The sequence below is a fragment of the Pseudochaenichthys georgianus genome, chromosome 24 (genome assembly GCF_902827115.2).
Source record: "Pseudochaenichthys georgianus chromosome 24, fPseGeo1.2, whole genome shotgun sequence".
Taxonomy (NCBI): Eukaryota; Metazoa; Chordata; class Actinopteri; order Perciformes; family Channichthyidae; genus Pseudochaenichthys; species Pseudochaenichthys georgianus.
In genome coordinates, this window is record NC_047526.1 from 18,622,430 (window position 1) to 18,765,716 (window position 143,287).

A 143,287-nucleotide genomic window follows, 5' to 3' on the forward strand; every position below is an offset into this window, starting at 1 on the left:
AATTTGCCATGGGAGACCCTACCAGGAACACAAGGTTCCAGACAACACAGCCCCCAGGTTCATCAGGGCACACAAACCTCTCTACCACGGTAAGGTGCTGGTTCTTCAGAGAGGAAGATTTTTATTTTTTTAATTAGCAGATGTTATGATACGCATCATAACCATAATTATCCCACAATGTATTCCTTTGCATGTGTCTTCAAACCACACAAAGTACATTGACAGAAACATAGAAAACGAAAAGTATTTGTATAGTCATTTTTTATTTTGAAGAAATGTACCACTTCTTAAGCATTTAAGCATTAAAATACACTCATTCTTTTAAGATATTATTCCTTTGTTTGCTCAGCATCTAGATGACCCCTTTCTGATGACTAAAAGTGTTTGATATTATAAAATTGCAAGAGAGCCTCTTGGCAACAGGACATGAACTGAATTTAGAGGAGAAGTCATCCTTGCATGGGAAAGGGGTGCTTTCCTTGTTGAAAACAGGCCAGAGAAAACCCTGCCTGGGCCTAAAGGAGCAGCTGGGGGAAATACTGAGTCACAAAAACTCTCCCCAGCAGCAGTTCTGACCCTTTGGTTAGACTGTAATTTTATTAATCAACAGTGGTGCCTGGACAGAGATCATCAAAAAAAAAAGATGGTTGTGAGGTGACCCAGCCTGCTGCTCACACAGCCTGAGGAGAAAGCTTAACTTGTGGAGTTTTTGCAGCCTATGAGGGCAAGACTGTCTGAGAAACTTCAGGAAAAAAGTCCCTCTTCTCAGCCAAACACAGGAGAAGACCCCCTGGACTTCATGGTTCACAAAACATATCAAAGTCTCAGTTCAAGTTGTGCCGGAAATTAATGAAATGAAGGCACAAAAGGTGAAGGCTGAAGAGGGTGCAAAGGGAAGGAGAACAAAAACATGCAGTGATGGATGTAGCCAACTATCATGGGACACATCAGCAGAAGAACAAAGAGCTTTATTGAGAATGATTTGTACAACGACTAAGCATAGTCTCATAGGCCGTAATAAAAAACAGGAAAACAACACATTTCAAACATCATAGGAGCACAGTCCGACAAAGACGTTGTGGTGTGTAGGACAAGAACTGTACATTACATAGTTACAATTATAATTGTTTTACTCTGCTTCAATCAAGAAGAAAATGTTTTAATTAACTTTTTTACATTATGATTGTCCCTGGGCAAGACACTTCACCCCAAATTGCTCCTGTGGGGATTGCCCACAATATTGAGTATGTAAGTCGCTTTGGATACAACTTGTAACATGTAATGTAATCACTGAACTAGTTAAACATTAGATCCACATCAACCAACTACAACAATAAAACACTGCTAACTTATTTATGCAAGAGTTACTTAAAGGTATAACTAATAATCATAAACTGAGAAGTATACAAGATTTAACTTTTGATTCTTCAAGTGCATTCTGAAAACACTTCTGTGCTATTAACAACATCCAAATAGAGAAAACAAATGTAAAGGCTGAAAATGTGTCTGGATGGTCTGGATTCAAGCTGTCCGTACACATGCCCGATAGAGATGATAAAAAAGCATTTAAGGAAGTTAGAAAGATTATCCAATAAAGTTATTACCAGTTGTTCTTAATTCCTAAACACATAGATCAGTCGTCTTTCAGGACTTCCATAGGTCATAGACAAAGGAAGGAGAGTAAATGAATGAACGAATGGGTAAGTACAAGTACATTCTTTCTCTCTCTGAATACTTCCTTTTAGCTTTCTCGATGTCTGTCTGTTATTTGCAGATACATGGTCTTTCCTCTTCTCTTGGTTGCACACCAACACATACATTTCAGTCAGACAACTCATGTGTTCTTAATATGTTTATTATAAGCAGCATATAGTTTGAGTTTGGCGTCTAGGCTCGGGCCTCATCACTGCACAGATTTACAAAGAACATTGAGTGATGATTAGATAACTATCCCCCGAGCCTACAGGTGGAGCTGGGGTGGTGGTGGGGCAGGCAAGTAGCAGCAGCATGAAACACAGCAGCAGGAACATGAATGCAGCAATAGCAAGTGAACCCAGCAGTGGCAGCAGCAGCATAGCGAGGCAGGAAGACATTAAATAGAGCGGCATGTTTAGGAGAATGTGTTTGGTTGGCTGTAAGAGGGACGAGGTGCGTCCCGTGTTAATGTATCATTGGTGCTCGAGTTGACTGCCTGAACTAGCTCGCAGGCGTCGTCCCATTCATTGAATCCATTAGTTAGTGTGAATGCTGTTTACAGCATTCCACTATAGTACTTCAAATCTTTATTCTTCCCCTTAATATTATTATTATTTCAGCCAATACTTTGGCTCTCCATAACTTCAGCTTATTTTCAGCTCCAGAAACCATTGAAATATGAAACTATTCAGCCTTTTCAGCAATTGATGGGAAACTTTCAAATTTTTCTAAATATGTTATACTTTTTAAAATATTCAGCTTTTTAAAGTCTTTTTTTTAACATGGAAGTCATTGCAATGCATTTGAGCTGTAACAATTAACACACACACACACACACACACACACACACACACACACACACACACACACACACACACACACACACACACTCTCTCTCTCTCTCTCAGACAGACAGACAGACAGACACACACACACACACGCACACGCACGCGCACACACACACACACTAGGGATGTGCATCTCCATCACTGAGGCCGATGCGATGCGCATCTCGATACGTTGCCACGATACGATACATTAACGATACATTTGAAACACCAGGCGATGCGATACGATACGATTCACCCCTGTTGCGATACAGTTCGATACGATTTGATTCAACATTATGCGATTCGGTGCGATACGATGCGATTCAACACTATGCAAAAATAATGATACTTCAATATGGTACGACAGAGGATTTTTGTTTTATTCCTTATATGCAGCAAATCATACATTAACAACAAAGTGCTTTACATATTTGGTACTGCACATCCCATCATGCCGTTTATTTTTTTACCTTTAAAAGCTCTCCAGAGTAGCTATAGTACAATTGTATAACACCTCACAGTTAAACAATGTAAGGATGCATTGCTCATGATTAACAATGTGCAAATAACAGCTACCACAGTTGCCCATACAGCTGCCAGCCTGATGTGCTTAACACTCATAGGCTAACTCACCAGTGGGTTCTATAACAATAAAGAATACAAATAACCTTTCACAAACAGGTATTTCATAACTGCTTACAGTGAGGAAGACATTTAAATTATTATTGGCCGTCACAGGCTGCTGTAAACTAAACACCACTCTCTCTGACAGAACACCTCACTGAGTGATTTAACTCATAGTCTAACTTTCAGGTTTCTCTTTTCAGCCGCAGACCCCATGTCGCCTCTTTATGTGCGTCGCTAAGTTCCTCCTACTACTTGTGTACTTTAAAGTGGCTCGGCATCGTTAACAATTTGCGAGCGATTTTTCAAATTGACCGTCTGTAGTATATAGTGCCGCGCACATATACCATCAGGACGTTACTGATGGGGTGCGGCTGCGGAGTGATACTGTGTGTATGCAAGCCCGCATCTAGGACGGATCTATGTATCATGGCTGTAGACCTGTAATAAAGATACCTCATACAAAGGTCTACGGATACCTTATTACTCTCCATGACCTGCGGTCAACTATATAGCATAAAGGACTATTACACCGTCTTTCTTGAACAATCCGAAGTGTTGCCAAACGTTTGATTTGTAGGTATTTTTCGGTGCGCTGTGTTTCTCTTTCTCCTCAACTTCCATGTGTGTTGATAACTGAGACTCTCGGCCTCCGTAGTGGCGAAGCAAATATCAAAGATCGTCTCTGCTGAGCGTTGACAAGATGAGGGGATTTTATATGAATGAATTGGTTTTTTACCGATGCAAAGACGCTACGCAATCGATGCATCGCGAGTTCAACCCAAACTGTAGCCGATGTGCACTCTTTCAACCGGTGCACTCGCATCTTGAACGTTTATGCCGGTGCACCGATGCGAATCGGTGAATCTTAACATCTCTAACACACACACACACACACACACACACACACACACACACACACACACACACACACACACACACACACACACACACACACACACACACACACACACACACACACACACACACACACGATAAAGAGAAGAGAGAGAGGGCGATCAAGAGAAGAGAGAGAGGGCGAGCAAGAGAAGAGAGAGAGAATAGAGAGAGAAGAGAGAGAGAAGAGAGAGGGCGATCAAGAGAAGAGAGAGAGTAATGTAACCTCCTAATGTAATGAATAACTCCTACGAAAATGTTCAAAAAGTGCTCAAACTTCACATGTGTTCTAACAGTTCAGCCGTGAAGACATCTACGGGACAGTTTTGAGATTTCTTCAAATGCCGTTGCCATGGCAACACAATGCTCACCATGAAACACGGTTTTCTCATAACTTCAGTGAAAATGCTCGAAATGGCCCAAAACGTCACAGGTTTGGTAACGATGCAGCCATCAACACATCTAAGCGTATTATGGGGTGTCATCAAATGCTGTTATCATGGCGACAGATAATTCACCATCAAGTTAGTTCAAAAGTTTGCAGTTCAAATATTCTGCTGCTTTCCCAAGCCTTTTTACTTTCTTTTCTCTTCTTAATACAAATTCATTCACTACTACTTACAGTACATCCGATATTTAACTCCTTCAGCCTATTTTCAGCTGCAGAAACCATTCAACTATTACATTATTCAGCTATTTCAGGACATCAAGGCTATACATGTTGTTGTTTATACCTTTTTTTAAACCTTTTCTTTAAAATATTAAGCTTTTTCTGCTAAATTCAGCCACAAATCTTCACAATTTACAGCATTTGCACGCATTTTCTGCAGGAAATGCATTTTCTAGTTAACTGTTGTTTCCTCTGAACGGATCCCTCCAATAAAGATAAGATGCTTATGGATATAATGTACATAGTGACAATTGCATTATTTCACAGTGCCGGAAAAGGCTTTTGGACAGTTTGACCATACACATATTCACATCAAATCACCCCAAAAATAATATATATATGAGGAAGTATACAAAATATATCTGGGGATTATCCACACATTTGAAAGAAACTTTCATTTTCTATGGAATTTCTTTTTTGAATTTTCAATTGAAAAGATTATATTATTCCTGTGTTCGTCTTTTCACTGTGTCTGATTCATTTTATTTGTACAGCTCTGACTTAAGGCCACAGTTGGTTTGAGGCAAGACTTTTCCTATTAACCTTAAATGTTTTCATTAAACTACAAAACATCCACAGCGAGATTAGAGAGACACACAATCAAAACAGATCAGTAGGGAAGTACACTTTTTTTAGTTCAACAAACTGTAATGGCAAGCCTGTGCATTAACATCACTATTCATTTTCCCTTTTACGGCACACAGCAAATGCATAAAGGAGTGGATTAAGGCAGCTATTCACCACTACCAGTGCTGTAACAAGGTTCCAGATTTTCCAGCAAAACTTCAACAGGGCTTCATTTTTGAGTGAAAGAGCTGCCAGACCAAGAACATTTGTGATGTAAAATGGCATCCTTAGAACAAAAAGGGTCACAATGATACTTGTGACCAGCCGGGTCGTCTGTGGGTTGTTGAAGAAAGCTGCCTGGTTCACTTTCCTGTGGAGGTATGAAAATGTGACAACAGAAATTAAAAAAAATCCTATCAGGCACTCTTTCAGCAGCACAGCCACCAGCTGGGAAGGGAGAGCGTGGGTACCTGTGCAGAATGTCCAATGATGGCCTTTGATCACCTGTCGAACCACTAAAGCAGGGATAGACAGGATCATGGTAACCAACCAGAGCAGAACCAGAAGCCTCCTCTTTCCAACCCGGTCGAAGATTTTCTGCAGGTGCACCACCTGTAGGTAGCGCTGGACACTCAGCACTGTCACTGTCAGGAGGCTAGAATAGAGGCTAGAGTACATGAAATATGCCAGAAGCTTACAAGCCACCAGGCCGAGAGTCCAGCCTTTCACAAAAGTGTAAATCCACAGAGGCAGGGGGAGCAGGCAGATCAGATCTGATATGGCCAAATTCAGCATCAGACTCTGGCTCAGACTGGACAGGTGCTGCCAGTTTGGCTTGAGGATGATCACAGCAATATTTCCAGGAACTCCCAGCAGGAAGAAAATAAAAAAAAACGAACATAACTGCACTGTGTTAACTATTTGTGGAACAATTAAAGTTTGGTTAACTACTCCCCCTGGATTGCTGCAGTCTTTCTGATAGAAGATTTAGGCCAGACTTGTATTCATCTTTTTTCACAACAACCAAACATGACTATATCTTTAGCATAACAAGGTTGATTTTGAAGTCATCAACAGTAGAGGTTGGCAGCATGCACTCTTGTACAATATCAATAACAGACCAGTAGATTAAAAAAGCATTTATTAAAAAAGATAATAATGGTAAACACACAAATGTTCTTTCAGCAAAATATCTACTCCTAAAAAAGAAAGCGTGTGTGTGTACACGTGCGCGCAAGAGCATTCATCAGGTCGGAAAAAAACATGTGGGTAATGTTGAGCTATTTTTAACTTTTTATTTCCTCTCTGTGTGTCTTTGAAGACCAACTCAAGGTACATACACAACTATTCAATAACGTGACTTGAAAGAGACCAACACAATAAAGCTCACTTTCTAAAATTAAACCACATCAACATTAAGACTTTCGAACAACATTAAGCAGTCCTATTCTTAGCCAAATATGCTATAAAAACTATATAATATCTCGATTTCATAAAAAATGCTAAACGCTGTTATGTTATACTATCGAAAGTTCTCAGGACGCTGTTCTCAAGACAAAGATGAACATTGAATCTCAACATTAGCATTTAGTTTGCAAAGGAAACTTCCAGATGAATTACTCTAATTCATCTTGATGACCACAAACATCATCCTTCAGTGTGATGACAGTAATTACTGAGCCTTTGATGGGTGGGTGTGTTTATCATTACAATGTTCATCTTTCAACTCTTCGCCTGATTAAATATAAAAATATATACTTTTTGGGAAGTCCAGGGAAGTCAATGGTTAACATAACAATTGATCAAAGACTAACATCAAACTGCATATCAGCTGATATTTTTAGACTAACATATATTTTTTTAAGTTCCATGAGTTATTGTAAAATGATTTCTGTGCTTTCTTTTAACATCATAAAAGTTCAGCATTTTGTACAGTTTTTTTGTGCAAAATCAAATGATTAGGCGTCCTATAATGTTGAGCTACTGCATTAACAACAGTATTACATTTCGCTTTCTCTGCACCCAGTGCACATGTTTCTGCACATGTTTCTAAAAGCAAAAGCATAAAGGAATGGATTCAGAGAGGAATTCAAAAATACCAGTGATTTGACAAGGTTGTAGCTGTTCAAGCAAAACATCCATAGGCCTTGATTTTTGAGCGAAATAGCTGCAACACCAAGTACATTTGTGATAAAAAATGGCATCCATAGGACAAAAAAGGCCACAGTGATACTTATGATGAGCCGGGTCGTCTGTGGGTTGTTGAAGAAAGCTGCATGGTTCAGTTTGCTGTGGAGGCCGATGTATGAAAATGCCACGACAGAAATTGCAACCAATCCTACAAGACACTCTGTCAGCAGCATGGCAACCAGCTGGGAAGGGAGAGAGTCGGTACGTGTGCAGTATGTACCATACTGGTCTTTATTGACATGTGGAACCACTAAAGCAGGGATAGACAGAATCATGGTAACCAGCCAGAGCAGAACCAGAAGCCTCCTCTTTCCTACACATTTGAAGATCGTCTGCAGGTTCACCACCTGTAGGTAGCGCTGCACACTCAGCACTAGTGCTGCGTACCGGTACGCCGAACCGGTACTGGACTTGTAAAAAGTTTCGGTTCAAGTCCGGTTAAAACCGGAACGTCGGGAACCGGTACTTGGACTCGCAAAAAAACTAGCACTTACGTATATTCTGGTGTCTGTGGTTATTTAAACATTCCCTGATGAACGTTATTCAGCGTCAATAAACGAGTGCTAATCCCAGTGTGCTCAGTGTACAACATCACATGTCAGTTCACCTTCGATTCACGGTTTGAAAACGTAGCATTTTGCCACATGCTAATGCTAACCGGAAGTGAAGAATTTTCAGAATAAAAGTATTAAATTAATAGTGTGAACTTCCGGTTTTTTCAGAATAAAACTGATTTAAATTAAATAGTGTATTTAATTCAAAATTACGCCATATCAACATTGATTTTAATTTCTAACAGTATGTATGTACATCACTATGTATGTAGTATGTACTGTATAAAGTAGCCTACATACTACTACTAAGTGGCAAAAAGTGTTTTTTTTACATTTGTACTTTGTAGAGAAATGTAGACGTTGGAAGGGAGCACAATAAACCTGATGAGTTTGAATTTGAGTTGATTATGAGTTAATTTTCAATTGATAATTAGCTCACAATAAGTTCACTTTAGTTACTCACACAACTTGACACAAGCCATGGGTTCAGGTCCGGACTTATAAGTCCGGACCTGAACCTGAACCTCTGGACTTGAGTCCGGACCTGAACCTGAATGTGAGTCCAGGTACGCAGCACTACTCATCACCATCACTGTAAGCATGCTAGAATAGACAACACAGTACATGAGATACGTGAGGATCTTACAGGCCACCAGGCCAAAAGTCCAGCTGTACTGTAAGGTGTAAATCCACAGAGGCAGGGGGAGCAGGCAGATCAGATCTGATATGGCCAAATTCAGCATCAGACTCTGACTCAGACTGGACAGGTGCTGCCAGTTTGGTTTGAGGATGATCACAGCAATATTCCCAGGAACTCCCAGCAGGAAGCAGATGGACAGCACCACTACAGGGACCAGATGGTAAAAAACCCAGAGGGCATTAGATGGATCTCCAGGAGTGGAGGAGATGTTAAAGGTGATCGCAGAGGTGTTTAGTTGTTCCATGCTGCAAACTTGGTGCTAGACAAGCTGAAAGTTGGGGACCGAGCGAGTAATGGCGACTCAGTCACTCTTTCAAAGTAACAATAAATCAGGAAATCAATGTCACCACTACACCCCCAGAGAAGTTAAAAATAACCTGACCACTACTTTTGACTTACTTTCTATTTGGTTGTGTGTGTGTGTGTGTGTGTGTGTGTGTGTGTGTGTGTGTGTGTGTGTGTGTGTGTGTGTGTGTGTGTGTGTGTGTGTGTGTGTGTGTGTGTGTGTGTGTGTGTGTGTGTGTGTGTGTGTGTGTGTGTGTGTGTGTGTGTGTGTTGAGACCAACTCAACACAGTAAAAACATTGAACACCAGTTTCTGGGTTTATATAGGTCCAAGAGTTTGGTGTTCTCTGAACACTGTCAAAAGAGTAGTGTAAACCTAGAACCCTCAGAGAATTAAAAATGTACTCTAAGTCAGAGTGTCACTGTGCAGAGCTGATTATTCAACACTTTGAGAGAGAAAATGTACTCCATGGTAATTTGTAACACTGTTTCTGTCACAATTCACATGTTATGTCACGCTTGTAGTTTTGTCTGTGTTGGTGTTTTTCTTGTCTTTGGGTTTCCTGTCTTATTGTGTTAAGTGTTCACCCCCGTTTCCTGCCTGTCTGCTTTCTGTCTGTTTCCCTCCCTGATTACCCGATTGTGTTCACCTGTTGTCCTTGTGTTTCTCCTCCCCTGCCCGGCTGTTTCTCGTTGTCATGATTACCCCTTCTTGTATTTAGTCTTGTCTCTGTCTGTGTTCAGTGTTGGGTCATTGTTTGTTGGTGACGGAGATCACCGGAGAGTGTTCTGTTCTGTATTTGTCATTTATCCTTTATCCTTGGAATAAAGGGTTTCTCAAAAGTTATCTGCATTTGGGTCCTGCTTCCTTCACTCATCCGTGACAGAATGACCCAACCAGAAATGGACCCAGCAGATGACCCTTTTGAGGTGGAGCTGCAACAGTTTTCTTTTCCTTTGGAATGTTGCCACGATTGGTGGAAGGAAGCGTCCAGTGTTCGGCTGAAGGAGGCCGCCCTGGTAGAGGCGCACCGGTTGGCGATGGAGAAGCCCGACTTGGTGGAATTCTTACCTGACTGGATGTTGGACTTCCTCTGGAGGTGTGAGTTCCAGCCTGCGGACTACAGACGTCTCGGAGTGTTCCGTCTGGAGTCAACCTCTGCTTCTTCCCCAGTTCCTGCTCCTATTCATGAGTCTTATGCTGGAACTCGTCAGGCTTATGGAGGCCCACGGAACATTCAGGCGGCTGCTAAGAGGAGTCGTCGCAAGGCCAGACAAGGAGCCCGGGCCCCAGCAGCCATGGTCCCAGTACAGGCGCCAGCAGCCATGGTTCCAGCCTCAGTCCTGGCCCCAGCAGCCACGGTTCCGGCCCCAGCAGCCACGGTTCCGGCCCCAGCAGCCACGGTTTCGGCCCCAGCAGCCATGGTTCCTGCCCCAGTGCAGGCTCCCGCAGCCATGTTTCCGGCTCCGAGTCCGCCCCACACAGTCATGATCCGGGCTCCAGAGCTGGATCATACAGCCATGTTTCCGGCTCCAGGGCCGGCCCCAGCGGCTATGGTCCCGGCTCCGGGAGCGCCCTATACGGCCGTGTTTCCGGCGTCGAAGCTGGAGCTTATAGACAGGATTCTGGCTTCAGCAGCCATGTTTCTGGCTGCTATTCCGGTCCCTGCAGCCAGGGTTTCGGCCCCAGTTCTGGTCCCAGCAGCCATGGTCCCGACCCCAGCTGCCTTGGTTCCAGACCCGGATCTGGTCCCGGCTGCCACGGTCCCATCTCGGGTTCCCTCCTCTGGTTCCTCCTCGAGTCCCCTCTCTAGTTTCCCTCTCGAGTTCCCTTCTCTAGTTACTCTTCTAGTCCCTCCTCTAGTCTCTCCTCTAGTCCCCTCTTTAGTCTCTGTTCGAGTCCCCTCTCTGTTTCCATCTCAAGTTCCCGCTCCAGTTCCCCCTCGAGTCCCCTCTCGAGTTCCCTCCTTTAGTCCCTCCTTTAGGCCCTCCTCTAGTCCCTCCTCGAGTCCCCTCTCTAGTTCCCCTCTCGAGTTCCCTTCTCTAGTTACTCCTCTAGTCCCTCCTCTAGTTCCCTCTTTAGTCTCTGTTCGAGTCCCCTCTCTGTTTCCATCTCAAGTCCCCTCTCGAGTTCCCTCCTCTAGTCCCTCCTCGAGTCCCCTCTCTAGTTCCCCTCTCGAGTTCCCTTCTTTAGTTACTCCTCTAGTCCCTCCTCTAGTTTCTCCTCTAGTCCCCTCTGTAGTCCCTTCTCGAGTCCCCTCTCTGTTTCCATCTCCAGTTCCCTCTCGAGTTCCCTCCTTTAGTCCCTCCTCTAGTCCCTCCTCGAGTCCCCTCTCTAGTTTCCCTCTCGAGTTCCCTTCTCTAGTTACTCATCTAGTCCCTCCTCTCTCCTCTAGTCCCTTCTTTAGTCTCTGTTCGAGTCCCCTCTCTGTTTCCATCCCAAGTTCCCTCTCCAGTTCTCCCTCGAGTCCCCTCTCGAGTTCCCTCCTTTAGTCCCTCCTTTAGGCCCTCTAGTCCCTCCTCGGGTTCCCTCTCTAGTTCCCCTCTCGAGTTCCCTTCCCTAGTTACTCCTCTAGTCCCCTCTGTAGTCCCCTCTCGAGTTCCCTCTCTGTTTCCATCTCGAGTCCCCTCTCCAGTTCCCCCTCGAGTTCCCTCTTGAGTTCCCTCTCGAGTTCCCTCCTCTGGTCCCTCTCCATTCCCTATTCAAGCCCCTACGCAAGTGTCGTTGGAGGTCCCGCCGTCTACTTCCCCTGCCGGGGGTCCTGCAACCCAGCGTGTCATTGTGTCCGTTTGGAGGTCCCCGCAGTATACTTCCCTGCCGGGGGTCCTGCCAACCCTTATCCTGTCCGTTGGGTCCCGCAACTGGGGTCCTGCCAAACCTGTGTTCCTGTGGTAGGGTCCCGCCGTCTACTCCCCTGCCGTGGGTCCTGCAACCCTTTCTCCTGTCCCGTTGGAGGTCCCGCAGAATACTCTTCTGCCGGAGGGTCCTGCCAACCCTTCTCCTGTCCCGTTGGAGGTCCCACCTGTCTACTCCCCTTGCCGGGGGGTCCTGCCAGCTCTGTGTCCTGTGCCGTTGGAGGTTCCCCGCCGTCTACTCCCCTGCCGGGGGGTCCTGCCAACCTCTGTGTCCTGTGTCGTTGGAGGTCCCGCCTGTCTACTCCCCTGCCGGGGTGACTGCCAAACCCTGTGTCCTGTCCCGTTGGAGGTCCCGCCGTCTACTCCCCTGCCGGGGGTCCTGCCAGCTCTGTGTCCTGTGCCGTTGGAGGTCCCGCCATCTACTCCCCTGCCGGGGGTCCTGCCAACCCTGTGTCCTGTGCCGTTGGAGGTCCCGCAGAATACTCCCCTGCCGGGGGTCCTGCCAACCCTGTGTCCTGTGTCGTTGGAGGTCCCGCCGTCTACTCCCCTGCCGGGGGTCCTGCCAACCCTATATCCCGTGCCGTTGGAGGTTCTACCGGGGGCCCTGCCAACCCCATGTCCATCACCGGTCTCGCCGGGGTTCCTGCCAACTCCTGGTTCTTTTCCGTGGGGGATCCTGCCGTCTACTCCCCTGCCGGGGGTCTTGCCAGCTCTGTGTCCTGTGTCGTTGGAGGTCCCGCCGTCTACTCCCCTGCCGGGGGCCCTGCCAACCCTGTGTCCTGTGCCGTTGGAGGTCCCGCCGTCTACTCCCCAGCCGGGGGTCCTGCCAACCCTGTGTCCTGTGTCGTTGGAGGTCCCGCCGTCTACTCCCCTGCCGGGGGTCCTGCCAGCTCTGTGTCCTGTGCCGTTGGAGGTCCCGCCGTCTACTCCCCTGCTGGGGGTCCTGCCAACCCTGTGTCCTGTCCCGTTGGAGGTCCCGCCGTCTACTCCCCTGCCGGGGGTCCTGCCAGCTCTGTGTCCTGTGCCGTTGGAGGTCCCGCCGTCTACTCCCCTGCCGGGGGTCCTGCCAACCCTGTGTCCTGTGCCGTTGGAGGTCCCGCAGAATACTCCCCTGCCGGGGGTCCTGCCAACCCTGTGTCCTGTGTCGTTGGAGGTCCCGCCGTCTACTCCCCTGCCGGGGGTCCTGCCAACCCTATATCCCGTGCCGTTGGAGGTTCTACCGGGGGCCCTGCCAGCCCCATGTCCATCACCGGTCTCGCCGGGGTTCCTCCCAACTCCTGGTCCTTTTCCGTGGCGGATCCTGCCGAAGCCTGTCCGACCGGCTCCGGTTTCTGTCCGGCCGACACCGGGTCCTGCCCGATCTCCGGAACTGGCCCATCAGCGCTTTCCTGCCCGGCCCCCTGAGAGCCGCGGTCTTCGCCCTCGAGCCCGGCCCCCTGAGAGCCGCGGTCTTCGCCCTCGTGCCCGACCCCCTGAGAGCCGCGGTCTTCGCCCTCGTGCCCGGCCCCCTGAGAGCTGCGGTCTTCGCCCTCGGGCCCGACCCCCTGACTCTTCCTGCCGTTGCCTTCGCCCTCGGACCCGGGTCCCTGACTCTTCCTACCGCTGCCTTCGGTCCTCCATGGTCCCCACCTTGGACTCTGTTTTGACCCTGGGCCGTCCGCCCGAGACCCCTTCCTGGTTCTCTGCCTTGTCCCCGGGCAGTCCGCCCGAATCCCCCTTTTTGGACTGTACCTTGCCCCTCGGGCCGTCCGCCCGTGACCCCTTCCTGGTCCTCCGCTGTGTTCCTGGGCTGTCAGCCCAAGACCCGTCCTCCGGACCCCCTCCGCCCACCCTGCTTGGGGTTTTGGACTTTTTTGTTTTGTTTTTTTTAGGGACGTCTGGAATCCGTCCCTTGAGGGGGGGGTTCTGTCACAATTCACATGTTATGTCACGCTTGTAGTTTTGTCTGTGTTGGTGTTTTTCTTGTCTTTGGGTTTCCTGTCTTATTGTGTTAAGTGTTCACCCCCGTTTCCTGCCTGTCTGCTTTCTGTCTGTTTCCCTCCCTGATTACCCGATTGTGTTCACCTGTTGTCCTTGTGTTTCTCCTCCCCTGCCCGGCTGTTTCTCGTTGTCATGATTACCCCTTCTTGTATTTAGTCTTGTCTCTGTCTGTGTTCAGTGTTGGGTCATTGTTTGTTGGTGACGGAGATCACCGGAGAGTGTTCTGTTCTGTATTTGTCATTTATCCTTTATCCTTGGAATAAAGGGTTTCTCAAAAGTTATCTGCATTTGGGTCCTGCTTCCTTCACTCATCCGTGACAGTTTCAGTGCTGTTTAGCTGGTGTACACCAAACAAACAATTTCGGGGTGAATCATTAACACTTCAGGAAATAAAGTACACATCAGATTCTTGAAAACATGCGTTCATTTTCAAAAATGTGATTTTGATGTGTTTTAAATATAACATCTAATCAGTAGCAACATTAAACAACCCACACAATACATTGGTCATACTGTAGGTGGAAATGTGTATACATTTGCTCATTACGCCTCTTTAGCTCGGGGAAACACTTTAGAGGTCATCATTCCAAAATCCTGCTACAACAAATGGACCATGTGGATTACCATACACTAGTGCTAATGTGCAAAGTAAACTGACAAAAATAGTGTTTTGAAAAACTAACAATCACCGAGCAGGATGATCAACATCTAAAAGTTTTTTTTTTTCTCTCCAATTTTTTTCAATTTACACACTGCATCTATTGCACGTCTGTCCGTCCTGGGAGAGGGATCCCTCCTCTGCTGCTCTCCCTGAGGTTTCTCCCATTTTTCCCTTTAAACTGGGTTTTCTTCGGAAGTTTTCCTTGTACGATGTGAGGGTCTAAGGACAGAGTGTAGTATTGTCATACTGATATTCTGTACACACTGTGAAGACCACTGAGACAAATGTAACATTTGTGATATTGGGCTATATAAATAAACATTGATTGATTGAAGTGTACATGGCAACCAGTTTACATCAATGTTGTAGATGGTGGTCTGCAAAAATGTGTACATGCCGTTTAAGGCCTGGTCATAGGAGAACCCAAACAGATAATGTGCTTTAAAAAGTTCATCAAAGCTGACAAGGAAGACTTGGCCTTGCAGGGAAGGAGCTCATCATCCAACGCAATGTAGTACTCATGGAGCTGTTTCTTGTGGTCCCAACACTGGACCAGAGTACTCCTGATGACTGTAAGATAACAATAAACACAAATATAACTACACTGTGCATCATATTTTGATGGATGGGTCAGACACTGACAAAAACCTTTGATAGCAAATCAGATCAGCCTCGGTCATTACCATGCACAGGAGTCAAATGCAACATACACATTAATGCAGCAGTAATATAAAACCTAAAAGCATCCCAAAAATAGTAAAACACTGACAATTTCACTGCACAATGAGTGCTTTTACTTGATACTTAAAGTACATTTAGCTGATTATACTCGCATTCTTTTACTTAAGTCAGGTTTCTAGTGCGGGCCTTTTACGGCACACTTTATATTAAGGTACACAAATTAACCATCAACTAGTTGTTAATTAACATGCATATTAGCAGTATATTGGCAACAAAACGTGCATTTATCTAACAGTTACGTTTCCCATAGATCTTATTTGGAGCTATTTTCTAAAATCCTATGGAGAAATATCATTGATTTTTTGTCGAGGGAAGCCATGCGCAGCTTACTTCCGGGTTTTAGGACGCGTCACTGCAGCTCCCTCGTCTCCTCTTCACACACCACACTTTTCGCGGCACACGTACTTACAGCCAATCAGCTCTGAATGATGTGAGATGACGTATGGTGGAGATGGCAACTCACTGCCCCATGGTCATTATTTTTTTGCCACACACATTAAAAAGGAAAATATTCTGAGCATGCGCAGTGTAGTTTTTACAGTCACCATTGACTTAGACAGTGAGAGGGAGGGGCAGGATCGGGTTTTGTCCCACATGGCTCTAAACAGCTCAATAGGCACACACTGTAGACACTAATTAGAAGAACACAGACTAAAACAGCAATGTACAGACGAATCAGATGATTAAACATGATCTTAAAATATATTTAATATATTTTTTAATTTATTTTTTGCATTTTTTTGTAATCATTATTTGTAATACTTTCTGCTGACACTAGGTGGGGCTGCCCCTAATGACCAGTCACCACTGGTCGTAGTACAGTTTAGCGATAGCGCGTATGTTTTGGATTAGACCAACCGGCTAACTCAAACATATCCAGGTTAGGTTGAACCAGCTTCGTAGTATAGGCCTCAGGTGTCAGGTCAGAAAAAAACATCTGGGTAGTGATAAGCCATTTTGAACATTGCATTTCCTCTCTGTGTGTCTTCAAAGACCAACACAAGTTACATGTATTCACATAAATAACAACATTACACATTAAACCCAATCAATACATGAACATTTACAAAAGTAAAGGAGTCGTGTTCTTTGCCAATACCTTTTGCAACAACAATAAATTATCTTGATTTTGTATTTTCTTTTGTATCTTTTAACATCATAGAAGTTCTGCATTATGTAATGTTATTTGAGATCATAATTAATCATGAGATTACATTACCCAAAATGCTGCCTTACTAACAGCACTAATGTTCCCTTTCTTTGCACACAGTGCACATATTTTTAAAAGCAAAAGCATAAAGGAATGGATTAAGGCAGCTAATCACAAATACGAGTCCTGAAACAGCGTTCCAGCTTTTCAAGCAAAACTTCCATAGGCCATCATTTTTTTGCAGAATAGCTGCCACACCAAGTACATTTGTGATGTAATATGGCATCCATAGAACAAAAAAGGTCACAATGATACTTGTGATGAGCCAGGCCGTCTGTGGGTTGTTGAAGAAAGCTGCCTGGTTCACTTTTCTCTGGACACCGATGTATGAAAAGGCCACGACAGAAATTGAAACAAATCCTACGAGGCACTCTGACAGCAGCACAGCCACCAGCTGGGATGGGGGAGCATGGGAATCTGTGCAGGATGTCCCATGCTGTTCTTCGATCACCTGTCGGAACACTAAAGCAGGGATAGACAGGATCATGGTAACCAGCCAGAGGAGCACAAGCAGCCTCCTCCTGCCTGCCTGATCCAAGCAATTCTGCAGGTTCACCACCTGTAGGTAGCGTTGGACACTCAGCAATGTCACTGTTAGCAGGCTAGAATAGATGCTGCAGAACATGAAATACGTGAGGAGCTTACAGGCCACCAGTCCAAGAGTCCAGCTGTACAGTAAGGTGTAAATCCACAGAGGCAGGGGGAGCAGGCAGATCAGGTCTGATATGGCCAAATTCAGCATCAGACTCTGGCTCAGACTGGACAGGTGCTGCCAGTTTGGTTTGAGGATGATCACAGCAATATTCCCAGGAACTGCCAGCAGGAAGCAGATGGACAGCACTACTACAGGGACCAGACGGATGGAGACCAAGGAGGTAGGAGATGGTTCTCCAGGAGTGGAGGAGATGTTAAAGGGGACCAGAGAAGAGTTGAATTGTTCCATTTTGCAAACTTGCTGCTAGACCAGCTGAAAGTTGGCCACCGAGTGAGATAATTGAGTGTTACACAGGAGAAAGAGGACACATCTAAAGAGGAAATGCCAACGTACTTTATATTTAAATGCAAATAATTTGTTATTATCTGACACATTTCCCCATATTCGGTTCCCTTAAAACAGCTTTCAGCCACGCACTTCTAATAGTTCATCAGTAATGACTGAGAGCGATAACTTTTGTATCAGCCTGTATTTTTCTTTAGGACATTCCTGCAAATCATACATTTAGTTCATATTAAAGTTCCTTCGAGGAACTACCCTTTGAATAGGGAAAAAAATATAACCAATTGATTTAGTTTCATAAAATGTACTCATCTATAAATTAAGAAATGTATTTAACAATACAATTAATAACTCCAACCAACTATGACCATATTGATATCTTACCTAGGTTAAAGGATTTTACAGTGAAGCATTACAGCATTCACTCTTGTACAACAAAAATAACAGAGCAGCATATGGAATATAGAGCATTTATTATTAGATACACAATTATAAGCACACAAATATTTATGTAACAAAAGATAAAGTGAAGGAAAAAAAAAAAGGAAGTGTGCGTGATAGTGTGTGTGTGTGTGTGTGTGTGTGTGTGTGTGTGTGTGTGTGTGTGTGTGTGTGTGTGTGTGTGTGTGTGTGTGTGTGTGTGTGTGTGTGTGTGTGTGTGTGTGTGTGTGTGTGTGTGTGTGTGTGTGTGTGTGTGTGTGTGTGTGTGTGTGTGTGTGTGTGTGTGTGTGTGTGTGTGTGTGTGTGTGTGTGTGCCTGAGCATAAACAAACGTGTCAGGTCAGAACAAAAATGTGGAGAGTTAGTAAAGAGAATGTTAAAATGCATGCAATATCCTGTGTCTGTGTGCAATATAGCTACCAACAACTTAACAGTGTGGTGAGAGGCTACTCTAATATATGACCTAAAAAAGTACAACAATGAAACTCAGTGAACATCATTAAACATTAAACCCAACCAATACATTTACCAAAAAAAAGCTGTCCTAATCTTTCCATTGAATGTTGCAGATTACTTTGTCCAGTAACAATGACACTACTGTGTTACACATTCATACTTTGTATGCAAATTAAACTTCCAGATGATTCACTCGAATTAATCTTACAGACCACAAACATCATCTTTCAGTATGATGACAGTAATAATTGATATGTGGGTGCCTGTATCATTACCGTCTTCATCTTTCAACTCTTTGCCTGACCAATTAAAACATGTTTTTTTGGAGAATCAGAGGAAAGACTATGGTTAGCCTCACAATTGATCATAAAATAAATATCTCCAACTGTGTATATTGTTAGAACTTTGGACTAAATCACCTTTTTTGAGTTTCACAGGTTAATGGGTATATTTTTCTTTTCAAGTCAAAAAGTTCTGCATTATGTAATGTTATTTCAGATCATGCAAAATCAAGTAATTACACTACCTGACACATTGAGCTACTCCATTATCAACAGCACTAATGTTCCCTTTCTCCGCACACAGTGCACATGTTTTTAGAAGCAAATGCATAAAGAAGTGGATTAAAGCAGCTGATCATAGGCACCAATGCTGAAACAGTGTACCAGCTGTCCATGCAAAACTTCAAAACTCTTTCATTTTTGAGTGAAATTGCTGCCACACCAAGTACATTTGTGATATGATATGGCATCTATAGAACAAAAAAGGTCACAATGATACTTGTGACCAGCCGGGTCGTCTGTGGGTTGTTGAAGAAAGCTGCCTGGTTCACTTTTCTGTGGAGGCCCATGTATGAAAATGCCACGACAGAAATTGCAACAAACCCGGTCAGGGTCTCTGTCAGCATCACAGCCACCTGCTGGGACTGGGAAGAGTACTGGAAGTGGCAGTCTGTCCCATACTGTTGTTTGATCAGCTGTCAAACCACTAAAGCAGGGATAGACAGGATCATGGTAACCAGCCAGGGCAGAACCAGAAGCCTTCTCTTTCCAACCCCGTCAAAGATTTTCTGCAGGTGCACCACCTGTAGGTAGCGCTGGACACTCAGCACTGTCACTGTCAGGAGGCTAAGGCTGCAGTACATTAGATACGCCAGAAGCTTACAAGCCACCAGGCCGAGAGTCCAGCCGTACAGTAAGGCGTAAATCCACAGAGGCAGGGGTAGCAGGCAGATCAGATCTGATATGGCCAAATTCAGCATCAGACTCTGACGCTGCCAGTTTGGTTTGAGGATGATCACAGCAATATTCCCAGGAACTCCCAGCAAGAAGCAGATGGACACCACAAACGCTGGGACCAAACGGATGGAGACCCAGAAGGAGGCAGGAGATGGATGATCAGGAGTGGAGGAGATGTTGAAGGTGACCAGAGAGGAGTTGAATTCTTCCATGCTGCAAACTTGCTGCTAGACCAGCTGAGTGTTGGGCATCGAGTGAGTGATCGCAACTTTGTCAGACTTACAACAAGAACACAGGAAACAGTTTTCACCACAACACCTCAAGAGAAGTAAAACAAAAAATTAATATCTAGATATTATTCAACAGTAAAGACTCCACATATTAAAACAGTGTGTTAAAGTTAAAGCATTTAACACAAAATAATTAAAACTAAACCGCAGGATCTCTGCAGATACAGACACCAGGGTCTGCATTGTTCTTTAAGATGTTCCTGCATATAATAACTTTAATTAATATTAAAGTTACTTGGGGAACTACCCTTCGGAAAAGAACATTGATAGCCAATTAATGTAGTTGAATAAAATATATCCAAATATCAATTTTTTTTATGTGAATACTGATTAAAATGATGATTACAACAACAAATGACCATATCACTAGCTTAACAAGGTTGAAGGATTCTGGAGTCATCAATAGTAGAGGTTGGCAGCATTCACTCTTGTACAACATTAATAACAGACCAACATTTATATTAAAAAGCATTTATTAAAAACGATTCTAATGGTAAACACACAAATATTCTTTCAACAAATGATCTAGACTGAAAAAAGGAAGTGTGTGTGTTTTTAAATTCTGAATGGTAATGGTAAGAATGGTAAATTGCATCCAAAATCCTGCATCTGTGTGAATTTTTGTTGACAACAACTTAACGGTGTGGTGAGGGGCTACTCAAATATCTGACTTGAAAGAGATCACAACAATAAAGCTAAGTGAACAACATTAAACATTGAACACAACCAATACATAGAGATGAACAAAAATATATTTTTAGACATTGACTCTAATGGTGTGCTTGAGATGCAGATGATTTACTCTGATTGCTAACCACAAACATCCTCTTTCAGTATCATAACAGTAATAATTTTGTGGAAGAATTGACTAGAATTGTGGGTAAAACAAGCTGTGTATCAGCTGATATCTTTAGACTAAGTTACACTAGTAATGGTGGGGTTATTTCTGTAAATTATTTTAACATCACAAAGGTTCTGCAATAGATAAGTGACTTCCTCAGTCCCTCGTTTTTAAGCCAATATGTTCGCACACCAGCGACATTAGTCATATCTGGCATTTCCAATCATACTATGTCAAATAATTACACTTTATTTAACAGCAAGCTTCTGCATTTACAACAGTATCAATATGTACTTTCTTGGCACACAGTGCACATGTTTTTAGAAGCAAACGCATAAAGAAGTGGATTAAGGCTGCTGATAACAAACACCAATGCTGAAACAGTGTACCAGCTGTCCATGCAAAACTTCAAAAATCTTTCCTTTTTGAGTGAAATTGCTGCCACACCAAGTACATTTGTGATATGATATGGCATCCATAGAACAAAAAAGGTCACAATGATACTTGTGACCAGCCGGGTCGTCTGTGGGTTGTTGAAGAAAGCTGCCTGGTTCACTTTTCTGTGGAGGCCCATGTATGAAAATGCCACAACAGAAATTGCAACAAATCCGGTCAGGGTCTCTGTCAGCATCACAGCCACCTGCTGGGACTGGGAAGAGTACTGGAAGTGGCAGTCTGTCCCATGCTGGTCTTTGATCACATGTCGAACCACTAAAGCAGGGATAGACAGGATCATGGTAACCAACCAGAGCAGAACCAGAAGCCTCCTCTTTCCAACCCGGTCAAAGATTTTCTGCAGGTGCACCACCTGTAGGTAGCGCTGGACACTCAGCACTGTCACTGTCAGGAGGCTAGAATAGAGGCTGCAGTACATGAAATATGCCAGAAGCTTACAAGCCACCAGGCCGAGAGTCCAGCCTTTCACAAAAGTGTAAATCCACAGAGGCAGGGGGAGCAGGCAGATCAGATCTGATATGGCCAAATTCAGCATCAGACTCTGGCTCAGACTGGACAGGTGCTGCCAGTTTGGCTTGAGGATGATCACAGCAATATTTCCAGGAACTCCGAGCAGGAAGCATATTGACACCACCACTACAGAGACCAGTTTGATGGAGGCCCAGGATGCATGAGATGGATCTCCAGGAGTGGAGGAGATGTTAAAGGTGGCCGCAGAGGAGTTGAGTTGTTCCATGCTGCAAACTTGCTGCCAGACAAGCTGAAAGTTGGGCAGCGAGTGAGATATAGGAACTGTGTCAGGCTTTCACAGAAACAGGAAACAGTCTTCACCACCACTCTTCCAGAGAAGTCAAATTAAAACCTGAGTCCTATTTGTATTTTATTTTCTATATATAGCAAAAGTGTTTGTATGTTTCTTTCAGGTGCCACCAGTGAATGTGGTGAATTTTTTTCGTATCATCATCAATGTCTTGCACTGAAAAGTGATGATTAGAATTATACTACAGTATGTCCAATGATTATAATTTGTGAGGCGAACAGCTTACTCTACATACAAAATATGATGTTTCTATCTAAATCACAAGAGTTTTGTTTATCTATCCAACCGTTATTTGGATCAGTGATTTGGTTGTATACTAAGAAAACCAGGCTAGCTTTGGTCAGTGCATGGATTATAGACGTGTATCAAATGTATACAAAAGGGCAGTCACGTCCGAAAACTTCCACTTTTGGAACTCAGTATGTCTATTCTCATGAAATGGTATGCCTGTTCATGCCTTTTTGTTTCCGATGAGTCACACTTCACATGAACTACACTGATCAAATTAGACACGATGCATTAAATGGAGCTTTGACTTTATTGACCACATGAAATGGCATGGAACCTTTTGCACTCTTGAAGCACACTTGCTACAGTAAATGGAAAACAATATTTGGTAACACTTTATAGTAAGGTACACAAATTAACCATCAACTAGTTGTTAATTAACATGCATATTAGCAGTATATTGGCTCTTTAGTAGTCATTATAAAACACTTATTAATGCCTTGTTCTACAAGTAATAAGCCATTAGTTGAGAGTTTTTCCTCAATAACCCTCTAATTAGTGCTTATTTGTTGCAAGTAAGGAACTTATTGTACATGAGTTTTGGTCTTAATATGCGCTGCCCAATATGGGCCTAATAAGGCAGTAGTAGCACAAGAATAGTAATTCTCCCATAATAACACCTAACAAATATGATCTATTCTTATGTAACAAGACATTGTAGTGCCGAGAGATAGGGAGTCGCAGGCGGTGTAACAAGACATGAAACTACAAGTGTTCATTAAGTCTAAACAACTCAAAATTAGGTATTTATATATAAGAACATGTTCCCTATTTTAAAGTGAAGTCTTGTTCATAACCAATAAGCTAGTAGTTTGACTCCAATTAGGTATTTCCATCTAAGAACATGTTCCCTATTGTAAAGTGAAGTCTTGTTCATAACCAATAAGCTAGTAGTTTGACTCTAATTAGGTATTACTATCTAATAATATGTTCCCTATTGTAAAGTGAAGTCTTGTTCATAACCAATAAGCTAGTAGTTTGACTCTAATTAGGTATTACTATCTAATAATATGTTCCCTATTTTAAAGTGAAGTCTTGTTCATAACCAATAAGCTAGTAGTTTGACTCTAATTGACCTGAACAGGTTCCCTATTCTAAAGTTGCCTCCTCTTCACACTTTGTAAATACATTATAGTACACAACTACTGAAATGAACCTCAACAGTACATGAACAAAGTAGGCACGTTGAAATATCTGTTTAATTAATTAACCACGAAAGAGAGGTTCAGACACATACCAAAACATGGCAAGTTTCTCCAAGGCTGAGTACACATATGCAGCCTGTACTTTTTAATAAAAACAGATTTTTAATAGAGTTTATGTATTTGTGATCATACTGTGTGACCTGGCGAACGCAAATGCTAGTGCGAATGCTAACGCATTTTCTCATTGTGTTTAAAAATCTCCAAATGTCATCACATAAACACAATACATGTTACTAATCCTTACAGTGTAAGTGTAAGGCTCACATTTACAGTCATTGCTTTCTGACGGACTTGACCCTTTTACTCTTCAGGTTGCATAGGGAAAATTAGTGGCAGTGTACTCATGGATGTCTACTGCCATGCCAGTTCACTTTCTCCTACTTCCTGTACCCGGTTTCCTGTCTAACCTTCAGTACAAATTTTACAAAAATATAAATGTGCAAATATGAAACATACAGGTCAAGATCACCTTGCTATTGGTAGCTGAACTGTCAATACCCCAAAACATATTATAAGATATAAATACCTAATTTTGAGTTATTTAGACAAAATTAACACTTACTGTATAGTGTAATATCTTGTTACATAAGAATAGATCATATTTATTAAGTGTTATTATGGGAGAATTACTATTCTTGTGCTACTACTGCCTTATTAGGCCCATATTGAGCAGCGCATATTAAGACCAAAACTCATGTACAACAACTTCCTTACTTGCAATAAATAAGCACTAATTAAAGGGTTATTGAGGAAAAACTCTCAACTAATGGCTTATTACTTGTAGAATATGGTCATGTAGAACAAGGCATTAATAAGTGTTTTATAATGACTAATAAAGACTCAATATACTGCTAATATGCATGTTAATTAACAACTAGTTGATGGTTAATTTGTGTACCTTAATATAAAGTGTTACCCAGTATTTAGATCATGTAGAAGTAAAAGCATTTTCACACATCCCAATTCTGATATATAAGCGATTATAAATCATATATATTTTCCTCAAACTGTGTATTTCAAAAATAATTTTCACCATTTTATAAATTATATAAATATAACTATCTTAATCAAACCTTTAATATTTTGAGAAAATTAATCTTGCCACAAGTCCTATTCAGAGGCGGTTCTGGTGTCCAACACTGAAAAAACTGAAACTTTTATTAAAATAAATAATATTAAGTTTAAACATGTTCAACCTAATATTATTGCTTTCAACTAACCTAATGCAGTTATGTGGTTTTGTTGAACGTTTCAGTTTTTTCAGTGAAGGATAAACTTTGCATGTCATTTGCATTCCGTGTTTGCAATAGACACTAAACACAGCTGTCTTTTGAAGTACAAAAAACTGTCTGTATAACTAGTAATGTACCTTTTATTTGTGTGTGTGTGTGTGTGTGTGTGTGTGTGTGTGTGTGTGTGTGTGTGTGTGTGTGTGTGTGTGTGTGTGTGTGTGTGTGTGTGTGTGTGTGTGTGTGTGTGTGTGTGTGTGTGTGTGTGTGTGTGTGTGTGTGTGTGTGTGTGTGTACGTAGGCGTGTGTTGCCCTCCCGACGTGTGTTCTATGTGCCTGAGCACAAACATATCAGGTCAGAAAAACAAATACGGGGAGTTATTAGAGAATGGTTAATTTTCAATCAAGATCCTGTGTCTGTGTGAAATATAGCTACAACAACTTCAAAGTCAACTTTAATGTCAATCTTCCAGTTTGTGTGTACAGACAGAGAGATCGAAATACTGTTTCCCACTATCCCGAATATAAAAACAATGAATATAGAGTATAAAATATAAAAATATGTGTGCAAATATATACACAGTCAAAGACACATTTTTACATGTGATTGTGGACACATTAAGACCTAAATAAAAACACAACAAAATATACAAAATAACTTCAGTTTGGTGAGAGGCTACTCTAATATCGGCATCTTTGTATAACCAACAGCACTAATGTTCCCTTTCTCCGCACAAAGTGCACGTGTTTTTTAAAGCAAAAGCATAAAGGAGGGGATTAAGGCAGCTATTCACAAATACCAATGCTCCAAAAATGTTCCAGCTGTTCAAGCAAAACTTCCATAGGCCGTCATTTTTTAGGAGAATAGCTGCCACACCAAGTACGTTTGTGATGTAATATGGCATCCATAGGATAAAAAAGGTCACAATGATACTTGTAATGAGCCGGGTCGTCTGTGGGTTGTTGAAGAAAGCTGTCTGGTTCACTTTTCTCTGGACACCAATGTATGAAAAGGCCACAAACGAAATTGAAACAAATCCTATGAGGCACTCTGGCAGCAGCACAGCCACCTGCTGGGAAGGGGGAGCATGGGAATCTGTGCAGAATGTCCCATGCTGGTCTTTGATCACCTGTCGGATCACTAAAGCAGGAATAGACAGGATCACGGTAACCAGCCAGAGCAGAACCAGAAGCCTCATCTTTCCTACACGATCAAAAATGTTCTGCCGGTGCACCACCTGTAGGTAGCGCTGGATACTCAGCAGTGTCACCGAAAGCATGCTAGAATAGAGGCTGCACAACATGAGATACGTGAGGAGTTTACAGGCCACCAGGCCGAGAGTCCAGCCTTTCAGCAAAGTGTAAATCCACAGAGGCAGGGGGAGCAGGCAGATCAGATCTGATATGGCCAAATTCAGCATCAGACTCTGGCTCAGACTGGACAGGTGCTGCCAGTTTGGTTTGAGGATGATCACAGCAATATTCCCAGGAACTCCCAACAAGAAGCAGATGGACAGCACCACCGCTGGGACCAAACGGATGGAGACCCATGAGGCAGTAGATGGATGATCAGGAGTGGAGGAGATGGTAAAGGTGACCAGAGAGGAGTTGAATTCTTCCATGCTGCAAACTTGGTGCTAGACAAGCTGAGTGTTGGGTACCGAGTGAGTGATGATGGAGTGTTACACAGGATAAAGAGGACAGAATTAAAGAGGAAATGCCAAGGCTACATATCTAAATGCAAATTATGTTTTTCATGGCTGCATAGTTTTGCTTGGCCTCATTATATGATACATTTCCTCATAATCTGTTTCCTTGAACAGCTTTCACCACACAAAAAATAAAAGAACCTATGTATAATGCAATTTTCTGTTAGGATTTTGTTTTAAACAGGACCCAGGCGCAGGCAATGACTTAAGATGTTTAAATGGTTTATTGTTCGGAGACTCAGGCAGGTTTGGAGACTATGGAGGTCCGCAGTGGGGGTAGGCAGTTCAGACTGGACTGAGAACAAGGCAGGCAGGTATGGTGAAGGAAGAAGCAGGCAGGTTGGCTGGAAGCTCTGGTGGTCAATGGCACTGGAAGCACAAGGAGAAACTAATTACAAAAAGTACAGAATAACACACAGAAAAGATAACTGAATTGAGCAGCCAGGAGGATGCAATACCACTGGTGTAGAAAACAATCTGGCGGTGAGTTGCTGGGAGACTGGAGTAGATATGCAGGGACACAGTTTGGACCGTGACAGTATCCCCCCCCCCCCCTCAACGGGAGCCTCCAGGTGAACGACCAGGCTTGTCTGGGTGGTCTCTGTGAAAGTCCCGAATGAGAGAGGGACCTAGAATGAGCTTCAGGACCATAACCCTCCCAATCGACCAGATACTGGTACCCACGGCCCCGGCGGCGAATGTCCAACAGCCGTCGGACCATGTAGGCCGGGTGATCATCAATAACAAGGGTGGGTGGAGGGGAGATGGCTGGAGGGCACAAAGGGCTGGAGGGCACAAAGGGCTGGAAAACACTGGTTTCAACTGGGACACATGAAAGGTGGGGTGAATTATCATGGAGGGAGGCAGCTTGAGTCTAACAGCAGATTGATTGATTATGCGCTCGATCACATAGGGTGGTTTCAACTTCTTAGACTCAGCTTGTAAAGAAATATTTTTAGAAGAAAGCCAAACTTTCTGACCTGGTTGGTGTAAGGGAAACTTCTGTTGCAATGGAAGTCAGGACTCAGAGAGACACGGGAGGAGCAGGAGTTCTGAATGTCAAACACTGGGATTTATTGAGAGTTTAATACGGCCGGAGGATTAACAAAGCAACTTGCACTGTCAATGCAGGCTGCCAAATCAATTCTGCCCACACAAAGAAAGAACCGCTCGGACCTGGTCTCTGAGAAGGGGCGGAGCTTAGAAGCGCGGGCTTTTACTCTAAATCGATAACAGATGGACAAACAAAGATTGTTTGTCTCGTAACTGCATCGGGCAGTTAACCCTTCCTCCCACAGGAAAGGCAGAAGACCTTTTGACATGTGTCTTCCTGAGAATTTACTTGCAGGAGAAATGTGAGAAAGACTGAGAATCTTAAAACACAAAGAGATGTCATTAAAATATTCTCTGACAGTTCCTTCCTTTTTATCAATTTATGATAACCAATTAGATTAGAATATTTCAGTCCCTTAATCAATAAACGTCTTCAGAGTTGTGTGGGCTCACATACATCAATTACATCAACAAGTAAAACAAGATTGAAAACATTTCAATCACCATGAATGAACACAGTCAATCATAATAGAAAAATCATCTCTCTTCAGTGTTTGACTTCTTTTGTCAAAAGCACAATAATAAACACACATGAAATACAAAAATATAATAGTAAAATATATGTTTCAAAATAAGATCTTTTATCATTTATCACTCAGTTAATCTCATTCATCAAACACAAATTCAAAATCAGCTTACATCTCAAAGATTCACTTCAAGGCAATTACTTATTAAAACACAATTAGAATTTAGGATTACAAGAAATCCAATTGAGGTATGAAATCAGAATTTTGAGAGATCCAGCTACAATTCCCAGTTAAGGTATACATTCACAGTGATGAATTGATCAATCTGTGATCTGTAAAGTTACAGTGTCCTCAATCTTTAACATTACTTTACGGTTACAAGAGTAAGGCACTTAGTAGTAGCACATACATTTTATTCAAATACATTTGTTCAAAATCTGAAAAGGAAAAATCAGGCATTTTATTGTATAAACCTGAGGAAGGAAAAAATCAAAACATCTGTTCTTTATTCAAGGAAAAATCAAAACATCTATTCGTTTGAAACCGTCAGGCCGGTAATTTTTATTTACTGTATCAACAATGAGAGAGACTAAGCCCTCGTACTGTAAAGGTTGCTCGTTTAAAATGAGTGATTAAGGCCTTTTTTGAAAAATCTACATCACCTTCTGATTGTTTAAGTGGGAGTGGATAGAACATTTGTTTTTTCTATCTGGTCCAGAAAATGTGCATGCAGTAACACCTGGATTGGGAACCTGGTAATCTGGTTTCCTTGTTGTACATTTTACCTGGTAATGATTAAGGATAGTAACATTGTCTGTTATAATATTAGAAATATCTTATTGTTCAATACCTTATAAATCTGAAAATATCAATTAATTTATTTTGTTTAGTGTGAAAGTGTAATCTGATCTGACAAAATATATTTGTCACCATTATTTAACACATATCTGTTCATCGGAAATATAAAAACAATCATTAATTGTACATCTGTAATCATCTGGTCATTCAATTCAAACGTTATCTTTGTACGAGAGCTAGAAGAACATGTTGTCCTGACTCGTTCTTCTCCTTTCTTTATGACACAGAATGTCTGGTGTGTGAAGGCATCCTGATACTGTAGATTAGCACTGAGGTGCTGATTGGCTCAAAACTCTTCTCATCAGAGCACCATATTTCAAACCCCCCCCAATTGCTCTGCTTTTTGTGGCTCATTCAGTGAGCACTTTATGATTTCCCAGTGAAACAGAGGCTCATCTGCCTGCATTCCTTCTGCTATCTGCTTGAGAGCAGAGCCTATTCCAAGTGGCACATCCAGATGCCCCGACCCGTGATGGAAAATGTTTAGGAAGAAATCTGCTCCTCCAAGAAACATGAAGCCTCTGAAGCCATCGCTCGTCCTGCAGAGTTGTCTGAGCAGAAAGATGAAGAAGCATCCCATCCCATCAGAAAGTTGAAGATTAGAATCCTCTCATCTCGAAAGACCTCGTGCCTCCTTGCCCGTGGTTGGGGGTGCCCTCTGCAGCCGGAGAGTATGATCCTCTCTCTCTGACCCTTGGCCTTCAGAGCTGTCCTAGTTATTGGGTTAACACTTGATAGAGATGTTTTCCTGAGTGCAGACAACTCAAGGTAATGGATTAGCACATTATCATTCAATTACAAAAATAGGATAGGCCCCTCCCTCAGAATTATTTGGGAGCCTTCCTGACACATGCACATGCATAAATGTAAGGTTTGTGTTAGTCATTTAACATGCAAGAATCATATACTCATCAGTCCAAAGCAGAGAAATTTTATTTTAAGTTAAATGTGAGCTAGTCCCTGTGGATATAACCCTTTCTCAATGATTCTAAATGTTATATTAATTCACCATTTACCGTTTGATAAAAGATTAGTTTATCAGGAGTACATTTCCTCTTCCATAAAACATAGGTCTGAGAAATGAATGTTTCAATATGAGATCAATTACTCACATATAATTGACTCTCCCCTCCCTTTTCTTACATATCTCACATAATGTAATAACAACGTAGGAGTCTATTTAAACATGGTATTGTCTATAAGCTATTAATCGAGAAAACTCAGTATCAGCATGCAACTTGCAAATAACTCTTCTCTCTTTCCTTATCCCTCTCTTATCCTCATCTCTCTATTCTCTCTTCCACATCCCTCTCTCATCCTCATCTCCCATCTCTTTCATATCTCTCTCTATTCTCTCTTACTTCAGTTAGATATGAAATAAAACATACGAGTCCATGTAAGCATGGTAGAGGTCATAATCCATCACTCGAGAAAACTCAGTATCAGCTGTGCGCAACTAACAAAAACAATTGTGAGAAACATATATTATGCAGGAAATGCATACCTTTGTTGAAAAAACAAAGCATAGCCGATTTGGGAGGAAAAGCTTCAACCCCCTTAACATCTGAGTTACCACTGAAGGCATAGCATGAAAGATAGTGGGCGCCTGAGGGTGTCATTACTGAGAAATGTCAAACAAATTCAAAACCTTACATTTGAAAACAGGTTTGCATTCCTCCACTTAAGGTGACGTTATCCTTGGAAACAACAAAAACAAACTATTTTGATATAGAATCTATAAATTGAATCGTTAGAGCAGAACAGAATGGTTGTATTTTTTTTTTTAGCTTAAGTTCCGTGCAGCCTCTAGTTTCACCAGGTGGAAACATGGTCTATATAATGTAAATACATGTAGAAGTAGACAGTAAGAGGCCCCTGACATCAGGCCTATACCAAAAATAGTAGGGGCTTTTCACAGCTTGCCAATCTTACAGGCATCCTCTGCATAGCAGTGTGGATAGCCTTAAAAAAACAAACAAACCACTCCGTGGTAACGAGAGTCATATTTCTGACCCTTATGCCCTAAGTGAAGTCGTTAGTCTCATCTGACTGACCCAAGGGTTTGGTGCTGGTGTGACAGTTCCAAGTGTTCAGAGCAGACGTCAAGCTTTCAGTTCATGGCTCGGTGGGGGGGAGCAGACCCATGTGAGACAGTATCAACGGCTTGTAAAGTTAAGTTTGAGGAATGTCATTCTCTCTGGGAGCAGGAAATGGTGTCCATTCTCGGACCAGACCATTAATGTCATGTAGAGCAGTGGTTCCCAAACGTGTTGTGCCCAAGGCACACCAAAGGACAAGTACAAATCTCAAGGCAAAATTGTGCAAAATAGCCCTTATAACACGTGTTATCACTCATATCATGTAAAATATCTGTAAATGTGCCTAATTATTTACTAATGCCAAATAAAATGTGACAAAGACAACTATATTACTCATGAAATATTTATTAACGAAATATTTCAGAAATTAATTTGAAACTTTATCAAATTAGGCTTCATCAAAGCAGCAACACACTCATTTAAACCAGACAGGTCACACAATAAAAAATGAGGCAAAGGAAACTCAGCACAGAGAACTGTCAATGCAAGGAAGCTGCATTGTCCATGGTCCTGAACTACAAATGATAAATGTAACATTTCAACAATCAGCATTGAAACATGTGCTATTGTAAATATTTTGACGATTTACAAATTAGTGAGATACATGTGCCTGTCGGGCGCGCAGATCTTTTTAATCCTTGGTGGCACTGAGGAGAGGGCCACTCGCAAGTCCTGTTCAACAGAGAGCCGCGACCTCCTGTTGTTCTTCATGTAAACCAGAGTAGAGAACGCCAACTCCAGAGATGGGGTCGTAACTAAAAAAATGTAATATATTACATATTACTTTAAAGAAAAAGAAGTCATATATTACACTACTTCGTTACTATCTACATAAAGTAACTCGTTACTTTACTCGAGCACGTACGAACTGCGCATGCGTGAGTGGCAATAACTTTCCTTGCCAGCAGGCGGCGGTAGTGTGTATTTGTCATTCAAAACAGGCAACAACCGGAAGACAGAGAAGAAGAACAGACTACGTGATATAAACAAACAACAAATAGCGTGTGCGTTAGCTTCACCTTAGCATGTGTTCTTTGCAGGTGTGTGTTGAGGTTTGACGTGGTGTTTCCAGCAGTGGATAACAGCTTCTGGCCTGGACACAGTTTGCACCTCACCGTCATATTCCTGTCTATTATTCGGACGAACTCAAAATAATGGGCATACCTCCAACCCTCGAAAGTTATTGCTGACTCATCCATGGTTATGCAGCACTGCACGTGGAGATGTGGACGTGCAAGTCGCGCAGATTACGTACATATAAACCTACAAAGTACTGATATAGTAAATTAAATAATTATTTTTGTGTAGTTGTATATTGTAATAATAACGTGTTGTCACAAAATCCCACGGCACACCCGGACTTGCCTCACGGCACACCAGTGTGCCGCGGCACACTATTTGGGAACCACTGATGTAGAGCAGGCATAGCATCTCTGTGACTGCACTCAGCCGGACTGCAGCAGATCAGAACTGAGTGACTTTTTAGTGAAGCCGTCCGAGGCCAGAGACAACAAAAGGAACACAGGGTCATCAATGTCTCTCTTTACCATTGGCTCAATCATAAAACAAATTAGTGGGAAAAATGTGGAACACTAATCCATCATGTGAAACGTTGAGTTAATTTAAATAATTACTTATGGGTTAAGATCAAATTATCATTAATATTATAACTAAAGTCAGTTAAAATAGGACTTGCACGGATCAGAATCTAATCAATACACCATTTTCCCAGCTCTGTAATGAAAGGATAACAAGCAGGGATGCAAACTTGTCACCTTTTGAATCCAAAATAGGTCGTTTGTGTGATTCATGTAGATCTGCAATACAAATATGATTGGGGTATGGGCAAGGTTGCCAACTTTGGGTACCTGGCTGGAGTGAGATTTTGATATCATGGGTTTAATTACACACATGTGCACGAAATGACTGCTATCGTGTCAGTAGCGGGACCTTAGCATATATTTAGGATATATATATAATATATATACAAATACACAATATTGGACACAGACTATAAAAGGGCACACAGTTTCATTCACTAATGAAAGTCAAACACATGTTTGTTTCCACTGTTTTATTGTGTGCCTGTCATGATAAGCAATTAATTGACTTATCGGCTCCCGAGTATTTGTGTTGGGTAATCTATGGTAGGGCTAACCCATACAGTGGTGGGGCTCAAATCAGTATTTGAAATGTAATTACATACACACTATATCGCCCCATTGACGGTGAAACGCCACGCGTGAGGTTTGGATTATTTTCCTGTCTCAATCCAAATTGAACTGTATGAAATAAAAAGGCACATTTGTGTTGAGTAAACAAAAAAACGACCTGGAGCCAATCCTGCAATTTCCCCACAGGAAAAGGTTGACATGCTGAAAACCCAACCCCCGCAGCGGGTCTGGGGGGATTTTTTGAAATACTAACATAAAATACACATTCTCTCTTGAGATGAAAAAAATAAATCCATCTATTTACTACACGACACATTTAAATGAAGCTGAACCTGCTGCTCCTCACAGAGGGAAGAGACTGTATGAATTACTTTACATTGTGGATAAGGGTGATAGCCCCCATTGTTCTGTGTGTGAAAATGGAAGACAGCCCACACACCTATCAATCATCAAACCGTGGGGTCTTATTTCATTATGTGATGATTTATATCAACACGTAATGTTGTATCGATGTATATAGGGATGTATTACCGCAAAATTATTCTCCGTCTCTTTTTTTTTTTTTTTTTTTTTTCAATATTATAATGAATGTTCGAGTCTTCCTGCCGTCGGCTCTGCTTTTGGATATAATAATGCTCTGCTTTTCCGCTAAAATTGTCTAGCTTAAGCAGCTATACAGCTATGCATATTATGTGGTCCGGAGTGACTCTTACAGACTGGACCGCTGGTGAACAGCTGTTATTATTATTAATTATTAATTATTTAGAACGGGCCGTTCAGGTGTTCAGAGCAGAGCTCCCTGTCGGAGCGGCAGAGCGTGAAGTGAACTGAAAAATGTTCTGGCTAACGTTAGCTTTAGTACTCAGATCTTGTTCTTGAGTAGAAGTACCAGAGTGTAGGAATACTACAGTAAGAGTACTGCATTCAAAAATGTTACTCAAGTAAAAGTATAAAAGTATTCTCATCAAAATATAGTGGAAATAGCGACAGTAAAGGTAGTCGTTGTGCAGATTGGTCCATTTCAGAATAATATATATGATGTGTTTTATAATGATTGATCATGAGAGTGTTCTCAAAGCTGGTAAAGTTGCAGCTAGTTCGAATGACTTTGTATACTGCAGGGTAGCTTGTGGATTTACTCCAGGTGGAACTAAAGTCTGATTTAACACTTGATTAAATTTCACATAATTCATCCAGATCCGTAAAGTAACTAAAAGGTATGAAATACATGTAGCGGAGTAGAAATACACCATGTACCTCTGAACTGTAGAAGTAGAAGAATAAAGTAGCAAAACATTTAAATACTCAAATAAAGTACAAGTATCTCAAAATAGTGCCCAAGTATAGTATTTGTTGAGTTTATGAACTTAGTTACACCAGTGGCTATACAGATAGAAAGACTAAACCTTGCACAGAGGCATGAAAATACATTTATGAAAATGCTCAACAGTGCTGGCAAAATTATAAACTGACTGCTACACAATTAAAATAAATGCTTTTATATATATTTCTATTAGCGTGACTCTGTAGCGTTTCTGTTATTATTACCTGCTGATCTAGTTGTTCTGCCTGCTAAAATCATCTGTTATTCCTCACACAAAGTCGGCCAGGACAACGTCCCCTAGACACCGATTTTCAAGGTTATTTATTAATCCTTCAAATGCAAACGAGTAGAGAAACCAAAAAATATTGCAGCAGCTCAGTTTTTTCAGGTAATTTATGATACCGTCAACCACATATACTGGCAAGCTAATCTCAAAATAGAAATGTACTTACCAGCCTCTGAAGATCTTTTGGTATCCTGCCGACAATGCCAATTTGTAAGGGAAACTTCCATTGCAACAGAAGTTTCCCTTACAGTTGGAACTGGGGAGCTGCGGTCCGGTAGCGGTTTGCAATATGCAGATTGCGTTCAGCGGAGCAGAGAAGGGCAGAGCGGGCATCCTTCCAGATCCTCCGACAATGACGGAGATGGGCTTGGACAGAGGGAACTGCGATCTCGTCCTCTTGGGCTGCATGGGAACAAAGGGGATTGATATCCAAGAGAACATTCAAATGGGGACATACCGGTGACAACACTAGACAGTGAGTTATGAGCGTATTCAATTCAGGGCAGACGTAAGGTCCCGGAGGTGGGATTCCAGGAGGTGACACAGCGAAGTGCAACTCCAAGGACCTGATTGGCCCTTTCGGCCTGCCCGTTAGTCTGAGGATGATAGCCTGAGGAGAAACTGACAGATGCTCCAAGTGCTCGACAGAATTCTTTACATACCTGAGATATGAACTGTGGCCCCTCGGTCGGAAACAATGTTTGTTGGAATGCCATGAAGCCGGACCACATGATTGACTAGGACGTCAGCAGTTCCAGAGGCTGTGGGGAGTTTAGGAAGAGGCACAAAATGAACAGCTTTTGAAAAGCGATCGACAATAGTGAGAATGGTTGAGTTACCCTGTGGAACCGGGAGGCCGGTAATAAATTCTAGGCCGATGTGACTCCAGGGACGACTAGGGACTGGGAGAGGCTGGAGTAGACCGATAGGAGCCTGGTGTGAAGACTTGCTACGGGCGCAGACAGTGCAGACCAGCACAAAGGCTCGAGAGTCCGCTTCCATGGAAGGCCACCAGAAGTGTCGTCTCAGGAGGGATAGGGTCCGATTCACACCCGGGTGGCAGGCAAAGCGGGAAGCATGGGCCGATAGGAGAACCTGTGAGTGGACAGAGTCAGGTACAAACAAACGGTTATCGGGACCATTTTCTGGATCTGCCTGGTCTCTCTGTGCATTCCTCACTGAGTTCTCAATCTCCCATGTCACAGCGCTCACCACTCTGGTAGCGGGGATTATGGTGTCAGGAACTATGGGGTCCTGATCCACTGCAAACTGCCGGGACAATGCGTCAGGTTTAAGGTTTCTAGAACCAGGTCGGTAGGTAAGGGTGAAGTTGAACCTGCCAAAAAACAATGCCCAGCGTGCCTGACGGGAGTTTAGTCGTTTGGCAGTTTGTATGTAGACCAGGTTCCTGTGGTCTGTCCACACAATGAATGGATGTTCAGAGCCTTACAGCCAGTGCCTCCATTCTTCCAGCACAAGCTTTACAGCAAGCAACTCCCTGTTGCCAACATCATAGTTGCGCTCAGGGGTTGTCAGTCGTCGGGAAAAAAAAGCACAAGGGTGAAGCTTTTGATCAGAGACTGAGCGTTGTGATAGAACAGCCCCCACACCGGTGTTGGATGCATCAACCTCAACAATAAACTGAAGAGATGGGTCAGGATTCGTAAGTATAGGGGCCGAGGGAAACGTCTCTTCAGCTCAGAGAAGGCAGCCTCAGCCTGAGTAGTCCATGAGAAGGGGATTGCTGGGGAGGTAAGTTGGTTGAGAGGACCGGCAACACGACTGTAGTCTCTGATGAACCGGCGATAGAAATTTGCAAAGCCCAAAAAACGTTGGAGCTGCTTCCTGGTGGAAGGTTTGGGCCAGGGGTGGACTGGCCATTGGGAATACCGGGAGTTGTTTTTTTTCTACCTATGTTCTATCTATGTGCTATCTATCAGATAGTTTAACTTTCACACATCAGGCCCGTAGCAGCTGTCACTGCGCAGTGAACGATCAGGAGTGAGTGACTGAGAGACCTAGCTGGCAGTTACTTACAGATGGATAAACAAGCTCCAAAGCGTAAAGGCGTTTTTGTATAGTTTGTGTATACAGTATGCAGTATTGTAGCAAGCCCTGGGTTCAAAGGGAGGGGCTTGCATAGGGGAGGGGGCAATGTGTTGCCCACATTCTGTTACTGAGTTAAGGCTAGTTAGCTAGCAGGTTTATTATTTTGGGTGCAGTCACTTTTGCCTCCACTTGCTGTTCAAATAAATGTTGAAAGAAAAAGTAAATCTGTTCATATGGGTGTTGAGAGATGTATCCATTAGGGATGTTAAGATTCACCGATTTGCATCGGTGCACCGGCATAAACGTTCAAGATGCGAGTGCACCGGTTGAAAGAGTGCACATCGGCTACAGTTTGGGTTGAACTTGCGATGCATCGATTGTAGCGTCTTTGCATCGGTAAAAAAACGATTCATTCATATAATATCCCCTCATCCTGTCAACACTCAGCAAAGACGATCTTTGATCTTTGCTTCGCACTACGGAGGCCGAGAGTCTCAGTTATCAACACACATGGAAGTCGAGGAGAAAGAGAAACACAGTGCACCGAAAAATACCTACAAATCAAATGTTTGGCAACACCTCAGATTTTTCAAGAAAGACGGTCAACTTGAAAAATCGCTCGCTAATTGTAAACGATGCCATGCGGCTTTAAAGTACACAAGTAGTACGAGGAACTTAGCGACGCACATAAAGAGGCGACATGGGGTCTGCGGCTGAAAAGTAAAACCTGAAAGTAAGACATAGTTAAATCACTCAGTGAGGTGTTCTGTCAGAGAGAGTGGTGTTTAGTTTACAGCAGCCTGTGACTGCCAATAATAGTTTACATGTCTTCCTTACTGTAAGCAGTTATGAAATACCTGTTTGTAAAAGTGTATTTGTATTCTTTATTGTTCATATAGAAACCACTGCTTTCTGCTCACTGGTGAGTTAGCCTATGAATGAGTGTTAAGCACATCAGGCTGGCAGTTGAATGGGCATTGCACTATGGTAGCTGTTATTTGCACATTGTTAATCCTGGACAATGCATCCTTAAATTGTTTAACTGTGAGGTGTTATACAATTGTACTGTACTCTGAAGAGTTTTTTAAGGTCAAAAAGGTAAAAAAGAAACAGCATGATGGAATGTGCAGTACCAAATATGTAAAGCACTTTTTTGTTAATTTATGATTTGCTGCATAAGGAATAAAACAAAAATCCTCTGTCGTACCATATTGAATTGTATCATTATTTTGCATCGTATCGCCCCGTATCGCATAATGTTGAATCAAATCGTATCGAACTGTATCGTAACAGGGGTTAATCGTATCGCATCGCATCGCCTGGTGTTTCAAATGTATCGTTAATGTATCGTATCATGGCAACGTATCGAGATGCCCATCGCATCGGCCTCTGATTGCTAACCAAAAACATCCTCTTTCAGTATCATAACAGTAATAATTTTATGGAAGAATTGACTAGAATTGTGGGTAAAAACAAGCTGTGTATCAGCTGATATCTTTAGACTAAGTTACACTAGTAATGGTGGGGTTATTTCTGTGAATTATTTTAACATCACAAAGATTCTGCAATAGATAAGTGACTTCCTCAGTCCCTCGTTTTTAAGCCAATATGTTCGCACACCAGCGACATTAGTCATATATGGCATTTCCAATCATACTATGTCAAATAATTACACTTTATTTAACAGCAAGCTTCTGCATTTACAACAGTATCAATATGTACTTTCTTGGCACACAGTGCACATGTTTTTAGAAGCAAACGCATAAAGAAGTGGATTAAGGCTGCTGATAACAAACACCAATGCTGAAACAGTGTACCAGCTGTCCATGCAAAACTTCAAAAATCTTTCCTTTTTGAGTGAAATTGCTGCCACACCAAGTACATTTGTGATATGATATGGCATCCATAGAACAAAAAAGGTCACAATGATACTTGTGACCAGCCGGGTCGTCTGTGGGTTGTTGAAGAAAGCTGCCTGGTTCACTTTTCTGTGGAGGCCCATGTATGAAAATGCCACGACAGAAATTGCAACAAACCCGGTCAGGGTCTCTGTCAGCATCACGGCCACCTGCTGGGACTGGGAAGAGTACTGGAAGTGGCAGTCTGTCCCATGCTGGTCTTTGATCACATGTCGAACCACTAAAGCAGAAATAGACAGGATCATGGTAACCAGCCAGAAGCCTCCTCTTTCCAACCCGGTCGAAGATTATCTGAAGGTGCACCACCTGTAGGTAGATAGATAGATAGATAGACATACTTTATTGTCATTTCAACAAGACACAGAGTGTACTATTAAAACGAAATGTCGTTGTACTGGCTTACAGGAACAGGACAATATAAAAACGTACTAAAATTGTATGTATAAATAAATAATAGTGACGTGGTGCTGATAAAATTAAAGATAAAGTGTGCGTTTAAAATATAAAGACTTACTATACTGTACATATAAATAAAATAGACATACTATATAGAAAATATGTGCGCTTTACACAGCGTAATGTAATCTCTATGTTACTGGTCAACTTAATATTCAGCAGTCTGATGGCATGGGGAAAAAGGCTATTACAGAATCTGACTGTGTTGCTCTTAATGCTGCGGAACCTCTTGCCGGAGGGCAGCAGGGAGAACAGAGCATGGTGAGGATGAGTGGGGTCTTTAAAAATGTTCTGGGCTTTTGTCAGGGAGGACGCTGGACACTCAGCACTGTCACTGTCAGGAGGCTAGAATACAGGCTGCAGTACATGACATATGCCAGAAGCTTACAAGCCACCAGGCCGAGAGTCCAGCCTTTCACAAAAGTGTAAATCCACAGAGGCAGGGGGAGCAGGCAGATCAGATCTGATATGGCCAAATTCAGCATCAGACTCTGGCTCAGACTGGACAGGTGCTGCCAGTTTGGCTTGAGGATGATCACAGCAATATTTCCAGGAACTCCGAGCAGGAAGCATATTGACACCACCACTACAGAGACCAGTTTGACCAGTTTGAGGCCCAGGATGCAGGAGATGGATCTCCAGGAGTGGAGGAGATGTTAAAGGTGGCCGCAGAGGAGTTGAGTTGTTCCATGCTGCAAACTTGCTGCTAGACAAGCTGAAAGTTGGGCAGCGAGTGAGATATAGGAACTGTGTCAGGCTTTCACAGAAACAGGAAACAGTCTTCACCACCACTCTTCCAGAGAAGTCAAATTAAAACCTGAGTCCTATTTGTATTTTATTTTCTATATATAGTAAAAGTGTTTGTATGTTTCTTTCAGGTGCCCACCAGTGAATGTGGTGAATTTTTTTCGTGTCATCATCAATGTCTTTCAAAAGTGATGATTAGAATTATACTACAGTATGTCCAATGATTAGAATTTGTGAGGCGAACAGCTTACTCTACATACAAAATATGATGTTTCTATCTAAATCATAAGAGTTTTGTTTATCTAACCAACCGTTATTTGGATCGGTGATTTGGTTGTATACTAAGAAAACCAGGCTAGCTTTGGTCAGAGGATGCATAGACGTGTATCAAATGTATACAAAAGGGCAGTCACGTCCGAAAACCTCCACTTTTGGAACTCAGTACTATTCTCATGAAATGGTATGCCTGTTCATGCCTTTTTGTTTCCGATGAGTCACACTTCACATGAACTACACCGATAAAATCAGACACAACACATTAAATGGAGCTTTGACTTTATTGACCACATGAAATGGCATGGAACCTTTTGCACTCATGAAGCCTACAGTAAATGGAAAAACAGTATTTAGATAATGTAGAAGTAAAAGCATGTTCACACATCCAAATCAGTTTCACAACCATCCTCATATATATGCGATTATACATCATATATATTTGCCTCAAACTGTGTATTTAAAAAATAATTTTCACCATTTTATCTTAATCAAACCTTTAATATTTTTGAGAAAATTAATCTCGCCACAAGTCTTATTCAGAGGCGGTTCTGGTGTCCAACACTGAAAAAACTGAAACTTTGACTTTTATTAAAATAAATAATATTAAGTTGAAACATTTTCAACCTAATATTATTGCTTTCAACTAACCTAATGCAGTAATGTGGTGTTGTTGCCCGAAATGCCCACGTCTGTTTCCGGTTATTTTTATTTTGAAATTCAGTTCCTGACGAACACCAAAAAAGACCGAGATTATGGAATTAAACCAATAAATAAAAGCAAGGATAATTGTATGTTATTGGTGAGTAAATAACAGTGTGTTATTTTGAAAAGAATAACAAATTAGAAGGAAAAAAAGATTTTAAAAATACGAGGCTCTGAGCCCCATGCATTTTCCTCACAGACGTAAGGTAATCTTCGTCATAACTAGCAAACTAAACATCATGTACATGTACTGCACAACTAATCAGAAATAAAAACTCATTACTCGCATACAATGACATCAAAACGCATTTTAATGGCCAAATTAACCTTAAAATAGGCATTTTTCCACCGAGAATAACACGAAGGACAGCCATTGTTGTTGATCACGTGGTCTGGGAGCTGTTGCAGCGTCCATAGCAACCACCTTTAGCAACCATGAATGTGTACACATTCATGAAGTAATCTTCGTCATAACTAGCAAACTAAACATCATGTACATGTACTGCACATATAATCAGAAATAAAAACTCATTACTCGCATAAAATGAGATCAAAACGCATTTTAATGGCCAAATGAACCTTAAAATAGGCATTATGAAGGTCTATGGACGCCCTGCCCGTAGAAGCCTGACGGGCAAGGGGTCCGCTGTGTCCGCAATGAAGGTCTATGGACGCCCTGCCCGTAGAAGCCTGACAGGCAAGGGGTCCGCTGTGTCCGCAATGAAGGTCTATGGGACGCCCTGCCCGTAGAAAATTACGGGAAAGGGGTACCCTGTACGTAATATAGCGACGGGGAGGGGCCCTGACCGTCCGTCAATATGTGACGGGATGAGAGTGAGAACGTGTGTGTGTGTGTGTGTGTGTGTGTGTGTGTGTGTGTGTGTGTGTGTGTGTGTGTGTGTATGTGTGTGTGTGTGTGTGTGTGTGTGTGTGTGTGTGTGTGTGTGTGTGTGTGTGTGTGTTGCCCTCCCATACGTGAGTTCTGTGTCTCTGAGCACAAACATATGAGGTCAGAAAAACAAATACGGAGAGTTGGTTAATTTTCAATCAAGATCCTGTGCCTGTGTGAAATATAGCTACAAAAACTTAAAAGTCAACTTTAATGTCAATCTTCCAGTGTGTGTGTGTGTGTGTGTACAGATAGAGAGATCGAAATACGGTTTCCCACAATCCCGAATATAAAAACAATGTATATAGAATATAAAATATAAAACACAGTTTGGTAAGAGGCTATATTGGCATCTTTGCATAACCAACAACACTAATGTCCCCTTTCTCCGCACAGAGTGCACATGGTTTTTAAAGCAAAAGCATAAAGGAGGGGATTAAGGCAGCTATTCACAAATGCCAATGCTCCAAAAATGTTCCAGCTGTTCAAGCAAAACTTCCATAGGCCGTCATTTTTTAGGAGAATAGCTGCCACACCAAGTACATTTGTGATGTAATATGGCATCCATAGGACAAAAAAGGTCACAATGATACTTGTAATGAGCCGGTTCGTCTGTGGGTTGTTGAAGAAAGCTGCCTGGTTCACTTTTCTCTGGACACCAATGTATGAAAAGGCCACGACAGAAATTGAAACAAATCCTATGAGGCACTCTGGTAGCAGCACAGCCACCTGCTGGGAAGGGGGAGAGTGCGTACCTCTGCAGGATGTCCCATGCTGGTCTTCGATCACCTGTCGGATCACCAAAGAAGGGATAGACAGGATCACGGGAACCAGCCAGAGCAGAACCAGAAGCCTCCTCTTTCCTACACGATCAAAAATGTTCTGCAGGTTCACCACCTGTAGGTAGCGCTGGATACTCAGCAATGTCACCGAAAGCCGGCTAGAGTAAAGGCTGCAGTATATGAGATACGTGAGGAGCTTACAGGCCACCAGTCCAAGAGTCCAGCTGTACAGTAAGGTGTAAATCCACAGAGGCAGGGGGAGCAGGCAGATCAGGTCTGATATGGCCAAATTCAGCATCAGACTCTGGCTCAGACTGGACAGGTGCTGCCAGTTTGGTTTGAGGATGATCACAGCAATATTTCCAGGAACTCCCAGCAGGAAGCAGATGGACAGCACCACTGAAGGGACCAGTTTGACGGAGACCCAGGAGGCAGTAGATGGATGATCAGGAGTGGAGGTGATGTTAAAGGTGACTAGAGAGGTGTTGAATTCTTCCATGCTGCAAACTTGCTGCTAGACAAGCTGAATGTTGGGTACCGAGTGAGCCTGTGTCAGGCTTTCACAGAAACAGGAAACAGTTTTCAGATAATGTAGAAGTAAAAGCATTTTCACACATCCCAATTGGTTTCACCAGGGCCGGCCCTAGACTTTTGGGGGCCCTAAGCGAGCTTTGGCTTGGAGGCCCCCCTCACTCTAGCACGTTCTCACTACACACAACACGGAACCAACTTTTGTCTTATGATGTTAGCATAAGCACACATATTGTTTAAATAATAGGGATGTAACGATACCAAAAACTCACGGTACGATAATATCGCGATAACAAGTCCACGGTACGGTATTTATCGCAATATTGAATAATATATAATAATAATAATTTTTTTTTTTTCAATAACATTTTTTCTTACTCGGAAAATGTTTCTTTATCACATAATACATCTGATTTATACAGCATTTTAGTAGGATAGCAGTATTTTAAAGTGTCAAAAACAAAGTGAAAGTAACAGACTGGAACAAGAAAACCAGTGTTTTTGTACCTATAGTAGGCTACTACCAAACAAAGTAGGCATTTTCTTTTTGCCACTGCATCTCACAAATAAACAAGGACATTTAATAATCAGACCCTGCAATAAAATAAATCATGTTTCCCTTTTCAAGTAACTCAACTCAAACTCAAGTCACTCACTCAGCATCATCAGACAGGTTTTTAGGAATATGAGAATGTCCACATTTCCAGGTATTTATAAGCTGGGATGTTTGGGCATTTACAATATCCCCTGCTCTGGAAAAAACTCTCGCTTGGTACTGATGTTGCTGGGACAGCAGTGGTCGCGTTAACCGAATATTTTATTTATCAATGACGGAAAAATCTGAAAGCAGTCTGTCATTTTAACAGATTAGAACAAACTCGGAACAGCGCCAACGTTTCCCCGCAGCGAGGCTCTGGTGTTATGCCGTGTTATGCATGTCCTCCAAAAGGAAATGATATAGTTTCCAAACCGTAGTTTGCCGTACAGATCAACACATGTCTGGGTGGTTTTGCTTTATGCTGTGTGCGCTCCCGCGAGGTGTATGCACACACGGCATAACACCGCCCCCCCGTTGATAGTTCACGAGCGTGCTCTCTTGTGAACTGTTCAGACCCGACGGGTAATAAGGGATAATGACGGACATTTTACGATCCTGTCTGTCAAAATGACGGCAGCGAAAAAGTCTAACGCCACTTCAGTGGGACGGAGAGATATGCTTTGGCCATGGGTGACAGCAGTGGGTCAAACTGTGCATTGTCTATCCACCACTTCAAAAACAATACAGTTTTTGCCAAGAAGGTGAGGCTTACCCCTAGTTTCCACCGGGTCCGTCTGCGTCGCGGTTTTGGTCCGGCCTCCTCCGGCGTCATACCCTACCGGGCGCGTTTCAGAAGCATTTCAGAAGCGGAGCGTCTTGCCTGCCGGCTCGCAGTTTCAGTTGATTTGAGCATATTTTCTGGACAGACTACTTTGTACAGACAAAGTTAATAATAATTGTAATATCCCAGTTATAAACGACATGAATCAAAGATGTGTTGCTGTATTTTAGTGGTAAAATCATCATAATTATTCTATATATATAATTTACACGGTGCCTGTAAACTGGAGGAGAACGCTGGCATTTCTCCTCCTACTTGAACGACTACGGAGGGATAGGGTCTGCAAAATGAGTTTGTGTATATATATATATATATATATATATTAGGGCTGTCAGTCGATTAAAATATGTAATCGCGATTAATCGCCTGATTGTCCATAGTTAATAGCGATTAATCGCAAATTAATCGCACATTTTTTATCTGTTCTAAATGTACCTTAGAGGAATATTTTTCAAGTTTTTAATACTCTTATCAACATATGAGTGGACAAATATGCTTTATGCTAATGTTTATTATCATTTGAACAATGACAAATATTCTCATGAATATTAAACACAAAAACCTCTGAACATTACAAATATTCGCCTCAATTCAACCTGGAACCTCTCTCATACAATAATACAATACAAATGGTGTGTGTGTGTGTGTGTGTGTGTGTGTGTGTGTGTGTGTGTGTGTGTGTGTGTGTGTGTGTGTGTGTGTGTGTGTGTGTGTGTGTGTGGTTTCCCTTGCAGGCAGCAGCCTGATTGCACTCACCTGGCCGACTGACTCAGCTGTCCCTCATAATTCCAATCACGACACAGCATATCTACTCCAGTCTCCCAGCAACTCACCGCCAGATTGTTTTCTACACCAGTGGTATTGCATCCTCCTGGCTGCTCAATTCAGTTATCTTTTCTGTGTGTTATTCTGTACTTTTTGTAATTAGTTTCTCCTTGTGCTTCCAGTGCCATCGACCACCAGAGCTTCCAGCCAGTGTGTGTGATGGATCGTTGGAGCTATGTGCAACTCAAGGCATATGCTCGAACGGGAGCTGCCTGGACGCTGCAATCATGTTGCGCACTATCCGTGCTGAGTGTGCTGACTTTTCGTACAATGTCCCACTGTCTGACTTCCTGCATAAAGTCAAGTGCTCGGCGCAGTTGTGGCGAAATGTCGCTCCTCTGTTTTCATTTAAACAGCTCCTTATATCCGTTAGCGCAGCTAGCTAGCGCCAGATGCTAACAACAACAATGCACGGAAGGACTCTCTCTCGCTTGCTCGGGCGCGTTAACTTGACAGTCCTAAAATATATGCTATATATGCTATATATGCTATATATGCTCTGAACGTTCCACTTCCTGCCTGACCGACATTACCTTACGGCTGCGTTGCGTCGAAAAATAGACTTCAATCCTATTTCGAGCGGAGCCCAGCGGCGAGACGCTCTGGGACGCTTCTGAGCCGTAACGCGACGCATCTGGTGGAATAGCACCCATTGACTAGAGTGGCCGCGATCCTTGCGGACGCCGCGGCGCAGCCGCAACGCGGCCGTAACGCGCCGCAGACGGACCCGGTGGAAACTAGGGGTTATTGACAGGGCGAGATATAAATATACTGTTGGTACTAGTCAATGTCTCTAGGTGTGTAAATGTAGCACTGTAAATACGATGTCCTTTTGTGTTCTGTTGTTTTATGTTCATGTTGCTGCCATGTTGGACAGGTCTCTCTTGAAAAAGAGATCGATGATCTCAATATGACCACCTAGTTAAATAAAGGTTTAAAACAAAAAAAAGTGTTTAAAAAAAATATATATATTTTTTAAATCGCGGTAGATTTTGTCAGCCTCACGACGGTATTGGGACGTTTATTTACCGCAATATTCGGTATATCGTTACATCCCTAATAAATAAGCATGTAAACACCATGGACCTAACCTCCTCTAGGGGGGTCCATGGGCATGCTCCCCCCCTTCAAAATATTGAAGTTAAAAGCATCAATCTGGTGCACTTTGAGAGCAACATTAAGAGATCTATGGATATATCTCTCAACACCCATATGAAACAGAACTGTAAACAGATGTTTCTTTATGGATATTTTACAAATCACTTAAACTGTATTCTTGTTTTATCATATACTATTTCATAACTGTTTTTCATTTATTCTCTCTGGCTGTCCATCTCATAATGTTCACATAGAAACTAGCTGTCAATAGGAATATTATTCAGAAGAATTATAGTTTCTTGCAAAAATCTGTCACAAAAAGAGGTTGCACATTTAAATTCAGGTATTGTTATGGCAACGTCAGTGGCCAAACAGCCACATTTACTGCTGCAAATACGTTCAAACATGCTGTCGACACGTAAAACAGTGGCAACTATGCCACCATTTCAGCTGACTTTTTCTCAGAAATACTGTCACATAACATCCATATATTTCAGTGCTAGGTTGATAGCTAAGCTAACTATGAAACACTTTAACTGACAGGACTCTGGATCAACTGTGTACTGTAAGGTAGCTTCTAGCTTCATGTCGAACAGTAAGTCAACATTTCCCAGAGAGCTTTCTTTGAAATCACCAGGTAATGCCAAAAAACATTACATTTAGATTGTATGACAAAGTGTTTATTTAATATATCTGGCTAGCTACTGTATAGCTACTTGCTAACGGTTTAGCTTACCCCGCGATTCAAAGTAACGTCAACGTAGCTGTAATTTATGCTTTGCTTACATGTTCGCATAACTTGGAACTTTACTGACATTTACATACCTTGTTTACCTGGCTCAAGTGGTGGCTCTGGGGTTGTTGTGTGAGCCACCACTTGAGAATTGTCGTCTTTTTTAAGACATTTTTTTCTTATGTCCATCTTCAAAAACTCTGAGTCCGACTGACAGTTTATTTTAAACATTGTCACAGCTCACAGGATAGGTACCTGTCAGCCAATAAGACAGATGTTTATTTCCATTCAACTCTCTGGTTCGTCTGGTGTCTTGCTTCTGTTGCATTCACTGAACACGGGAAATTACAATCCTGCCATGCTCTCTTGTGTCGTGATGATGTTCAGGTAAAGCACAGTTAATGTATTATATTATTGACTCAATAATATAATACATGACTTTGAGAGTAGGCAATCTATGCATATTAACACAATTAATTAAACATACTTATCACGGCGACGGTGTACTGATATATATTTTTTTAATTAAAAAAATTAAAAAATGGTTTGCTAGGGGGGCCCTTAGTGGCTGCGGGGCCCTAAGCGGCCGCTTATGTCGCTTAATGGGTCGGGCCGGCTCTGGGTTTCACAACCATTGTTATGAATCGTGGAAAAAGGTAGGACCCAAATGCAGACTACAAAAAAAAGGTAAAAGGTCTAGAAACAAAAGGCGAGCTTTCATTTAAAAGCTGATAAACACAAAAACATGGCATGAAAAAACACAGGTAGCACAAACACACAAAACTGACCGTGACCAACATGGAGGGAGACAGGAGAGACTAACAATGAACCGACAAGAAAACACAGGAAAAGACAAGACTAAATACAGAGAGGGGTAATCACGGGACAAGAAACACCTGGGCAGGGGAGGTAGAAACACAAGAGCAACAGGTGAACACAATTAGACAATCAAACACAGGAAGGCAGACAAGAGACAGGGAGAATCATAGAGGCGGGAATCATAGCCATAGAAGCCCGGCTCCGCATCTTAGAAAGTAACTCAGCTACAGTAAAGCCCATGTTAGCCGGTGTGGACCGGCAAAAGGTAGCTCCTATTAGCCGTCCACCGACAACTCCCGAGCAGCCGGGAGACTGGGTGACTGTTCAGAAGGGGCATAACGCGAAACCCGCAGGTCCCCACCAAGCCGTTCACGTATCTAACAGATATTCCCCACTCAGAGAGACACCCGCTGAGAAGCCAACTCTGGTTATTGGTAGCTCTATTATGAGACACGTGAATTTAGAGACCGAAGCCTCCACAGTCACATGCATTCCGGGGGGCCAGAGCGGGCGACGTTGAGGCGCATCTTAAACCGCTGGCTAAAAATAAACGTAAATACAGTAGGATTGTTATTCACGTCGGTGGTAATAATGTTCGTTTACGCCAATCAGAATGCACCAAACTTAAAGTGGAGTCGGTGTGTAGTTATGCTAAAACAATGTCGGACACCGTAATCTTCTCTGGTCCCCTCCCCAATCTGATCAATGATGACATGTATAGCCGCATGTCATCATTTCAGCGCTGGTTGTCTTGGTGGTGCCCAGCAAACAATGTGGGCTTCGACAATAATTGGACAGCCTTCTGGGGAAAACCTGGTCTGATTAAGAGAGACGGCATTCATCCTACTTTGGAAGGTGCAAATCTCATTTCGGCAAACATTTCAGGGCTTTGTGGACTTAATCCATGACAAACTGGATAAAAGTAAATGTAACAACTACTACAGTGCAACAAAACAGGAAGATTAAATGTGGTCTCTTAAACATAAGATCTCTAGCATCTAAAGCAATGTTGGTAAATGATTTAATATCAGATTATAATATTGATATATGCTGTCTCACTAAAACTTGGTTGAGACATGAAGAATATGTCAGCATAAATGAGGCCACTCCACCCAGCCATATCAATACTCATATTGCCCGAGGCACGGGCCGAGGAGGTGGAGTTACAGCAATCTTTGACTCAAGTTTACTTGTGGTGATAGTGAGGGTAGTCAATTGTTTTATTGACAAGACAGTAGTGACGGCCATCTTGGTGACGTGTGTTGTTGTGAGTCTGCGAGTCCAGAGATGTAGTTCATTAAGCGTTTCGCACGAACAAATGTGTTACTTCACAGTTTTACGACACATTTAAAAAAAATTGACTTGCAAAATTATCTTTTAAATTGACAAACATCATATGTGTAATTCGTGGCACAATTCAAACGGGATCGAATTAATCTTTCTCTCTCCATTGACTTCAATACATAATTTTTTCGAAATAAGGTCCCATGGAGCTCCCCCGGAAGGGGAGGGACTTCGCCACTCTATTGTGTCGGAAATAGGTTCATTTCTCGAAGCTTCAGTTACAGCGACCTCTCCTGGCGAAATGCAAGGCTGCAGTGGGCTTAACGTATCTTTGCCTTGAAAAATATTCAATGCACACACACACACTATGACTGAATATTGTCATAGTATTGTTAACTGACTACAAGGGGAGTTGTCATATATACGTTACGGCATGTTTACGACAGTTACAGTAAGTGGGGGTGGCGAGAGAACCACCGGAGGCAGCAATAAAGAGTCCTGTTAAATAACCAACTGTTTCGTTGTCTGTTAATATCCAAGATATTACATGGTGTCAGAAGTGGTCGAGGATGGCAAAGTTTCAACCACCAGAGAGTTTTTGTTTCGAGAAACCCGCCGAATGGTCAGACTGGAAGAAACGGTTTACACGGTACAGGACAGCTACTAAGTTGGACAAAGAAGAAGGTCCAGTTCAAGTAAGCACGCTGGTGTATGCGCTCGGGAAGGAAGCAGAGAACATTCTCAGCTCTTTTACCTACGGGGAAGAGGAAAATGAGTCGCAGTATGATGTTGTACTGGCGAAATTTGACGCATATTTCATCCCGAGACGCAACGTTATACATGAACGGGCATGTTTCAACCAGAGAGTGCAGCGCGCGGGAGAGCGCGCAGAGACATTCATCCGCGCACTATATGAGCTGTCGGAACATTGCAACTTCGGAACGGCTCGTGAGGAAAACATAAGGGACAGAATCGTGGTGGGAATTCTAGACAAGGATCTGTCTCAGAGGCTACAGCTGATCCCTAACCTCACTCTGGAGATGACGGTACAAGAGGCGCGTCAATCAGAGGAGGTAAAAGCTCAAGTTAACCAGCAGGGAGAGCGGGCTTACGTCGTGCAGGAAGTAGCACAACGGCATAGCAGAGGTGCAACACAGAAGTGGCGGCATCCACAGAGAGAGAGGCGCCAAGAGAGAGAGAGTGAGAATGACCACAGGAAGTGCTGGCGGTGCGGCAAAATGCCACACAGCCAGCAGGATGACTGCCCAGCAAGGAGGTCTACTTGCAATAATTGTGGGAAAAGTGGACACTGGGAAAGGGTGTGCAAGAGCAAGCAGGTGAGAGAAGTGACTGAGGGTGAGGGATCAGAAGATGGACAGTATTATTATCTGGGCTCAGTTAATAGCATGCCTCACAATGATAATGAATGGACAGTCACATTAGAGATTGGCAGTTCACCTGTAGAATTTAAAATAGATACTGGAGCCGATTGTAGTATCATAAGCGAAACTGTGTACAAAACACTGGAGCCAAAAAGGGTTCTACAGAGGCCAAAGAAGGTGCTGAGTGGTCCCGGGGGTGGATTGAACTGTTTAGGGCAGTTTATAACTCAGACCAGCTACAAGGGGAAAACATACACCTGCAGGCTCTATGTCATTAGAGGGCAGAGTGTGAATAACCTACTCAGCAGGCCAGTAGCTGTAGCTATGGGGTTAGTAAAGCGAGTGGGCGAGGTCAACACCAGTGAACAGGAGTTTGGCTTACTGAAAACACAGCCTGTGAAGATAGCTCTAAAGGACAATAACCAGCCCTATGCAGTATGCACAGCACGCCGGGTCCCCATACCGCTCCTGGGTGCAATGAAAGAGGAGTTGGAGAGGATGGAAGCCAACGACATCATTGAAGCCGTGACTGACCCAACAGAGTGGTGCGCACCCATGGTGCCAGTCCAGAAAAAGTCTGGAAAAACACGCATCTGTGTGGACTTAAAGAAGCTTAATAAGGCTGTCAAAAGGGAGAGATTCATCTTGCCGACATCAGAGGGGATGATAGCTCAGCTCAGCGGCTCCACCGTCTTCTCGTCACTTGACGCAGCGTCAGGGTTCTGGCAGATCCCACTGGACAAAGACAGCCAGAGGTTGACCACCTTCATCACACCGTACGGAAGGTACTGTTTTAAACGTCTTCCCTTTGGGATAAGCAGCGCACCTGAGATATTTCAGAGGAAGATGGTAGAAACGCTGGAAGGGCTGGATGGTGTTGCCGTCTACATGGACGACATCATCATCCATGGCAGCAACACCAGCGAACATGATGAGCGGCTGCAGAAGGTTCTGGATCGGCTGGAGTCTGCAGGCCTGAAGCTGAACAATGAGAAGTGTGTGCTGAGAAAGGAGGAGCTGCACTTCCTGGGTCAGGTGATCAACAAAGATGGTGTACGACCCGACCCGGCCAAAGTGTCTGCAGTCAGAAAACTTGAACCACCAGAAAACGTGCAGGAACTAAAGAGAGCCCTCGGCATGATCAACTACCTGGGGAAATATATTCCAGACCTCGCCACAGTGGGCCAGCCACTATATGCACTGTTAAAAGCAGACTCGGTGTGGATGTGGGGTCCGGCGCAACAAGCAGCCTTTGAGCGAGTTAAAGAGCTCCTCACAACGTCACCTACCCTGGTGTACTATGATGTTACCAGGAGCACAGTGGTCTCAGCAGACGCAAGCAGTTATGGGATAGGCGGTGTCCTGCTGCAGCTCCATGGCGAGGACTGGAGACCGGTGGCATACTGCTCAAGGCGACTGAGCGACGCTGAAACCAGGTACGCTCAGATAGAGAAGGAGTGCCTGGCGAGCGTGTGGGCGTGTGAGAGGTTTCAGATGTATCTCTACGGCCTACCAGCATTCAAACTGATTACGGATCACAAACCCCTCATCCCACTGATGAACTCCAGGGATCTCGACAATGTGGCACTCCGCTGCCAGCGACTCCTCATGCGGTTGATGAGGTTCAACCCGGAGGCTGAGTATGCGCCGGGGAAAACCCTGGTGGTGGCAGACACACTGTCCAGGAGCCCACAGGAAGACAAGGAGCTCAGTAGAGACACAGACCTGGAGTGTTACGTAGCAGCTGTGATGAGCAGCATTCCAGCATCGCCGAAAAAGATAGACAGCATCCGCGCGGAGACGGCAGTGGACGAGCAGCTCCAAGAAGTGATCAGGTACATACAAGCGGGGTGGCCTGAACACCTAGCACACATAAACACCTGTGTTAGGGAGTACTTTCCCGTTAGGAACGAACTGTCTATGCATGATGGGGTAGTGACCAGAGGGAGTAGAATAGTGATACCAGGGAGATTGAGGTCAGAGATACTAGAACGCATACATGAGGGCCATCAAGGTCTTAACAAGTGCAGAGACAGGGCCAACACTTCGGTGTGGTGGCCTGGCATAGCCACACAGATCACACACAAAGTCGAGAACTGCATGTACTGTCGTGAGCAGAGGAGAGCACAGAACAGAGAGCCTCTCCTGTCAACACCTCTCCCAGACAGGCCGTGGAAGAGAATTGGCATAGATTTATGTGAACATGAGAGAGAGAGTTACCTAGTCATAGCTGACTACTACTCTAGATACCTGGAGATACTCCACATGCCTACCACGACTAGTGCACATGTGATCTTGAAGCTGAGAGCCACGTTTGCCCGGCACGGAATACCGGAGCAGGTTGTCAGTGACAACGGACCGCAGTTCAGCAGCGATGTCTTCAGAGGCTTTGCCTGTGACATGGACTTTACGCACACAACCTCTAGTCCCCACAACCCACAAGGAAACGGTTATGCTGAACGTGCAGTCCAAACGGCAAAGGGGATTCTGAGACAAAAGGACCCCCTACTTGCTTTAATGGTTTACCGTTCTTCTCCACACAGCAGTACGGGTGTCAGTCCGGCAGAGCTCCTAATGGGCAGGAAAATCAGGACGACGCTGCCCACTCTGGCCAAGAACCTGCAACCAAAGTGGCCGAGCAGACATCACATCAGAGCTCGAGATGCTGCGGAGAAGAGCAAACAGGCCTTCTACTATAACAAGCGCCATGGCGTGAGAGAGCTCACACCACTGCAGCGAGGAGACCATGTTCTCACCAGACTGGACAATCAAAAGACCTGGTCCACACCTGCAGTAGTGGCAGGTGAGAGTGTTACACAGAGGTCTTATCTCATCGAGACGGAGCAGGGTGCTCTGTACAGACGTAACCGTCGACATCTCCAAGCGGTGCCCGTCGCGGGGCCTCCAGCGAACGACGACACAAATCCCAGGAATAACACACCAGACATTCAGATGAGCCCAGAACATGGCTCGCCTGGTCCAACAAGGAACACTGATGGACTGATCCAAACCAGGTCTGGTAGACCTGTTAGACCTGTCCAGAGACTTGACCTGTGAGGGGACAGTTCAATAACAACAACAAAAAAGGGTGTTGATATTGTAAAAAAAAAAAAGAGAAAAAAAGGAGAGATGTCATAGTTATTGATGTGTTGATATTGTTAAAGAAAGATATCTAAGTTATTGATGTGTTGATATTGTTAAAGAAAGATATCTAAGTTATTGATATGTGTTATATTGTTAAAAGGGAAAAAGGGAGATGTCATAGTATTGTTAACTGACTACAAGGGGAGTTGTCATATATACGTTACGGCATGTTTACGACAGTTACAGTAAGTGGGGGTGGCGAGAGAACCACCGGAGGCAGCAATAAAGAGTCCTGTTAAATAACCAACTGTTCCGTTGTCTGTTAATATCCAAGATATTACATATCATGTTCTATTTGCAATTAAAGATTGATAATTGTGTGTATTGGGTTATTGAGAAGAGACTAGAGAGTGCTGGAAAAAAATGTGGGCGGAGAGGGCCTTTTATCAGTCATTAAAGTATTAAAATTGAAAAGCAATGATTAAAAGTTCAACTATTCCGGGCATTGAACCAGCTGTGCGGAGGACATCGCCGGATCCTGGCCGCCGGCTCTATCCACTGGGCTATCTATTCCTTAGACAATTGAAGTGTTTTTATATTACTCATTGTCTTTTTGTTCAAATCAAATCAAATCAAGTTTTATTTATATAGCACATTTATAAACGATTTATGGTCGAGCCAAAGTGCTGTACATATAATAAAATTAGCCTACAGTAGAGACACTTTACAGCAAATACAACAGCACAGATTGTTAAGAATATCAGTATGAGAAAAAACGACACCCTCTATCCTTAGACCCTCACATCGTACAAGGAAAAACTTCCAGAGAAAACCCCACAGTTTAAAGGGGGGAAAATGGGAGAAACCTCAGGGAGAGCAACAGAGGAGGGATCCCTCTCCCAGGACGGACAGACGTGCAATAGATGCCGTGTGTAAATCGAAGAGATAATACATTTTACAGCAAATAGACCGAATGTTAGGAAATGCATGTGTCTGTAATAAGAAGATGAATCCACGAGGATGTCAGCTACAATCCTGTGGAAGCCATCAGGGAAGCAGCATGGCGAGACCAAAGGCAGGACCGCAAAGACAGGTTCAGCCACGACCCGAAGTCCACGACTTAATCCAGAACTCGGGATAGAGGATCCAAGACACAGGACTACAGCAAGAGGATCAGCCTCGACTCCGGATCCCGGCGTAGATATAGATACAAAACAAGAAAAAAAGATTTGGCTGGGTTAATCGGAACAAGAGAATACACAGACACAGACAGAGAGGGAAAAGGTCATTGGATAAAAGTTATTCTGGATAACCCTCTAGAAAGATCTCATGAACTTCCCCACTCAAGACCCGAGCAGTTCTGTTAGAAGTCCAAGGTAAAGGCACAGGCCGCACATACCGCTCATGGAATCCCTCACCATATGAACTCTGACCCCTCAAGTGTACAAGTGAAGAGACACCATGTGTCAGCTCCTTTTTAGAATAGTATTTATTCTCTTCTCAGAGAAACAAGGGTATGAAAAGAATAGCCAGAAAGAGAGGAAGAGAGGCACAACGTGACTACGTAAATGCACTCTCCTAAATATTAAACGAGTAAGAGATGAAGAAACACAAAGCCAGAAATTGAAATGAAAAGGCACCATCATGCTTCCCCTTAGAATAGGGTGGAAATTATGAAGACCCAAATTATAAAGAGGGGACATGGGATACTAGTGAAGAGAGACAACAGTGAAAAGGCCCAACATATCCAACGTACTAGCACTCTCCAAAGAGACAGAAAGTCAAAGTATACGCCGAGAGGCACAACGTGGCTACGTAAATGCACTCTCCTGTATAAATTAGTTCAAGGGAAAGGGGGTGAAAAACTAAACTAATGAAAAGAACGAAGTAGAGAGGCCTAAATGCCCTCTCCTAGATTCAATTAAAGGAAAGAACTGGGGAACAAACAAGTACAGGAGGAAAGGCCCAACGAGTCAACGTCAACACACTCTCCTAGAATAGTTCAAGGTAAATGGGGTAGGAAGAATATAGTAGGAAACAGAGCTGAAAAGGCGTCCAAGAACGCTTTCCCTCTAGTCCAGGGTGAAAATGTAGGATAAGAAGCAGAGATACAGAGCACAACAACCTATCTCTTCGTCAGATGCACTCCCCCGCCTGGATAAGCGACTCTGTGCCCCATCCCCCTCTACCGGACCTTAGATCCGCAGAGGGAGAGGGGAAGGACCAACCCCAATGGGGGGTTTAGGGTTTTAAAAGAAAACCCAGCAGAGATCCAAAAATGGATGAAGAAGTAATTACAAAACGGTTTATAAAACCAAGGGGTTATTCCTCATATTTCTAAAATGTTCTAATCTAATTCAGGGTTATACCAACTCAGCATCAAGCTACCAGATTTAGCAACCAATTCAGTCTAGTCAGAACCATCTCTAAGGTCTCCCTGCCCCCAACCTACTAATCATAAAAAACTGAAACCCCATAAAACCCCAATAATATTAATAACATTTAATAATATTAAAAATAGTATCAATTCTGTGGATAACTAAATAAATAAATAATTAAACAAAAGCCAGAGAGAAAAAGTGAGTTTTAAGTGTTGATTTAAAAAAAAACAGGGTCTGGGCCGATCTCACATGGAGGGGCAAAGTATTCCAGAGCCTAGGAGGGCCAGTCTCTGCGAAAGCTCGATGCCCTCGGGTTTTAAGCCTGGTCTTAGGCACTATCAACAACAGCTGATCAGCCGACCTTAAGGCTCTGCCTGGGGTGTAGCGATGGAGGAGTTTGGCTATATAGGCAGGAGCCAGCCCATTTAGGGCTTTGAAAACAAATGAAAGGAGTTTAAAATCTATTCTGAACTGAAATGGAAGCCAGTGCAATGAAGCCAGAATTGGGGTGATATGGTGTTAGAGTTTATTGAAGGATAAATATGTTTTCATAATGTGTTCTGATACATTTATTGTCATAAAGTGTACAAGAAGATTCTTAGTCAAGAAGGGAGGAACAGAGAACAGTCTGTTCAAGAGCACACATACACACACACACACAAATTCACATGACAGAGTCACAAGATACACACAAACATATATTGGTGTTGGTCATCATCACATGATTGTCATGTTACTGTATTGTTGAAAATAAAAGGGCTGCACTGAGAGAAGACGAGCGGAATTGGTTGAGAGTGGACATTTGCAGGTCGCTCGCTGATTCTCCTTGCAGCAAGCTAAATTGAAAACTCGAGTACTGTTATCTCTGTTCACTGGATTTGGTATATTGAACCGAACTGGGGTTTTACCCTTAGAAAGTAATATTGCAATACCCCACATTAATTGTTCCTTCGAGCCGGAATCCAACAACATCGTGACGGGAAGGAGGAAGGAGACGACACGCCGCAGTCTGTCGACAGCCGGGATCATCAGCCGACCCCGAGAAAGACCCGGGACGCAGAATTCGTGGCCGGGCCGGTGCTTATATGTCCAACCTCCCTCATCCTGGACACGATTGACGGAATCCAACCGGACCAGTGACCACAGATAACGGGTAAGACACGGTTACTCCACCATTAAGGAGGGTGATAAAACGTTGATAGAGAAAGGTTACTCCGCCTATAAGGAGGGTGATAAAACGTTGATAGAGAAAGGTTACTCCGCCTATAAGGAGGGTGATAAAACGTTGATAGAGAAAGGCTACTCCGCCTAAAAGGAGGATCGACGTGCCGTTGGGTACATTTATGAGTGATTGAGTGAAAGCGGTGTGTAAAAGTGTCACCAGTGGAATCAGCGCACAGAGTGGAAACCTAACGGTGCTATCACAAACTCTGTGGCCTGTTGAAGTACACGCAGTGGTGAATTAGGGATTAGGTTCCGACCGACACGTTGTCCAGTAGGAACACCAAGCTAGAATCATGGGGTCCGATGGGAGTAAGCCTGCCGCTACAGGGGACATGAGATATATGGAAATATATAGTCATGGCAGCACCATTTATTGTAGCAAATGGTATAAACAGTACGGCTTCCAAGGGAAGCTGGAGAAAACAGCAGTAAGAGAATTAAGCGACAAATTGAGAGCAGCAACAGCTGAAACAACGCAAAGCAAGAAAAGAAAGAAGTTAGAAGCTCAACTACGGGTTGCAGTTATATGGGCTGAACAAGCCCATAAAAGGACAGGTGGAGCAGTGGAAGGTATGATAGCAGCGGCTATTTCAGTGAAAGCAGACGAGGAGACAGGGACGTCAGGATCAATTGATGCTGCACGCACAGCGGCGATAATAGTCGAGCATAGAAGGGAAGAGCAAAGTATTAGAAAAGCGCAAGAGAAAGAGAAAAAGCAAAGAGAGAAAGAGACAAAACAACGCATAGAACAAGAATGGGCAGCAACAATAAGCCCTCCGCATACAAGAAGCAAGGAGGAAAGGAAAACCAAGTTATATCCTGTTGAAGAATTAAGAGAAGCAGAAAAATCCTTCGACGGAACAGCATATCAGGGTGACGCTTATCCATTAGTACAAGTGGCCAACCCGCACTATGGAGTTGGCGAAGACCTAGAAAGAATGTTAAAAGTGTTCCGCCCATGGACAATGGATGAGTGTAAAAAGGCTTGTGAGGGACTGACTCCATACAAAGGACCCGGCGCAGTTTGTCCTTGACCATACTGCATTAATAGCGTCATATGGTTTAAATGGACATGAAGTTTTAAGAACCCTTATGGTAATCCTTGGCCATGAGTGGGCAAGGGTAAAAGGCATTTTCACGGGAACAGCAGCAGATGGAGGCCCAATGCCACCAGGTGACCAGGCTTTAACCAATGCTCTGGTTCCAGTGTACCAAGCAATTGAGAGGACTTTTGCCCTAAGACGTGATTTCACAAAAGTCTCGGGATGTAGGCAAAGGGAAAAAGAGTCAGTGCAGGACTTCAGAGTAAAAATGGAAGAGTGTTTCCGTATTCACAGCGGCATCCCCTACAGCAACGTAGCTGACTCTGCATTCATACAACAGCTAAAACAAAGCTTAATGAATGGGTTTCACCCAGGAGTCGCAGATTTCATCCGCAAGCACAATGTTAACCATAGAACATGCAACTTACAAGAATGCCTAAATTATGCAGAACACGCCACATCCCAAATCAAAGAAAAAAGACAAAATAAAGCATCTGCATCAGCTTTCTTTGTAGGAGAAGGAGGATAAACCAATGAGGTTTTTTTGTAGGACCAGGACAGGGAAGAGGTGGGTTTAACAGAGGACGAGGGAATGGTAGAGGAACAGGCAGAGGCAGAGGACGAGGACTAAACTCAGATGGGAAATTCCTATGCCACAGACGCGGAAAGGAGGGACACATGGCTAGGGACTGCAGGGAAGAGAGACCACAGAACAAAGAAGGGGGACAAAAGGGACAATACAAAGACAAAAGACATGCCCCCCCCCCTCCCCCCTTCACATAACCTACATAGTTATGACAACTGACTAGACGTAGAAAAGGAAGAAGAGGACATCCACACACATCACATTGACATTTCTGAAGTATTACTGAATCTGTCGGATAACAGTATTAAACCTACCAGGACAATCGAAATCAATGGGGAAAAATTTGAATTCTTATGTGACAGCGGTGCAGACTCATCAGTAGTGAACAAAGAGGTCAAAAGAATGTGGCCACCAACTGGCACTATGTTTGTAAAATCAGCAAATGGACACATAAATCAGAGGTCGATTTCAAAGCCACTTGTTATGGAAGATAGAAGGTCAGGCCTCCAGGCATCCCTCAAATTTGTGTTCATCTCAAACGGCCCTGTCATTTTGCTAGGGAGAGACGGCATGGAAATGTTAAAAATCAGGATAAACAACAAGATAGTATTCCCTGTTAGTCTCTACAAAACAGCAGCTCATTTGAGTCATGGGCCGTGCCATGTCTCAACAGGAGGGATGGTGACAATAATAAATGAACACTTCCATACATACAGCTACATTACATTTTCTAAAAACTTTTGTAGAGCCTGTGTAGTATGTTGCAGACACAATGCTCAAGGCAATGAGCGACCACAGAGAGGAAAGTTTCCTCCACCACCATACCCGTTTCAACACATGCATATGGACTTCATCGAACTAACACAATGCCAAGGGTACACATACTGTTTGGTAATGATATGTCCGTTTTCAAAGTGGGTTGAAATATTCCCAGCAAAACATGCAGACGCTATTACCGTAGCAAAAGCCATATGCAAGACAATACTACCAAACAGAGGTATTCCAGAGAAACTGTACAGTGATAATGGTTCTCATTTTGTAAATCAGGTTATTACCAAACTGTCTGAGCATATGAGGATAACATTAAAAAACCATTGTGCATATCATCCACAAAGTGCAGGCTTAGTGGAAAAAACAAACGGAACAGTAAAGTTAAGACTAAGGAAAACAATGGAGGAAACAGGGTTGTCTCCCATAACAGGAAGGCAATTCAGACTACCAATCACAGACGAGGTGAGGGAGGAGGATGATGCTGAGGCAGAGACTACATTAGCTGAATGGATGAGCAGACTCTTCAGAAGCAATGAGATAGCTCGAACAAATAACCTGCCAGACATTTCTACTCCCTTACAGGATACTCGAGTGCAGACTGGTGACCAGGTCCTCGTGAAGGTGATTAATAGGAAGCATTGGCACTGTCCACGGTGGGACGGTCCCTACACGGTACTGCTGACAACACCGACTGCACTAAAAATCGCCGAAAGAACTACGTGGATACATCAGAGCCACTGCAAAAAGATAATACCTCTCCAACTTAACGACGGATAAGTGGTGGAAGTCCGGCTACAAAGGGCGGTGTTTCATTAGGAAATACTGGTCTCAACCCCGGTGAAGAAAACAACAGAACCACTATCACAAATAGACTATGTTGGGAAAGGTGTTTGTAGTGGCCCTACTGGGTCTGACGCTAATGACTATAAGACAATTGAGTGAGGAATCCTCAACAAAAGAAGAAGTCCATCGAGAGAAAAAATGGTCACTACTTAAAGATGACCCATGGAACCACAATGACTATACTGACACAGACCCCTCTCAAAAGGACGAATATACTTACCTAACCTCCAATGTGTAAGACTTAAAGCTAGGTTACTGTCTGTCATATGACGAATGGTTCGAAAATGTCAAAAACAAGTGAATTAATTCTGAAAGTAATAAAGACACTGTAACCAGCTAGTAATTATGAAAAACAGGAGGGAATGTTAGAGTTTATTGAAGGATAAATATGTTTTCATAATGTGTTCTGATAAATGTATTGTCATAAAGTGTACAAGAAGATTCTTAGTCAAGAAGGGAGGAACAGAGAACAGTCTGTTCAAGAGCACACATACACACACACACACAAATTCACATGACAGAGTCACAAGATACACACAAACATATATTGGTGTTGGTCATCATCACATGATTGTCATGTTACTGTATTGTTGAAAATAAAAGGGCTGCACTGAGAGAAGACGAGCGGAATTGGTTGAGAGTGGACATTTGCAGGTCGCTCGCCGATTCTCCTTGCAGCAAGCTAAATTGAAAACTCGAGTACTGTTATCTCTGTTCACTGGATTTGGTATATTGAACCGAACTGGGGTTTTACCCTTACAAAGTAATATTGCAATACCCCACATATGGTCACGCTTTTTATGGCCAGTAAGAAGACGTGCAGCTGCATTCTGAACTAGCTGGAGGCGTCTAATTGAGGCCTGATCCATACCCACATACAGAGCATTGCAGTAGTCCAGTCTCGAGGTAACAAAGGCGTTAATAACCCTTTCTAGGTCTTTAAAAGATAAAAAACGACTTGGTCTTAGCCAATGTTCACAACTTCTCCACATTTCGAAGTGTTTCCCGAGCCAGAACGACCTATTTTTCTTCCTGGCTTGCTCTATAATGATCCAATTCAAATGCAATACCAACAACAGCAACAACGCAAACTACGACAACAACCCACACATTGCGCATTGTTTAGAGCGGTTATAAAGTGTTGAAGCGCTCAAATTTGAAACTGTTTCAACCTGTCACCAGGGACGCCTTAATGCACAGGCTGACCTGGGCTGAAGCCCAGGGGCCTACGGAGATCGGGGGCCTATCATGAGCCAATACATTTAAAAAAAATGTAAAATTAAAAAAGTAAAGTTTTTTATTTCGGATGTTTTTTTTACATTTTAAATAAACAAAGTCTTGGCTTTCAGAATATGACACTTTAATTTCCAAAATCACACGATAAATACATTTTTGAAGCTTGTAAAGGGAAGATGACAGCTCTCCCTCGCCACTTTGCTGTTCCAAAGCGCCGCCTCCCCTGCCTCCGCTGAAATTATTAATGTAAGGCGTATAGTAATCATAGATAACACGGCAGGGTCCGTTACAGTTTGTTTTCATCTGATTTCAAATAAACAAAGTCTTGGTTTTAAGAATATTAAACTTGTTTCGCCAAATTCAGATGATAAAAACAACTTTTAAGCTTGTAAAGGCATGTTACGAACTCAGACACTTAGGATGTAGGACCCAATTGCACGACCCGGGAGACAGAGGTAAAGTATTTGTAAGATACTTTATTTTCCAAATACAGCATTGAACAACAAAAAAGGTAACTATCAAATCTGAGGTTACGTATTGTAACCCAGTTTCTATAAGTATAGGCGCAGCCCTCTAAGGCTATCGCTATTGGGTAATCCCACTGCACGTGTACAGCACTGACAGACTTAATCCACGCCCACCTATGACGTGGGCCCCACCTCCGGCCTCACTTCCGTATAAATAGGAAGATGGCCCGTCCAACTGCTCCCACACAAACAGCTTTTCTTCAGCTATTCGCTGAGCCAGTGGGGCCCGAACCTTAGAGGGCTGCGCCTATACTCATAGAAGCTGGGTTACAGTACGTAACCTCAGTTCTATTTCGTATGAGGCTTCGCCCTCTAAGGCTATCGCTATTGGGTTAAGGGCGAAGCAGAATGTAGTCCACGCCCCACTGGTCCGTCCGTAACCAGAAGCACAAAAACCCATCTACTCAATAATAACCCATGCGAAAAAGAAAGGAGCATCACAGTCCCTGGAAATATAGCATTATTCCAAATGAATATTCTCTTTAAGGGAATGAAGGTGAATACCCGTCGTTTAAAAAAAGTAGAGATAAACAAATCCCACTTGTTAAACCTATAAAAGAGGGGCAAAAGGGGCAGCTCTCTGAATGCCGATAGGCAGGAGAGAGGGCACGCCGTTTAGTCCCTGACATTACTCAATCTGACAGAACAGCAGTACTGAATGTGTAAGAGAGGAATGGGAGACATCCCTCAAATAAAAACGAATAAAAGAACAGGGGGAAGACCAAGATGCAGCATTGCAAATGTCTTCCACTGTCATTCCTCCATGCAACGCCATAGAGGTTGAAATTCCTCTGGTGCTGTGCGCTTTGATGTTTTCTGGGGGATCCACCCCAGAGAAAACATACGCCTGTGATACAGCCTCACACAACCAGTGTGACAGCCGCTGTGCAGACAGAGGCTGCCCTATTGAGTGCTCTCTGTAATGCACAAACAGGCGCTGAGACTTGCGCAACATGGCTGTGCGTGCAATATAACATGACAGCGCACGTACGGGACAGAGGAGATGAGATGTGGCTTCTTCCTCTGATGTGTGAGGAGGAGGGAAGAAACCATCTAAAGTGATCCTTCTCGATCTAAAAGAGCTTGTGATCACCTTTGGCATAAAAGCCGGCTTAGGGCGCCAAACAGCTGAGCTGCCCTCTCCTTGGATCTGGAGACATGACGGAGCCACAGAGAGAGCAGACACATCACTCACCCTTTAGCTGATGTGAGAGCCAAGAGCAGAGCTACTTTGGCTGACAAGAACTTCAGGGGGACCTGATCTAAAGGTTCAAATGGAGCTTTACTCAGTGAGCGTAACACTAAGCCAAAACCCCATCGAGGCGCCAAAGCGCGTGACACATGTCTGAGTCTCTGTGCTCCCCGTAGAAAACATTTTGTCAGAGGGTGACTAAACACCGTGCTGACACCAAACCTACGTGGCAAGATGAAATGGCAGCAGCATGCTTTTACCGTGCTATAAGCCAATTCCTGTCCTGGAGGAACAACAGCACGAGGCAGGGGGGCCAACGGGGTCCAGGCTTTTCCCTGCACACCACACGGAGCGCTGTCCATTTGGCTGTGTAGGATGTGTGTTCAGCAGCTGCGCTGATCGAACACCTCCCTGGCGATTTATGTAGGCCACCGCTGCTTTGTTGTCTGTTTGAATCAACATATGTTGATTGTACAGCCACGGGACGAAGTGCTGGAGCACTTTCCATACGGAGAGTAATTCCAGCACGTTATATGGAGAGACATGTGACCCGCCCACTGTCCCCCCACTGCCTGCGACATGCACGTTCCTCAGCCTGCGAGAGATGCGTCTGTGAACACTGCGGTGTGTGACATCACTCTGCTCAGGGGCACCCCCACTGACGTGGAGATTTTTCCAGTAGGTCAAATCCAAAACCACGGAAGGAGGAATGTACACCATGCGTCTCCTCTGACGCACGGGGTCGATGCACAGGCGAATAAACCACCTGGAGTCTCCTCACTATGAAGGAGACCCAGGGGGATCACCATGTGACCAGCTGATATCATGCCTAACAGCTGCATCACGGAGAGGGCTGTCACCGCCCCGCGGGGTGTGACGCGCCAGAGGAGAGCTGTCACTTTCTCCCCTCTCAACTGTGAGAGTCACACTCTCATGCGGGCTGAGTTCAATTCCACTCCCAGTTAAAAAGATAACCTGGGAGGGACGAGGACAGCTCTTCTTCCAGTTGATAATGAAACCCAGGTTTGACAGATGAGATACGAACTGTATCGTCTGTAAGCCGCTTCCTCCCTTCCTGGAGCGAGCCAGCCACAGCCGGTCGTCCAGGTAAAATAACACTCTTCCCCATTCTGAGTAGCTGCTCCAACCGGCTCCTCCCACTTTGAAAAAGTGCGTGGAGCCAGGAATGAGAAACGCAGGACATTCTGTGTTTCGGGATGATGGTTACGTGGAGGACTGCATCCCTCAGGACTATGGATGTGCACCTCCCTGGTGAACACTCCAGAACCTGTTTGATCGTCAGCATGGGAAAAGGCCATTCCCTTGTTGGACACTGACAGATCGAGGATGGGTCTCATTCCCCCCGCCCGGTCTCCTTCGGGACCAGAAAATACCGGGAGTAAAAAACCCTGATTTTCTTCCCCATGAGGAACCCTGGAAAAAAGCTTCCTTTTCAACCAGAGTTCCTGCCGCTCTGCACGGAGCGCGAGACACTGTTCCCGGGATAACAGGGTTCCCTGTATCCCGTAGAACTGCGGGGGGGAGAGGCGAACTGCAGAGACTACTCTCTGCCCATCCGCCTGCTCATCCATCTGTCCATCAGACACACGCGCCGCCACCCTGAGTACCATCCAGTACTCTGATAGCGCCGGGTGTACATTCTATGGATGTGCTGTGGTTGGTGGCAAACCACGCCAGAGCCCTCCACACGCTGCATTTCACACAGGCTCTCATTATGTCGCCGTTTAGGAGAATACTGTAAAAAATTAAATAATTCACAGTAACATTCTGGTTAGGGGGCTGCCAGTAGATTAGTGCCGAAAATCGGCTGAAAAATAACAGTAATTGCTTACAGTGTTAAACTGGACACCGAGGTGGGTTCACGCTCAACACCCCTAAGGGATGAGCGGAGCTGTGTACAGTGCTGTCCTCACTGTAATAATGGCACTCGTGGGCTCATTACCGTGTGTAGGAGGTAGGTTTGGGACAGAGGAGAAAAACCGAGCTGCCTAAAAACCAATAGGTTTTAAAGACAGCCTATTTATGCAGCGAGCCATGCTGCCTATAACCGACAGGCAGTGTTGGGAAAGTTCACTTTCTACATGAACTAGTTCAGTTCACAGTTCACACATTTTAAAATGAACTAGTTCAGTTCATAGTTCATAATTCAAAATGTTGAACTAAAGTTCATGGTTTCAAAAATGAACTAATTTATAGTTCATAGTTCTTTTTTCAATACGTTGCTGCGAGCTATTATTTGTCTCCTGTACGATGTTAATGGGCCATTTCAATTTTTACAATATCCTCAGAGGGCCGTACAAGTTATTGACCTCTGCTTAAAAAAACTAAAATCACAGCCCATTCATTTCATTCTGTGCAAAGAAAAAGCAACCTCTTCATCCAGATATCTCACCATGACTCGCGTATGCATGCACGTGCACGGTGTGGCGTGACCACCAAAACAGAAAGATAATTTATGGACACAAGATGTGTGCAAATGTATTTAGTTTCCTATCCATGTGAACATGGTTTAAGTGGGGGGGACCTAACCTCCTCTAGAGGGGTCCGGGGGGCATGCTCCCCTGGGAAGATTTGTTGCACTTTGAGAGCAACATTAGGAGATCTATGGACACATCTCTCAACACCCAAACACAACTGTAAGCAGATTTTCTTTTAATTTATGGATATTTGACAAATCACTACCCTTTCAAACTGTATTCTTCTTTATTAATAACTGTCATATAGTATTTTATACCTGTTTACTTTATTCTCTTATTTTTTTTATAACTATAATGATCATATAAAGATGTGCCTTTACCTCACTGGTTGTAGACAAAGCTTCTTATATTCGTTAGCATAGCTAGCAAACCAGATGCTAATGATAACAACACAGTTATTGACTGTCTGATCAGTATGACAGATGAGCAGATCGCCACTGGGCTTTCAACTAAAGACACAGACACGCAGAAACTGCGGCATGTGTATGGACTTATCGGTGCTGCAATTTCTGAAGTGCTGGAGCGGCGTTCTGGTGCTCTCCGTCAGAACTGCAACCCTGTCAGTCGAGACATATACCACGTGATGACACGTTAGGCTCGTGTTGTGTTCAAGGACCCTGACCTTGGCCAGGAAAATCAGGCACTCGCTTGTTTAATTTTGTTGCGGTCTAGATTTCTTTACTTTTTTTATTTTTTGCGTGTGTTTATAAATTACCTCGAGAGCCGTACCAAATTGTCTCGCGGGCCGTATACGGCCGGAGGCCGGAGGTTCCCCACCCCTGCCGTAGAGTCTCACTCTGAGCGAGTGCTGCTGCAGCTGCTCTCGGCTTCGTCCATACTAATTCATTCATTCAATGCTCGCCGGTTCCGCGGTTCCACATTGTTTGTTGTGAGGAGTCTGATATATTTAGTATATTTATATTTTAGTGCGACAGCCAGGGGTGACAGGCGCGTACGCATCACAGGCAGCTTGCTGTTGCCAGATTGGGTGGTTTTCCGCATTATTTTGAAGCCTGTTTACGGTGTGTTTTAACTGGGTTTTCGGCTGAAAGGCATGAAATCTGGCACACTTTTGAACGCCGTTATAATACAGTGCTGAGAATGAACGCACTTTTGAACGCCGTTATACAGCGCTGAGAATGAACGCGTTCTCAATTACGTTCATCTAGCGGAAATACAGTACGTTCAGTTCACGTTCGCCCAAAATATGAACGCGTTCATGAACGATCGTTCATTGAACGCTTTCAGGTACATCACTGCCGACAGGTTAGGGGCAGCCGGCTTACCCGGTGGACCTTGCTACTTATTATTATTCATCTGTCCATCGAACACACACGTCGCCATTCTGAGTAATATTCTGAGAGCGCTGATGTGATTCTGATGTGCTGTGGTTGTCATGGTGACGAGCCACGTCAGAGCCCTCGCCGCCGTTGCCCGTGAAGGAACCCAAGAGGGGCCCGGACCGAAAAGCTGCGAGGGGGCCTCCACACGCTGCATCTCACACCAGCTCTCATCCTCTCTCTGTTTAGGAGAAGGCTCGTAAACTGGACATTGAGGCACGTTCACGCTCAACCCTGCTGAGGAATGAGCGGAGGTGTGTGCAGTGCTATTCACACAGTGCGTAATAACAGCCCTGGGCTCATTACGACCGTGTGTGGTAGGCACATCTGGGACAGAGGAAAAAAACCGTGCTGCCTGCTCATTGACAGGTTAGGAGCATCAGGTTTAAACGTCAAGCTTTGCTGTCTAAAAACCGCCTGGTTAAATACAGCTGGCTTGCGCCACGAGCCCTGCTGCCGCTAACCGACAGGTTAGGAGCATCAGGTTTAAACGTCAAGCTCTGCTGTCTAATAACCGCCTGGTTAAATACAGCTGGCTTGCGCCACGAGCCCTGCTGCCTGCTGACTGACAGGTTACAATCGGCTCTTGCACCTCCACACGCTGTATTGCACAGCGGCTCTCATCATGTCTCCGTTTAGGAGAAGGCTCGTAAACCGGACATTGAGGCGCGTTCACGCTCAAACCCGCTTGAGGAATGAAATGTGTGTGGAGGCATATCTGTGACATCGGAAACAAGTCCGTGCTGTCTAATCAACCGCCAGGTTTTAAAGACAGCCGGTTTGTGCCGCGAGCCCTGTTGCCTAATAACCGACAGGCTATGAGGCAACCGCTTATGTCATCCGGAGGAGAGCTCTCCTGAACCGGGGGAACGGGGAGATCTCCTTAGGCGGCTGCCTTTCCGATGATCTCCGGGAGTTCCTGGAGAATACCGCCTATACGACAGAGCCGAGATGGCGGATAGTGTCAGCCCGGCAGCCGAGACACCGGGCCCCGCCCTGTCTCCCCCGTCCGGAGGAGAGGGAGGATGGGGCCGGGGGAACCACATAGTGATCCGTGAATGGAGGGGAAGGAGTCGCCTGACTGCTGCCCGCCACTCGGATCCAATAATCAAGGGCTTGGCCAATCATCCCCGGCCGCAGCCGCGAGAGCGTTCGCTCTCTGCTGTTTGTGGGCCAGAGGAAGATGGACACAATGAGTGCACGACACCTGGGGATTGAGAGCCGCGTTTGCGTGCTCCAATCCCCGGCAGGACTCACCTGTATCGTCTGTGCAAAGCCGCTTCCTCCCTGGAGCGAGCCAGCCACAGCCGGTCGTAATTCATATGTCGGCTAACCCCGAGCCCTGCCCTGTCTCCCCCGTCCGGAGGAGAGGGAGAATGGGGCCAGGGGTAAATGTTTGCTTTCTAGTAAACAGCTCTGAAAAGAGCTTGTGCCTGTACAGTGCTTCTGCAACGGAGTGCTGAAGAAAAATGGGAGCAGTTGGACGGGCCTTCTTCCTATTTATACGGAAGTGAGGCCGGAGGTGGGTCCCACGTCATAGGTGGGCGTGGATTAAATCTGTCAGTGCTGCACACATGGAATGGGATTAGACACACAAGGGGTGGACAATCAGAAGCCTGGAATGAGAGGTAAATGGTGAGTGACAAAACAAACATAAAAATGAACCTCTCTAGAATTTCTGTCGGTGCACAACAAGGCATAATTACATGAGGCAACTTAACGTCACAGCAGGCATAACAACAGCCGGTGTTTCTTGTGAGGGTTTCCCCGGGAAACAAACACAATACACACAAATGCGTCACAGATCATTGTGCGGTATTTGAGATCATCTACGCAGCTCGCGAAGTAACTAGTGGACGGTATCAGTACTCCAAGTAAAACAAAACAAGGGATGGGCTGCCATTTGCCCATCCCTGAGCTAGGTGAAGGCTGTGTTCTCGCACCCGCTCCCGGTTACGTTGCATCTGGCTACCTACATAATGGCTCATTCATGTAGCGCCTGTATGGCTTCTCTTGAGCCCGAGGACGGCCATGACCGCTCAGAGTGGCGTGTGTGTGTGTGTGTGAGTGTGTAAACATAACTATACAACTTACATGTCTGACCACAAAAGCACTGGGTAAATGCTAAAAGGCAATGTTTTCTTGGTAACTCTCTGTGTAAATAGGTTAACATTTAAAAAAAAAAGGTTCTATTGAAAACAAAACTGTTCTGTGGGTATCTTTGACGTAAACAAAATATTTGCGAAATCTGAGAGAAATACCTCAAATTCTCTTCCCATGACTCCACTATTGACCCGATATCTAATGTCATCACATGATCCAGAACTTCATTCATGGGCCCCCTTATGGCTGACTCCCCCTTTTCTGCCTGTTTTTTTTTTCTGCATCAGTGTGGGATGTCAATTTCTCTGAGGACCTTACACACAGCTTCTCCATTTGCTCCAGTTGCCCATTACATGATGGAAGCCAGTCTGCTGGAAGCTGTTTGGATGGAGAGGATTTTTTATTGATGAGAAAAATAACATTTACTGGAAGTTTTGGGATATTTTTCCAGGTTTGCAGGTAGGAAAGGGTTGAGACGTTTGTATTTCTTGACAATCTCTCCTCTTAATATTGTTTGCAAAAACCTATGTATTCTGTATTTTTACCAGTACTCGTTCTTTATTACCATGGGTTTGAGACTGGCTTACGTATTTTCTATACATAACTTTTAATATAACTTATAACCAGACCATAGTACTTTATTACCTTAGAAATAGTTAATAGTAATGTCAAAAAAGTCCTTTGTGTCACTCTAAATGAATATTTCATGTAAATATGATACTATCGGCTGTATTCCTAATCGATGTGTTGTAGTAGTTCATGCTTTACCTCATGGTAAGGTAAAATATTACACTACATTTAGCTGCTCAGCGTTTTATTGTTTAAAAATTGAGCTTGTGCACCCTCTGCCGGCCATATAATATATAGCTTAACCAACATCAATGCTAGAATGAGCTATGGGAACATGAACATGCATTTTCTATTTGCTTGATATCATTAGAAAAAGATAAAGAAGTTATGACCCATGGTATATCTCTCTAACACCTTTGATTTGCTATCCCGGTCTCTGTTTCTTCTCAGTGGGATGGGACTCAATCGCTTCATGTGTCTGCTGCTCTGTGCAGCAGCCCTGACAGTGTCTGCAGTTTTTGGTAAAGAAGAGAGCAGCGAGGCAAACAGGTGGACCACACACAACCTGCCGCTGCTGCTGGACACACACACACAGCCTTTACACGTGCCTTTGTTCAGAGGACAGGAGGAGGATGAGGAGAATGAAGGGACAAAAACATACTGTGGAATAGAGTGTCAAAGCCACCTACCATCTATGAACCAAACTGAGCAGGAGAGGATTCTGGGATATGAAACAATGAATGAGGATGGCACTCGCACACATACAGATATCATCTTGCATGGTTTCAATCAGACATCTACAGGACAACCGGCCCACTCCCCTGCTCCCACCCGTAGGAAACGGGAGATTTACGGAGCAGATGGACGCTTTGTGATCTCTGACTCGCATTTCATCACCAACTATCCTTTCTCCACTGCTGTGCGCCTCTCCACAGACTGCTCTGGAGTCCTAATATCCCCGAAACACGTGCTGACAGCAGCACACTGCATCCATGACGGGAGGGACTACCTAGAGAGTGCCAGAAGGCTGAGAGTAGGAGTGTTGCAGCTTAAGACTAAAAGAAGAAGAGGGCCTGGGAGGCAAAGCGGGCGGCAGAGAGGTGGTGTGAATCAAGACGGGGTGAAAGGTGAGGAGCAGATAATGGAGGAGGATGAGGAGCGGAATAGTATAGATGGAGATGTATGGCAAAAGGGAGTAAAAGGAAGTAGGCTCAGGGGAAGAAAAGATGGTAAGGAGGGTGTAGCTGATCATGGGATTATAGTAGGAGCAGGGAAACGGAGGGAACGTATACGACGTAGTTCTGGTCCCATGAAGCAGCCTGTCTTCCGTTGGACACGAGTTAAACAAACCAGAATCCCTCAAGGGTGGATCCAAACCAAGAGCTTAACCAGCTCCGTGTCCCCTGACTACGACTACGCTCTCTTGGAGCTGAGACGACCCCTCAAACTGAAGTATATGAAGCTGGGAGTGGCGCCCTCCGCTACCCCCCTGGCACGAATCCACTTTTCAGGCTATGACGCTGACAAAAGCCTGCTGGACGGACGTGGAAACGAGAAGGTGGTGTACCGGTTTTGTTCGGTGGTAAACCAGTCTCTCGATTTAATGTACCAGCACTGTGACGCGCAGCCGGGCGCCACAGGTGCAGGCGTTTACATCCGTCTGAGAGAGGAAGTGGGAGAGAAAGGCGGGAAAGGGAAGTGGCAGCGAAGAGTGATTGGGGTGTTTTCAGGCCATCAGTGGGTGGAGGTAGAAGGAGGTGAGCAGAGGGACTTTAATGTTGCAGTAAGGATTACGCCACCCAAATATGCCCAGATCTGTCACTGGATCCATGGAGATCCAAGACGCTGTAAAGATATTTGACCAAGCGATACAATAGAGACTTAATGACCTGGGCTGGTGTGTATAAAAGCACTTTAAAAGTATCTTTTATTAAAGTGTAAATCTTAAAACAAAAACTGAAGGGCCAATAAAAAATAAAATCATGCCCTTCCTCAAGTACTTAAAAACCAGTAGCAGGCCTCTATAGGTTATGTGTCATGGCTGCATTATAGCCTCATGCAGAATTCCATGCAGCCGACCTTTCATTATTGTGTTATATGCTTCAATATCGTTTATATATTGTAAGATGCAAAAATGCTTTTAGCAAATGTGTTGTGAACAGCTATAATGACAATTTTAATATGTGCTGTTCTTAAATTAGTTTACGAAGTAGCCATTTTAAATGATAATCATCTGTTGAGTTCACGTGGTTTTGGATATGTGGACTAATCAGCCCTAATCACTAATCAGTAGTTCATTTGGAGACTCGGGGAAGTCTTGCGAATGAGTGAAAATGTCATTGTTAACTCTCAATTTTCTTAACCCTACATGTGTCTGTCTTTCTCAGCAACACCTATAACTTATTACATTACATAACATTTAGCTGACGCTTTTATCCAAAACGACTTACAAACAATAAGTGCATTAGACCAAGAAGATACAAACTTGAAGAAAACAGAATCATATTAAGTACATCAGGTTTCATAGAGCCAAAACATTTCAAGTGCTACTCAAGTGGCTTTAGATAAGCCAGTCCTTTATATATAACACTATATGTTATAAGTGCTTTGTTAGTATGTAAGTGCTTAGTTAGTATATAAATGCTTAGTTTTTTTTTTGCTTTTTTTTCATTGTATTGCTCGAAGTGGAGTCGAAAGAGATGAGTTTACTTTTGTATAGAGTATAGAATCATACAGGTACAACCTGTTGTGCTCATTTTACCCGTTTAAAATATATTGTGTTGTATTTTTCTCCTTTTTGAACATACATTTTCATGCCTTAAACACATTTTGTCGTGCAAAAAAAATTATGCATGCCAATAAATAAAAATGTTAAGACATAAGTGATGAGCCGTGAGGGTAATTTGGATCAATGTATTTGTCTTTTATTGCATCTCATTTGGACTCACATGCAGGTGGGGGTGAGGGAAAAAGAACGATGCCATCCATAATAACCCCCCCAATAAACAACACAGCCTTCATTTGAATACTTAGCAAACGTTATTTATCCACATTATTTTTGTATTTTTTTACGTGTCATAGTCATCTTTGTTTTTCTGTCAACACTTTGTTAATGCCACAATGGATTAAGATACAGTCACTTTTGGAAATAAACAACACACAGAACATCAAGCAAATACTTGAGTGCTTTACAGTGAGAGTCGTCAAGACTTCCAGTGCACCATCAAATGTACCGACCGCTGCTGCCTCACTCAAAGAGAACCGAGGCCACATCCCAATCACATACACAAATGTTTACTTTTCCCTTTGAGTTCCACCTTAACTTTAAGTCATCTTTTAGGAGACAGACAAGCTAAATTGTTTTCTGAGAATCAGGATGCAGTACCACTCCACACCAGCTGATGGCGCAACAGTAAACACTCGAGCCAAAGTTTCCACTGATACTGCCTCTGATTACAGCTTGAGAGGTATATACAAAGGTGGGGAAATGTTTGTCTACTTGCATTATTTTCAAACTTATAATTTGACATAACTAAAAATATGATACATTTTGTTCTCTCAAAATAAAGATTAAAGAAAATATGTGTAATCTATCATTTAAAATATTCTCAAATGCATATGTCAATTTTAACAGAGTTCACACATTGTTGCATGTTAATGACAATGAAAAATGAAAAAAAAAAAAGAATGAACACAATTCCATGTGTTCGATGATAAATCCAGATTTGCAGTGCCAGTTGTTTTCAGGTACAATTGTTCTCCAAAAAAGTAGACGGGTGGGCGGATGGATGGCCAAGCAGATATAGGTACAACCAAGTTTTTAATGACATAAACATAGCTCAGTATTAGTTTGGACGACAGGGATAGAGGAGTGGGAGTGGGGATTGGCCAGTGAAGTTACACACACCGAACACAGTCCACATTTAACAACACAGTCCTCGTCTGGGAGATGCGCAAAGAAACCAACATTTATCCACCCTTCCAAGTCAGCTGCTACGCGGAAATCCATAATGAATCTAAATACACATTTATTATTTTTTTGTTCATTTTTCCATAGTATATTAAGTAAAGGTTAACACTAAATTACACACACACCCACACACACATAAACAGAGTTTTGTTTGTCTGTATCTAGGGTTCACATTCACAGTTGTGCTACGACATGAGATAAGAAGGGCAGGGTTTTTTTTTTATAGGGGTCGCGGCTGGTAGGAGGTCAGAGGGCAAAGATCGTAGATGGAATGGCTGGTTGGCTGAAGGGGCTGGGGCATGATGGAGGGGAAGGCAGTGGGGGGAGTGCAGACATCCACATCCACAGAGCTCCAGACACAATGACAACCCTACAGAGGAGGGAGAGAACAATTAGACTTAATTAAAACAAGTACTCTCAATAGACATTGGTGAAGTCTAATTAGGCTGAGAGAGACAAAGAAGGAGATTCAGAAATGTGTTGACTGGAAATGTTTTCTGACTGGCAGAAGAGTGGTTTTTGGCATTTGTATCATGTACATGCAATCCATTAAGTTTGGGGACTTGCAAGAGATAGAAGACAAACTAGTCTCATCTAAATAAAAAATGCTAGACCGTCTATCTCTATTAGCTTATTTGCACTGTATATGAAACTCTTCTTTTCTTTTCAGAGCATTTTTTGCAAAGCTGTTTTTAATTCTGCTAATTTTGAATGCTGACCGAAAAAGAAAAAATATATATATTTACACTATTACAATAGATATTAAAGACCATATCATGGCATTTTAACTTGATTTTCTATCAGGTATTATGTTATTCGGAAATATATGTAATAAGTTACCTGTAGTTGCTGTTAGGAATACTATAAAAACTGACAATAAAGGATAGGTGATAGCGTTACATCAATACTCCCATGTGGCTCATGTTGTGCAACAGCAGATTCTGCTTCATACCCTTTGCTTGACATAATAAGCTAAACAAATACATTTCAACTCTTTGCATTGAAGTGTTCTATTTTCTGTGTGTATATACCTTGAGGGTTTACAGGTCAGTCGGTCTACATGAAGTCCTTAATGTTGAGGTCATCCAGAGCGTTCCTTGGGGGTGCAGGCTTTCTGGGGCTCTGGGCCGCTCCGGGAGACATCTGCAGACACATTTACTTTTAGCACTTTAACTCTTTTGTCAGAGCAGCAGTAACGAGTTAAAGAGTGAGTGTGTTACCGGTGCTCCGGGGCCTGGCCTAGCCATGGACATCATGGTAGCTCCTGGTGCCCCGGGCTTATGGGAGAAGAAAAGAGACGGTAAGGAACTTTATTTGCCATCTGATGGGTGTGAGGGCCACCTTAAGGGCTAATTGTCCATCAATGTCTTGTAATGTCCAGACTAAGACATTACTAGACCATACTGGACTGGTGGTCTTACCATATTGTAGCAGGGGTGAGTCCCCATAAAAGGAGGAACACCCATTGGTACGGTCTAAAGGTGTGGAGGGGAGGGAGAGGACGAGTTGGGATGTTACTACACTACATAATAAGACACACACACACTGCAAAACAATACACAGACGTCAACATAAGTTACACATTATGTAAAGAAATATCAGTATCACACACAGATGATAAGGAATGTGGACAGACACGCCAAACTTGACAAATGAACACACAATTGGGGCCCGAACTTAACGTAAACGTTGATAATAGTCATTAATTTAGTCATGCACAATGATTTTTCTTTTATAGGGGCAGAGAGGAAGCTTTTTGCATTTAGCCTTCTGATGAAAATGTCATTTCTGTTGTTGCCAAAAGACAACTGAAATATCCAAAAGCAGCAAATGTGTCAAAGATGGGGCAAGTTCAGATTTAAACTCAATTCCATCAAGTTTTATAAAAATACAAGCTTAAAAGAAGAAAAATCAGCTGTTTCGAAGGAACAGGTTCTTAATTCAGCACTAATATTTGCCACTTCATCACTCTCCAGTAGATATTTGCGACAAATAAGAATTATATTGATCAAAACTGCATGTTGGAATCTGCTAAAGACTCAGCTTTAAGTTTGGATATTTGTAAGTATTTACAATCAGCACGTGTGCTCTATTATACATTCCATGTGATGTGTAACTTACATTAAATGTACAAGTAACTTAAAGTTTGCTATATGTTTTTTAAATGAATATTTATTTATTTTTTCCACTGCTCAGTTTCCTGAGTCTGTGATTGGACCTGAAACCTGGAGAGCCAGATGAAGGCAGTGCTTGTGATTGGTGCCCTGACTGAGCTGCCATGCGGCTCCACTCCATGCTATGAGACACACAGACAACATTTACCATGGGGGCACCCCAACAGGGGGGAGCTACCTGAGCTGCCGCTGGGGTTCCCATTGAGAGATCTGAGAGGGAGAGAGGGAGAGAGGTACTGCAACATCACTGTTTTCATTTACTTACTTTATAATGACCATACAGGATAAAAAAGAGTTACAATATTCATTTTAATAAATAGGAGCTACTGATAGTGACTTATAGTCTGCTAAAGGTTTCTACTAAAGGATTGACTGAACAATTTTTTTGGGTAATAATTAATGGTTATGTTGTAAAAAATGCTGTATTCATCCTGTCTGATACCAAGATTTCAGCTAAGCTGAATATCTTTGGGTTTTGGACAGACAAAAAAGGATACATTTGTAGTATTATCTTACACACTGAAAAGTTGGGATGGATATTTTTCCCTTTCTCAAAACATCCGTTAGACCAAACAGTAAATTAAAAAAGAAATTGGCACAATAATCAACAATGAAAATCATCATTAGTTGCACCGCTATAATTAATAACATAGTTTGAAATAGCCTTACTAGCTTTTATGATGAGAAGATAAATGCCATAAAATGCTGAATTGTCATTTTTTTTTACTTTATTGTACTGATTAGACGAACAATATACAATGTATTAATTAATACGCTTTATATGTACTGGTCACAGTTGCAGTGAATAGTCTTTCTGCAAAAAAAAAAAGCTTCAAGTTTCAAATCTAGCATATAAATTGCATGGTTGCATCAATCTTGTTTTTCATCTCTCACAAAGAGAGCGAATTAGCATGTTTTCCACCACAGTATTAAAATCAATATCTATGTAAACAACGACTTACTACTTGCCATGTTAGCCATGGAGGTGTCAACATCCCCCCCTTGAGGGGTCAGAGTGGGCTTCATTACATCGCCTAGTCCATCAAATACTACAGGAAGGAGGGAAGGGAGGAGGAGGAGGAGGCAAGGAGGGAGAGCAGGGGAGATATTAGCGTCTTTACATGCAAGCAATTCTCACACTAGCAACCCTCCTTACTACTGGGGATTACTATGACAACCAATATATGTCTCCATGACAACAGTGGGACGAGAGGAGCATTGGCATGAGCTTGAGCGTTAATATCACAAAACAAGATATTTAATTAAATCTAGAGCAGTAAGTAAAATAGACAATTTTGTGAATTAAGATAATGATGTCAATTAGTGCAACCTGTATAAAGTCAGGAGACATCAATCAGGCCAGTTGCTTTACTTTGTTAATTTGTAATATGGGCAAAGGTTATAACACCTAGTCCAAAATGTATGAAGGATATATATAAAGGATCATTTGTGACCATATGTGCAACCAATAGTACTGCATTATAACCATCATAACAACATGAACAGTGTAAAAAATACATTGTCAGTGCTTGTTGGTCAATTATAAATATTTCGGGCCTTTGCTGTTTGTATGTAATTGCTGCAAACATTATGAAGAGGGCAAAAGCACTGCAGTTAAGATGAAGCTGGGATAAATGCTAGAAGCTACTGCACACACTCTGTCAGGCGTCTCGTGGTGGAAGGGACAGTGCAGCTGAGCTTTGCCTTACACCACTGCAATGCAGCAGTGCACTGTGGGAAATTAGCGTGTTAAAGAGCAAGGAAACTCACCCAATCAAATGGCAGGAAGCAAGCAATGAGCCAGCCCAAGAGCCAGATGGAGAGGGAGAGAGTGAGGAAAGGAGAAAGAGAGAGGAAAGTAAAAAAAAAGCATAGATGCGAGAAGAAGAGAGAAACAATAAATGCAATGAGGTTTTAAAGGAGCGGGTGACAGTGACAGTTTATTGCATGAATGATAGAAAGAGAGGGGGAAAGAAAGAGTTAAGCCTTAAGCAGTTGTATTGCAGACCATCAGTTATATAATATTAAGACCAATGGCACTGGACAGGAGATGACTGGGAACCAGGTGAGCAGAGATCATGTTGCCACGGTAACAGTAACCGGGGATATCAGTCGTATGAAAGTGAAAGGTGGCACAGATCAGAGGAATGCCCCCAGAGACTAACGCCCACGGTAGCACTATGCAAATGAGGTGATGCTACGATGATGGTAATTTGACCATAGATGGATGTTTGAATATGTAGCACCTAACAGTGACTCTCCTTCAATACTGAGCCAATGACAAGTGTTCAAAATTGTCATGCACAAGCTCTTACATGAATTATGATTCAGTGTTCAGATTGAGTCAGCAGATAAACAAACAGCTAACTGTTTCATTAACCTTTACCAAAGTTAATAGAAACAGTGAGTCGACAAAACAACCATTTTGCCCAAACAGCGTTCTTTACAATTGAAATGAAGATGTTCATAAATGGCTCTGAAGTACATGTCATAAGTATAATAATAAGGTGGTATAGGGAAGCTCACAGGGGTCTTTATTCAAAGGATAATATTAGTACTGCCTACAGAGAATGAATGACACCTTAAGTCTTATCAAATGAATAAATGTTGATTTAGATATTGCATGAATAAAATGGAAAATCACATTTATATATATAAATAATTATGTTTATATCGCATCTTTTTTTCCAAATTGGAATATATGTTGTCCACTTTATAGTGGGGTATGCCTTTTGAAGTTGATCATCAATAAGCTATTTTATTTGAAGGCAGTTATGGAATGCCCATGCGCCAGTATTGTATTTTACTCAAATAACACATCACACGTTATATATACTGTATGTGTAAATTATAATGCTATTGGGGAAGCACAGTTCCATTTTTAGGTTTATCTGATCATTTTAATATAGTCCCCTGTGGGCTTCCATAGAATCATGTGCATACTTATGAACAATAGCTGCAGTCATGGCCGGGCTCTCAGGTGCTGCTGCTAGTTTAAAACTGCAGCGGAACTTTAGTATTAATTCAGGATTCAGTTTAGACTGAAGATTAAAATTGCACACATGGTAATCCATCCATGACTGCAGCTCAGTGCTTTACCAAAATGTTTGCAACATTTTGGAATGCCCTCCACTGTACACACATGCATGCAGAGTATCATTTTAGTTCTTTTTTTACCTGACATGAGCTCAGCACTGGGGGCAGCAGGAGCAGCGGCTGTGGCTTCTCCTCCTGTGGATTCTGGCAAGTCAACCCAAAAATATACCAAACCATGGCATTCCAGGTCAAAGTAGATTCATGAGCCATTCCCATCGCAGCATAAGGGCAAAGAAGGGGTAATAGTCAGCCTTCGGCTTCACGCTGGTAATGTCAAACAAAGTTTTTAGAGTTAGAGAGAACGGAATACACAATATGTGTATTTCATAAACCAGGACACATCGTCTTTTAAAATGTACACTCACTCATATGCAAACATACACACATCTCAGCATTACGCCATACTCATTGAGAGTCGCAGTAGAGCACCCATGTGCATTTTCAAGACATTAAAGCCAGCAAAAAAAGAGGAAAGTAAAACAGAAAGTTCCAAGTGCTTGCAGTCCATAAATCCTTAGACTATTTCAACATGATCTTTGCTATGCTTGTAATACTTCCGAGATCAACACACAAAGACAGAGTTCACAAGGTTGTCCTTACAAAAGTTAAATGCAACAACTTAACTACCCAGTATTTATGACCATTTATAAAGCCTAGTACTAATATCAGTGGTTTCATTTGATGTTTCACAGATTCTACTCCTCTTCTCTGATGATGCGTTCATGGACAGGGCAGGCAGAGGGAATGCAGGGCTGCAGTCATGTGAGTTACCCACCACCAAACAGGTTCATGATGGCTCCCGTAGCAATTTTGGGTGGGGGTGCGGATGAGAGGATGGGCGCAGGGGAGCTGAACAAATCCGCTGGGGAGGGCAAGGTGGAGATGTTGTTTAGAGCCCAAACAACACATACACACACACACACACACACTAATTGACCATACACCCAAGCTATTGACCATGAGTCATTATAATGTACATTTGCATTTGCAGTGCACGCAGTACATGCTGGAATAGGAAAGTAGGTAAGAGTGATTGAGTAAATGTTTCAGGCAGCTCAATAGCTTCCCGCTGACCCATAAGAGAGCAATCTCATCTCCTTTCATTCCCCTTCCCTGATCAAAGCCAAGGACAAAGCTGAAGAACAGGCAGGGCAAGACAGGATATGAGAGTGAGAGCACACAAGAGTAGGTGCAATAAGGTACCTGCTGTAAACAAGTCAACACTGGTAGTGGGCTCTGCTTTGGTGAAGCTCGTGTCTGGCATGGAATCAAAGAGATCTGCGCACCCAGAGACAGAAATATTAAAACGCGGCTCAAACACTTGAAAGAATGGTGAGGATGCTCTCACGCACAACAGCCAACTGAAAAACGTTCAATCTGTGCACATTAGTCTGATGAAACCCACAAAGAAGAATAAAAGAGGATGGTGGATAAAGAAATCAGGAGGGTGTTATCAATAAGAGCACAAGACATTGGATTAATACCCGATACCACACACATCTCTAATGTTTACCGCTGAAAATGTCAGTCGCAGGGTTGGCGGCGCTTGGAGCTGAAATGGTTGCGGTGGTGCTGATGGTGCTGGGTGTGGAGGTGAAGAGCGGTGAAGGGGAAGGGGAGGGGGGAGGCTGGGGCACCACAGAGTTAAAACAGGCATCCAGCGAGCTACCCAGATTATTATTGTCCACTGTCATCATGCCGAAAAGGTCTAGACCTGAAGATGCTGCGTTGGTGCCACTGTCCGAGGGAGCAAAGGGGTCTTCGGGGGAAGAATTGGGAGGGGGGGTGAGGAAGAAATGTGACACATGAATAGGAAGGGAGGGTGTTAGTCAGTGGCTTTAATACAACATAGATTAGACATGTTTTATGTGATGATGATGATGATGGAAATACTGCTTTAAAAATGAAAGTTAAGGAGGAAAAGAATCGGAGAGGAATGATCGAAGAGCTCCAACACACTCCTGCTGTCAGTCGAAACAACTAAAAATAGCAACTGTGAAAATAAATTAAGCGAAACCAATTAAACAGCTTACAGTGTCTAAATCTGTGAAATCGAAACCATACCTATAGGATAAAACAATTACAAGAAAACCACAACAGGCAAGCTTCTCCATAACAAAGTACTCAAATCTTCTGATGCCAAAAGATAAGAGACAAGAGCATTGTCTTCAATTGCCATGGTAACAACAACAGTTCTTTTCAAACACCCAACGAAACTAATAGCAAATCTGTACGCCTACTGTCCCTGCACAAAGCTTTGAAAGGAAACCCTGATTAAAACTTGAGATCAACCAGAAATGCACACATACACATCGACACAAACGGGTCAATAAACATCACGGGCAAAGCACTCAAACCAGTGGTGGAACTATCAAACATAATTTTTGACCAACTAAAAGTGAGTGGGGTTTGTCTGCTGAATTGTCTAATCAATTCAGTTGTTCGGGGTTATTCTGTATGTCAATCTCTATAAAGGCGTAGGGACCAGGTGCGAAAAAAATAAATTATGAACAATCCAGACAAAACGGCAAGCAAAGCTTATACAAAAACTAGAGTATGGTATTGGCTTTCAACTGGCAAAACACCTTAACTCTAACCGTGATCACGGTTGTTAGGTAATGTACTTATGATTAGTTTAGATTTTGGTTAAAAAGTCAGTCTATTGCCAAAAGTTTGAGGAGAAAAGCTACAACCCTGCTTCCTGTAAACTGGAAGCTATAGCCAGGTGCCCGTTAGCTTAGCACAAAGAATGGAAACGGGTTAACAACCTCACTCTGAGATTGATATAAATCTTAACACACCAACAACTTTTCTTTGTACTTTCTACTGTGTTATGTTAAAATGTAGTCTTACAAAAAAGGCTATGGTCCACTGTAGCTAGCAAGCTAATTAAGCTAACGTTATCTTCAGAAACACGGTTTTGGGCGGAGTTTTAAATTGTTCTAGCTAACTCACTTAAAAAAAGGTATATAAAGGGATCATAAATATGTTACATACCCAATATACTAAACCAAATTGTACATCTAACTGTATGCTCAATTTTAGGTTGCTACTTTAAATTGGCCTATTTATAGTAGGCCTACTAATACTACAGAGTTAAATTCGACCACTGGATTATCCAACCCAGTCTCACGGCATTGCGTGTTCACCAACACGATTTTTAATCTATTGATTCGTGTTCACCAACACGATTTTCCCCTTTTTTTCATGTTGCACAGCACGATTTTAAAAGCAATGTATTTCTACTGGTACTGTGTTTCGTGCCTGCAGCATGTCTTTTTCTCCGGTCGGGTCGTGGAAGACCGGAAGCTGTGTGGTTCATAAAAACATGTTCTTACTCAATATCAAGCCACAATTATTGCTTTTATTTTAAATCGTATAATTTCGAACTTTTGTTGCCGTCTGTGAGGAAAATAAATGGGGCTCAGAGCCTCAGGATACTGAAATCTGTATTTTTAAATCTTTTTTTCCTTCTAATTTGTTATTCTTTTCAAAATAACACACTGTTATTTACTCACCAATAACACTCAATTATCCTTGCTTTTATGTATTGGTTTAATTCTATAATCTCGGGCTTTTTTGACGTCCGTCAGGAACTGAATTTCAAAATAAAAATAACCGGAAACAAACGTAGGCATTTCGAGCGATTACCCAAGATCCTCAGCTATGGTTTAAGCTCGCTGATTGGATGTTTTAGCCGCAATGCATGCTGGGATTTGGTGTTTATATTATATGAAATCCGGAAAACATTTAAAAAGAATACTTAATTCCGAGTGCTCTTGCTTTTCTCTTTGAAAGTCATCACATAACGGCATTATAATACACGGTTCGGCTGCATTACACATTACAGATCTTCCGTAGTTCGTTATTTATAGAGCCCTGATGAGAAGACCTTTGGAAAAACTGAAGAAATGCGGCCGAAACTGAATATTTGATTTCTCTTCACACAATACGTCTCCTTGCAGTATAAACACTAATTCGGCTGACTTTTACATTTGATCTAATTTGTAGATAGGTTATATTTACACCATAACGGTGCACAGCTGATAGAAAAGGACTTGTAGTTTTTAAAGATATTACTGATTTTCTTTGAATATAAGAATGTAAATACTGAGTCTGAAATAGTATAGCAATATGCTGTAAAATTATGTGAAAACATGAATAAAACTACACATCTTCAGATGTTGTACATATGTGTCCTACACTAATAATACAAAGTTATGATGGCTGTGTGTACCTTGTGTGCACCGCCTAGTGGTTAAAGCACGTTATTGAATTATTGTTTTTATGTGTAAATATTAAGAGTACATACTTTCATAGGGGGAAAGTAGAAGGTTTGTGATAGAAATATAGAATATAAAAAATCAAGAAGATACTGTAAGTGATCTCTACAATAAAACAGTTTAGTGCAGGATGTACAAAGATATTAATAGGAGGCAGAGTCCTGCATCGGGTCGGGTACCGCGGGTACTCCACGGGTGACCCGCAAAAAAGGTGATTCGCGGGTGGTATTTTTTCAAACGCTTTTTTCCGGGTTCGGTTCTGGGTAAAACAAAGATGATGCGGGTCGGGTCGCGGGTATTGCATAATAAATATATTAAAATAATAATAATTGAGTTTAATGTTTAAAATCCTCAGACCTCTCCCCCGCGGGACCGCGCATAATCATAACCTCTGTAGCGCATCAATCTGCTGCTGTGCGCGCCACATTCAAAATGGCTGAGGTGAAGCTCTCTAGTGGAGAATACAGCATTTTCAATAACACTTCCTCAAGAGCGAAATCCAACGTCTGGGAGGCTTTTGGTTCCTAGATGGAGAAAATAACCAACATCCCACGCTTTTTGAGACAAATATGCAACGGCATGTGTTAATAATTGCACATTTTCACTGCTCATATATAGGCTATGCGGGTTCGGGTCGGGTTGCGGAACTAATTGGCAATATGTGCGGGTAGAGGGGCGGGTTCGGTATTGCACATCGCGGGTGCGGGGCGGGAGCGGGTCTTGAAAATCAGACCCGTGCAGGACTCTGATAGGAGGAGGTGCAAAACAGAAAAACGAATTAACCTTTATTTAAACATTAAATAACAGATTAAGGTCTTCTTTTAAATAAGAAAAAAACGTTGGGGGTATCTATCTACAGATAAATATTAAGCCTGACAAAGTACTTAACGTCTAATATATTGCTTTCCTGCAATGTTACAACTATGTTGAAGCACTTGTTTTAACTGATATTATACATATGGATTATACCCTTATGTATGTAGATAGAATAAGAAATGTGCAGAATATGACAGTTTAACGGTGGAGGTACACACATATTGATAGATGTCTTGTAATGCACTGTTGGGGAACCTGTGACCCAAGATTTTCATTCATTGCATAACTACACCGTAGTTGTGTATATGATATGTCAATAAACCTTTGAAAATATTGAAAGGGATGTGCAAAATAGCCATAATATACAGTCTTTAATTAACTATTAGTAGAGAATAACGAGTAATGAATATTCTTTATTACTCGTTTCCATTCATGTCAATTGCAGATACATGTTTAGTCTTCTCAAGCACCAACTATGAAATATCTCTCCTGATTGTTGGCACTTGACAATCACCTTCCCTGAATTGTACTCAGGTGTAACTAAAGTCTGTTTTAAGGGTTGTTTATTTTTCACATCATTAATCAGAATCTGCAAAGTAACTCAAATAAGTGTAGTGGAGTAAAAATACCAGGTTAACCTCTGAATTGTAGTGGAGTAGAATTACAAAGTAACAATGAGCTGTCATGTGGGTATATATTAATGCTATATATTAATGCTGCACATTATGGACACAAGCGATTTTCACCCATTTATTAATTATATGTTTTACATTTGATAACACCAATGTGTTTAATACTGGCAACCTCTAATTGTGGGAAAAACAAAAACGTTCAGTAGAGACGTCCCATAGAACATTTTGCGAAACACAATAGCCAGCATGTGTAGTTCTGGGGGGGCGTTCGATTCCAGTTTTGGATAGTCTGGCGTGGTTTCGTTCCATTTCAAACAGCTATTTGACACTCGGCGTAACCTTGGCGCGCTGCCACTCCAACATCCAATCCCAAAATTTGAAGATTAATCAAGGGGACTGTAGGCCTAAACGATAGCTGGGGATTATGGGTAGTGTAGTGTCTTCGGCCATCCTAAACTCAGAAATGTTGACAATCGCAATGATGCTCGAAATGTCCCTTATAGGCAGGCCTACATCTGTTTCCGGTTATTTTATTTTGAAATTCAGTTCCTGACGGACGCCAAAAAAGCCCGAGATTATGGAATTAAACCAATAAATAAAAGCAAGGATAATTGTGTGTTATTGGTGAGTAAATAACAGTGTGTTATTTTGAAAAGAATAACAAATTAGAAGGAAAAAAAGATTTAAAAATACAGATTTCAGTATCCTGAGGCTCTGAGCCCCATTTATTTTCCTCACAGACGGCAACAAAAGTTCGAAATTATACGATTTAAAATAAAAGCAATAATTGTGGCTTGATATTGAGTAAGAACATGTTTTTATGAACCACACAGCTTCCGGTCTTCCTCGACCCGACCGGAGAAAAAGACGTGCTGCAGGCACGAAACACATTACCAGTAGAAATACATTGCTTTTAAAATCGTGCTGTGCAACACGAAAAAAAGGGGAAAATCGTGTTGGTGAACACGAATCAATAGATTAAAAATCGTGTTGGTGAACACGAAATGCCATGAGACTGGGTTGGATTATCTCACTCACTCACACAGACGCTCACACAGACAAACTTTCTGTCACCCACCAGCTCCAGCGTTGGCGGCGGCGGGGGCGGACGTGGCGGCGGCACCACCTTCAGCAGCGGCTGCAGGGGCCTCAGGGGCAGGGGCAGGTGTAGAAAAGGCATCTGAGGTTCATCCAAACCCCATCAGAGGACAGAGATGCCCACAGAGACAGAAACAGATGAAGAAGTGAAGATGAAAAGAGAAAAAAGCTTAGAAAATATTGTTGAGTATCTGTTAAAAATGGTAATTTGCAGCATTGATATCAGACATTAATGACTGACAGATGAATAGACAAATGGGAATACAGACAGGAGGCACTACAGTAACTATTCATCTACTGCACAAGGTACTAAGCCTGAAGACCTACAAGTGTTTCAGTCGCCAACTGTAGCTGTAGCCATGTGACACAGTTTGATAGAATTGCTTTTCACTGAGGTCAAAGAAAAGCATGTCTGCCTATCAAACAAGACGCATGTGGAGAATGACTTTTGCAGTATGTTAAAAGCCGAAGGTGAGTGTGTTGCTATACATAAATAAATAATGCAGAAATGGGGAGTATTTGTACGGGATTGTTGTATTATATTATGTAGGTGCAAGTGATTGTCTCCTTCTTAACATTGTATTTCATATGTGCCCCAAAGTGCTCATATTAACAAAAAATAAGGATTAGCATTAGGAAAAAAATTGTAAAAAGGAGCATTTTTAAATAAATAGTTTCGTTAATTAAATAACATATTTAATGAATTGTTTAATTTATATATATTACAAAATGTATTGATTTGAATATTTGATAGTTATTTGTTGATTTCAAATAAAGGCATTCTAGGCATGTGAAGCTGAATTGATGGAGGTCACTGTTTTTTTAGAATTTTGTTAGCAGAATTCAGACAATATAATTGATAAATCAGCATATTTCTACATTTTGTGTATGTTTGAGCATGCAGTCGTCATAATTTGTGTGATGGTTTTAAGGTTGAGCTTCCCAGAGTGATTCTTTCTTAGAGAATTTTCTGGAAGCTCACTGACCTCCCAAAAGATCCATATTTGCGGCGCCAGTGGAGGTGGCAGCTGCTGTGCTAGTGGGAGGAGCTAGAGAGACTCCAGGTTCTGCGGCTGCAGGGGTGGGCGTTGCTGCTGTAGTGGAGGGGGCGGGCTCTGCCGTGAGGGTGGGTTCAGATAGCAAGGAATCGCCCATTTCTGCGAGTACCAACCGGGTGTTTGAAATTCCCAAAGAAATGTACCAAAATAAACCCCAAAAGAGCAACCAAAATAACCAGTGGAGTTACCGTTACAACAGTGAACAAAAGTAAGCCAAAACAAAAGTCCAAATCAAATTAAAGCCAATTAAGAAGTTTAGGAATTGTCCAAGCAAAGCAAAATCCAAACGTTAACCAAATTATAGTCAAATTATCCAACACCATCCGGTCATAACCAACAAACAAAAAACAACCAAAATAGCCCCCGTTGTTAACCAAAAACAGACAATGGAGTATGTGGAGGGAAAGGAGAGAGGAAGAGAGAAACAAAGACACTACTCAGACTAAAGAAAACAGCTTGAGGACACAAACAGGGAGGTAACCATGTGACATTTGTACATTTACAGTCTATCTACATTTGATTTGGATTAAAACCCTGATATTACAGGTTGCCTCAATGTCAGATAAGGGTTCAAAGAGAAAGTCACTGACATTTTGGCGTCCTGGAGGATGTTTAAATCTACACTTGTCTAGACTAGAAGTGAAGTGAAAGCAGAGTGAAACTCACCTGATCCAAGAAGATCTATGGAAGCAGAAAACAAAGGAAAATACATGTTTTTTGACAGTTCACTAAAAGAAAGTATATGATTTAAATGCCAGCCTCATTTACTGTAAATGCTTTAATGTGGATTATTTCTGATGAACCAGCAGCTGACAGGAAGGAGGATACTTACCTCCCCAAGATGTGGGGGCAGCTGATGATGCTCCTGTGGGACCGGAGGAGGACAGAGGATCCAGGTCCAACAAGGAGCTGGAGGAGGCAGAAACAAAAAGCAAACAACATTAGATTCACCATCATTCGCAGAAGGTAATTATTTTACATTTGGCCATTGTATAAAGTAACTATTGATGTTATCAGTGATAGCCACAACACTGAAAAAAGGTACTTTAAAAGCCCTTAGCAGGAACTGCAGCTTTGGCTGATGCCAGATACAAAAGCAAACAATCAATAGGTTTTCAAGATACTTCACTTAAAACTAAAAATGTTGACTGGTTGTGCTCAAGGAAAAGTCAGAGGAAACTTAAGTCAACAGGATTCATCCTCTGGGAACCATGAAAACCGTCCATCTAATAGTTGTTGAGGTATATTTACTCGGGAGGTTAACCAACAGCCATAATGCTAGCATGGGTAAAAATAAGATTGGTACGTCCAGGAAGTTTTTATGGGTTGTCAAATACTTAAACTATATCATCAAAAATATATAAAATAACAATTGCTGCCAAATGAGCTCTTTATGGCAGAATTAGGTTATAATTTCTAAGCATTGAAATCTCAATGAGCCAACCCTCCAATTAACCCTCTTATTAGAACTAGAGCTTTGTTTGCTTGGTATTTGCCACAATATATTACAATTTAGTTATATGTTGTGTCTGATTTTGGAAGCTTCCTATTGGACGCGTGCCTACACAGGGAAAGATCCTACTCCTCATTGTGCCTTTCTGCAGGGTTTAACAAGGTTGCAAAGAACATTTAGTGCCAAATGAATGATATAAAGGCAGTGAAGAGAGAGAAGGTCACAGAGTTTACACTCACTCTTCAGCTGGCTCAGCAGGAGCAGCAGCAGCAGCAGTGGCAACCTCCCCAGGAGGAGGCTGCAGTGTGGGAACAGATTTGGCTGGAGTTGATGTTGGAGAAACGTTGTTTGTCGGAGACCCCTGGAGGATAGACGAGAAGAAGAAAAGCATTTGTAGTGGTGCATCAGACTGGAAGAGCTCAATAAAGACATAGACCGTTATGAATGTGCATCTTACCTTTGTTGGAGACCTGAAAGAGTGGAAGAGTGGAACACATATTAGTTCTCTTGCATGGAATTGACAGATCCCTTGGACATAGACTACATTTGTTAATTGGTCTTTTTTTAAAGAAAGAAACCCACCAAGAACAAATATGAAAGACAAACAAATCAAATGTGATCATATGAAGGTTACATTTCCAAAGCAAAACATTCTATGTCCAATTGTTCAAATTGCTCTCGTTTTGTCTATTAACATTTTACATTTTGTGAAATATACGGATGCACATCGCATGTCAGGATGTGATTATACACATGACGTGACCTACTGTGTATCATGTTATTCTCACATGTTATCACACCACATTTCAACATTTTAACCTAGCTAGCTATGGGTTATGTTTCTGTCAACATGAAGATGTACTTCACATCTGATTCATGTGTTAGTGTATCTGGTGGTGGTGGGGAGGGGGTCAGGGGTACACTAAATAACATCTACACAGTTTTCTAATAAGTTAGTAAACTCCAAACAAAACACAGTATATGCTCACCCTTCACTGGTGATTCCAAATGAACATAAAGGGGGATAAAAGAGAGGAAGGATTCAAGGAAATGATAGGAATAAAACACTTGTTTAGGCCTGTTACTACCAACATTTCCTTCATGAAAAACAAATAGGAATTTACTCAGATCTTTTGTCATTGTCATCCTAATTCTCCTGATCTAGCTTCACACTGAAAAGAAGAAACACTCAATCTGACAACGACTTACCCCTTCTTTCCACCCTTCACATCCTCCAGGCCGTTCATGTGTGTTTCCAGACTCTCCAGGATACTGCTGGGAGCCTGAGAACAAAATTGAGAGTGAAGCAATCAATTATCATCATTTCCACTTCTCTCCTAAATTGCAATGTCAGGCTCTGCGAGAAACAAAAAGTTGTTAAATTGAGAGAAGGGTAGACAGCGCTTTAGAAAATCCCACTGCAATACCCATGCATGTATAAACACACACGCGCCATATGATTGTCAGAAATGCAATTAGAATTAACATGCTGACACTACATCCTGTAAACAGGCACTCAGCCAGGGCACCCCTTGTTTCTGTGGTTACCGGGTCCTCGGGGGGTGTAAAAGGACAGTCTTCGTCGTCAGAGTCTGCTAGATCCACCACTACGCCAGGGTGGAGGCACTGGGGTGGGGAGATTTATTGCAGATAAGTCTCGGGTGTTTATGTATGTGTGTATGCATACTTGGACACAATCCAGGAATAAAATAAACCTCAGAGAAATGCTGAATGTCTTTAATCTGACTACAGCTGCAGCACATACAGTACAGCATAAGGTTGTGTGAGTCAGATGCAAAACAAGACGATGAGTTTCACTGTGGGATAATGTGGCATTTCTTTCTTTTGTTTTTAGGATCCAGAACAGTGAAACTTGAAAAAAAAATTCACTGAGTTTGTGTTGAATTTAACTAAAGACTACAGTAGGCTATGTAAGGTATACAGTTAAACAACCACCAGCTGGTACTGTCATAATAAATGCAGATGAGAATCAAAACGGTCGACAAAGTGGAAGTCTTTTCTGTGATTTGGTAGTTTAATAAAATAAAGAAATAGACACCTTATGACAGATTTCTGTATTAAAAGGCAGAAGTTGCACAACCTTGCGGGAAAATTATAAATAGAAGACTATATTTTTCAACTCATTGAGTGGATATCTGTTCTTACACACTGCTCTCACTTATGGTTTAGCCTGTTTCATAGTTGTAATAGAATGGTAGTGTTGTAGCAGAACGGAGCGCATACTTTGCAGTTAATATCCAAGAGGCACGATATGCTTTACTTACGTAGTTGATGTCAGGAATGTCGTTTTTCTCAACTCCCACTGTCTGTTAAAGGAAAAAGTGTTACAACATTGCATTCTCATGTTGCTATGTTTTATTATGAAGGTGGACGGTTGGTCCCTTACCTCAGCCATCTTCATGAATTCCCCAATCTTTGTCACCCTGGTCAGAAACCTCTTGTAGATCTCCAAGGCCTCCTTACAGTCACTCTTCTTCATCTTGAAGTATTTCTCTACGTACGGGAACAACAGGTTACGATTAATTACGATTACACTGTGAAGACCACTGAGACAAATGTCCTTGGGTTTCGTGAAAGGCGCTATATAAATTGAAATTATTATTATTATTATTATTAAATGTAACATTTGTGATATTGGGCTATATAAATAAACATTGATTGATTGATTGATTGAATTGTGTGTTTTCGTATTTGAAATGCCAAAGTGAAGATACCCATGGACTACGGACCTAGTAGGTTGATGACTCCGTCATTGTAGGACGCAAACAGTTTGACCAGGTCCTTGAAGAGAAGCAGGAATGCACCATTGATGATCCCATTGTTCAGCTCCTTGGGATGAATCTGAGAGAAGAGGACATGTGAGAATTGGAAGACTTTGGAAATCCTCTGTCTTATGTTGCTGCTCAGCGCTGTCGAACAAGTGCAAGTATCAAGCCGAATAGGGACTCACATCGAACTCCAGGAGTGTGTCAATCTGAGTCTGCAGAACAGGCATGCCTTTCAACAGCTTCTCAGTGGTCATGGTCCTCATCACGCCCTCAGCACTAGAAGAATACAACAGAGCGTTAGATGCTCACAGGGATGACAACTGCAATAGGATATAGCTCATAGTGTAAACATACAAAGTGTAGGCATGAGAAAGAAAGGCCTATGACCACCAACTCTCGGACCACCATGATTAACGTACCCCTTCTTGACTCTGGTGAAATCAAAAGCCATCTGGCGGTAGGCGAAGGCTTTCTCGTTCAGGTATCGGCCGTACCGTCTGATGAATGTAGACATGTCATAGCCTAAACAGAAAATGTATGTCAGATAGCAGGCAGGGTTCGTTACCTCCGCCAAGAGAGTTATGTTCTCAGCTTGGTTAGTCTGTTGGCGGAGACCAAAGTGCCATGAAGGTATGAGACTTGACGGAAGGGTGTATAGTTAACCGAAGAAGTACCCATTTAATTTGGGATCTGATCCAAATGCTGGGGCTGATGCTCAAATTATGTTTCACTTTCATTAATATAGAGAGTTATGGAATGGCCTTGGCAGAGGACTGCACTTTGAGTGCCCTCTAAGGCTGGTTACTTTTGCTTTTTATATTAGGAAACAATCTGCAAAGTCATAAATGGTTCTGCTCACTGTACTCGAAGGGATCTTTGTCCGAAAGGGACAATGTTTTCTACAAATGGACTGAACAGTGGCTTCTTCCAGCCGGAAAATAAGACTTTTTGAGAGCATGGGAACAGAAAATATGGGAAAAGAAGAAGAAGAAGAAGAAGAAGAAGAAGAAGAAGAAGAAGAAGAAGAAGAAGAAGAAGAAGAAGAAGAAGAAGAAGAAGAAGAAGAAGAAGAAGAAGAAGAAGAAGAAGAAGAAGAAGAAGAAGAAGAAGAAGAAGAAGAAGAAGAAGAAGAAGAAGAAGAATCACTTCAACTAATATTTTCAAAAGAAAACCATAAAAAGGGATGCTCCTTAAAATAATTGGCTAAAACGCAACTCCAAACGTTTCCCAAATATCATGAATTCAAGCTAAAAGATCTGATTTGCCGTTAGTTTCAACCATTATTTCATCCATATAAGTGCTGGGTAACACTTATCTAACAAAAAGCTGAGAGAAATACCACACACTGCTGTCTTGTTAACCATTTTCTTTTTTCTTCTTTATCCCACACGGACAAGACAACATTTCAATCATATAAGTACGTATTTATATAAACCAAGTCTATCAGTATTATCTTTAGCTAATGTAAATTGGTTTAGATTCATTTGTCTTACATATTTCCCAAGTCAATATCAACAGTCCCTGAAACATTAGACAGAGTTTTCATGCATGTGTGGATGTGCATGAGTGTGTGAACAATTACATGTGTGTGTAATCATGTCCCTCCTATGTATTTGCCAGATGGCTCTCTTTGTTTATTTTTTCTCCAGACACTGTGATATTGTTCTTACCGTGAGAGCCAGTTTTGTCGATGAAATTGCTGAGGTTGAACAGGGAGGTCCTGGAAGCCAAGTACTGAATGAACCTCTGAGGGAGAGAAAGGTAAACAATCAACAGTCGCTATAGTAATCAAGAGCAATGGGGGGAGGAAATTAAGTTAAAGTTAAGGGAAGCCTCTAGAGGTAAGTAGACTGTAACTAAATCCACATTAGAACATTTATTTTACAAAATATGCAAATGAGGCAATTCCCATACATTTGATACATTAAGGTTTTTACAGATGCAATATCTTCGTATCACTCCAATAATCAGGAAATACTGTCAACAGCTATGTGTTCAGGTATTTCTATGAATCAGGCTGAATAATGGACGAACCCCTGGAGAATTCTACATTTCTGAGTATGAGAAGAATTCTTAGAACTGTACATTAATGAAGGCCTATTATACAATTCCATCCAGTTTGCACTACACTACAGATAGCAATGTACTGTATCTCATAGATATCACTTTAAAACCTTCCAAGTCAATTACTTACAATTGTTTTTTTATTACAAGTGTTGAAGAAATCCACAGTTGCAAATAGACAAATAGAATATACACATACATTTGATTTTGTTGTCCTCTCCATTGGTCTAAAAGAGACATGTTAAAGAAGCCAAATAGACCAAACTCTCAAAAGTAAGACAACAATGTATTTGTGTGTAGTATCTCGCTACAACCAAACAATTGAATAAAAAAAAAATATTTCACTCAATCACATAGCAGCCTGTGTAGACAAACATTCAATGGATGACTGCTAATACACTTAACCCACAGGACTGGTTTAATGTTTTCAAGGAATTATGTTTAAAACCTTTTTTTTGCCTAGCGTCCATCAGCACCACAAACCCTTAAAGCACTCGGAAGACTCTTCAAAGTGCTCAGATGTTAATTATCGAGGCCATTCCTATACATTTGGATAATTTAGCAATTCTATGCAGTCCTTTTTATCATTCATTTTCCTCCATAACCCTAACAATATGATATGTGTATCTTATATATCTGAATACAACTAGATTCAGGCTTGAACCGAACATCTCCACATGTCAATGGTCTCATCCACTAACCTCGTTGCCGTGGACACACATGTGATGGCTGGTGACGAGGGCCTTGAAGACCACCACCCAGCTGGCATTGGTGGCTCGCTCAAACAGTGTGTCCGCCATCTGAGGGATGTTCACGTTGGTGGTGTTGGTGGCTGACACCAGGTCTGCAACACAGCCACAGAGAAAACATTATCATTAATGGAATCATGTGGAATTTGGTGGTCTGATATTTAGCTTTTTTGGTTTCCTATAAGGGGACATCTAAGGAGGAAAGACACGGTTAGTTTAGTCTCAGACAAATGCTTCCATCATTTGAGAGACTTGGATTCAACTTTGATTAAGTGGGCAGGCTAAGTGTTCGCTGCAGAGCTGCCTCAGACACCCACTAGAATAAGCTAGGAGGAAGACCGGATGTACAATACCAAATTATATCAGAACTCTCTCTCTCTCTCACACACACACACACACACACACACACACACACACACACACACGCACATGCACACGCACATGCACACGCACACACACACACACACACACACACACACACACACACACACACACACACACACACACACACACACACACACATACTGACAACGCAGGAATACTGAAAAGAGCTTAGTCAGCCAAACTTCGAGTTCAGACAGGGCTCTAACATTAAGAGTCCAAGGTATTGCATCAGCACAGGGTGTGAATATATAATGAGGCTAGTGAAATGCATCTAATTTCTCACACACATGCAATAATCTCTTCCTGCTCTCTAGCATAAAGAAGTGTCATTTTCTTCTGGTCAATAAGCAATTGCTACCTAAAACACTTCGTCATTTTTTATCATTTTAACATTTTTATGAATAACATGCTTCCAAAAATGGCTTAATTTAAACATAATATTATTAAATATTTACAAAAAAATTCCGAATTGTCAGAAAATAGTTAAATTCCAAGAAATTTATGAAATTATCAATTGCCATCAAAGATTGTAAAGAAAAAATAATCTCACATTTGATGTATTCCCCATCAGATGTGAGAGTTTCTTCTTAGATAAAGGGAGATAGGGAGGCAGACAGATGGCCGCAGAAACAGTCATGCAAATATAAAAAGAGAGTGAGAGCATTTGGTCTGGCAGAGGAGGTAACACTTTGAAAAAAAAAAGGATAGATGATATTTCTCTAGAGGAGTATATTGCAGAATGATTACCAATCATGCAGCACTACATCATGTTTGACATATTGACATGAAAATATACAGAGCCACATATTGTATTTGGTGAGGGCACAGATAAAGATCAGAATAACAATATCCTCTAAAAGTGCATTTTTGTTGTTGTTCCCCTGCCATTGACATCGAAGCAACAAGGGCAGGGCTGAGTGTCTCCATACAGAGTGCCAGAGAGAGACGCAGGAAATATTGGCAAGCTGCTCTGATAATGGAAGGAGAGGAAGGCCGTTATATTGAACAGGGCCTTGGCCTCGCCTTGAGTCGTATATGCCAACCTGTAGGCCATAAATAAATCAAGATATGGGAAGGAAGGAGGAGAAGCAGCAGGGAGTCTGTTGGGAAGCGCTAATGTAGACACGGAAAGGCTGTTCAAGTTCATACCAGGCTGGACAGAGGGGCTGGGGGTTAGGGTGGTTGGTGGGGTGGGGGCTTGTAAACAGATTATTACTAATCACTGGCCCTGGTCTCACTGCCCATCCCCCGTACAGCACACATACATACACCTGACTTTACACTAAACAGTTGTACACCATGCTAACACTTCTTTTGACACCAGTGCTGTCAGTCAGTGCAATGATTTATGTTTCTAGCACAAGATGGAACAGACAATATCAGCTTGAAGATACACCCACATACAGTAAGAGCTTTGTTTCCATCCTGACTCTACTTGGATGTTTCCATTTCCTTTCTGTCCCTTGTTTATCCTCACTTCTACACGACAAAGCTGAATACTACAGTGCCCTGCAGGCAGAGACGAGGTCCTCAATGGCTGAAATGTGATTATGTAACATTAGCATGTCCCTGGCACGGCTACAAGTTAGTATTTATACTAGCACGATAAACACAGCGTTATCCGCAACCATTTTAAGACTTTCAGCTCAGTATCAGAGGTGGTGGAAGTATTAAGTAAAGGAATATCACAGTAAACATAAGTAACGTTTAAGTAAAAGATATTACTAACTTGAAAACACAAGATTATAAACTTAAAATATACTCCATTTCTAAATAATCTATCTCTGGGTTAAAATTAGTGATGCAATCATTTAAGGTGGCGCTAATTGTACTTTATATACTGCTTGGCAGGTACTAATACATTTTCATTTATTAGATTTATATTTATTTATAATCTATATCTGCAGTTGCTAAAACTGTCAAATAATTGTGGAGAGGTTATAGTAATATTTAGTAGAATTACAAAAAGTATAAAGTAGCATAAAATGAAAATACATATTACTTTGGTACATTCCACCACTGTTGATAATACTAAAGAATTGATGTATATAGATACACATATCTATATATATATATCTATATATAGATATATATATATATATAGATATTTGTTTACTGTTAACATGTTAACAGGCCATATCATAGGTTATAATCCCTGCTCTCTGTTTATTATCTTATAAACACACATTGACTTGTGTGTGTGTGTGTGTGTGTGTGTGTGTGTGTGTGTGTGTGTGTGTGTGTGTGTGTGTGTGTGTGTGTGTGTGTGTGTGTGTGTGTGTGTGTGTGTGTGTGTGTGTGTGTGTGTGTGTGTGTGTGTGTGTGTGTGTGTGTGTGTGTGTGTGTGTGTGTGTGTGTGTGTGTGTGTGTGTGTGTGTGTGTGTGTGTGTGTGTGTGTGTGTGTGTGTGTGTGTGTGTCTAATGAGGATTGGCTGAGCTAAATAAAGACTATAGACGGTAATCCACGGGCCACAGGAGAGCTCTAAGAATGAACTGAGGTGTCAAACTACTGTGTAGTCAGATGCCATCCTTTAAATAGTTTTCTCGATCCAACACTCTCACAGGTGTAGATTTGTACGCTACAACTGTTAATCTTGCCTTTAAAAGATTATGACAAAGCGTGTTGTGGGATTGGTAGTGCATTACTATACTTGTGAAGATGAAGCCCATTTCATACTCAAAAGTCAGAGACTTGAATACAATAAAACCACTAAATATAGTTCAATATAGGGGGTGGTTTCAGAGAGAGATATAGGGGATACAGCCAACAGCCTGTTAGCTTAGCATTACCACTGAAAACACGTGGGAAACAGCTAGCCTAGCTCTGTCTGAAGATAACAACATTCAAGAAGCCTGACAGCAAGACCTCAGGACGTTACTTACACCTAACGGCCTGTAGAAGAGCAGCTTGTCCTTTTTACACTTCAGTTTTTGAGAGATAGAACTCTTAATTAGTGATCTTTAGAGGTCCTGCAGGTGCTCGCTAGATTTATTTTACTCTGCAAAAAACAGCTACTTCTACATCAACAACAGTACTATAGATGTATTTAAATGATTGCCCTTGGTGTTGAGATGAATCCTCTCTTTTAGTTGACCTTGCTTGGACCACGTGTTCTCTAGAAATGTGTAACAAATTCCTCCAGTGACTCTTTTTACTACATCTACTAGTATACAACTAAATGATCAGGAATATGAAATTCATAATTGTGAAACATAACACTCATTTAACACCTGGGTTTCATTCCCTGCACTGAAATCAAATGTAGACATCGAAGACAAAAGAAAAGAATACATTTGCTCTTCAGAGGAAAATCCTACATATATATGATCTTTTTGCTTTTTGTAGTTAGGCCCCTGTTACAGCCTCATTCAGAACAACTTCTCAGGCCCTTCATTGCTAAGGCAACACATCTCCTCAACCCCTAATGTTTCCAAGTGCTAATATGGTAAGCTTTACAGCGGCAAAGAAAAACAAAACTACCAACAAAACAGGACTCACTGCATTTCGTTTTCCACAGTAACTCATTCCAATGTTCACCATATGCTAATGGCAGTAAGAACTGCAAAGAACTTCAACTATGGTAATGCCAAAACAGAAACCTTTACTTCTTCCTGTTTGACCGCACCATTTTCAAACTTCCTTTGTAGAATAATTACACCTGGTGGAAGACAGAATTGCAGTAAAAGCAAGGTTTTTATACAGAACACATCTAAATGCTGAAGGTGTCAGATTCGTACAGCTATTACATCGTGTATCAACATGTACGTCATAGTGATGAAGCAAATAGTCAATTGCCACTTTGACATTTAAGGTAAGTGTTCTACTTAAAATGCAAATGTGTTATAATATATGTTAAGTGTATGTGTTGTCTCCTGAGTTCTGTAGTGCCCGGAGTCTGTCTTTTTATTTGTTTCCCTCCCAAACCCCATCCCCTCAGGAAGCCTTTGCCTCCTGTCAGGTCATCATTGTAAATAAGAATTTGTTCTTAATTGATTTCCCTGGATAAATAAAGGTTCTACTACTACTAAGTGTTTATTTTACTGAAAGATTACAGATACGTTCAGTTTATTGGTTCAAGTTAAAGACATACTGAATGCACTCTACAGATGACAACCTGTCATTTGTCTTCTTCCTCCTCACAATCGCCCTCTGTCATTAGAGTGCCATCCCCTGACACTCTCAATCTGTTGCCATGGCAACTGCCCTGCACCACCACCGCCACCAACACACCAACCCCAAGGGTCACTGACTGTGTCACGGTGACAAAGGACTAAATATGACCTGTCAGCTTTAATATTTATCTCTCATCAAATACACCATCAATTAAACACAGTGAAAGATGATTATTTAGGCGGCCTTTACTTATTGTCAATGATCACTTTGCAGTTATTTCCCTTTTTTTAGTCTCAACTACACCAAGACATAAATTAATCAACGATGAGTTTTTTGAGGTTAGGAATTTCCTCCTGCCAAGACACACATGCAAGAGAAGCACAGTGGCCTACATACAAGAAGCGTGTGTAGCTTGAATGGATACAGCATAACCTCAAAGACAAAATAAATGATGTATCAATAGTCTACAAATTCCATTTAGAATTAACCCATAATTGTTTAGTTAATAAATGCAGAGAATAATAAAAAATGTGCACCACAGTTTCTGTGCAAGGTCATGTGTTTAAAAGCAGGAAATCCTAAAAGTTGAGAGGCTGAAAACGTGTGTTTTCTGACATTTTTATATTATTAATTGCTTAAGCGATTAATCAACAAAGCCTATCAAAATAGTCATACTTTTCTGTCAATAGATAATAAAATAGATTTGTTGTCTAGTCATTTATTTATTCATTTATTATGTGTAATGTATTACATTTGCTCTAGATTAAAGTGTGTGCGGTACCAAGAGGTTTAGAGAGGCTATCTCTCCTGCAGCTGGACAGAGAGATCATGTGCACTAGTCTCTGAAGACAAAAGTTAAAGACACAAAAAAGACAGACATAGACACATCAAAAAAGCTAAAAAGCAATGATCTCTGGTGCTTTGCTAGCATTAGTATTGTCAACTTTGGCTGTGTAAATAATGCAAGGCAGTCATTGGCTGATTAATAAATAATTCAGCAGAGTAGCGGATCACAAGATATAAGGTCCAAGACACAGGACCAGAGCTGGCCAGCCACAGACAGACTTAAAAAGGAAAAAAGGCACAGAGCGCTAACCAGCCGTTATCTGTATGCAGCGCCACGCCACTGCTTTGGTCTGACTCACTATGTGTAGTAGATGACAGTAATTCATCACGATTTGCCATAAGGTGGCTCCTGCTGTCAACTGGAGATGTGTCAATAAAGCTGTGAGGTTTGATAATTGTATTCAGCTGTGACATGGCTCTTCATTGACCTGAACTTACTGATAGACAAATTGATGTCTTTGCATGATGTTTAGACAGCATTAGCTTGATATAAAATGTTATTTTAGTATGTGTGACACTTCATTCACCATCCAGACATGCAGCCTGACAAAGCTTCAGTCCTGCAGCAGCAGCAGCAGAGAAGGGAAATACAATTGTATTTTTCTGAGGATGACATGTCAGTCTGCCTTAAAATATGACCTTTTCTCCCTCTCCCTTTCTCAGGGGCTGTCACAAAGGGTCACCAGAGGGGTCATCACCATCGTGGCTGCATCAATTCATTATGGCACCACACCCATTAAAGGCAAGGTGATTAAGAAATGGCTGGTGGTGATCATTCTGGCATGAGGTCTCAATGGATATGTGTGCAGCCTAGGCCCATCTAAGGCCAGCTCTTACAATATGAACGGAGAAGAAGGACTACACTTACACTCCAGGTGCTTTTTCTTGGGCGCCATCACTTCATGAGTGGTGGCTTTGCAGACAGCCCGGGCCATATCCGATCCCGTTAGCTGGTATTGCGCAGCGGCGATGCGATCCGTGAGCGTTTGCCCCGACATTTTCTCTGCGTTGAATCGACCACCTCAGGAATGTGTTTCACCTCGGGACGATGAATAAATGAATGAATATCACCCGGCTGCTTCCCGGTGGTTCAGTGAGCGGATCCCGTGCGTTCCTCTTCCCCGAAGGATAGGCCTGTGACCTTCTGTGTGGGCGGAAAAAAAAGCACACCAAATGAGCTCAAACCCCCTAACATTAACGCTATTTTTGCATCAAACCGTGTGATCACGTCTGTAATATGCGCGATGACATGGGTAGACTTACGCAAGGTTGTGAATTCCCCACGGCTCGTACCGTTAGGCTCCGACCGTTTACTTCAGCACCTTGGACAGCTATAACCACTCGGTTATACCCAACCGAGAATAAAATCTATATTATTACCCCGCAGCAATTTATTAAAAAGAAGAAAATAGGCCAATGAAAAACGCAGGTGAAAGCGAGGCTCCTATAAAATATGCTTGAAAAATGACGGACTGTAAATCAACACTCCATAGGTCGGTCAAATATCCCGTATGAGGGGTTGGCTGTCTTCCTCCCTGCAAGAAAAAACGCTTTCAAAATAAGAGAATTTCCTCCTCAGTGATTATTTTCCGTTCAGCTCAGAAATGCCGCTTCAGATGATCCTCTCTTCAGATCGTAGGAAAAATGCGCACCGCTCCCCGTTGGTGTCGCCAACACTGCGCAGCGCACGATGCTCAGGAAGAGGAAGGGAATTTCCTTTTTTCTCCTTCCCCCCTTGTCAATTTTTTATTTATTTGGCCTTTCTATACGTCCATCTTCTAGACTCTCCTCCCCCAGCGGGTACTTGGACAGGGTTGGATGACACACGTCGCATCACACGTCTCTTAAAGGGGAGTAAGGAACTCATATCACTATGCGCCAAAGGGTTAATATGTGCTGCTGCATGTATGCATCAAACAGGTTTTCACACAGGACATACAGAGTGAAAGATGATTGAAGTGAAACATGGCTGCTAGATATATATATAAGCATACCCTCTATTTCCCCAAAAATATAGGGCAATTTTGGATTTATGGTTATCATCTAAGCTTGATCCAGGTTTTAAATTGGCCAAAAATACTAATATAATACAAGACAAGAACAAACATCGTGGAGTAATTTCTCTCCAGCGGTCGAATATGTGTTACCATGCAGGGTATAAAAACAACGTCTCAATGTTTATCTTCGAGATATTCAGCTTACTGGTCTAACCGGAAATGCAATGAGAACAAATCAGGCTTTTATTTATTTAAAGACCATGCAACAAATAAACTGAATAACATCTAATTGCATAGATATTTGGCTTGATTGTGGTGTTTAGGGCGTCCCTGCATAATCATTAAAGTAATATAATCATGGCTGTGATGGGAGAGATTCATGCGTGGAGAAAAGGCACGTCCTGCGTAATTACGTCTGTGACGTATGCGGAACTGTAGCCACGTCGTCAATGGGAGGAACCGGAAAAACAGGAAGCGTTGACTACACCAGACTTTAGTGCTGATTGTACAGAAAACAAAACAGTAAGTGAATTTAAAACAACATTACGTGATTACGTGTATGAATTAGGTTTGTTTGGTACGTTTAATGCTGAATGAACTTGATTTTTTTGCTGCGTATTGACGTATTTTCAGCTAGTAAATGTAAGTCTAAGGAAGTTGCTCTGTCATTTCAATAGATGTGATTCATTTTATTGAGTTTATCTGTTTAGTAGGCGACATACTGCCGCTGCAATAAGTGCAAACTTTGCCCTCTTCTTGTCCTTTGACATTCAATATAAAAACTGTCTAGCTGTTGTCTTCAAAAGAGCGTTTAGCCTGAAATAAGACATGTTTACAATGTTTTAATATATCATGTATCATTGAAAAAGCCCCAAAGCTTTCTCAGTATATGGAATAGTTCAAATCTCTCATCCTCAACCAGCTACAACCTCAAAATGTGTATGTATGCAGCAGTAATATTAGTGTTAAGTAATAATAAGCCTCTTATCTGCTGATATTACTATGACTGGAATCATTCTGTTGGAAAACAACAAGATTATTTCTTTAAATGTTAATGTTGATATGTCACATACATGTTGGTGATATTGCCTGTGTTCTTTCAATTGAGTTAACATTTGATTGATTTTGTTTGACTTTTCATTGTTGTAATGGACCTAAATACTTTGTCTATCACTCCAATGTCTGCTGTTTATGTTTTTCAAATGTTTTTCAGTGATGTCCGAGTTTCAGGAAGTATCAAAGCAGTCCGGTGTTCACCCAAAGCCTGCAGGGTTGGTTTTGCAGTATGGCACCGCAGGTTTCAGGACCAACGCAAAACTGCTGGACCACATCATGTTCAGGATGGGACTGCTGGCAACCCTCCGCTCCAAAACAACCAAAGCCACCATCGGAGTCATGGTCACTGCATCACACAACCCTGAGGTGAAAAAAACTTCCTAATGTCTCCTTGCATCTTGTTATAAATCTATGATTTAGTTCATATTCTGTGTGGATATTTTAGATAACTGGTTTTTTCTTCCTGTCATACTATTTATTTTATCTCATAATATTGTTTTCTTTTTATGTTCTTAATAACAAATGACAGTTTCCACTGCTCCCTTTCCTTGGCCTTTCATGGGATTCTACCAGTTTAAACAATTTCTTTAATAACATCATATTAATAACCTTCCCTTCCAACTTCTCTCTTGATATCTATGTAGGAGGACAACGGGGTGAAGCTTGTTGACCCCATGGGGGAGATGGTTTCGCCGACATGGGAGGTCTACGCCACCCAGCTGGCCAACGCTGAGCAGGAGGATTTGCTGGCGGCGCTGAAGGATATCATAGAGAAAGAGGCCGTAAACATGAGCCAGGAGGCTAAGGTGTTTGTGGGCAAAGACACCAGGTATTTAAAGTGATGTCATCTCTAATTTGGATTTCTTAGATGGAAAGATGCACATTGAAGCACAGAAAGATACACATAGATGCACTTGTAGCAGACCTTTTATGCCTTTTACTATTCACTCGTTCTTTCTGTGGCCGCAAATGCTCTTACTGTACATAACCTTTTATCATGTTATGTGTTTTTCAAACAATAGAGGCAGCAGTGCCCGCCTTTCACAGGCAGTATTGGATGGAGTATCTGCACTCGGGGGTCACAGCAAAGGTGGGGTTAAAAAAACATCTATACTCCTTATATTTAACTCATTAGTTTACCTTCTTAGTTTTATTATTCCTCTACCGTTTGTCTTATCTTGCACTTTATCTCACTCTTTCTTTCGATCCCATCAGACTATGGTTTGGTGACGACCCCACAGCTCCACTACATGGTTTGCTGTCAGAACACGCAGGGGAAATACGGAGAAGCCACAGTGGAAGGATACTATAAGAAACTCTGCCAAGCTTTCATTAAGCTCTCAAAGAATGTAAGAAACCAGGGTGTGTCCTGTGTTGCTGTGACTTCACTCAAGCTTTTAATTACACCTATCCATCAAGGAATAACTCCTTTCTCCTTCCCCCCTTTTGCTCCCCTCTCTTGCAGGCGTCCAACTGCACAGACGACCAGAAGCACCTCTCTGTGGATGGCGCTAATGGCATTGGGGCCCTAAAGGTGCGCGAGATGGAGAGTCACCTGAAAAAGGAGCTGCATATATCGCTGTTCAACGATGGCAGTGAAGGAAAGCTCAACCACCAGTGTGGGGCGGACTTTGTCAAAGTGCAGCAAAAACCTCCAACAGGTAGAGCCGTGCTTTTAAGACTTTCAGATTTTTGATGTGACGCAAATTAAAATGATTTGTATTAAAAGAAAAATACTTTTTTAATATACACATACATACAGTGACAACAAAACAGTTAATGAAATGCTTCCGTCTTATCTCATGTGAAATCACAGATGCATTATCTGACCACAAGATGGAGACAGTTAATCAGCAAACTGCCTTAGAAATGTCTACGTGTTGGTCTTACACTTACTAATTTGACATCCGTTAACATTGATGTGTCCTTTTTTTTAAGTAGCCATGTGTCAAATAAATGTATAGCCCCAAGATAAACCTAGGTGCTGTTTTTTATGGCCTTCTTCCCGCTTGCGCCTTTCCTTCTATTTCTCTGTAAAGGCATGGAGATCAGCCCGGGGGAGCGCTGCTGTTCCTTTGACGGTGACGCTGACCGAATCGTTTACTACTACTCTGACTCTGAAGGGACATTTCACCTGCTGGATGGAGACAAAGTCGCTACACTCATCAGCACTTTCCTTAAAGAGCTGCTCACATCGGTAAACTCTAAAGTACAAACACGGCGACAACAAGCACGCACATAAACCTGCAGTCAACTGTTTTCATTCTGTTGCTACAGGCCGGTTTAGACTTGAAGATAGCAGTGGTGCAAACTGCTTATGCCAACGGGAGCTCCACAAACTATTTGGAAAACACTATGAAGGTGAGAAAACTCAATTGCGTTCCTTTCTTTCTTTTTGTGTTTTCGATACGTAGAAGCTCACACGTTTGCATTACATTTAGGTGACAGTGAGGTGTACTAAAACTGGAGTGAAGCACCTTCATCATGCAGCCCAGGAGTTTGATATTGGGGTGTACTTCGAGGCCAACGGTCATGGAACTGTGAGTAGATCCGACACACTTGAACAGATCCCATGAAGCACTGAAAAGCTGCTATTTTCTCTCATTGTCATGGCATATCAGGTGTTATTTAAAATGTGTTGAGGTGTGTCATGCTGTGTTTGTGTTGCGTTCAGGTGTTGTTCAGTAAGGCAGCTGAAGAAAAGATCCAGCAGCTCGCTGAGAACTCCAGCCTCATCGACGAGAAGAAGAGAGCGGCTCTCCTGCTGCAGAACACGATCAACGTCATCAACCAGGTGGACACTTACACATGTAACTGTACATAACACATCTTTGTCACACTCACTCTCAGGTCTAATGTGTCATTTTGTGTTTTTCTATCTTTTAAAGACCGTAGGCGATGCCATTTCTGACATGCTGCTGATCGAAGCTATATTAGCCATTAAGGGTATGACTATCCATCAGTGGGACGCCATCTACACTGACCTGCCAAACCGGCAGCTCAAAGTCAAGGTACTCATTACTTAATGTGTCATAATGTTTTATAATGTTGATAGTCATATCTGCTGGTCGTGTGTTTGTCTCGTCAACATGCAAGGTCTGCTACAAAACAGGTCTTGGAATTACTTGTAGTTGAATGGCTATAATAAATGTAAAAAATGAAATAAGTCACTATTACTCGATTACGTTTTCTCATCAACAATTCTTTTCAAAAATCCTAATTATTTTTGAGCCCTTCACTTTCACCATGAAACCGTTTTTGTCGGCAGCAAAGGACTTCCATTTGATAAACCTGTGACTGCAGTTACCCTAGTTCTGGAAATGTTTCAGTGTCTCGCTTTCAGTAACACTTTCAAAGTCTTCAGGAAAGCAGATTTGTTTCTGGTGTGTCCTATTTTAATATCTCGTTATTTTGTAAAAATACATTTACTCCTTACACGAATATAGTGTACATAAGCAGTTATAGTAAGGTGAATCTGTTTTCTGTAGGTGTCCGACCGTAGGGTGATAGACACAACGGACGCAGAGAGGCGGGCGGTGAGTCCAGCCGGACTGCAGGAGGCCATCGACACTTTAGTGAAGAAATACCGAAAGGCCCGCTCCTTTGTGAGACCCTCCGGCACCGAGGACGTGGTGAGAGTTTACGCGGAGGCAGAAACACAGGTGAGAAATCTTTAGTGTTCCCCTTGTGGACTTTTTCCTGCCCCCTTTTTGGCTTCTATTCTCTGATACATATTTGTGTTTTTTTTTATTTTTTTTTATTTTGATATACTTTATTAATCCCCGTGGGGAAATTGTTTCTCTGCACTTTTAGGACAGCGCTGATGACCTGGCACATGAAGTCAGCCTTGCTGTTTATCGTCTCGCTGGGGGAGTGGGGGGTGAACCCAAACCATTGCACTAGAAACACAAACACACAACATTGACAAATCAATCGGTGCTTTTCGAGTGCAATCACCATTTACAACATCATTCCCTAAAGTGGTTCTCAAAAGAACTTCTTTAAGGTGAGGAATTAAATTATTTTGTACTTTTAATTGCACTTGTAATTGTAATTGTACTTTATTCAATTTCTTTGTATTTGTCTGTTGTCTTTAAGATCACACAGGTGGAAACAATACGTTTTTTTTCTCACTGTAAGTAACGCTATTAAACAGTCTACTATCTGCCGGGAAATGACGGATTTCTATGTCGCATAAATAAGCTATTTCACTGTTATATGTCATAATTAAAACATAAATTGTCTTCACACACTAACTCAGAATATTAACTTTCAATTATCATGTAACTTCCTACTAAATGTAACCTTTTAACGGATACTGTATTCATTTTATTTTCTATTGAAATCATACATGAGGGGAGTAAAAGCAATTGTGGTTCTTCCGTTGGAAATCTTTTGCTACTTTGGTTTAAATAAATAATGGAAAAGAAAAAAAGTGTAAGTGTCTCATTGGATTCAAATGAAAACCACAGTTTTGATTGCTTGCTGTTTATTTTGTTACTTTGAAAGACACGTCTACGACACGCAGCAGGATTCAAAAGAGCATTAAAAGGCAGTTATGAGCAGGCAGAGCAGAGTGACAGAACAGAGTGTAGCCTTCCCATGTGAAGGCTCCATGTAGGACAAACACAATCTTCAAATAGACCTGTGCCGCTTTAGTAAGATATTTGTTTTCTCTTTAGGTCAATCATGAATTCTAGCATTTCTAAAGCATTGAAAAGGCCTGAATAACAACATGGCGAACAGGAGATAGTTAGCAGAGGTTGTTAGTTAGATTTGGTGTTCATTAACGTTTTCTTTATTCTTCTGTCTCGTCCGCTGCTCCAGAAATGATGAAGGTGCGCTCCTGGGTGTCGCTCTCATAAGTGTCCCCATCTGTCTTAACTGATCTGGGAAAAAAGGGGACATTTTTTCCGTATCAGTATGAGATTCTGATTTATAGCTTATTTCGTATGTTAGACAATAGACAATGGGCCTCATGCAGAAAGCGAGATAAGACATTTTATTGACATCCTTTCTTATTTTTACTTAGGAAATACAACATTGTACAAGTGGATGCGGGCACTCTTATCAGGAAAGAAAAACCTAATGCTTTCACGGTCCACCAAAAGGAAAGCATAGGAGTTTTAAATTTGAGGAACATAATAAAAGTAATATCATTATCAAATATTACATGTTAGGAAGTAATTATAATGATTGGATAATGAATTTCTATTTGCGCTATGATCCCAATAAAGATATGAAAACCCTCGAAAGAGGATATTGCATGCGTTCAGCTTCTGAACGGCTTACACTCTGCTCCTAGATGCTTATTGATTTGACTTGAGTTCTGAAAAATCGCGTGTTAAAGTTGATTTAACAGTACAGTACCTCTATAACATTACGTCCGAAGTTCTTTTTCTTACAGCCTTGTTCTTGTGCCATCCCTCTATTTGTTGGGTATGTGCGAGAGTATTATAAGTATCAGGTAAGATTCAAGTATATCGCTACATAAGGCCCATTCTATACCAGAGGCACCCTCTACCTGATGAGGAGAGTCTTCCTCTCAGTGGTCTCAGTCGCCTGACCCCCCTCAGTCCCGTTTGTCAGGGCGTCAGATGAGGCCGTCTCCCCCCGGCCGGCACCAGGAGCATTCTCCCCCCCAGTACTGCTCATGCCATCTGGGTTTCCATCTAGCATTGAAGTGGCAGCAGAGACTGAAGCTGAAGTAGCATTCATGCTAACACCACAGGTGAGATGATGGCCTCCAGGTAGAGACAGTTGTGGGACCATGGTGCTCAGACGGCTGTCTTCACCCTCGATCAGAGTCCTGAAACAAAATAACAGTGAGTGAAGTCTGAATAAACGCTGCGTACAAAACGATATACTTTCTACTGACCAAACAGGTTTACATACTGCGGAAATAGCATGAGTTTGTGTTTTGTTCACCTGTAGGTGGTAATCTCAACCTCCAGAGCCATCTTCATGTTCAGCAGGTCCTGGTATTCCCGCAGCAGCATCGCAATCTTCTCTTTAGTTACTCTCAAATCCAGCTTAATCGCCTCTATGCGCGCCTGTTGGAAAACGATACATCAGAATGTCTTCGTTTTAATGGTGTTTTGGGTCAGAAAGGGTATTTTATATCCATTTCAAATATCTCATGTATTATAGAATAACATAATGTCAGACACCTCCAAGTCCTCCACCTCCTTCTTGTATTGTAATGCTGAATCACGAATCTGAGCCTTCAAATACTCATTCTTCGTCGCCAATGCCTCCAATTCACGTTCCTTGTTGAGAACCTATACACACACACACACACACACACACACACAGCGGTTTAATGCTAGGAATGAGTAGGAAAAGAACAGGAACAGGAAATCATACTAACATCCTTCTTGTAGCCTGCGACTTCCTCTCTTAGACTTCGAGTCTTAAGGGCGTGTTTGGATGAGGCGCTGTTCAGGTCCTCAAACTTTGACCTGTACCAAGACTCCATTTCCTGGAGAAGAACAAATATAAAAGGTTTCAAAAGATTATTAATGCCGAGTAAGGCCTTGGAATAGTATTTCTCGAATGTTCTATATAACCTGACACGGTTTATTCATGTTGTTGATCTATTGTGGCAGACTACCTCTAGGTTTTTGGCCGCAATACTTTCATACTGAGACTGAATCTGTCTGAGAGCAGAGGAGAGGTCGGGGAGGCCGAAGGACACTTCCACCGTGGAGGTTGCTCCACATATCAGCTGCATCAGCTCATCAATTTCCTTTGGGTGGATCAAAAACATCATGAGTTAGAAAAATAGCAATACATAACCCCACCTATAAAGATAACTTCAATTGGATGGCCGAAACTGCCATGTCGTATTGACAATATATAAAAGTAAGATCTCTATTGAGCCAAAAGGATGCTGCAAAGTTTGTTTATAACTACACTTGTACTCATGTTAACGCTCTATTTACTGGCCCACCATAAGCAGCCATTGCAAAACGGCAGAGTATTGGGAATATTGCTGGCCGGATTTTAACAAAAAACTCCAATATAACTCATGGCATGCTGTTTGAGGCAACCGACACGGTCTTCCTGCGTCCTTTCGAAGTATGTCGTGGTTTTTAAGCTACTAAATGGCTAATTTGATAATATAAAACTAAGATAGGGTTAAAAACGTAACCATTTATTTATGTGTTCAAGGAAGGTCCACTACACCACATGCTAGTCACAGGTGTCCCCCTCACACCATGCTGGTAATTGCCAAGACTGCATTTACTCACTCGATCCAACATGTCATCCCAAAGTACAACATGTCATTGCAGTAATTACCAGCCAATTAAAACATTAATTGTAAAATGACAGGCATGCCAGCCACTGACTCATATACATGGTATGCAGTGTGGCCGGTGAGGCAATACATTACCTCCTTATGAACTCTCTCCAGGAAGGCCCGCTGGACCTCAAGGTTTTCCAGATGTTTCTCCAACACAATCCGTGCTGTAGTTGCTTTATCCACATCCTAGGACATTTAACAGCATGTAGTTTGAATTGTTTTTCGTGAAATATACAGTATCTATCTTGTGAATATATTTCTTCTAAGATTTTATCTGCTTCTTACCGGACGGAGATTCTCAATATCCTGCTCCGTCTTTTTACGGGCATCAACAGCCTTGTAGTATTTGGCCTTCAATATGTCGAACTGGCCAAACATCGCCTCCTTGGCTTCCAAAGACATATCCTGTACAGATATACAATGATAAAACAGTTTTTAAATCAAAGAAATGCAGTAGAATAAAGGAGCACACGTGTTGGTTGATTCTGACCATGACTGGCTTCTATAGTAGTCACAACAAAGTGTGATATACATATGTTGCAGCCATGAGAGATGACCTCCCTCACCCTCTGGACTCTCATTCTCTCTGCATCCCTGAGGAGTTCCTTCAGCTGAGTCTCGTACAGCTTCCTTACGCCTGATGGTCTTTCATGGTGGTTCTTCAGGGACTCAATCTCTGCCTCCAGCAGCTTGTTATCTGACTCCAGGTTTCGCACCTACACAAATAAATAAAGGAGAAACACATTTACCTACTGATAACATGTTGAAAGCACAACAAAAACATAATTACATGATGTGTTTCTATGCATCTTACTATTTGTCCTAATGTTTTGCGTCGGAACAATTGAAGAAAAGGTTGTCAAATTGTCAAGAAATTCAAATGACAAGGATGTGTGTGACATTACAGAGCAGTACATCATCAAGTGTGAAAATGCTCTTGCCTTTTCAATATACGCTGCTAGGCGGTCGTTGAGGACAACCATCTCCTGCCTCTCGGTGGTGCGAGTCGCCATGAAGGCCTGGTTCTCTACCGCAGCAGCATCCAGGTCCAGTTGTTTCCCGAGCCCCATGGACATCCCGAGGCACAGAGTTATCATACTCTCACTGCTGTGGAGGCAGAGGGTTTCCAGTAGATTCATTCAAGTTTTCATTTGATGGATGTTTTTATTTAACTGTATCATTTAAACCTGTTCGATGCTTATTATGCACTCACACGGCAACATCTGTATCTCTCAATAAAGCTGCATTGGTGGTACACTAGACACTTTTTAAGTTAATGGCAATTAACATTATGACCAGTGCTGGCGAGTAACTATAGGCACATTTAATGTAACATGTTAAGTATTTGTATTATACTTGAGTATTTCTACATTTCAAACACAAGTATTTCACTTTTATCCCACTACATGGATTTGCTTTTAATTATATTGCAAATAAAAGTTATCAATACAGTATATAATCAGTTAATTAATTGTATTTTTGTATTCTGTATAAGACAATATTGATCCCTTGGTGAAAGTTACAAGCGTACAAGCAGTATAGTAAGAAATAAGCCCCACATATGTTAAAATACAGTATGAATATTTCTGATATTGAACATTCCGCCATTTTCCTGAATGTACATTTAGTAGGCTATATGCTTATGCTAATACATAGGATATATATAAACACCTGAGTAATAATGTCACCCCTGCAAGGCACTCACCTGCTCATGGCAGACTTGTTGGAGATGGCCCTGCGCCCCATTGACCCGGCACTCCGGGTGTAGCTGGTCGACCTGTGGCGGGACTCCCTGCGGGTGGGAGAGGGACTGGACACCCGCAACTTGTAGGCAGGTGGTGCGGCAAAGGCCCCCTCGAACTGCCGGCGGTATGAAGACATCCTGTCTGGACTGCGGCTCATGTTGACGCTCATGTAACTGTTCCTGCTTCAAATGTGGACTGGAAACGGATAACTCGTATACCTTTCAGTCCGTGGTGGGGTCTTTATACCCTGAGCCCTTCCCTAAACACTACAGAGGAATGTTGAACCTCCCCAACCCATGGGTGAATGTCTCTACAACCATCTATCAAGTTTACGTCAATTAACTTACTGTTTGAGGGAATCTTAATTGTCTAATATGACATTATGTTGATGACTCAGCTTCATATGCATGTATTCCCCCGTATTAACTGAACACATTATTACAGCATATTTATTAACAATGTTGCGTTGGGTGTTTTGCTCATTTAGTTTTCTAGCACATTATTCGTCAAACCATCCACTCATCAATTCATCTTGTATCTACTTCATCCATATTTTCATCCATTTTCACATTTGAATGATTCTAATATATCCATGTTCCATATATATTTTTGCCACATAACTTTTGTAGAGAAAAATAAATTGACTTTTTAATAGCGGAACAAAAACACCGGAACCTTTCCATTGAATTCTCCGCGCTGCTCAGGGACGCTTTTGGTGTGACTCCTCTGTCTGCTTAGCACAACTACTTTGCCTGTGCTATCCGTTTCTTTGTTGTTAAGTTTTATCAATATAAAGTGTCCTTCTCTACCTCAACTGCTGCAACATGGCGGGAAACTTCTGGCAAAGTTCTCATTAGTAAGTTTTTATAAAAAAATGTGTAATTTAATATATTTATATTTAAATAACCGCCTGTGTTGTGAGGCCTAGCTTAGCCTAGCCGTGTTTCTGCGGCTGCTCGGTTTCTCCTGAACTGTTGCTCCGATATAAAATAGTGATTTAAATAAAGACAGAGAGCGAACAAATAAAAAACAAAAGCTTTGGTAAAAGACTATTCATAATAGCTTATTTTAATGTTGTTCTAGATTTACGTCTGCAATACAGAAGGCTAAAACACAAAGGTTTATGTTGTGCTACCCGCTAGCTTAGTTGTCGACAGTAAGAACAACCAGCGCAACTATGAGCATTTTGTAATATTTCTTTCTTTCTTTCTTCTAAGTCTTCAGTGGGTTCTGGACAAGCAGGACCTGATGAAAGAGCGGCAGAAGGACCTGAAGTTCCTCTCAGAAGAGGAGTACTGGAAGCTGCAGATTTTCTTTGCCAATGGTAGTGGTTACATTTGTACAAAGACATTTATGTTTTAATGTATTTAATTGCATGAAATAACAAAGCATGATATTTATATTACCCATACAGTCCAACATTATCTATTAGATTGCATTTTATGTTTATTGATGTGGACTTTTACACAATGTTTCCAACCAAACACTTTATAATGAAGGCAGGCTGTTTTTCTTTCAGTTGTTTATATCTAATGTTGTCTCCTTCAGTGATCCAGGCTCTGGGGGAACATCTGAAGCTGCGGCAACAGGTCATTGCCACGGCAACTGTTTACTTCAAACGCTTCTATGCCAGGTAAGGATTATAGCATATTACAGATGAAAAGTTAGGAACTCATTTCATATTAGACTTTAATTATTGCATTGCGGATGTACAACTCAAATGTTGTCCTGCCATTAAGTCTGAACTACATTTGGAGCACTTATCGGACATATTTAAGTGCTTGAGAATCATATCCACATTGCTAATGCTATTGTTTTTTTCTGAAACAATAGCATTCACCTTTAGTTTGGACTTTATATAAATACATTATCTCCCACAGATATATACCATTGTTTATTCAAGCTAGGGGAGGGGTGTGATATTGTTAAGATATATTTAATACTGTTATAGTCTGAGTTTGTGCACACGGTTCATCTTTCACTTAATGTATAATGCATTTTGTACCTTGTAAAGATCATCAGCGTAACCTAATCTCCTCTGCATGTTATGGCTAAAACCTACTTGTACAACGTTAACACACCTTAATCTCTTCCTACTTGCAGGTATTCCCTTAAAAGTATTGATCCCGTGCTCATGGCTCCTACTTGTGTTTTTCTGGCTTCTAAAGTCGAGGTATGGAAGTTGATGTGATGCCAGTGAGATGATAATGATATACCAGTAAAGTAGAAGCTCCTGTTATTTACGTGCTCTACCCATCTGATCTCAATTCAAACCTTTCTGTCCTTTCAGGAATTTGGAGTTGTGTCCAATACCAGGCTGATATCGGCAGCAACATCTGTGTGTAAGTCGCCCTGTTGAGCAACATATTTTAAACTTAAAAATATCAAAAAAGTATAGATAATCTGCAGTGGAGACGGTATAATCATGTTTTGGTTTTTTTGTAACAGTGAAAACAAGATTTTCCTATGCCTTTCCAAAGGAGTTCCAGTACAGAATGAATCATGTAAGTACAATTTCTCTAACAGTTGACTTTTAAAGCATTTAGATGCTGTTAATCAGTGCATTTTGCACGAAATGTGACACAAAAACTAGCATTAGGAATACATTTCATTACATGTAGCAACGTAATGAAAAAGTCATGTCAGCAGTCTAATAACACAGTGACAAGGACGTGAGTAATTAGAGTGTCCAAGTGTGTGTTTGAGGGAGGAACCAACAAAGTTTGAGGAAGGGTCGGCGAGCGAGCGGAGTTGAGCTAAGTGTTTAATTCTTAAGTGTAGTGTGCCCATGCTAAAACAAAGCAAAATTAAGAACAATTTAATTCAACAAAATTAAACAATACCTCACCCCCAAAATTATGTTTTTTATTCCAATGACTTACCCTGTGTAACCTTCCATCTGTGAAGGAAACATTATTTGTCTTACACTTCAGGGTGAACGAAGCATCAAAAGAGCAGAGGCATTTGTTCGATGAATCCAAGTCTATGCGGGTGCTTTCAACAAAAGCAAACCAATATCAAACATGATATATTATAATACACACTGCATTACTAGTCTCAATTAGTACGGTGATTATTCATGTGTGTGGGAAGTAGTTGGCATATAACTGGGTAAAAGACTCTTGGCTTGTACTGCAAACATGTGCAAACAGATGTTTGATATAGTCTTGCTGTTGTTGAATGTGTTCCTCATTTACCTCAATTCATCAAGACTATTCTAAGTTTTTTTTGTAAAGTTTTATTCAAACATTTTAGGTCACACAGTGAGATAGGGCTCCTCGATTATGGCAAAAATCATAATCTCGATTATTTGGGTCAATAATTGTAATTGCGATTATTAAATGCGATTATTCATTGACTTTGAAAACATCCATTTATTGGAGAGAAAAAAAATGTGAACAGTTTGTTTTGAACAGTTGATTTCCCTGAACTTTATGTATAATTCAACTGAAAAAAAAGTAATAATAATAAAAAAACAATCGTTTTATTTCGATTACGTTGTTTTCGTAATCGTTGCAAGCCATAATCGTAATCACGATTAAAATACGATTAATTGAGCAGCCCTACAGTGAGAGTTATTAATATACAAATTGTAATTATGGTGAAGTATTCCTATAAACCACTGAAATGTACTATTGTATCAGCTGTGATATGAATCAACCACACCTGATTGTGTTCCTGCTTCCTCTGCACAGTTATGTATGCACTGCTGTGCTACATAGCCGCATTCCAGGAGCTCCTTACACTCTGTCAGTGTTGCCATGTCAGTGTTTATCAGTACGCGACATTCCACAACTATTGTTTGCAAACCTCTGATACAAATATAATGGCTGTGTGACACGGCTTCGACCACGGCTACCCGCGAGCACGCATTACTTCTGCGCAGCATTTCTCACTGTGGAGTCAAGTGGTGCCTCTCGTCAGGATTTTATTGTCCAGCATCTTCACTCAGTTGCGAGAACGTCACCCCAGCTGTTCCGACACACGCTGCCTGTCTGAAAGCTGTGTAAACTATTATTTATAGGGAGTGGCTCACACAGCAGAGAAGGAGTTAGCGGGGTGCTGCAACTTCTACACATCATTTATCATATTCAACCTGCAGACAAAGTAATAGCGGTCGTGGCACGGTGACAAACGGGTAATCAAGCAATAACATACATAGCTATGTCTGTTTGAAAGGTTAAGTAATATCTCTGAAAGTCAGGCTCCGTGACAACATTTAGAGTAATGCAAAGTCTGTGTTTTAAAGGGTCCCTATTATGCTCACTTTAAAAGTTCATATTTGTATTTTGTGCATCATACTGCCTGTGCTGCAACACCTCTTTTCACCCTCTGTCTGAAACCAGAGCCCAGGCTGCTCTGATTGGTTAGCTGGCCGGCTCTGTTGTGATTGGTAAACCGCTTAAAGATGTACCGCCCCTTATCACGTACACTATGTTGGAGTGCTAAGTCACCAATAGAAGCGCGTAAAGAGTGTTAATAGAGAGGCAGCTCAGCATGATCAAAACATACATTTCAAATGAATATGAATAGCTGTTAAAGTAAACTACAAAATACATTCATTGCTTTTAGTATAAATATATTTTCAACATTTTTTCAATAGCATTTATAGTAACGATTTAAATGTGACAAAAACACTTTACGTCTGGAAGTGCTTGTTTTCTTGTACCTTGAAAGGTTATTGAATTAAAGTTTGGGAATGTTGTTACAAGTTCTGAACGTTATTCATCTATTCCCAAGTAAATCCAAATGGAAAAAAGGTTGTACAATTTTTACGCATTCCATGTATTTTTTTGTTGAACAGTCATCTTTAAAAAGCCAATTCACGCAGGCTGACACACAACAATAGAATGGGAGGGATGAAAGCCTCTTTGAAACAATGCACTGCACTCAATGAATGAAACATAAGAAAGCCCCCAAAGAGGCATTCGCATTGATTTTGAAGTATTGTTTTCATCCTGGCAATTCTTTTGTGAAGTCAAAGTGTTGTTGACTATGAGAAATTGACATCTGCGTTTCTTTCAAGCATTGAAGTCAGTTTAGCTGATATGTTAAATGAAGTTTTAAATTGTGTCTTTACAGATTCTAGAATGTGAGTTCTACCTTCTGGAGTTGATGGTGAGTGGAAAGATCTTTGTATCACTGCTGTAGGTTGTGTTTCGCTTGAATCGTGGGTTCTTATTGAAGATCTAATGTTTTTCAGGACTGCTGCCTGATCGTGTACCACCCTTACAGACCCCTGCTGCAGTACGTGCAGGACATGGGACAGGAGGACATGCTGCTGCCCCTGGCCTGGTACGGTGCCCTCTGTGTTCATTAATCCTTCTCTTTTAACACCCTTTAAAGGTCCCCTATTATGCAAAATCCACTTTTCCATGTCTGTTAAACATCAACATGTGTCCCCTCTGCGTCAAGAGATTCTGAAAGTTTCAGGAAAAAAGACCCCCTCTCTTTTTGTCCTGATCCATTTCTATAAAAACATGTCTGAAAATGAGCTGATCAGATTTTGGCCACTTTATGATGTCATAACGTTTTTTGGCTTGTGTAACCATTAGCCAATCACCAACCAAGGTAACCCCCCCCCACCTTATCACCTGAATCTCCTCGAGAGCGCCATCGTGGGTTTTTAAACCAAATTTCTTGCAGATAAATTTATTTTCATCTAAAGTAACAGACAGAGAAACAGAGGGGATTATGGGATGCAAACACTTCAGAGACATGTTTTGTTTATATCTGGGTGCTATAACATATTTATGAAAAGCAGTGCAATAGGAGACCTTTAATCCCAGGTGTAGCTGTTGTGATAGGCTCACTCAGTGTCTGTTGTTCTCTCTCTGAACCAGGCGAATAGTGAACGACACGTACAGGACGGATCTGTGTCTGCTCTACCCTCCCTTCATGATCGCCTTGGGTGAGATGCAACTTCATGTTTCCTTGTCGCAGCTTTTGAATGCAGTGGCTGACTTAAAGTAAGGTGCATTAGATGTAACATGGCCGGCTCTCTTCCTCCCTCAGCCTGTCTGCATGTGGCCTGTGTGGTGCAGCAGAAAGACGCCAGGCAGTGGTTCGCAGAGCTCTCTGTGGACATGGACAAAGTAAGAATGCCTTCAGTCAAAACACGCCTTTTTAAAGATTGTAAGATCTGTACTAATATTTGTCCATGACTCTTCTAGAAACGGTCACTGCGTAAGATGAATAAACACCCTGAATGAAGAAATGTCAGACCCTCCCTTTAACAGAAAAAGATGCAACCTCTCACTTCTAAGTGACTCATCTGTTATTCCCAGTTAATCCTCTGTATTGATTCATATAGAACAAGGTGACTTGTCTGCCACAGGTTTGTTTATACGTTGGATCAAATCAGTTTGTCCGTCTGTTTTGCCTTTCGACTACTTCTGTGGCCACGGTCTGGCTTCCTGCCGACGGTTTGCAAACACATGTAAGTGCCGTGGCCTAATAATCACACACAAATCAACTATTGCACAGGCGCTTAGGAAATCGGCTGATCATATACTTCCTAAATCACCTTCCATCTATTTATATATAACCATTTGAACCTGACTGTGCCACTCTGAACTCGGGTCTGGAATTAGGAGCCGTTTTAATAAACATCCTTGTACAATACTAACAGGAACTTATGGATCCACACAAGCTGACTTCTGTCTTTGTGTGTTTTCTGTGAAGATCCTGGAGATCATCCGCGTCATCCTGAAGCTTTATGACCAGTGGAAAAACTTTGACGACAGGAAAGAGATAGCTGCGGTGATAAACAAGATGCCCAAGCCCAAACCTCCCCCCAACAGGTAAGCCTGACTCGTGTAGTCCTAGTAATTAAATGTAAGTATAGTAAATATGTGTTACCACGCCTAAACATAAAGCTGCATTTACCTGGTGTCAGAGTAACATTATACAACTACATTGCAAATGCCAAATTAGACAAATTATAATAGTTATATTAACGTTGTCTGTACAGCACCTTGCACCTTATAACAATAAAGTTATAATAGAAGAAGTTAAGATCCCAAATGTTGTTGCATTTGTGTTGTCATTGTCACATTTGCTCTTGCTGCACTTTATCGTAATGACTTGTGTGTAATCATTTCCTCCCAACCTTTCTCCGCGTGTCTTCTACAGTGAGAGTGACCAGAGCTCCAATGGGAACCAAAGCAACTCCTACAGCCAGTCTTAGCGTCTTCACGTCGGTTGGAATCCATAATGTTGACGGTAGTGAGGGGGTGGATCTTTTTTTCAAAATGTCGCACGGCACAAACTTTGCCATGTTGTGGTGCTTCGACCGACAAACTCCGAGAGCCACGTGCTCGCGTTTCCCCTTCTCTGAGCATAATGGATAGAGCGAGCAGACGAAGCTGAAATGCCTCCAGCGAGCGGACGATCTGGGACAGCAGTTTTGTAGACTTTGTACTCTGCTCCTGACTTGAATTAAAACTGAGGAACATTTGGAGGTAAGGGGGGGGGGGACCTGCTTTTAATGTCATTGTGATGATCCTGACATCCTTGAACAGACCCGAGGAGCGAGTCCTCTCATGGAGCTCTGTGGGATTTGAGAATACTTGATCGTGTGTGTGTGTGGACTTTAGCTGTCTTCTCTGTAAGATGATTTAATCCTGCATGGATCTGATTGGTTATCCCCCTGTGTAACTGCGATCTGATTGGATGCCGCTGCCCTGTGAGGTCTCTGCTAGTTGATCATGAACTACAGCAGTAAAAAGCCCAAGACAGGTAGTGGTTATAATAAACTCTCTGAATCATGACAACGCCACCTCCTCCGTCCCATTCCCCCTTCTCTTTTGTAAATGTCATTTATAATTCTATTCATTTATTTCCTCTTAAGTTTTGGCTCCATTAAGGAAAATAAAATGGAAATCATGAGCTTGTTTAGCTTTGTGCTCGTGCTTGATATAAAAGTGGCCCCTTTTGTGTCACTGTCATGATATTTTTTTTCAACAAATCTAATTTTATTGTAATTATTTTTCTTTGACTCTTCTTTAGCTGTAAAATAATGTGTTTGCATAAAGTTCTATTTCGTAAAACTTTTGTTTGTAATTCGTCAAAGAATTGCTCTTTCTTTTTTTAACTGCTGAGATTTGTTTTGACGCAATCGTTCTAGATTTGTCTTTCTTTTTCAAATCTGCCAACTAGTTCTTCAATAATTGTGGAAACTGATGTGTGAATATACCTGTAGGTGTCTATATTTTTGTGATATAATACAGCGGGAGTCTGGGGGGCTGTCCTCGGAACAAGGTGCTTGAAAGCCTTACAAAATGAAAGCTGCTGGTAACTCAAGAAACCTTCATACAAGCACATTGTCGCTGTTAAATGCTTTTGAGGGATGGATGTTTTTGCAATGTGTGGGTGTATCTTCAACTCTTTGCTCAAAGGCTTACTGTACACTTCATTTTGTAACCATTGGAATAACAACGGAAAGGGTACCAAAACCTGTTAAATGCCATTTTGCCATACTGAGTGAAGGAGACACCGGGGAAAGTTGGATTCAGCTCCGCTTTGCCCTCTGGCATTTCCCTCCCCCTCAGCAGCTCCATCTGTTTCATGACTGTTCACGAGGGAATGAGTGTGAAAATGTAAAGGGCTTCACCAAACCTAAATAATCTTATTAGTTCTGGTAAAAACAGTGCCCAAAATGGTATTACTTGAAAGTCTTTGTTTGAAGATCCTTTATGGTAATAAAAACGTATGGTGTGCAAAACAAAGTCGTTCAATGTTATTGTTCAAGCTGGACTTTGAGGAATCTTCCAGCATGTTACAAAACCCCTCTTCAGTCCCATTACCTAACTTCAATGTCACAGAGGCTGTGGTAGGACCCCTAGTGGTACAAACAAAGAACACCCAACATGTTGCAGATCAGTTTGGACAAGACAAAGTCTATATTTGTAATAACAGCAATGGGAGTTAAAGTGGGAATACTACACAAAATACATTTTAAATTGTATCATGTTGGTTAAGAAAACATTGAATGAAAAACAGGTGTGTTTACTGTTGTCGCCTAGGCGTTTGTACAGCCAGGGTACAGCCTGTCCTCGTGACGTCAAGTTAGCTGCGTGAAGAGAAAAACGTCAACTCTCCCGGAAGCCAAGGCCTTTTTTCTTCAAAATAAAATGATATTTTAGTTTTTACTATCGGAGATAAACTAAAACAAGATGGATCATCTGACAGAGGAGCTAAATGCGAAACTGTAGAGATACATTGGTTAGTCTTATTTATGGAAGACAGTTTGACACGCATCAATGAATGGATAGTGTATTATGATAAGTGCCTTATGGGTGAATACATTTTAAACTAAATAGATGTGTAACACTTGTGCCACAGCCAATGGAAAAAATGTGTATCCCCCCAGAGATATGAATCCTCAAGATTTGGGGAAGCTTTATCGGTGCTGTTCTGTGTGTTTCTTGGGGGTATTTTTGCTATTCGAATAGGGTATACATTTTTTTTGATATTATAAACTGCCTTTGCTGATAGCTAACCCACAATCAGTTACTTTCTTTGCTATGTATTAATATGTTTTTTGTTATGCTTTTCAGTTACATTTCCATGCCTATTTTGTGTTGTGTTAGGCTGTAAGTTATTATTTGATGTCTCAGTAGTTGTTGGCCCTATAGTAGCTAAATATTAGTAATCCATTTACACTTCAGGGAATGTTGTTATTCTCAAATGTTGCAACACATGATGGATATTTATTTTTGAAAGACCCCACCGGAAGCTTTGTTCACTTGTCTGTCGGGAGGGCTTCATCCAGCGAGCTCCGACTCCGAGCGGGCTGCGGAGGATGTCGACCCCGCTGCGGGGACAAGCTCCGGGCGAGCCGCTTGCGTCCAGTCGACCGTTCCTCTTCCAGTCGTCCTGCACCTGCACCCCCCTGCACCCATGAAGCCCCCGCTGATGAAGCCCCGAGCTGCCAGAGTGAGGCGGAAAGTGGCCGGAGACAGAGAGCATGTACTGGCGCGTCGGGTTTGCCTGGACGCGATCTTGTGTGGTTGATCTTGGCCAGAGCCAGAGCTTCTCTTCAGGCCTGCTGGGCTCCGATGAGCAGCTCTCGTTTTATGGGTACATCATCGCCTACCCTCTGCAGGACTACGGCGGGATCATGTCAGCGTTGGGCTCGGACTCATGGTGGCGAAAGACGCTTTATTTGACCGGAGGAGCTCTGCTGGCTGCCGCTGCCTATCTGCTGCACGAACTGCTGGCCATCAGGTACCGACAACACAACCAGAGAGGGGGGACAGAGGGGTCATCTTAATCCACGCTCCACATTCAGACTGTGTTAATGTTGTTCTGTTCGTGTTTCACTCCAAATATCCCAGATCTGCTGTATTATGTCTGTGGTTTGATAATAGCCTACTTAATGTCGTCGGGCTGGGCGGGGTAAACGAGCGGAGTCAGGGGAGAATAAGGAATCGTGAGTGGGTGGATTGTGATGTAACGTAACTCCATCTCCCAGCAGCACACACATTAAAACATTATCTTTATGTATTGGTTTTTTGTTGTGCATTGGTCAAATGGCGAGCGACCTATACGGCAAAGGTCACCTTTGTATTTCGCGTTTATTTACAGTATTTACAAAAGGACAATTGCTTATTTCCCATGTTGTTTATTAGAGGTTAGTATAGGCCTATTTCTAACACTTCCCTTGCAACATGAACTGACATAATAGACTCTGACAGGGGGTCACCTCCAATGTATCTCAAGGACGAGGCGACATAGGTTCATCTTGTATAATTGTTATTGTGACCCCCCCCCCCCCATACGCACGTTCCGGTGTATGGTTTCAGTCTAAAGCACTGCAGTTATATGTAAAAGTAAACCCTACGCCCCATACATAGGTTATTGCGGTCAGACAAGATTGTGATGCCTTCAAATGATCCATATGAATGTATTTGTCTTTATTATTTGTTTGAATAAGGGGTTTAGGATGCTGTCCTTTTAAAACAAGAAGAAGCTCTGATTACATGCAGGCCAGGCCCACTGTTGTTGACGAACGAACAAGCAAAACACAGTCAATAACAAAATAGACACATTGACGATCAATGTGAAGCCTCGTTGTGAAAATGTAAATGATGACATTGTGGTGTGAAGGCCCTACATACATTATACCAGTATACCCATAGCTGCCATTTATTCTGGGTCGATTTGTATACGGAGATAGCAGGCTGTTTGTGGTGCAGTTAAAACCCCATTCTGATGGAGGTCATACAGGGTGGCAGGCCAGCTTTTTTGGGTCATGTTTCTCGCTTGTTTTGGTTCTGCCTGACGTTAACAATTAAAGCTGTGTCCCTCACTGTTATGCTATGATTCATTGTATGGGACCCTCGTCATTGTATTGCACCAAAAGCAGAGTATGCATTTCAGCACCATGCTGCAATAGACAGCTCCTCTCCTCGGAGGCTGCTTGTTTTTAGGTTTCAGCGCTTCACACAGGGCAGCTCCCGTTCATTCTGCATTGTGCACACATTCATTAGTTGCCATTTGCAGGGCCCACTGCCCTTGTCCGTGAAGTAGCCCCCAACGGTATCCATGTCGATGCACCATAATCCTTCATGAGTGATGCATTGTTTTTGACACTGCAGTTTCTCCCTTGGCCGGTGTAAACAACCCAGGGCTGACAATCCCTCATGGGAGGTTGCGGATAATTGGATGTATTCACTGCACACTATTTGACCACACAGGTTAGCTTAGCATAAACAATGGAAACAGGGAAACAGCTAGCCTGGCTCTTTGACATTACACCAGAGGGTACAGGAAGTCACGGGCCAATAAATTGTCCGACCATACAATCACACGTGCATTGGGTTTTGAAATGTTAAAGTGACACACTGTAAACTCTACCACGTTATATTTAACATTAACACGTTAATGTATTAAAGGTGCTGAATGATGGATTTAGTGAGACGAAGCCAGGTTAGCAATTTCTTCCTTTTTCCAGTCATAATGCTAAGCTAAGCTAATTGCCTGCTGGCTTAATAGAAATATGTGAGAGTAGTTTCAGTACCACCTGTTACTCGACTGTTCTGATTAAAACTTACTTTGTGGAATCTTTAGATCATATGATGGGGAAATAATAAACCATGTATATAACAGACGCAATGAATACATATATAATGCAGGACCTTCTTAAATTGATATTATACTTGAGGGTTGCAAATGTCCTAACACATTCTCAGGGTAGTTGGCTGGTGTGTGATCATGCCTGCCTAGCCTTGCTTTAGCCTTTAGTAGAGTTTAAGTAATCAGTCCAATTGCAGATAAATCGCTGAACACATAATGATTCTGTTGATATGATATTTATCGGTTGTAATGTTTGAAGCAGCTTACAGTCTCTATTCTGGTTCTAAATGTGAAAATGTGCTGGCTGTTAGTTCTCTGTAATAGTCAAATGAATATGTTTGGACATTACAATATGTCACCTAAACTGCAACATAATTCAATGGACTTTTTTCCAAATGTTGTGACATTCAATCAATCAATGTTTATTTATATAGCCCAATATCACAAATGTTACATTTGTCTCAGTGGTCTTCACAGTGTGTACAGAATATCAGTATGACAATACGACACCCTCTGTCCTTAGACCCTCACATCGTACAAGGAAAAACTTCCAAAGAAAACCCAGTTTAAAGGGAAAAATGGGAGAAACCTCAGGGAGAGCAACAGAGGAGGGATCCCTCTCCCAGGACGGACAGACGTGCAATAGATGCCGTGTGTAAATTGAAAAGATAATACATTTGCAACATAGGTAGTCCAAATGTTTGGAAATGCATGTGTGTATAATAGGAAGATGAATCCACGAGGATATCCATCCAGGACTTATGATCCAGGACCACAGCCACGACTCAAGATCCAGCGCTCGCGATCCAGGACACAGGACCGCAGGATCATCCATGATTCCGGATCCCAGCGTATATAGACACCAAAAAGAAAGACATTTGGGGAAGCTGGGTTAATCGGAACATGAGTGTACACGGGTATAGACAGAGAGAAGGAAGAAGTAAGATGTCCCCCGACAAACTAAGCCTATATCAGCAAAACTAGGGGCTGAATCTAATCAGCCCTAACTATAAGCTTTATCAAAAAGGAAGGTCTTAAGCGCACTCTTAAAAACGGATAGGGTGTCTGCCGCCCGAACACAAACTGGAAGCTGATTCCACAAATGTGGAGCTTGATAAGAAAAGGCTCTGGCTCCCATTGTACTTTTAAAGATTCTAGGAACAACCAACAACCCTGCATTCTTGGAACGCAATGCCCTAGTAGGACAGTAGGGTATAATGAGTTCTTTAAGGTAAGATGGCGCCTGCCCATTAAGGGCTTTGTAGGCGAGAAGAAGAATTTTAAATTCTATCCTGTGTTCTATAGGGAGCCAGTGTAAGGCAGCCAGAACAGGAGTAATGTGGTCCCTTTTCCTAACTCTGGTTAGTACACGAGCCGCAGCATTTTGAATCAGCTGAAGCGACTTGATTGACTTCTTAGTACTCCCTGATAATAAAGAGTTACAATAATCCAGCCTAGAAGTAACAAATGCATGGACTAGTTTCTCTGCATCGTTTTGAGGCAAGATATGCCTGATTTTTGCAATGTTACGTAGATGGAAGTAGGCGGTCCTTGAAATTGATTTTATGTGGGCGTTAAAGGATAAATCCTGATCAAATATAACACCAAGATTCCTTACAGTCTCACTGGAGGCCAAATTAATGCCATCCATAGTTAGTATGTCTTTAGATAATTTGTTTCGTAGATTCTTCGAGCCAAGTACAATAACTTCAGTTTTGGTCGTGTTTAACATCAAAAAGTTTAAGGTCATCCACGTTTTTAAGTCCTTAAGGCAGTCTTGAATTTTATTTAGATGATTAATTTCATCAGGCTTGATTGATAAATATAGTTGAGTATCATCCGCATAACAATGAAAGTTTACAGAATGATTCCTTATAATATTGCCTAACGGAAGCATATATAATGTGAACAAAATAGGTCCGAGCACTGAGCCCTGTGGCACTCCATGGCTAACTTTGGTTTGCGTGGAAGATTCATCGTTAACACGTACAAACTGAGAGCGTTCAGATAGATAGGACCTAAACCAGCCTAAAGCAGTTCCCTGTATGCCAACTAAGTGCTCTAGTCTTTGCAATAGGATATCATGGTCGATAGTATCAAATGCAGCACTGAGATCGAGCAAAACAAGAATAGAAACAAGTCCCTTGTCTGAGGCTATTAGAATATCATTTGTGACTTTAACCAGAGCTGTCTCTGTGCTATGATGTGTTCTAAAGCCAGACTGAAAATCTTCAAATAAATCATTGTTTTTTAAGTAATCACACAACTGTTTTGCGACCGCTTTCTCAAGAATTTTTGAGAGGAACGGAAGATTAGAAATAGGTCTATAGTTGGCTAAAACCTCTGGATCGAGGTTGTGCTTTTTAAGAAGCGGTTTTATCACTGCTACTTTGAATGATTGTGGAACATAGCCTGATAATAAAGACATATTCATAATATTTAATAAAGAAGTGCTAATTGATGGAAAAACTTCCTTCAACAGCTTAGTTGGAATTGGGTCTAACATGCACGTTGATGGTTTAGAAGAGAGAATCATTGAATGTAATTGTTCAAGGTTAATGGCTGAAAAGCATTCTAGTTTACTATCTAGTGTAATATTAGAACTTACGATTCCGGGAGCTGTTGATAACACTATACTGGTCGAAGGCAAGAGGTCATTAATTTTGTTTCTAAGAGTAACAATTTTATCGTTAAAAAAGCACATAAAATCATTAGTACTGAGTGCTATGGGAATAGAAGGCCCAATCGAGCTGTGGCTCTCTGTCAGCCTGGCTACAGTGCTGAAAAGAAATCTTGCATTATTCTTATTCTCATCTATTAATGAAGAGTAGTAGGCTGCTCTCGCTTTACGCAGTGCTTTCTTATATTCATTGAGAGTAATATGCCAAATTAAACGAGATTCTTCAAGTTTAGTGGAACGCCATATCCTTTCAAGTTGTCTAGACTTTTGCTTTATTTTGCGGGTTTCGGCATTATGCCATGGAGCTAATCTATGTTGTTTTATTTTCTTCTTTTTCAAAGGAGCAACAGAGTCTAATTTTATTCGCAGCGCATCTGTAGCACTATCAACAACATGATCAATTTGGGGTGGTGTACATTTTGTATAAGTTTCCTCCCCTACATGCAGACATGCTATCGAGTTAAGTATTGGTTGAATCTCTTCCTTAAATGTGGCTATAGCACTAACAGATAGGTTTCTGCTGCAGGAGCTTTTGACTAATGCTTTGTAGTCTAGTAACAGTACTTCAAAAGTTACTAAGAAATGGTCGGATAAAGCAGGATTATGCGGTTCGACTAATAGTTGCTCAATTTCAATAACATAAGTCAGAACAAGGTCGAGAGTGTGATTATAACAGTGGGTTGGTTTATTTACACTCTGACAGAAACCAACAGAATCTAATATAGAGTTAAATGCAACAGTAAGGCTATTTTTATCATCGTCAACATGAATATTAAAGTCACCTACGATAATTACTTTGTCTGTTTTAAGAACCAAAGTTGATAAAAACTCAGAGAATTCTGATAAGAATTCTGAATAAGGACCTGGTGCACGATACACTGTAACAAATAAGATTGGCTGCAAAGTTTTCCAGGTCGGATGCGTAAGACTAAAAACGAGGCTTTCAAAAGAGGTATAATTACATTTTGGTTTAGTATTGAGAAGTAAACTTGAGTCAAAGATTGCTGCAACTCCACCTCCTCGGCCCGTGCCTCGAGCAATATGAGTGTTGACATGGCTGGGTGGAGTGGCCTCATTTATGCTGACATATTCTTCATGTCTCAACCAAGTTTCAGTGAGACAGCATATATCAATATTATAATCTGATATTAAATCATTTACCAATATTGCTTTAGATGCTAGAGATCTTATGTTTAAGAGACCACATTTAATCTTCCTGTTTTGTTGCACTGTAGTAGTTGTTACATTTACTTTTATTAGGTTATTATGTATGACACCTCTATTCTTTCCTTCAAATGATAAATCCAATCATCTGAACAATTATCAGATTATTATATTTATTTATTATTGAAAAGAATAAGACCCTGCAGGTCTAGCCATTACCACTAGAATGGAGAAACCTAATGTAAAACCTAACCCTGTAATCTAATTTGTATTTTTGTTGATGTGTTTTTTTGTCCCTAATTTGAAGTTACCTTAATCTGACTGTAAACAGAATAATGTTTCCTCAAAGTATAAACACAAACACATAAACATGTTTTGTTCGTTAATGTTTTCTGAGCCTCTTCTGCATGATCTACAGCTCTGTTGTTCTGTCCTCCACGCAGAAAGGAGGAAGAGCTGGACTCTAAAGATGCCATCATACTCCACCAGTTCTCCAGGCCCAAATCTGGCGTCCCGTCCCTGTCCCCCTTCTGCCTTAAGATGGAGACCTACCTCCGCATGGTGGACCTGCCCTACCAGGTATAGCTATATCTATCTGAAATACTACTTCACCTGTTTGTCTTTGATTCTCCTAAAGCAGGGGTGTCAAACTCAATTTCTTCGCGGGCCACATTAGCATTATGGTTGCACTCAAAGAGCCGGTTGTAACTTTAAGACTATATATAAAAATACATATATAAATATTTAATATATATAAAATAATGTATTATATTACATTATTGCCTCTGCATTGGATTATTATCGGATAGGGTAATAACTTCATAATTAACTAAACGTCTGAAAGCAGAAGTCTAGGGCAAATCATTGCAAGTCTCTTCACTGAGAATGTCACAAAATGATTTTAAAAAAAAAAAGAATATTTTGAAGAAAAAAAGTCAAATTCTGAGAAAAAAGTCAAATTTGAGATGCATTGTGGGATATGTAGTTTATGGGCAACGTGCTTCTGTAAATCGGCATGTAACCGTATAATAAAAATATTATATTCTTTGCAAGCTCTTGTGGGGCCATATTAAATGAAGTCGCGGGCCGGATTTGGCCCCCGGGCCTTGAGTTTGACACCCTGTCCTGAGTTTATAGATAGTGAAAATAAATGAATCCTTTGCTGTGATCCACTATTTTCCAACTCTGAGTCTCTGTTGCTTCCCTCGCTGTGGTTCCTTTAAGGGATAAACAAATGCTTTTCTTTATCCAATTCCAATTGTATTTACCTAATGCTAATCACCACGTCTATTCTCTGTTTTTATTTTCTGTGTCTTCTCTCCTGAATCCCTTTTCTGTCGCAGAACTACTTTGATGGGAAGCTATCACCACAGGGAAAGATGCCGTGGATCGAGTACAACCAGGAGCAGGTGTTTGGGACCGAGTTCATCATCGACTACCTGGAGGAGCGGCTGGGCGTGAGCCTCAACAAGAGCCTGACGCCGCAGGAGAAGGCCGTGTCCCGCGCCATCACCAAGATGGTGGAGGAGCATTTCTACTGGTGAGGGTCCACTCAAGTTACATCTGCATGTACTGTTGTCTTATAACAAGGTTGTTTGTTTATAAGGAGGTGTGGGGAATATTCATTATCAACCTTTCTTTCAACCCTTATACTTCACTTGGCCCGTTTTTTCTTGGCCTGTGAAATTTCAGCTGTGTTTTTCTCTTGATTTTTGGATGTTCAACCTCAGCTCCCTTTACAAGCTGTGTAGCAAAATACAGAAAGTCTGACCCGTGAGAACACAAATATCCCCATTGAAACAAAATGTTTGATCCCACAGTCATAACAACATAAACTATAGCATTTAATGGTATCAGGCTTTCAGTCTAAAGCACCTCCTTCAAATTGTAGTTTTGACTTAAAGCAGACTATGCTAATATCTGCTTTCATGCAAATACATCAACATCTATATAATTGTTAACCATCAGGCTCTTGGACGAAAAATGTAAGCAATAACAATACAGAAATCACTCAAATGTTGTGGCTTTTTATTTCCTAACAACAAAGGCATTATGTCTGAACCACATGTGTGTTTGTGTTGCAGGACCATAGCTTACTGCCAGTGGGTGGACAACCTGGAGGAGACTCAGAAGATGCTGTCAGTGAGCGGGCCGCTGAGCGACCTGCTCAAGTGGATCCTGAGTCACCTGACGGGGGGGATCGTCAAGAGGGAGATGTACGGCCACGGGATTGGACGCTTCTCCGAGGACGAGGTCTACGCCCTGATGGAGAAGGACATGCGCACCCTGGCCACTTTACTAGGTGAGCTCATATTTGTATTGAGATCAGACTCTAAATCAGGGGTGTCAAACTCAAGGCCCGGGGGCCAAATCCGGCCCGCCACTTCATTTTATGTGGCCCACAAGAGCTTGCAAAGAATATAATAAGTTTATTATAATGTTACGTGCCGCTTTACAGGAGAATGTTGCCCATAAACTACATGTCCCACAATGCATCTCATTCTGTGACATGCGCAATGAAGAGACTTGCAATGATTTGCCCTAGACTTCTGCTTTCAGACATAGTTAATTATTAAGTTATTACCCTATCCGATAATAATCCAATGCAGAGGAAATATTGTAAAATTATACATTATTTTATATTTATTATCTATATTTATCTATGTATATTTATATAGTCTTAAAGTTACCACCGGCCCTTTGAGTGCAACCATAATTCTAATGTGGCCCGCGATGAAATTGAGTTTGACACCCCTGCTCTAAATAATGTATCAGTGGGGTTTTCATGATTGACTGGGGGAATCAAGATGATGTTACCCTAAACATGACAGTAACATACAGTACATTTAGCCATGTGAAGGGACTTTCGAGATTTGGAGAACATTTGATGTTATTAAAGTAAAAAAAATAAAAGCTATAAAATCTTATTTTCAATTCTATTGATATTTCTGAATATTTTCTTTAGCTTTTTTTCACGTTTTAAAAGAAGAAATCAAAATGTTTTGTGGAAATTGGTATATCTGACTATCTCAATTAAAAAAAGAGAATACACCAATAAAAGTGGCCAAGTGAAAGCTTAAGGAGCAGCACAATTAGTTTTTCTCCAGCATTTGTGAGTACACTCTGTATTTGAAGAGATTTACGGCACTCGCTTTGTCATTGTGAGACTTAGTAACAATTTGTGTCGCCTCTCTCTCCATATAATTCCCCTGCAAGCGGATCAACAGCTTTATTGGCTCAATGAAACAGTTGCAATGGCTTCTCAATGTGTGCCATGAGAACTATAACCAGAAGCATCATGTTTGTACTTGTCAAATAACAGCACAACACTGACCTGCTGTGGTGAAATGGTAGCATTGCAGTCTATAATCAATACACAAGGTTTGGCAGTTTATAATAGGAGATTTAATAGAGACAGATCCGAGAGCATGTAGTAGAGCTTTGGTGGGAAGTGTTGTTACATTAAAGGGGACCTATCATGTAAAATATGTGTCCCCGGTGTGTCAGGGAACTCACGCAGCGTCAAAAAATAAAACCCTCTCTCTTTTCCTCCGTACCCAAATCTCTAAAAACGGGGCTACAACGGAGCTGATCCAGATTTGCGTCCGATATCACGCAATATCTGAAATGTGGACCCACGGCACTATCAGAAAGTTGCTATCAGAAACAATGCCCGACTGTTTTGGACGTAATATGGTCGGTGTTTACATTAGCATAGCTAACACTCAGAGCTAACCTGTACTGGAGAGCATGTGTGTGAAGAAGCAGGAAATAAAAAGGAACTCACCTTGTGGTATAACCGGCAAGAGAGAAAGCCTTTGAGCTCCATACTGTTTCAGAAATAATCCATGATAATCCATGATATGGCGTTTCATCACGGCAGTATCTGCCGGGAGAATCTCCCTCATGAGCAGGCATAAGCTCCGCCCCTCTTTTTGTATCGATTCTTCTTCTTTTTTTTAAAGCTTTATACCAAAATCATCACTTTTGAAACAGGAAGTGAAATAGAGGGACTAGAATGGGTGATCTGTTTGGTATTTTGAGCAAAACACTTCATAGACATGTTTTTTATATATTTTTATATATCTGAGACCTATTCTATTGCCTAAAAATAGCATGATAGGTGACCTTTAAAATACTTACAAAAGTTAAAGCTTTATAACCCTTAAGGTGTCAATTGATCTATGACACATTTGACTGTGTGGCCAGAAGGGATCTTTTTCCTTTTCAGCTTCTTCTAGCGTAAACATTGTCTGTAAAAATGTGTGTATGGAAAGGGTCAACTGTTTTCCCCTGTATTCAATATGTATGCTAAGCGAAGCTAACCAACTTCTGGTTTTATACATAGCATACTGACATGAGCATGGTATAAAGCCTTATGTGTATCTCAACAAGAATGTGAATAAGTGCTTTTTTATTTTGAATGAAAGTGTCTAAACATGGATTTGAAATGTGCCTGGTTATTTGACATGTCTTGTTCTCTGTGTGCTCACTAAGGTGATAAGAAGTATCTTATGGGCTCCAAGCTTTCCACAGTAGACGCTGCGGTGTTCAGTCACCTGGCCCCTGCTATGTGGACGCTACCGGGAACTCGCCCAGAGCATCTGATCAAAGGTGAGTTCAACAACATAGGAATCTACAACATAGAGTATGAAGAAAGTATAAAACATAACACTCTTCATAAATCGATTTTTCGATCGAGTGTTAATGCTTTAAGGTCAACATCATTAAGACATCAGGTGCGTTTGTAACTGTCTCTACACAGTGAAAAACACATTTTTGAATGGAGATAGACTTTAACTGTCAAAGCCCTAGACATAAACTTATAAAGGGAGGTAGTGAAATTACTCAGAGCTTATTTTGTATATATTGATTGTTGTGCTTTTATTTATATCTTTAATGTGTGCATATGTATAAATCTGTCTGTTGATTGTGTATATATTTTTTTATACATATTTTTATATATATGTGTATTTTTTATTTCCTCGCGATTGTCGGAAACGGTATTTCGATCCCTCTGTCTGTACACACAAACTGAAAGATTGACAATAAAGTTGACTTTGACTGTGACACTCGGCTGTCTGTCCTCCTGCAGGGGAGCTCATCAACCTGGCCATGTACTGCGAGCGCATCCGCCGGCGATTCTGGCCCGAGTGGTTCGTGGACCTGGAGGACTTCTGCTACAGCGACACCTCCGAGGACAGCAGCTCCAAACTCGCCGACCTGGGCCTGTACTCCGGCACGGACACCTTCCAAGACGACACACACACGCACACTTCACAAACGCACTCGCCAAAGGACCCTTTGTCTCCCAACAGCGACCCTACAGGTGTCTCGCTGTATGACTCGGACATGGACACCGAGTGCTCTGAAATGGACAAGTGTTGACGAAACACCCACGTGTAGAAACACACTAGATAGTGCTCACACCACAGGGAGGGAACTGCGTCCCTCCTGTACACATGCCCCACTTCCTCTGAACAGAAAGCCTCAGGGGAGGAGTGCTGGCGTCTCCTGTGTCAGTGGAGAAGTTTGAGGACGTTGAGTTGAGTGGAGGAAGGATCAGAACAAAGGAAGAGAAGAAGAAAGTATGAGTAGGAGGAAAGAGAAGAAGAACAGGATTCAAAAGTCAGGAGGAAATTACGCCCTGCTGAGAAACTCCTCCACGTGGTCATCCGCAGTGACAACTTCTACTTGTTGTCAGGTCTCCATGGCAACAAAATGTGTTGACCCCCCACCTCCGTCGTCCCTCGTAGCAACTTGCACCGTCCAGCCTTGTGTGTGTTTGACTAACTGAACCCTAAACGCCTTGTATTGATATGACATCGACTAACTGTACAGACATTCATGTGAATGGATACAATTCAGTGTAAATATATAAACGGAGCAGATTTATTAGATATAATATATATGAGTATACATAGTATAGATAGCCTGCATATATAGAGTCACCCCCTCTGTCATACGGTGTAAATACTGTAGGTGTTTCTTCTCTGTGTCGGACACAACGACTCAAAGTGTCTTGTAGTAGTCTACATGAATACACTCTGCTGGTCCAGGATCAGTGTGAGCCGCCCTGTGACCTCCTATGCTGTATCCATCTGCACACCTGCGATATGACAGTAATGCCTGCTGCCCGTATTTAAATAGTGCAATCTGCCATTAGCACTTATCGTTTGTCTTATTTAGACAATTATTTTTGCCAAAAAGGAACATTTTTCCCTGCGTTAGAAGAGTAACGGACGACATATATTGTCATAAAGAGTAGCTTAAGGTCATTTAAACCTGCATTCAAGCATTGAGAGCCAGTTAAACAAACATTTAGAAATAGATGCAATAGATCTTTTGAATTGAAGTGCATGGCTTGAACTTGCCAATGAAAATCTCCCTTTAAACACTTTGAGGATGTTGTCTTCATCTGTTAGCTGGCTTATTCGTTCAATTAGAAGTTTGTTCTCCGGTGCCTCGGATGTAGCCAATTGATCCTGTTAAAGTACTTTTTTTTTTTTCAGCAGTTATGGTTTTGTTACAGAGACTCTCTGAATCAGAATGATGGATTGCTCAGAAGACATGTGAAGCAATAACAGAGCAGATGCAAGTTAATGTTATACGAGTTGTTTTCGGTGTGTGATGGTTCGGCGCAGGTTCTATGTGTGTTTGTCACTCAGCAAATGCACATACCAACATATTGTGTGTCAATATGGATGCAAGCGTGGGGTATGCAGTGTGTCAGCTTGTGAGTCACTCTGACGTTTCCTCCCTCCCGAGCACACCTTATTGTTTCACGTTGTCAATTTTACTTTGCAATATTATATGCCAGTGTGACCAGGCCTTAATGCAGATATTTACATTATTTGTATTGGCATAAAGTGTCTCAAAAAGGTGCAGGACAGATATGCCAAAAATAAGTTTAATATAGTTTTTCTCCACTAGAGGGCACTGATGAGTTTAATTCAACTGAGAAATATCATGCTGAAAACAAAGCTTAGTTACAACTCTTTTATTATGGAGCTTTATATTAAGGAGTTACAATTTAAAGCGTTTTTCAGGGTTTTTAATAATTAAATATTGGCCTAAATAATGTTATTATTATTAATAATGTTTTGCGATTTTTTTTTCAAAAGCATCAGTCGGCATCAGACAAAAATTACATTTATGAGTTGATCATAAGTAGCATTTATATGTAGCAGTATACTTTAAAGGTGGGGTGTGTAATTTATTTCAGAAACACTTTTTGTTATATTCCATGGAATGCTCTTAACATCCCGATAGCAATGAATATATTAAATGCTTTGACAATACATACATAAAAAAATGTCATCTCTGGAAGCCGTTGCGCTGTAAAAAGCACGACCAATCATCTGAGCCGGCCCGGCTAAAGTAACTGGATGGCCTACCTGCCTGTCAGCCTTCCATCTGTGCACACATTTATCTCGTGCCCTCATTGGTCATGTGCGCGTTTGTGTGTGTTGGAGGAGGGGCTCTGTAAGGACGTAGCAGATTTTTTCCGGCTGTGTATTTTCAAATTCTAGCGCACTCGAGCTGGTTTCTCCAAAATTACCTACCCTACCTTTAAACTAATTAAGAGATTAAAGAGTTTCAAGTTTTAATTCAGTTTTAACAAGATATGTCCAATATCTTAAGACAAACAATCTTATCACGTTATCATTTCAAACTTTTCTAGTTATATAACAAGAAAAGCTTCTTATTATAACGTGAAAATATTTTGTTATAAGAACACACTTCACTTTAACACATTTGGCTGCAATCGGCGTCCGTAGCCTGGCATCATTGAGTCTTTAGCCCTTCTTTGTTCTCCGTGTAACAATATAAAAAAAACATCCGTCATTTCGTCTTCAAAATGAAAGCCTTAAGCAAGACGATGGTAAAGCTTATATCTGTTCGCACTGCAGATTTATTTTAATACAACAATATACATAAATGGAAAGATGACATTCTGTGTCTTAAAACCCTTGGCCTGCATGCTCTTGCCTTCTCTCGTCTTGAGTCAAAAACAGACTCCTTCAGCAGTTTACTTTTTTTATCAGTGCCATCATATGACTTATGTTTTTATATGTCATATTACTTCATTATGTATTCCTTGTTTATATTTATTGATTTCGATGGTGGCTGTGATCTTAAGCGACTGAAATGTTGTTGATTATTTTGCACTTTTTCTTCTTCTTCTGTTTACACGTGTTTCTCTTCTCTGGGCGAGTCAATCAAGTGTATTGATTTGTGTTGTAGTGCAATACTGTCGATTCTCTGACTTCCACTGAAACAACTGCATTTTCACGTTGCTCCAGTCATTGCCGTAATCGCATGCGTGTCCATGTTTTGAGATGTCATGTGTGGTAAATGTTATATTCATATCATAATATCGATGTCATTGTGTTGGAATATAAATCCCTCATTCTGCTGCAAATGTTACTGTCACAAGTAGAAAGAGCTTCATGTCAAGTTGAAACCTTACAAGAAAAGAAACGTGACATTTTGAGGTAAAATAACTCAACTGACTGCTAGAGCTCGGATCAGCTGATGTCCTTTTGTCATCCACAACAGGAAACTGTCTGCACGGGTTTTCCTCTGTAGGCAACTTCATCTGTCTGTGTTCCTCCGAGGTCAGTCGCTCTCATCGAAATGTCTGCTTGTAGACTATAGAAGCCATATTGTCTTGTGGTGTCGTGTGCTGAAACACCTGTGGATTCTCATCAAACTGTAAATAAGAGAGCCAGAAATTCGAATTAATAAGCGAACATGAAAAGAAATCGCTCTGTACTTATATATAAAAAAAGATTCTTATGAATGTATCATACCTAGAGATAAAAAGCTGTATGACAATGGATTACTCATAATATTTCATTAAATATTGCTGTGGTATTTTACCCTTGTTTTTGCATTATTGTGGTGAAATGTGCATTAAAAGCCATATGGACCTAAAGAAATAAATCTCTGTATCAACACTTGGAGGTGGGTATGTTCTGGCATATATCCGTCTCATAATCCCTGTCCCTCCGTGCCTGCTACCATATAACAATACAAAGCCCACCCAACAATGCTGAAGATTAGCTCTCTGCCCTTTTCTTTGTGCTCGTGCAGGAGCTCTGGAGAAATGGAGAGAGAAAAATGAGGGCAGAGAAAGAGAAAGTGCCGCTGTGGAGACGGAGCGTGGGTTCTGGTGAGGAAAGGGCATGAAAAGGGAGAGGGACAAACAGTCCAGAATGATATGTGATGACTTTGGCTGGGTGCATTTCTGTGGCCATTGTGCAGAATCCCTGAGAGATCTCCTAGCACACAAGACGGAGGAGACAATTCAGGACTGACAATGACACCGGAGTATAAAACCCATCTCTGGTGAGTCGGAGACGCGTACACTTTCAGAGGTAGCAGCTGTGTGTGTGTTTGTATGACACGTGGCTGTGCATGATGTGTGTGGAGGGGCATTGTGCGCATGGTGGAGTGAACGTATGCGTGTGTGTGTGTGTAAAAATATGAATAATGCAGAGGATGCCTGTATGAGCGTGAGGGCCGGGAGCAGGGCAGATGGTCGCCTGCTGATAGGACAGAATCCAGGCAAACACGGTCCCCTAGAGAGCTGGTTCTATACCTGTTTTAACACACACACACACACACACACACACACACACACACACACACACACACACACACACACACACACATTCAAATCCATCTTTTTGTTTAAAATATTAAAAATGTTTTCTTATGCACATTTTGATCAGATTTTGTCTCCTTTATACCTTATTTCTGTAAACCGCTACTTTTATATTTGAGGGCTTGTGTTTTGAGTTACTTTCCAGATCCAGCTTATTAAAACACAATGTAAATCGACAGCTACATTTGCAAAATATTCATTAATACATATTGACTCCAACTGCTGCAGCAAGGGATGAACATTAATGCATTTCTATTTGTTCATCGATAATATAGGGCCAACATAGATAATCCAATTATATATTTATTAGTTTTCTTTATTAAGACTTGCATTTGTATCCTCTGCTAAAGATAAATACAAAAATGTTTTTACTTTGTCTCCATTTTACCTTTAATTGTTACTGAGTACGCTTCTATTTATTATCTAATTACAGATTTGTTTACTAAAGCATTTCATCTTCCGACATGTGAAATGTAATAACTTTCATAACCCTTCACATTTCATTAAAACATGTATATGGTTGAGTAATAAAGAACTGTAGATCAAATGCTGAAATCATACTGGAAGGTGTCTATTGGTTTGATAAACAACCTAAATTCCAGAGTAGAATACAAATATTATTTCATAAAATAGCTTTGTCCTGGTTATAAGGTATCATTTAGAAAGGAGCATTGTCACATGGAAATAAAACATTCACTGAGGGTGAAGCAGGAACTCATGCCTGCTTTTAACCTCCAGCAGCCACTAGGGGGCGTCAAAAGACCGATTCTGATCTGGCCACTGATCAGCCCAAACATGTAATAAATATTAGACATGGGTAAAAGCAACGATAAGAAAGAATATCAAACCCATTTTCTAACAAAGTTCCTACTGAATAAAATGTCTGACACAATAAGGAGACTCAATAATACTCTTTTTAAATGTACACTGAATCACAAGCTTCTTGGCTCTCCAATTGAACAACTATTTTAATTTCCACTCAATATTTAAATGTTATATGTGTATTTAAGATGTTCTACAAGTATCCAAATTATATTCTGGAACATCGAAATTGTAGTTGTTCTTAATTATTTTATGATGTAAAGGAAAGGTAGCAGGCCAGATTACACACGCACACGCACGCACACACACACACACACACACACACACACACACACACACACACACACACGCACACAAATAGGCCTATAGTTTATAATGCATCAGCCTCTGCTCTACACCTGTAGTTAGGCCTTCTTGTTGTGTAAACCTTCTGCAGGCCCGTGTGCAAACACAGAAGCGTGTATTGTGTTGATGTTATACATGTCGCCTCGTGACAATCCTCAATTAGTTGCCACATTTATCCTGATGAGAATATTAATTAACGCTGCGGTTTGTTTCCATTTCAGCCTATTGACTGTCTGGGTGAGCATCTTCCCGGATCTCTCTCCTCACAACAGTATCAGTGCAGATCAGCGATACAAACACTTAACCGAAACAGCTGAAGGACCATTTTAAAGCAACCGAGCCGGATTGATAAAATCCATAATTAGAATTCCGAGCGTGCAAGGAAGCAATCATTTAAAAGGAAAAGCTTATCTCCAGGAGAGAGTTGCGACTTTTCTTCAGGCTCAATAAACGTGCAAAGACTGCAGTGTTATATAAAACAAATACGATTTAATGACAAAAAAGAATATAGAAATTGTGCAATCGTTGATTTATTTTTCCTCTTCGTTAGATCACAGATTTCAGGTCGATGATATTTTCTTTTGGTTTTTCTTTTTTTCCACCTCAGAAACTCAAATTCAGCTGAAGGATTTCCTGTGATTTTGTCTAAATTATAATAAGGGTTTATACATAACATAAATATTAGGAATATTTAAATAAAGGCGATTTTTATGTGTACACTTTAATAAGCAAAATGGACAGCGTATCACTAAAAAACCTAAAACGCTTCATTTTAAATATTTGATGATGACGTAATTAAAAAAGGGATTCTGACATTTTAAACTGGGCCTTATCAGAAAGTTTCTCAAATGCAAAACGTCTCATGTAAAAAGTGAAAAATTCACATTATTGGTTATTATTATAACAACATTTTCTTCTAACTCATCTGCATCCTTCAGCTGGATTTGAGTTTCTGTATTTTCTTTAGATTTCAGTGAGAGAGTTCATCCCTCAATAACCAGACCAGGTTATTAATCACAGGGTTTAAGTGGCACAAGAACACGTGTCTGTGTTTGTGCTTTGGCACAGACTGACAGAGAAAAACTGAGCAAACAAACAAACATTCAAACGAACGAACGAAGCCATACAAAAAAAAGGAAATACATCCCACAAATAGTCTGGATGAATGAGTCCCACAGTAGTAGTTTAGCCACTGCGGCCAGAGCTGGTACCAGTTTATATATATATTCAGTTTTGTTCTTCTTTGTAAAAGGAAGGCAAAAATGGGCTGGATTGCTTTGAGTGTTCCAGCCGGACAGTCTCGGTCTTTCTCTTCACAGCATTTTGGAAAAGTACGGAAATAACAAACAGCAAAAACACACTGTAAACAGGCGCACAGAGATGTCTGCACAGAAAGAAAAGCATTAAAGTGAACCAATGCCCAGTATGTATGGTCAAATTGTTATTATTATTATTATTATTATAATTATTAATATTATAATTATTATCCAAAAGCAAGACATGTTCAAGGAAGGACATTCAATTATAATACATTATTATTATGCAGCTGACACTACAATCAATGCATCACATTAAGTGTGTGCATAATGAGAATTGTATAATAATAATAATAATAATAATAATAATAATAGCAGTTGGCTGGTATTGGCTTGATTTTTTAAACATTGTAGGCTACAGCAGGTGTCTGCCATTTCAGCCCTCGAGCCACGAGCTGGGAAGAACCCCTGTTGCTTTTGTTATGATGGAAAGATGGCGTTTATTTACCCACACTGACTGCGACTTATCATCGAGCCCGGAGCTTGTTTCTAAATGTTCCCCCCGCGGACACCTTGTGTCCACTTACCACTCTGCCTTTCTTTAATGACACATTACATAAGGAAACATTGGCGCCTCGGTTTAAGGTTTAGAAAAGCATTTCAATGTCGCTGTTTTTCTTCTTTTTTTTTTGGTTAGCACACACGAGCCGCATATCCCAGTATGCTCGGCAGTTCCGCGGCATGAACCCTCTCCACACAGCTCTCTGCTCTGCGCATTCTTAGTGCTGGAGTGCCACTGTATATCCCCACTGTGTGTGTCCGTGGGTCCAACATTTAAACTGGCTGAGGTCCAGCTTGGAGTGGTCCAGCACAGAGAATCAAACAAATAAGGAGGCATTATTCCTCCTTACGGGGTCCGTGTTTTGCTCACAGTATAGTCTGGGGGTCACTGCACAGGAGTTTGTCCTCCGTGATGAGGAGGGCTGTCCCCGTACATGTCCTCTCCTCCTGGTATCTGTCCCCCAGCGGGCGTCATCCTCTTCTCCTTCTGTCGTCTGTTACAAAACCAAACCCTCACCACCTCCTTCTCCAGCTGCAGGCTCTCCGCCAGGGAGGTGATCTCCACTCCTCCTGGTTTTGGACTTTTGAGAAAATGGCTCTCTAAAGCCCCTTTGACGCCCACCTCGATGGAGGTCCTCTTTTTCCTTTTCCGTCCTTGTGCTGCGATTTTATCCAGGCTCGTGGGGCTCCCCGAGGTGGAGTCCGCCTCCTCCAGCCACTTGTTCAACAAGGGCTTGAGTTTACACATGTTTTTGAAGCTGAGCTGAAGCGCCTCGAACCTGCAAATGGTGGTCTGAGAAAAGACGTTTCCATACAGCGTCCCGAGAGCCAGCCCCACGTCCGCCTGGGTGAAACCCAGCTTGATGCGTCGCTGCTTGAACTGCTTGGCAAACTGCTCTAACTCGTCGGAGGTCGGCGTGTCCTCGTCTGAGTGATCTTGATGGCCCCCGTGATGGTGTGAGAGAGACTGCTGGTGGGCCCCGGGGCCGCCTCCGTGATCGCTGAGGTGCGGGCTGTGGCTGTGGTGGTCCTCGTCCCGCAGGGGGTGGTGGTGCATCCCCCCTTGCTCTCCCCCTGGCATCAGCCCGAATCCGGACTGGGAGTAAACCAGGCTCTGGCCCTCAGATGTCGCCATACCGGGGATGTGCGTGGTGGCTGTGCTGGTTCGCCATGCTCTGGCGTCGTGATGCGCCTGCTGGTGCGCGAGGTGAGGGTGTCGCTGTTGCTGCTGCTGCTGCTGCTGTTGCTGCTGCTGCTGCTGCTGCTGTTGCTGCTGCTGCTGCAGACTGCTGGAGTTCTGCAGCTCCTCTCGGTCACTGTCGTGCAGCACGGGCTTCACGTCCTGCTCTCCGAGGGGACTCGATGGCCAGGGCGCCCCGCTGTCACCGTGAGACAGCGCCGCGATCCACTGGTGCGCGTGGCTGAGCGGATGTCCACCGCCCGGTAACGTGCTATAGTCGTTCTGGAGTAGGGTGTGCGCGTCCCTGTACGCTGCCGCCTGCTGCATGCTCCCGGACTCAGAGTGCGGCGGCTGCGCGCTGCTGGGGGTGGTGAGGACGCTGTAGTGGTTGGATGTTGCAGTCGCCATAACTATCGGAGCCAGAGTGATAGCTGGAGTTAAAAGGAGGCTGCCTTTGACAGTAACTCTTTTGCGCCACGGGGCAGCTCGGCGTCTCTCTCCAGCATCTCCCGGGCGCTGTGCCAAGGGGACGCAGAGGCGCGCACCTGTGGTCCGCCTCGCTCCGCTCTTTATTGGCCAAGAAGGGTTGACAGATGTGGTTACCCCTGACAGCACCCCGCTCATTGGTCACGGGAGATTGTACAGAAACCCCAATCACTCTGCCCAACAATACTAGCAGTCCTGCAGCATGCATGAGTACAAAGTGGAGGGAGACATCGGGTGTAAACACAGAGAAGACTAAAACAAGCTCAGAAAAAATCGTTTATTTTAAAAGTACTTTTATAACATTGATTTGGGTCAGTGGGTCATGTTTATTGGTTTAATCGGTTCGTAAAAGTTGCTCAGAAAATTCAGAATGTGCACATTTATTGATATAGACCACATTTGTTTGACAAACAAATAAAACTTCAAAATCCAAATACTTGTTCATGCTTCTGAAGTAGAATATGTGATATTGGAAGCAGTAAGCAGTAATCTTGAGGATACACTTCCAGCTGCCCTTAGGAGAGAGGGGCCCCGTACTTCCAGGGCCTCAGCCCCGTTGCCATGGCGAATGCGTTGAATGGAACAACAACGCCCACGTCACAGCTGTAGCTCTCGCCTTCTTTTCGTTCCGTTCGAAAGGGCTCATTGGGGCCGCGCGCTCGGCCGTCGGGACACATAATGGGAGGGGGGCGAGCGGAGAGGGCAGCTCGGGGCCAAAAGAGAGAAGGCTACAAGAATGGATCCCTCCGCCTGCGATGCGCCCACCGTGCCTCCTTCCACCTGCTTGTTGGGTAAACTTTGAGATGGATGTACACAGTGGCACGCGAAGCTAAGTTTCCCAAACGTCTTTACAAAACAGAAACAGTCCTTGATTTTCAATACTTTGAAGAGGTATTATTTATACCTTATAATGCACAAAAATTGAAATGGCTAAAAAGGGCCCAATTTTTCAGAGGAAAACACTTCACAAATATCTACTTTATACAGATATGGTAAGTATCTACAAGTATTGAAACACATTTTAGGGTGTATACTTTCTTTAAGTTTTCAATTGCATTCAACTTTACAATCCAAATGTATATGACTTTTTATTCCACTACATTTATTTTACAGCTATAGTAACTTCAGATTACACACAAAACATAGGATATCGCTATATATTTGATGCATTAATTAGGCAATATATAGTAGCAACACTTAGCTGAGCCATGACCAGCTGCATCATTCAAATGCTGCTTACTTGGTAATGCATCTAAAATAATAATCCAGCACTTTCAACTGCGTTCATTCTGTATTGTGTTCTGTACGGTATCCTGTAATGAGTTTCTTATTTGCAATGCACTGTTGTATCACTCCTTTAACCTAGTATTATTGCAACACAGTGTAGACAC

General features: G+C 42.0%; 9 protein-coding genes, 1 long non-coding RNA gene and 6 pseudogenes across 12 annotated transcripts; 5 read left to right on the forward strand and 11 right to left on the reverse strand.

The window, feature by feature from the left end:
• Positions 1-5,391: 5,391 nt before the first annotated feature.
• On the reverse strand, positions 5,392-6,291 carry LOC117439630 (C-X-C chemokine receptor type 6-like). Its single transcript, XM_034075620.1, has 2 exons — positions 6,282-6,291; positions 5,392-6,200 (listed from the first exon to the last, which is right to left on the reverse strand). The coding sequence occupies exons 1-2, from the start codon at positions 6,289-6,291 to the stop codon at positions 5,392-5,394; spliced, it is 819 nt and encodes a 272-aa protein (XP_033931511.1).
• A 992-nt stretch (positions 6,292-7,283) lies between these two features.
• On the reverse strand, positions 7,284-11,792 carry LOC117439631 (leukotriene B4 receptor 1-like; annotated as a pseudogene).
• A 4,701-nt stretch (positions 11,793-16,493) lies between these two features.
• On the reverse strand, positions 16,494-17,556 carry LOC117439632 (leukotriene B4 receptor 1-like; annotated as a pseudogene).
• A 1,355-nt stretch (positions 17,557-18,911) lies between these two features.
• Positions 18,912-19,841, reverse strand: LOC117439634 (leukotriene B4 receptor 1-like; annotated as a pseudogene).
• A 1,144-nt stretch (positions 19,842-20,985) lies between these two features.
• LOC117439635 (leukotriene B4 receptor 1-like) lies at positions 20,986-23,766 on the reverse strand. The gene is made up of 2 exons (XM_034075622.1): positions 23,755-23,766; positions 20,986-21,979 (listed from the first exon to the last, which is right to left on the reverse strand). Exons 1-2 carry the CDS (start codon positions 23,764-23,766, stop codon positions 21,005-21,007), a joined length of 987 nt encoding a protein of 328 aa, XP_033931513.1. The 3' UTR covers positions 20,986-21,004.
• A 1,666-nt stretch (positions 23,767-25,432) lies between these two features.
• Positions 25,433-36,214, reverse strand: LOC117439636 (leukotriene B4 receptor 1-like; annotated as a pseudogene).
• Positions 36,215-38,495: 2,281 nt separating this feature from the next.
• LOC117439637 (leukotriene B4 receptor 1-like) lies at positions 38,496-40,090 on the reverse strand (annotated as a pseudogene).
• Positions 40,091-42,121: 2,031 nt separating this feature from the next.
• Positions 42,122-45,285, reverse strand: LOC139432884 (leukotriene B4 receptor 1-like; annotated as a pseudogene).
• Positions 45,286-56,608: 11,323 nt separating this feature from the next.
• LOC139433126 (uncharacterized) lies at positions 56,609-61,246 on the forward strand. The gene is made up of 2 exons (XR_011642705.1): positions 56,609-57,238; positions 60,292-61,246. It is a non-coding gene; the product is annotated as an uncharacterized lncRNA (long non-coding RNA).
• Positions 61,247-69,749: 8,503 nt separating this feature from the next.
• LOC117439983 (inactive serine protease 35-like) lies at positions 69,750-72,826 on the forward strand. The gene is made up of 2 exons (XM_034076150.2): positions 69,750-69,907; positions 70,469-72,826. Exons 1-2 carry the CDS (start codon positions 69,855-69,857, stop codon positions 71,877-71,879), a joined length of 1,464 nt encoding a protein of 487 aa, XP_033932041.1. The 5' UTR covers positions 69,750-69,854; the 3' UTR covers positions 71,880-72,826.
• Positions 72,827-72,917: 91 nt separating this feature from the next.
• Positions 72,918-101,331, reverse strand: LOC117440331 (clathrin coat assembly protein AP180-like). The gene is made up of 24 exons (XM_071201949.1): positions 100,808-101,331; positions 100,413-100,688; positions 94,153-94,295; positions 93,058-93,133; positions 91,807-91,909; positions 91,570-91,663; positions 91,349-91,460; positions 91,006-91,112; positions 90,884-90,925; positions 89,808-89,881; positions 89,588-89,593; positions 89,056-89,068; positions 88,838-88,959; positions 87,978-88,054; positions 87,812-87,826; positions 87,074-87,244; positions 86,068-86,169; positions 79,340-79,402; positions 77,125-77,211; positions 76,311-76,372; positions 75,410-75,463; positions 75,209-75,265; positions 75,020-75,131; positions 72,918-74,358 (listed from the first exon to the last, which is right to left on the reverse strand). The coding sequence occupies exons 2-23, from the start codon at positions 100,540-100,542 to the stop codon at positions 75,045-75,047; spliced, it is 1,797 nt and encodes a 598-aa protein (XP_071058050.1). The 5' UTR covers positions 100,543-100,688; positions 100,808-101,331; the 3' UTR covers positions 72,918-74,358; positions 75,020-75,044.
• A 628-nt stretch (positions 101,332-101,959) lies between these two features.
• On the forward strand, positions 101,960-107,024 carry pgm3 (phosphoglucomutase 3). 3 transcript variants are annotated; one of them, XR_004551198.2, is made up of 14 exons: positions 102,097-102,183; positions 102,755-102,963; positions 103,242-103,426; positions 103,620-103,687; positions 103,813-103,946; positions 104,063-104,258; positions 104,637-104,794; positions 104,875-104,958; positions 105,039-105,137; positions 105,272-105,391; positions 105,486-105,608; positions 106,086-106,259; positions 106,411-106,603; positions 106,696-107,024. XR_004551198.2 is itself a non-coding variant. In XM_034075966.1 (13 exons), coding segments are annotated over exons 1-13 (1,641 nt in total). In that variant the 5' UTR covers positions 101,960-102,062; the 3' UTR covers positions 106,501-107,024. The 3 variants fall into 3 exon arrangements, 2 of the variants coding, with proteins under 2 accessions (XP_033931857.1, XP_033931854.1); XM_034075966.1 differs by lacking the exon at positions 102,097-102,183 and adding an exon at positions 101,960-102,063 and having other exon boundaries at positions 106,411-107,024; XM_034075963.2 differs by having other exon boundaries at positions 106,411-107,024.
• A 45-nt stretch (positions 107,025-107,069) lies between these two features.
• ngs (notochord granular surface) lies at positions 107,070-111,805 on the reverse strand. The gene is made up of 11 exons (XM_034076394.1): positions 111,609-111,805; positions 110,845-111,010; positions 110,470-110,619; positions 110,189-110,308; positions 109,994-110,089; positions 109,211-109,345; positions 108,968-109,078; positions 108,768-108,878; positions 108,526-108,650; positions 108,122-108,406; positions 107,070-107,486 (listed from the first exon to the last, which is right to left on the reverse strand). The coding sequence occupies exons 1-11, from the start codon at positions 111,803-111,805 to the stop codon at positions 107,396-107,398; spliced, it is 1,587 nt and encodes a 528-aa protein (XP_033932285.1). The 3' UTR covers positions 107,070-107,395.
• Positions 111,806-112,353: 548 nt separating this feature from the next.
• On the forward strand, positions 112,354-119,781 carry ccnc (cyclin C). Its single transcript, XM_034076306.2, has 12 exons — positions 112,354-112,504; positions 112,866-112,972; positions 113,197-113,281; positions 113,752-113,821; positions 113,939-113,990; positions 114,097-114,152; positions 116,731-116,766; positions 116,852-116,943; positions 117,492-117,559; positions 117,664-117,743; positions 118,333-118,451; positions 118,783-119,781. Exons 1-12 carry the CDS (start codon positions 112,473-112,475, stop codon positions 118,835-118,837), a joined length of 852 nt encoding a protein of 283 aa, XP_033932197.1. The 5' UTR covers positions 112,354-112,472; the 3' UTR covers positions 118,838-119,781.
• A 1,632-nt stretch (positions 119,782-121,413) lies between these two features.
• Positions 121,414-136,458, forward strand: faxca (failed axon connections homolog, metaxin like GST domain containing a). Its single transcript, XM_034075439.2, has 6 exons — positions 121,414-121,878; positions 128,017-128,152; positions 128,917-129,113; positions 129,658-129,875; positions 132,071-132,187; positions 132,669-136,458. Exons 1-6 carry the CDS (start codon positions 121,619-121,621, stop codon positions 132,959-132,961), a joined length of 1,221 nt encoding a protein of 406 aa, XP_033931330.1. The 5' UTR covers positions 121,414-121,618; the 3' UTR covers positions 132,962-136,458.
• Positions 136,459-139,984: 3,526 nt separating this feature from the next.
• Positions 139,985-142,034, reverse strand: pou3f2a (POU class 3 homeobox 2a). The gene has a single exon (XM_034076405.1). The coding sequence runs from the start codon at positions 142,032-142,034 to the stop codon at positions 140,616-140,618; it is 1,419 nt and encodes a 472-aa protein (XP_033932296.1). The 3' UTR covers positions 139,985-140,615.
• Between the last annotated feature and the right edge of the window lie 1,253 nt (positions 142,035-143,287).

Bases quoted from the DNA above. Each gene is read 5' to 3' on its own strand.
- LOC117439983 (XM_034076150.2), top strand. From the start codon at position 69,855: ATGAGAAAAATAACATTTACTGGAAGTTTTGGGATATTTTTCCAGGTT. The intron at 69,908-70,468 runs GTAGGAAAGGGT...GTTTCTTCTCAG, and splicing joins ATATTTTTCCAGGTTTGCAG to TGGGATGGGACTCAATCGCT.
- LOC117440331 (XM_071201949.1), bottom strand. From the start codon at position 100,542: ATGTCGGGGCAAACGCTCACGGATCGCATCGCCGCTGCGCAATACCAG. The intron at 91,461-91,569 runs GTGAGTCCCTAT...CTCTTCTCTCAG, and splicing joins ACACACTCCTGGAGTTCGAT to ATTCATCCCAAGGAGCTGAA. The intron at 88,055-88,837 runs GTGAGTGTAAAC...TGCCTCCTCCAG, and splicing joins CCTGCTGAGCCAGCTGAAGA to CTCCTTGTTGGACCTGGATC.
- pgm3 (XM_034075963.2), top strand. From the start codon at position 102,135: ATGAACTTGATTTTTTTGCTGCGTATTGACGTATTTTCAGCTAGTAAA. The intron at 103,427-103,619 runs GTATTTAAAGTG...TTCAAACAATAG, and splicing joins TTTGTGGGCAAAGACACCAG to AGGCAGCAGTGCCCGCCTTT. The intron at 103,688-103,812 runs GTGGGGTTAAAA...CGATCCCATCAG, and splicing joins ACTCGGGGGTCACAGCAAAG to ACTATGGTTTGGTGACGACC.
- ngs (XM_034076394.1), bottom strand. From the start codon at position 111,805: ATGAGCCGCAGTCCAGACAGGATGTCTTCATACCGCCGGCAGTTCGAG. The intron at 109,346-109,993 runs GTAATGTATTGC...ATCCACCCAAAG, and splicing joins TGGAGAGAGTTCATAAGGAG to GAAATTGATGAGCTGATGCA. The intron at 108,651-108,767 runs GTGTCTGACATT...GTTTTCCAACAG, and splicing joins AGGAGGTGGAGGACTTGGAG to GCGCGCATAGAGGCGATTAA.
- ccnc (XM_034076306.2), top strand. From the start codon at position 112,473: ATGGCGGGAAACTTCTGGCAAAGTTCTCATTA. The intron at 113,282-113,751 runs GTAAGGATTATA...TCCTACTTGCAG, and splicing joins TTCAAACGCTTCTATGCCAG to GTATTCCCTTAAAAGTATTG. The intron at 114,153-116,730 runs GTAAGTACAATT...GTGTCTTTACAG, and splicing joins TCCAGTACAGAATGAATCAT to ATTCTAGAATGTGAGTTCTA.
- faxca (XM_034075439.2), top strand. From the start codon at position 121,619: ATGTACTGGCGCGTCGGGTTTGCCTGGACGCGATCTTGTGTGGTTGAT. The intron at 121,879-128,016 runs GTACCGACAACA...TCCTCCACGCAG, and splicing joins CACGAACTGCTGGCCATCAG to AAAGGAGGAAGAGCTGGACT. The intron at 128,153-128,916 runs GTATAGCTATAT...TTTCTGTCGCAG, and splicing joins TGGTGGACCTGCCCTACCAG to AACTACTTTGATGGGAAGCT.
- pou3f2a (XM_034076405.1), bottom strand. From the start codon at position 142,034: ATGAGCGGGGTGCTGTCAGGGGTAACCACATCTGTCAACCCTTCTTGG.